The 112615-nt window shown below is 36.8% G+C and overlaps 8 protein-coding genes across 12 annotated transcripts; 1 reads left to right on the forward strand and 7 right to left on the reverse strand.

The window, feature by feature from the left end:
* Positions 1–22822: 22822 nt before the first annotated feature.
* On the reverse strand, positions 22823–29785 carry crlf2 (cytokine receptor like factor 2). Its single transcript, XM_007227862.3, has 6 exons — positions 29638–29785; positions 27795–27928; positions 26529–26676; positions 26183–26288; positions 25940–26018; positions 22823–25821 (listed from the first exon to the last, which is right to left on the reverse strand). The coding sequence occupies exons 1-6, from the start codon at positions 29717–29719 to the stop codon at positions 25567–25569; spliced, it is 804 nt and encodes a 267-aa protein (XP_007227924.3). The 5' UTR covers positions 29720–29785; the 3' UTR covers positions 22823–25566.
* Positions 29786–42063: 12278 nt separating this feature from the next.
* slc25a6 (solute carrier family 25 member 6) lies at positions 42064–47149 on the reverse strand. Its single transcript, XM_049485003.1, has 4 exons — positions 46897–47149; positions 45199–45685; positions 43668–43808; positions 42064–43470 (listed from the first exon to the last, which is right to left on the reverse strand). The coding sequence occupies exons 1-4, from the start codon at positions 47005–47007 to the stop codon at positions 43313–43315; spliced, it is 897 nt and encodes a 298-aa protein (XP_049340960.1). The 5' UTR covers positions 47008–47149; the 3' UTR covers positions 42064–43312.
* Positions 47150–48367: 1218 nt separating this feature from the next.
* Positions 48368–57371, reverse strand: asmtl (acetylserotonin O-methyltransferase-like). Of its 2 annotated transcripts, none has more exons than XM_007227865.4 (14): positions 57258–57371; positions 55442–55559; positions 54826–54957; positions 54635–54682; positions 54476–54540; positions 54076–54140; positions 53794–53902; positions 52628–52997; positions 51650–51824; positions 51184–51368; positions 50942–51074; positions 50712–50852; positions 49916–50038; positions 48368–48757 (listed from the first exon to the last, which is right to left on the reverse strand). In XM_007227865.4, exons 2-14 carry the CDS (start codon positions 55532–55534, stop codon positions 48543–48545), a joined length of 1854 nt encoding a protein of 617 aa, XP_007227927.2. In that variant the 5' UTR covers positions 55535–55559; positions 57258–57371; the 3' UTR covers positions 48368–48542. The 2 variants fall into 2 exon arrangements, with proteins under 2 accessions (XP_007227927.2, XP_007227926.2); XM_007227864.4 differs by lacking the exon at positions 48368–48757 and adding an exon at positions 48835–49316 and having other exon boundaries at positions 57258–57370.
* A 3915-nt stretch (positions 57372–61286) lies between these two features.
* p2ry8 (P2Y receptor family member 8) lies at positions 61287–67433 on the reverse strand. The gene is made up of 2 exons (XM_007227867.3): positions 67374–67433; positions 61287–63743 (listed from the first exon to the last, which is right to left on the reverse strand). Exon 2 carries the CDS (start codon positions 63716–63718, stop codon positions 62645–62647), a length of 1074 nt encoding a protein of 357 aa, XP_007227929.3. The 5' UTR covers positions 63719–63743; positions 67374–67433; the 3' UTR covers positions 61287–62644.
* A 6021-nt stretch (positions 67434–73454) lies between these two features.
* upf3a (UPF3A regulator of nonsense mediated mRNA decay) lies at positions 73455–83550 on the reverse strand. Of its 2 annotated transcripts, XM_007227868.4 has the most exons (13): positions 83305–83550; positions 81846–82191; positions 80641–80875; positions 79675–79781; positions 79479–79585; positions 79273–79371; positions 78646–78756; positions 78424–78479; positions 78174–78332; positions 77958–78091; positions 77164–77452; positions 76612–76689; positions 73455–75411 (listed from the first exon to the last, which is right to left on the reverse strand). In XM_007227868.4, the coding sequence occupies exons 3-13, from the start codon at positions 80776–80778 to the stop codon at positions 75247–75249; spliced, it is 1443 nt and encodes a 480-aa protein (XP_007227930.3). In that variant the 5' UTR covers positions 80779–80875; positions 81846–82191; positions 83305–83550; the 3' UTR covers positions 73455–75246. The 2 variants fall into 2 exon arrangements, with proteins under 2 accessions (XP_007227930.3, XP_007227931.3); XM_007227869.4 differs by lacking the exon at positions 76612–76689 and having other exon boundaries at positions 83305–83549.
* Positions 83551–84819: 1269 nt separating this feature from the next.
* Positions 84820–92279, reverse strand: cdc16 (cell division cycle 16 homolog (S. cerevisiae)). Its single transcript, XM_007227870.4, has 18 exons — positions 92089–92279; positions 90749–90803; positions 90471–90568; positions 90240–90278; positions 89904–90044; positions 88963–89122; positions 88745–88839; positions 88470–88603; positions 88198–88277; positions 88066–88115; positions 87885–87958; positions 87645–87770; positions 87389–87541; positions 87196–87259; positions 86680–86741; positions 85638–85773; positions 85376–85466; positions 84820–85270 (listed from the first exon to the last, which is right to left on the reverse strand). The coding sequence occupies exons 1-18, from the start codon at positions 92134–92136 to the stop codon at positions 85041–85043; spliced, it is 1836 nt and encodes a 611-aa protein (XP_007227932.3). The 5' UTR covers positions 92137–92279; the 3' UTR covers positions 84820–85040.
* A 1356-nt stretch (positions 92280–93635) lies between these two features.
* On the reverse strand, positions 93636–99806 carry dcun1d2a (DCN1, defective in cullin neddylation 1, domain containing 2a). Of its 2 annotated transcripts, none has more exons than XM_007227871.4 (7): positions 99700–99806; positions 97189–97405; positions 96845–97013; positions 96045–96175; positions 95871–95953; positions 94799–94895; positions 93636–94593 (listed from the first exon to the last, which is right to left on the reverse strand). In XM_007227871.4, exons 1-7 carry the CDS (start codon positions 99700–99702, stop codon positions 94514–94516), a joined length of 780 nt encoding a protein of 259 aa, XP_007227933.1. In that variant the 5' UTR covers positions 99703–99806; the 3' UTR covers positions 93636–94513. The 2 variants fall into 2 exon arrangements, with proteins under 2 accessions (XP_007227933.1, XP_007227934.1); XM_007227872.4 differs by lacking the exon at positions 99700–99806 and adding an exon at positions 99531–99641.
* Positions 99807–102101: 2295 nt separating this feature from the next.
* Positions 102102–111990, forward strand: tfdp1a (transcription factor Dp-1, a). Of its 2 annotated transcripts, none has more exons than XM_007227873.4 (12): positions 102102–102210; positions 105313–105397; positions 105492–105558; positions 106567–106670; positions 106825–106946; positions 107086–107251; positions 107929–108075; positions 108672–108740; positions 108848–108999; positions 109312–109478; positions 110301–110379; positions 110644–111990. In XM_007227873.4, exons 2-12 carry the CDS (start codon positions 105386–105388, stop codon positions 110780–110782), a joined length of 1224 nt encoding a protein of 407 aa, XP_007227935.2. In that variant the 5' UTR covers positions 102102–102210; positions 105313–105385; the 3' UTR covers positions 110783–111990. The 2 variants fall into 2 exon arrangements, with proteins under 2 accessions (XP_007227935.2, XP_007227936.2); XM_007227874.4 differs by lacking the exon at positions 102102–102210 and adding an exon at positions 104006–104127.
* The last annotated feature ends 625 nt before the right edge of the window (positions 111991–112615 follow it).

Raw genomic sequence — 112615 nt, forward strand, 5'->3', positions numbered from 1 at the left:
GTTGGTAACATTTTAATTATTTAATTTAATTACCTTCTCATATTATGAATGCAATATTTAAAAAAGTAATGGACATTCTTTATAAAAAATGTATATTATGTTCTTGGAAAATATATGAAAAACATATGTATTATGTATATGTGGGTTATCAGTTTGATTATGCATTAGTTGTATGAATGAATTTTATTTTTATTTTAAGGAATATTATGTTAAATCTTTACCTATTTATTAGTTATTAGTCTAACTATGAACGCTAAATGTTATGATGTCACATGTTTTTAGTATATTCCTTTGTCTTATATTTGTCTAACATCACAATCTAAACTTCTAAGCTTCGTTCTTAATCCTGGGCTACAGTTGAGGCCCTATAAAGTTTCCTTTTTAATGGCCTATTGGTCACATATGCAACAGTCTAAAAAGACCTCCTGGTGATGTCTACGAAGTTTGGGCCATTTGTGTCTTCACTTAAATTAATTATAGTTATATAAACTTCCTCAGAACATCAGATGTACTTTTATGATAAAAAAGCGGCCGAGAATTGGGAGGCAGCGCTTATATATCGGTAAGCTGGCAGAAAACAGGTACTGTATTTGTAGCACACTAGCTAGTAGCAATAGGCCGCTAATCAAGCATATCTTGCAGTGCTGCCTTGTCTAGCCATGCTTTCACTCATGTCTTTGTCTGACCCTGCTGATGATATGTCTCTCTGTCAGCACAGCTCTAGCCTGTGCTTCTGTCATTGCCATCGTGTCAGGCGTCAATAGTGAATGAATCTCGGCCTTGCTCGCTCTCGCTCACTCTCTCTTTCTTTTTCTTTCTCTCTCTTCCTCTTTCTTTCTCTCTCCAAGACAATATTTAATTAATATTTCTCCACATTATTTCACGGCCAGATGAAACGAACAGGGGTTGGGGGCTACTTCGTCCTCACCCCCCCTCCCTCCCTCCCTCCCTCCCTCCCTCCCTCCCCTCATCTCAGAAAGCCTAAGATTTAAAGGAAGGTCTCAGACGGGTTTAATCTAGAGCTGACAATTTAGCAAATGGTCTGCCCCACATCACTTTGATCTGGCGAAAGTTTTGGAAATTTCGGGCTGGAGCCGGCTACTGGCCCGCCATATCCCCGCTTCATTAGTCGACCTTTAGCTGCTTCATAACAATTAAGCCTGTCAAGCGGCTGCACTCTGCCCAGGAATGAACCTGACTAATGATTTGCTAAAGAGACCTGACAGAGTGTTACAGTGAGCAGTAATTGAATTTAAGCTCTAACAAGCCTTTGAACAAGTGAAAGAAATATTTTATAAGCTTGATGCAATTTGGTGGAGCAGATAATGAATCGTAATGAATATTCCCTTCTGATTTTTTTCCTGGATAATTGTCGTTTTTCCGAACGTAATAACAAGCGGGGAAACAAATCCAGGCGCAGACATCAGCCATCAGATCCTTTCCTGGCTGTCTCGCTCTCTCTCTCTCCCTCTTTTTCTCTCTCATTTGTTCCTTGCTTATAGACAGATGCTATTTTGTATTCTTTTAATATTCAGAGGCAATTGTTTCCCAACAATTTTAACAAGCTTGATGTGTCACGGGAAGGCAAGGCCGGCGCTCTGTGTGTGAGCAGAGAGGCCACTGACATCCATACTCTTAATGCCTTGCGTAGCATAAGCCCTCTAACTACCACGCTGTTCGTGCAAGCAACTATATTTCACCCTCCGTTTGCTTTCAGGCCAAGCGTGATTTAATTTATCATACAAATGGCAAGCATGCATAGATTAAAATGTTTTTAAGTGCACAAACATAATTAAGTTTCATGTAAGCACATTAATAGGACCCTCATTAAAAACAAACACCACACAGATGACCACTTCAGGCACAAACAGCACTACTAATGTTGCGCTTATTGTTCTTATTAGGAAATCTGAATCTTTTAGTATAAAGAGTTGGGGCGAGAGAAAAAAAACAGAGCGGCAAAAGGGTTCTTTCCTCACATTCTCTCACTCTTTTTTATGACCTGATTTGCTTAAAAAATAGACATCAAAAGACCCTATCAATTTATATACTCCACTTATAGAGAAAGTTAGATCACAAAAAGTGTCACAAGCCTGGTAAATTAGCAGACAAAATGATGAATTGGACAAAATTGGATTGAAGAGAGAGTAGAAAAAAAAAACAATCAAATATTAAAAAAGGCTGCACTTTTCACTGTGACATCAAGGATACAGTAAGTAATCACCAAACAGGCGCGCCATCATTTCTTCCATTTAGTGTAAAAGTAATAAAAGGCATGTCAGAGTCCCCAGTGTGATAGAGGACCCCGACCGTTCATTATGCGCCGGACTCGCCGGACTAATAGGGACAATCTTTAGGCAAATAAGGTCATTATGATAATGAGGGTGGCGATAATAAGGCATATTTTGCTTATTTGTTTTCTTTTGGCCTTATTTACAGCGATGAACAAAAGAGGGTCATTAGATTATAGCCCTTCTTTGAATTAAATTCCAGAGCAAACGACCAGCATCGTGCGCTTTGAATTCACAAGGCGTGAATCGAAATGTGATTAAACCCTTGAAATTTGTTCCTCGTCCGAGCGTATGAAGTTTGTGGTTAGGCTTTTTTTCTCAGCACTGCAGCCGTGTGATCACTCGAGAGGGCTTGACTTGTTGTAAACGAGTTACTAGTAGCTTATTGTATCATACTGTACATTACCTTTCAGTGAGACCACCTATTACCATACAGCTTTTTTTTGCTGGAGTGCTGGTTGAATCCTCTTGATAATTCTTAATGGCCAATTTTGTTGTTTTTTACTACTTTTAAAAATGAACTTGTTTACGCAAGAATATGTGTTTATTTGCAAAATGGGATGAGGTTAAATCTCTGGTCTCTAACTTATACACAGCTCAGGAAAAAATTAAAGAGACCACTTCAGTTTCTGAATCAGTTTCTCTGATTTTATATGTTTTATTCTATAAACAAAATTTTTCCCAAATTCCAAATAAAATTATTGTCATTTACAGCATTTATTTGCAGAAAATGAGAAATGGCTGAAATAACAAAAAAGATGCAGAGCTTTCAAACCTCAATTAATGCAAAGAAAAAGGAAAAGTTCATACTCAAAGTTTTAGGGGTTCAGAAATCAATATTTGGTTGAATAATCCTGTTTTTTAATCACAGTTTCTATGCAGCTTGGCATGTTCTCCTCCACCAGTCTTACACACTGCTTTTGGATAACTTTATGCTGCTTTACTCCTGTTGCAAAAATTCAAGCAGTTCAATTTGGTTTGATGGCTTGTGATCCTCCATTTTCCTCTTGATTATATTCCAGAGGATTTCAATTTGGTAAAATCAAAGAAATTCAAAATTTTTAAGTGATATCTTATTTTTTTCCAGAGCTTTTATTTACTGTATATAGCTCATCCATTGACTTTCAAGCAATTTAACAATCCATTGCAAACATCTGCCACATCTGTATTGTTACATTGATTTCTATGAGCAATACTGATGTTACATTTTGCTGAACTCGTGTGTTAAAATACAATTAACATGCAACATTTCTTACTGACGTCTTACTGAATTCTGTGAATAGCAATTTGAACTGAAAATTTTAAGTTTTAAACACTGGAGCTACGTACACCCCTGCTCTTTTTCATGGGTAGTTACCATAATCAATCTGGAAAGGGTCAAGTGTGAACACAAGCCAGAGTTGAATTCTCACTTAAAGCCAATGCAGCAATTTACCAGTATGAGATCCAGTACAATACACAGATAATTAAGCACAGTTATAAGCACAGTGTTACTCAGGCAACCAGTAAAAGCTGTAATGTCTACAAAAAAAGGTTATTTGTTGTTATTTACCAGTTATTTGCTTGTCAAAAACATAGTACAAATGTATTTTAAAATGATTGGAACATGATTCAATAGTTTTTGCATATTATCGCAAAAAAAATGGTATTTTACTAATTTCTAGCTTAATTTACAGCCATATTTTACAATTGGCTTGTGGTTGTACTTAAACATTTCTTTTCCACAGGGCTTTTTTTTATATCTGAAAATTGGACAACATGTTGGACAAAATCATCTGCTAAATACCACAAACGAAAGTGTCTCTGTGCTCTTCTCAGTAGAATAAAACGTGTTGAATGCTGTAAAACACTGGCTGTGTTTAACTGTAGGATACATTAGCTATTTCCATGATCATCATCTCAACAGCGCAGTGTGTGAGCAGAGGAACTCCATGATCAAAAGGTGGTTAATACTCTGTGTTGTGGCTGTGGCAACCCTGGTTTAAATCTGGGTCATGGCAAATCCTTTAAAAGGGCAGAAGTGGACTAAAGGTTATAGAAGGTCACTTGTTTGATACCCTAGCCCAGCAGGAAGTGGGTGGGGGGCGAGGGGAGGGAAGAAACCGTGCTTTCTCCTCCCCCTTAACGTTTAAAGCTGAGGTGCCCCTGAGGAAAGCACCTAACCCACAATTGCTCTCTTTATTGCATATACCTCCATATGAAAGATAAGTAAATTTGGGGAAACTGCCCCTTTAAAAAGTGGAAACCCAGAGGGGAGGTTTTCCTCGCGAGAACCCACGAGGCTGTGGCCATATGACGTCAAGCATCAGGTCCGGAAATCTGGAACGAGAGTAAAGATGGCTGTTTCCTGTTGCTTCTCTGGTTCGTCATGCTGAGCTGTAACCGATGTGTGGGTGGCATTTTCCTGTCGGAGTGACACGGAGCACGACTTACTGTAGACGAGAGGAAAAAACACTGTTCATCTGACTTGTTCTGCTCTCACTCTCTTTTTTTTTCTCTCTCCTCGCTCTCCTATCTCTCTCTCTCTCAATCTCTCCTGTCTCTCTCCTCTCTCTCCTGTCTCTCTCCTCTCTCTCCTCTCTCTCTCTTATTCTCTCTTTACTCTCTCTCTCTCCTGTCTCCCTACTGTCTCTTTCTCTCACTTTCTCCTGTCTCTCTCCTCTCTCTATTGTCTCTCTCTCACCCTGTTCTGTCTCTGTCCTCTTTCTACTGTCTCTCTCTCTCACTCTCTCCAGTATCTTTCTTCTCGCTACTGTCTCTCTCACTCTCTACTGTCTCTCTCTCCCACTTTCTCCTTTTCCTACTGTCTATCTCACCCTCTCCTCTGTCCCTCTGCCATTTTCAGCTCTGTCCATTTCTTACACAAAACGTCGCCAATTGTTGATCTATCTATCTATCTATCTATCTATCTATCTATCTATCTATCTATCTATCTATCTATCTATCTATCTATCTATCTATCTATCTATCTATCTGTATCTTGCATTTTCCACCTCTCTCTTTCTCTCCTCTCTATATCTATGTATCTCACATCCTCTCTCTCTCTCTCTTACACTCTACTGTCTCTTTCTTCTCTCTACTGTCTCTCTCACTCTCTACTGTCTCTCTCCCAATCTCTCCTCTATCTATCTATCTATCTATCTATCTATCTATCTATCTATCTGTATCTTGCATTTTCCACCTCTCTCTTTCTCTCCTCTCTATATCTATGTATCTCACATCCTCTCTCTCTCTCTCTTACACTCTACTGTCTCTTTCTTCTCTCTACTGTCTCTCTCACTCTCTACTGTCTCTCTCACTCTCTACTGTCTCTCTCCCAATCTCTCATCTATCTATCTATCTATCTATCTATCTATCTATCTATCTATCTATCTATCTATCTATCTATCTATCACTTTCTCTTTCTCTCCTTTCTATCTCTATGTATCTTACATTATCTCTCTCTCTCTCTCTGTAGCTTGCATTATCTCTCTCTTTCTCTGTCTCTTTCTCTCTCTCTCTCTCTCTGTCTCTCTCTCTCTCTCTCTCTCTCTCTCTCTCTCTCTGTCTCTAATTGCACTGTGGACAGCTTTAAGCACATTGGGGAATTGCAGCAGCGAGGCTGTGGTGAAGATGAACGGTCCCTGTGCTTTGTTGCTGCTTTATTTGCATGAGAATTAGTTGACGGGGGTATATATTTTAATTTATTTCTTCCCTCGCTCTCAGAATGCTAAAAAAGGTAAGGGGGAGTGAGCGAGGGGAGTGCAGCCATGCATTAATTACAGTGATTAAAGCGCTCACTGAACTGTGCCTTGATGTGTTTATTAAATTAATAAGTAAATTGACAGATGAGAGTTTGCATCTCATGGAGATTTACCCCTTTTTGTGGAATCCAGGCACATTTTCATCCCTGTGTTCATTAGACTACAGTGGAATTGATTTTCTTTCACTCTTTAAGTGAAGTTAGCAGCAGGTACAGAGGGAGGCAGGGTCCCAGAATGTGAAATTAATTAAGCGAGATATAGTTGACTGGCAAAGGGAGTAAACGATGCCTCTAGTAAAATTTCTGACATATCGGAAATTTACTGATGTTTTTATTTTTTACATTCATGACATTCTGTTTTTGTTTATGTATTTATGTAATGTGTATGATTTGATTTTTAATGATTCAAATCAGAACCCTGATTCAGGTAGTAACTCTGATTCAGACAGTTTTAATATCAGTTAAAGAAAAGCTGCTAGTAACCTGAAAAATCCATTCCTATTTGACAGTGCATTTAGTTGGTTAACCAGTAATTACAACTTCACTTTATTCTGGAGCCCGTCAGAAGATACGTCCATGGAGCATCTACTAAATATTAATTATAAATATTTTGTAGAATAATAAATATTAAATAGCTAACAAAAAAGATTTAAACAAAATAAAAGGTAAAAGGATGTGGCATAGGTCACATCTTCTACAATCTAGAACTGTTTGATTGGTATAAATGGGCTAAGAAGCCAAAGAAGCACCCATTGTGTCTGCCTTAACTTAGCTTTATAACTTAGACAAAGAAGTGCTTCTGTATGTAGGACTAAAAATCTAGTTCTTATTGTAATATTTTTTAAATAAAAATTTTTATACTTTATAAATCTATTTGTTTTTTTGATCTTGGATCTCAGTTTTAGCAATGGATGATCTTTCTAAATGAAGTATACTTTAGTAAAAGTGGTTCTACACACACTACACAAGAAAAGGGGTGTTTTAGAGTTCTTTAGTTAGAAAAGCAATCTAGTTTAGATCCATTTAAACAACGGTTCTATATGGCACCAAACAGGGTTCCACGCTGAGCCAAATAATCCCTTGCAGTTCTATACAGAACCCCTTTTGCATAGAACGTGAACAGTGAAGAGTGTGTTGTGAGTCACTGTATGCTCGTTTTTACTACAAGAATGAGTTTTCATTACTTACAGTTACAAGTTTTGAAGTTTTGAAGGGCAAAGGAGGCCAAAGACACGCAGACACTGGTGAAGCTGAAGGAAGTGGGTTCTGCTTTCCGCTCTTTAGCGGCAGGATGCCTGTCAAGTTGATGGAGTTCCCGTCTCCTGGCCTTCTCGTGGCCTTCCACCAGTCTGAGGGCAGAGAAGCTCCGGAGCCTCTGACCTACTGTTGCATCCCTCGGCCGCAGCATATAGTGCGGGCCATTAAAATTAAAGAAGCTCCTTACTGTTGAAACGACATGTCCATCCCATTCCCCAACATGCTGGGGGAACAAAGGGAACAATCTATTTTCCTGATAGAAGCCAACAGTTGGTAAGAGGTTTGAGATGAGAGTGAGGATACAATTTGCCTAGAGAGCGCCTGAGGATCAAGCCAGGCCTGACTCACTCTGGAATGAGGCTGTCAGCTGGCATTCAGCGGTAATTGCTTCCCATGGCAGGACCCCACCAGCCTGAGAAGAATGCGCACGTCGGGCTCGTCAACCCGGGAATCAATTTTCACAACAGTCCAATCATAATTGTTTTCTAAGGATGCGGAACTTGTTGCCAATGCCGGTGCGGGCCGAGGCCTGATTGACACTCATTGACCGGAGAGAGCGGGGAAGGAGGATTAGGGCAGAGACGGCCCGCAGCTCAGAGGCCCCGTGCACTGTTTGTCACTCAGGCTGAGAAGAGTGAAGGAGAGAGAGAACGAGGGAAAGAGACTGAAATCTGAGGCCTAAACTTGAACTAGTATAGATGTGAATTCTGCCCAAACTTTGAGACGTTCTTAGAAACATACAGGGATGGAGTGAATTAAATGTATAAATCAATTCATAGAAATCAACCACTTAATTAGCCACTATTTTGATTCCTGATTTTTTTTGCCCAAACTGCAAATGATAATTGACTGACTTTAAGCATTAAAAAGCTTTTTAAAAATGCATTTTTCTGCATAAATATTCATGGGACAGAAACTTGCATCATGACTTTTGCCATGTTCTACTGTATCTGAGATAATAAATGTCACCTCCTGCATTGGTACGGAAGTGATTTCTGCTAAGTTGCTAGCCAGACACCGCCAGTCACAATCATTACCCAGGCCATCCCAAAGTGTAACACTTCCTGGTCAGTTTATTACTTACTGCTAATCCATGACTTGATACGTTGATATGGAATCATTCTGTTTTAAGAATTTTGTTTTAGCTTAAAAAAAATATACAAATCTTTTTTGCTATGCTTTGTCCTGCACCACTGGCTCTCCTGACTACCCCATAGCCTACTTATTAGGAATTTGTTTGTCAATTAAATTAATTTGTATCATTTTTGAACAACAACAGAACTATTATGCAAGTTGTATTGCATTTAGTAAGGCTTCAGCTTTTTATGGATATCTCTCTCTGTCAAATCAGAAGGGTTTAATGGTTTATAATGCTTTTGAATCATCCTACTGTACATCTCTGTGCCATGATGTTTGGTTTGAGAGGAAAGTAAGAGGATGGGGACTTTCTGTGTTTTGTTCTCCCCTCTAAATAAAAGCCTTCCAAAGGGAAATTGTCTCGTAAATTCCGGAGTTGAAGAATTTTGGGTCCAATAAAGCTGGTAGTGGAATTTTATTCATAAAATGTTTTGTCATGAAATGTTTTAAATTGACTAAAGAAAATATTTTCTTTAGAAACCTAGCTATTGTGTTTTTAAATTCCTATAATAATCAGCTCACTATATTAGTGGGCTCAATCAGCATCTTTCTGAACTGCTTTTTGAACTTTGGAAGGCGAAACTGTGAGTTAAACATAGTCCCCCCACCATTCTTCACCTGTCCAAAGCTAATATCCCCCGGTGTCAAGCAGCGAATTGAATCGCAGGACACTCGGATGCGTGCTGCCGCTGCCGGCGGGTCCCCAGACCCTGGAAAATGTCACTTCGGCCGAGGACTAACACGCGGCACTCCCGGTCAGCGACACTGACACACTATTATCTGTCTGGAGGAGGGAGGACACGGTGTTGTCAGAAATGCATGTCTCTACACAGGTATCCATCACACTGGGGCAGATGGCTTGGATCAAATTATTTTCGTGTAAAAGCTCTTGTGAAGTTCGAAACGATTACCACCGCCGCTGATGCCTCTTGCAAGAGGCATAATGGAAGCGCATCTTGGGAGACTCCGGCAGCCATACGGATGACGCCGTGGCTTTCTTCTGCGCTCAGCCCAGCAGAATAACAAGAGAATGCATTACAGTGCCGCGGGGCTCCTAACAAATATGGGCTTGAACATCAATGAATCTATTGTGCGTTCTCTGAATGTCACCTCTAATGCGTGATGTCGGTCTCCTGCTAGTTCTGTGCTGATTGGCCTCACGGTATGAACTTCGCTAAAAAACTGAGAAGTAGAAGACGTAGAAGATTGAAAGAGCGCAAAAAAAATTGAAAGAGTGCAAAGAAGAGTGGAAGAGTGCGAAGAATGTGAACGTCTTCAGGAAGTTCACAAAAAGCCAGCAAACACAACCCAACGTGAGCATTAGTTAATATGTAAATATTTCTGACACACATACGTCAGCCGGTGTACATCATTAGAGGCTACTGAACAAGTCTCGTTGGGACCTGCCTTCTGTTGCTTAGTCACCGGCTTCATTAGCATTTAGCATCCGTGCCATCTCCAAGCCCTGTCTCCTGCATGAATATGTACACAGGGCCTCCACGTTGATTATTATGGGCTACAGTAAGTGTCCCCAGATCCCACCCAGGATCCTCACACACTTCCCTCTGTTGGCCCAGCAGAGGCCATGTTTGAGGCTGTGTAGCTCCTCTGCTCGTGGGCTGGGAGCTGTTGTGACAGTAGTGAAGCTCTGGAGTGGTGAGTGGATGATTTCCTGGGCGCAGGGCTTTGTCTCTGCCAGCCTTCTTTTTGTGCAGGGCTGAGAGTTTCACATCTACCTGAGCACATATTACCAGCCCCTTTACCCAGCATCTGCAGCAGCAGGAGAAAGAGCTCACAGCAGGGGGCAGTATGTGTGTGTGTGTGTGTGTGTGTGTGTGTGTGTGTAGTTGTGTGGGTTTGTGTTAGGCTTTCACAGTAGTCTCTGGTGATTGACTATTGTGTGCGTTCTTTAACCCACAGGAATTAATTAGCCCATCTTTTACCCAAACAGAGGTGCCTATTGTGTGTTCGGGCATCATGCTGAGAGGGTTGATTTTTTTTTTTTTTTCAGCCACAAATTTCCACAAGAAAGCACCTGACATCATTCTAACCACACTCTCTCTTATGCAACATCCGCATGCTAACCTTGCACGGACACTTATACTGTATTATACAGTAAAACAGTACAAAAACAAAGCTTTTTTTTAAGATATTATACAGTTAAAGCAGTAAAAAAGATACTTTTCATTTTGGTGTCATTCAGCAATATTCGTGTTGTATTATTTATCAATTTAACATTTTTTTTAAATTATGCATTAAAAAATTAAGCCCCACAACATTCATACTGTTTATCATGTATAAGAGACTCAAATATGATTGTATTATTACATTATATAATCATATACACTAAAATATATAGTATTCTTTTATACACACTTACCACTGTGTACAAAAATGTGTGAAATTTTGAAAGGGTATATTTTTTTATGCCTAAAACAATGCTGGAATTTGTCTGGCATTATTTATGGCATAGATAGTCATTAAAGTTGTATGTCAAATATAGCCTAGTTTAACAAAGGTTTTAGCATCAAACATTTGTTTAAATGTATAAATAACTGATAATAATATATTAAAACTGCATCTAAAATTTAAAAAAAATGTTGGGGCACTTGCAAAATCAAGAGTTTTAAAGTTTTTTGTTGAAAAACTGTCTCTATTATCCAGAGAATACTTCTATTAGACTTTGTAGCATTGCTGTGAGCATTTGATTGCTTTCAAAGTCAAGAGCATTATTTAGATTAGGAAATTGGATGATAACCCCCCATCTAGAGACTAGAAAAATTCTGTCATAAATATTTGGACATATAGTGTATTTAGCCATGCACATAATGTTCTGTTACATTAATCGGCGTTATTAATATTGTCATAATTTAAGCCTTTGGTGGTGTTTTAGAACAGACCAAAATGGTCTGGTTAATTTAAGATATATCAGCTTGTTAACTTCAATGGTTTCCATATATATATATATATATATTTTTTTTTTTCTTTATTTTAAATACTGCTATTTTTATTTGATCAATATTTCTATCTCTTATTTCCATTTTCTTGAGATATCTCAGATCTAATGCTGAAACCAGGGTATATCATGTCGTCTTTATCCACACACTTTATCCACTCCCCTGTCAGGCTAACTGAACTGCATGTTCTGTATGAAACAATCAGACCCAATCAGTCCTTTATTTGCAGCCTTGCTCACATGTGTAGACTTACTGTAACTATCAGGAGCCTTTTTTTCACCCTCTTCATCCCGCCCACCCCCACCAGGTCATTAAGGAGCAAGACACGGGTGTCTGTAGGCGTGACACACTGAGACAAAGAACCTCCCTGTGATCTGGGGCGGACCCATTCCTTACCCGTTTACGGAATCAACTCGGGTGAGATGGTGTCATTACCTTCAGCACGAGCTGTCCCCCTGGGACAAGTGCCATGTAGCGCTTGTTTCATTCTGCTGCGTTTAGACCCTCCACGGAGCCGAGGCCTGCCCACTTTGTAGCTTCTGGCCAAGGAGTCAAAGTGCGGCAGCATCGAGCAAAATGGCTGGGTAATTGCCCCTAACTCAGCTGTTTAGGGAACGACAGGGTCATTGGTGAGGGTTGGCTTCTTCTTATTCTTATTCTGTTTTTTTTTTCTTCAGCGGGAATATCACTGGTGGCGTAAAAATGGCTGCCGAGCCGCATTCCAATTGACAGCGCTCATTAGAATCCTCCCCTCGACACCTGTCAGTCTGATCCCATCTCCTCCTCCACCTCACCGCCTCCTCCTTTTCCTCATCCTCTGCCCTCATCACCTCAGCACCAATCCCCAACCTCGCCAGACCCTCCTCTACAGCTCCCCTGAACAAAAAGGGAGGGGAATAAATGTATGTATGTACGTGTGTGTGTGTCTAAATGTGTGTGTGTGCTACCTGAAAAGAGGAGCCTGATGTTGTTGCCTGTTGTCTGACAGAGGTCTCCATGCAAACCCAGCACCCCCAGCGCATGTAGCACATCAGCAGCCTGTGCTGGGGTTCATTGTGATCCAAATTAGAGTGGGACTGCGCGCACCTCGCCAACGCTACCTTATCAGAATCTTAAGTATCTTATGCAAACTGTGAGCTGTGTTTGTTGGGGAGCGCTGGCAGCGCCTGATGAGCGTCTCATTATCTCCACACCAGCCGAACACACTGTGCAGAGCATAATCAAAGCCTGGGGGTACGTATTAATTATCCTTTTGAATAGTGATGAAATTTTAAAAAGATCTCCTTAAGGCTCCCATCATCAGCAGATGAAACAAAGCTTGGCGCAGCTTGCGCGCCCAGGCTCACATGTGTTTTTACATCTGTTCAGGATATTTCAATTTGATGCTCAACAAGCTGAGCCTGAGATTAAAGGATCACGCGTGTCATCCACACAAACATCACTTCCAGAGCGAGTGGGAGCGTTCCAGCACAGCCACCAACCTCTCCAGGAGAGAGGCGTCACCACCGCAGACGACGCAGCCACACGCTACTAGTGCCTGCCTGTGTGTGTGTGTCTGTGTGTGTGTGTGTCTGTGTGTGTGCGAAGGTGCGCGTCTTCAAGATGTCTGCAAGTCAGGGCTGATGTGAAGCCTCTCACATGTTTGAGTTGTCGAGGAAGGAGTCTGCCTTTTTGTGCGTCGAGATTTGCTTTTTAGAAATATTTATGAGCCGGTTTTCTCCCTTTCTATTTTTTTTTTTAAAGAAAGTGTTGTCTTTAATGAACATGTTTTAGAAATTGTTTCAACATCTATAATTTATAGAGTAAGACTTCATCTGCAAACAGGGTTAGTTTGTAAATGTGAATGCTTAATAAAAATGAAAAAAGCATTTCAAAACCAGCTGCTGCACTGCCATAATATGACACTTTTGGAGCAGATGGATATTCTCTGCACAAGGCCAGTTAGTTTAGCGTGTGTTTGTGTATGTGTGTGTGTGTGTGTGTGTGTGTGTATGTGTGTGTGTGTTAAAAAAAAAAAGGAGGGGTGACTTATGAGTGGGACTGTGTTCATTTTGGCAGTATCTGGTTTTGGCAAATGAATGAGCACAAATGGCCCCCGATTCAACAATGCCCAGTGATGAAGATTGATCTAATTACTTGTGTACATACAATTAAGCCCTTTTTCTGCTAATTAGTGTGCCTACTATATCATAACATCTCTCTTTACTAATCCAGTACTGTATTCACTGCAAGTCGCTGTAATAAAAAAAAGAAAAGAAAGGAAAAGGAAAAAGAGAAAAAAGAGAAGTCTGCTGCTACATAATGATCTTAGGGGGGAAAAACCCACAAGATAAACCTATGATATCCTCCATGCCTCGCCTCCAGTGCACGAACACACGCAGTGCAGTGAGAAACTGACCTTTACAGCTTGCTGGAGTTCCACCACCGACCACCTTCCGCCCCCTCGCTCCCTATTCTGCCCTGCAGCTTCCGCATCCTCCGCTGAGAACAGCACTGCTTGTCGACGCTGGTGGCGAAAAATTAATAATCAGTCCACTCCAGCTCTCTGACATGCAGCAGGCCTGTTTATATATATATATATATATATATATATATATATATATATATATATATATATATATATATTATCAATGCCTGAGACAGAGCTGGATGTATTTATATGTGTACAACTATATATGTCATAAACATTAGTACACAATATATTAATTTATAATTTATTGTGATACTGCTTTTTTTAGCTTTAGCAGTACATTTATATATCATTGATATAATGTCAGTAACATAGCAGTGTTTCTATTGCGATTGTTGTCAATATATATTATTTTCATTTACATGATTTTGTTTATGTTTTTTAGAGTTTAGAGTGGTGTTGAAACAGGGGAATATTATATAATTAACTTAGTTGCCTTTACAGAGCCAATTAAGAGGTATTTACAAACATGAAATTGAAGATCCTAGATGATACAACATTTAAACTTTTCAGTATTTGTTTTTTATTAAAATTTAAACCACATTTTCTTTTTACTATACATATTTCTAAATTTTCGAGGGGAAATATTCTGTCCTGATTCTTGTTAGGCTGGAGGGGTGGGTTAGGAGAAGAGATAGGGCTTAATATCTGTTTATGCAGAGACTTTTCAGATGCACACTTCAAACCGAGGACTATCACTGGGAAGAAGTCGGAACAAGCGACCAAAAAAACCCACAAATGTATTTTCCTCGTTAAAAGTGATAATAAGCACTATATTACCATAGTTTAATGTGTAGTTTCAGTGTTTTATGGCCAAATTCTTCATAACAAGCATAAAAAGATCGCTTGTAGTATGTTTCAGTAGTTAGCTAGCTAGCTAACTTTCCATTCCACCTTAAATTCTGCAACAGATGGCAGGGGCTGCAGCATTTAAGGCAGAACGGAATAATAAAATAAAATAAAAGCTAATTTAAGCTAATTTCAGCTCCCCTTCACAGAGAAATTAAGAAATGGACAATAATAATTAATTTCTGCACCATCTCCCCCACCTTTCTGAAGACAAACAATAAAATATGCCCTAAAGTTAACTAGTTAACCAGCAGCAGCTAGGCTACTGAACTTTTGCGCTCCTGGTGACGTATCAAGTGCCTGAAGGGTTGTCCCAATTCTTAAGGGGAGTAACTCGTTTTCAAGGGGTAGGGGTAAATGGTAGGGCCAAGGGCTGAAATGGGATTGAGCCTAACCGTTTGTTTAAATAAACTCGAATATTCAATCTTGTGCAGCTTTAGCCGTCTTTTTCTACAGTATTAGTCATGGTTTCTATGTTATCTATCCAAGTAAGTACTCAACCACTAAATTCCGAAAATGTCTGTGAGTGGTAGATTTATGACTAATGTGTTTACAGACAATCTAATAGTGAAAGTTGAACGTTACTGTCACAATGTCTGCTGTTCATGGCTGTAGTCTTCTCATTTTATGTTTTACTAAATTGCCTGTTCACACTTTGCAGTGACCTGAGAGTTAGCTGCTGTGTATTTATGTTTGTTTACTGTGTGTTTTATATTGTTTTAAAAGAACATATCAACATATGTATAAATGCAATTAATATTTGTCTTTTAGGTTAATGCAAATCTGATATTTTCTCCTGTACCCTGATCAATTCTGGGGCAAAACCTCTCAATATTAGAAAGGGTCTCTGGGCTAATTATAAAAAATGAAGGTACTTCACACTTTTTAATGAAAACCATAAAAGTGTCTTTCTATTATTCATAGAAAACTATGAAGTACCTTTATGGTTTACAGTGTAGTTGAGAAATGGTTTATCAATGGTGGACTCAGCTGTGTTTCAAAGGTTGGGCAGGTCCTTGGTAGTACTGCCTTCTTATGAAGTATTATAAGTAGCCTATTGGTTGGAGATGTAACAGTCTAGTGACTTCACTAAAAAGGTCCAACCTCCAGCAATTAAGAGTTATTTTTTATTTCTTTTCATAAATAAACAATCTGCTCTGAACTCTAACATAATTCTCTGCCATTTTCACCCAATTTATATTTCTTTTTTTTCCTTTCTTTCTCCTTAGAGCCATGAAGGATACATCAGTTGCGTCCTCAAAATCATATTCCTTCAGTTTAGGCTTTAAAAGACTATTGAAAGGCTATTGGAGACAGAAGAAACAATAAATGATAGAAAGAATTACCTATAAATAAGTAATTATTTATTATTTATTAGAAAGAACGGTCTTCATTTTTTTTAAATTATCCAGGTTGATTTCAAGAGAAGACAACCACAGAAGAAACAGTTCAATTAAAACAAGCTGCAATTTGTAAGACATTCTTTTAGTACTGAGCTGAAATCTGCACTCTGTTAATTTCACTACAGCCATATATTCTGAAAAATATCTTGATACTGAATGTTATCATATTGCTTCTAGAGTTCTTGCCTGATCCAAACACAGTAATCCCCTGGTGTGTGGCTTTGAGATGGTAGAACTACAGTAGACGAACCGGAAGTTTGATCGATGCTTCAAGCTGATGACAATGTTCCTTCCGTCCTTTGAAACCTCTGGTTTCGTGTAATTTGTCTGTCTGGTGTCTGCTTCCATGAGCACGGGGGAATGTCTGATCAGCTTCTTGAAATGGAGGGAGCGAAAAACCTAATCGTGACAGGCCCGACGAGCAGGTGGGGTCACAAGCAATAACGGCTAATGAATACCAGATCAGCCTCGGCACAATCAGCCTTTTTTTTTTTTCTCTCTCTCTCTCTTTTTTTTTAGCAGCGACTCCAGCCCTATACTCCTCAAATGGAGCTTTATTCTGCCGCCGAGGGGTGAGACTATTAACACAGGAGGGAAAAAACCCCAGCTGTCAAACTCTCGCCCTGTCTGCGGCTCTCTTTCCGCCGCCACACTTTATGTACACGCGCCGCATTTGCAAACGATTCTTCCATTTGTCAAAGCTGTTGGCAAACCTGTCACCCTCGCCCGGTGAAAAGCAAATAATTTATTTATTTGAGTTCAACATAATTAGAGGCAATACCACGGCGCTTAGCACTGACACCTTTTTATGCAATCAAGTGCCAAAGTGCGAGGAGTTAAGACATGCCTGTAGGATGTGAGAAAGTTTTCTCTTTTTTAAAGCTCTAATAAAATTAAATGGCGGCAGGGTGGAGGAGGGTTTTATTTAGGGTTTTTTGATTTTTATATATATTATTCCCCCCTTCCATCCCTCGACTGGAAGCTGCAGACAGCCAGATCAGGGGAAGATGCGAGTAAAAGGAGGACATACTTCTATCTGCTACAACAGGCAGGAATGCATGGAGCATGGAGGCTTGCTTTTGTTGGTGTGTGAGGAAAGTAGCGAGGGTTTTTTAGCTTAGTGGAACAGTGTCGTGTGCTGTGCTGGGAGGCGCTGTGAGCTGTGAACGGAACGCAAGGCGAAGAATCCAATTGGAGGTGTTTGTTTCCATTTCCGGCTATTTGGCGAAGCCGGCGCTGTATAAATGTTATCCATTCTTGCCGAGCTGCGCTGAATCTTCGGAGGGAATATGTTGATACTGGTGCCCTTTTTTCTTGAACTCTAAATAATTGAATAGAAAGAAGGCCTCTGCAGAGTTTATATTGGGTTTTCATGCCACAAATCCCACACATCACTTTTTTTCTACACAAAGAATAGGCCACATGACAAAATAAAAAGGTGGTATTCCTGCATCGTTGCTCGTTGAGTTTTTGACTAAGCAAAAAGAAGAAAAAGAGTGTAAAGGAGCCAAGCACAGGTACAATATGGTCAGCCTCCAGTGGGTTTGCCAACAGTAGCGGTTGTCGTCGACCGTTTACTGCCTGGGGCCCGTGACAGGCTCGACGTGGAGTATTAAAAACAGGTTGATGGGACTAAAAAACAACGCCGGTGGAAAAAGAGATTGCGGTGTTTTACATCTCTCCGTAAGTGCCTGCTTCAGGGACATTTTATGTGCGAGAGACAGCGGCTCTTTGACACTGTCAACTTCTGTCACGTCGCCACAGTTAGTCTTCGATCACGGGGCTCCACCTGCACGTTCTTTAGGCAGCGGGTGGAAAAGTGCGAGTCTGCTTTTTGCTCTTTGTGCGGAATGTCTCGGGGCCTTTATGATAATGAATCTTCCCCCCACTAAAACATTACAATAAATAAAACATGCCACTCCAGCGAGGTTGAGATCTGTGTGCGTGTGCGAACAAGTGTAGTTATGTGGGTATCACTGCTGGATTTTAGACTCTGTCTCACTCTCTCTCTCTCTCTCTCTCTCTCTCTCTCTCTCTTTCTCTCTCTCTCTCTTTCACACACACTCACATACACACACACACACACACTCACACACACACACATGTAGCACTGTAAATGTTTAAGAGAACAATCCACCAGGGACCGAGGTTCCTTCCCATTCGCCAGGCGCTAAAGTACAATGTATAATTAAAAGTATAAAAGATGTAATTGTTAGGGTGTTGATTATCATTAAGTAGTTCTAAAGTAACATGACTCTAAGCCATATTTAGCGTACTTAATTTATTAATTGAGCAAGCTGTTTGTTGCTGCTCTTACGCAATCCGGAGGGTACGCGAACGCCGCGGCTGGGGGTTGGAGCACTATTTAAACAGATCTGATTAGAGAAGGTGTGGCTGATTAACTGATTATACTCTCACAAAAAAACAGAGGTCCCTACATGATTCTTAGCTTGTAAATATGGTCGTAAATATAACAATAATTGTTTTGTTACGGAAACTTAAGTGCAGATTTAGGCAGTAGGGAGGGTTATATCCAACCCAGTGCTTACAGTGAAGTGAAGAGCCCCTCCCACTAATGTCTACGCAACACATTCACGTGTATAACGATGTAATAACTATGTAATAACTAATAGTATGTTTTTACATCAGCAGAATCTGTGTTTTCTGTTTTGGACTAAATTATGTAGTGTTTTCTGAAAGAGAGGTCACTGGGGACATCGGCATCCACTGTGGTCAGGATGTTGTGGCTGGGTGGTTTAAAGTAGTCCAAAGTTGGGGGCTGTGTCTTTCTTTGTGTGTGTGTGTGTGTGTGTGTGTGTGTGTGTGTGTTAGGTAAATATTTTTAAACTCATTCAACTAAATTAATGAACATTAACATATAAACATTTACTCATTTGCAAAGATTAATGAAAGTCTATACAACTAAATAATAATTTTTTTATTATAACCAGTCAGTACAAAGCCAAGTACGACCCCAACTCCAAATTAAGTTGGAATTCTATGTAAAAACAATAATTTTCAAATCTCATAGACCCATATTTTATACACATTAGAACATTTCACACATTTCATGTGAAATTCGTGATGAACATTAACTCATTTACAACCTGATGGAATTAATACTTTAAAACAGCTCGATAGGAGCTATTTGCTAACTAAAAAATTTACTAACTAACATGACTGGTTAAAACAGAGCAAGACAAATATATAAAAAAATATATATCATATATCATATATATCGAAAAACAGTTTCAGAGGCTGTTTCTCAACAAAAAAATGGTGAAAACCTTGGATATACCACACATTTACTGCACATAATATCATCAAAAGATTCAGAGAATGGAGAAATGTGCAGTTAAATTTTAAAACCAACAGCCAGTATTGGATGCTTGTGATCTTCAGGCCCTCAGGTAGCACTGTCCAATAAAAATCAACTCCCTCCATTTTCATTATTTCAACAAACCAACTGTCCCTTATACTGTGTTAACATTTCTTAATTTATGGACCAATAGAATTTGCCTAAAATTACAGTTTTTTATTGACATCCATAGAAGGTTAAGAAAGATTTATTTTTCTCCTGTAAAGTTGCTGTTATGAAGATACTTGTTTTTATTGGAAAACAATTAGACAACGATATACTCATCTTAATAGTGTGTGTTTGGCAATTTAGTACACAAAATATGTATTGAATCATATTCACCTGGAATAGTTTTCTCAGGGTATTGAAGGAAGGAGTTCCTGGAGGTGCTGAACAATAGTTGCTTTTTTTCACACTGTGAAAGTCCAGCTCATCATGTTCAGGACTGTACAGGACAAACACTTTTTTTTACTGTTTACTACATAATTCTGTGTACCTTAATCATTTCTATGTATTTTAATGAAGAGTTAATATTACTCTACTATGTAAAGAAAAAGTAAATTAAAGAAAAAAAAATATTGAATGCTAAGGTGTCTCCAATTTTTGACAACATACTTCATACTAAAAATTAGATGGTATTAGTGATTGGTACGCATTTGTGACATTTTGGTTGCTCTATAAATGTTGTGCTCTGGTTGCTCTATAAAAACAGTGACAATTGAGCTTTAAGTGAGTTCTATAAAAAAAGACTAGCGATAGCGAGCAAGCTAGTTTATCAGATTTCCTGTCTTACAAATTATGTTCAACTACATACTTCATTAACCTCAGAACAAAGCGTCTGTATCTGAATGTGTACTTATGTTTCTGCATGACGTTCATACGTTCACGTATGTCTGTTCAAAGCTTTACTTATCTGATGTAAAGCAGCATTTCAGAGATTTGTATGTGTGTATGTGTGTGTGTGTGTGTGTAAATGGCAGGAAGGAAAGGAAGCCTGACAGAACTTCTTTTAGCATCAAAAGCAAAGAGTGTAAGTGTAAGGAAATGTTTTAACATACAAAAAAAAAATCAGTCATATGCTTCATTGCTCTTGATTTACCACCTTTAACATTCAAATATACTTGTATTATATACTGTATTAAATGATTGTATTCCTGATACCTTATGTTTTTTTCTGTTTATCTATAAACTCTTATTATAAAGAATTACATAATTTTATGCATGTTCAAATGGTTTGTATCTTTTTAAGCTGTATACAAACCTGTTGTGTATATGATTCTTTGAATAACATTTTTTTTAGTTATGGAAAGCCTGCAGTATTTGGATCCATTATTGTTACATGTCAAATATTTTTTCAGGAGGCTTATAGAACCATTTTCTTTATATATATTAAAAAATATAAACATTTATGAAATCACACTGCATGCCCATGTTCCAACTGGTGGAATATGGTACTCACTGATGAACTGCTAGAAGATAGTATAACATATTAATAAAATGAGTTTATAATATATCAGTGATTGTCGTTATTACTGTTGTATATAGACTATGTTATAAATAGTTCTACCTGTAGGTTAATCCCACAGCATGCATATTTAATATATGGTTTAGTAATATAGATTATAGTATTTCTTTGTTCACCCAAAATAAAACCTTTCTATCCCTTTTTGTCCTTTATTTTAGTTTGAAAATAATTTGACAATAGAAGAAGTTCTTTACATTGTGACAAACTGGAATTTTTACATTAAGTTTTACATTGACTTTTATTTAAAGTTAAGCCTCTTGTTAAAATGGTCTTGTTAAAATTAGGTTTCTGTCCAATATAGCTACAGTATATGTACTGCAAAGTTATAATTTATTTGTAAGTATGTTTATTCTATGCAAAATATATATTTATATATATTTTGTATTGTTTACCTGTTTAAATTTGAATTAATATTTAGCACAAAATAATAAAAAATAATAAAAAAATGCAAAGTCATATGATCAATATGAGCAATAGTGTTTTTACCAGTTGAAATAAATATAAGTAAATATAGTGTAATAAAACTGTAGTAAAAATGATTAACTATTAAGTGAAGGTTCTTTATACTAACATTTATAAGAAAGATAATCAGCTCAAGAAATTACTAGAAAACCAGATTTCAAGGAATGTCCTGAAATTACATCACAATGAAATCTTTGACAGTTGTTTTCCACTTGTTTGAGTGCTAAAATAAGTTGGAAAATAATAAAGTTAAAGCAGAAACGAGATCCAGACAATAGTTCTGATTACTGATTACACCGCCTTCCCTATAAAAACCCCTCTTTCCTCTCCTATTCATTTGTGCACATCTGCTTTGTTCACTGGGCAATTCCCCACATCCCCACTGTGAGATAATTTCTTTGTTTTCTCAAGATTTTTGTGGTCACGGTTTGCATGCCCCCCTCGGTTAGTGCTCAGGTGCTTGCAGTGGAACACTTGCACAGCCTCTCCGGCTCAGCTCGGCTCAATCACATCCACCCCCAGGCTGTAGGTTTGCGCATCAAAGGAAGTTTACACCACAGAGCAGTTGGTTGGAAGAAAAAGATGAAACATTGATTAAAAAGAGATTTTTTTTTTCTCTAGAAGCGCTGTAGTTTTGAGAAGTTCAAAAGCTCAATTAGAGTGAGTGAGTTACAAGTTTGGCAGTAAAAAAAAATTATCAGATTTTTACTGCTATGAGCAGCATATGAAAGCATGTTGGACATTGTTGTTAACACTGTGGTTATGAGTTGTGTAGTGAAATTACAAGGCACGGCTTGTATGGAGCACAAGTAAGATGCACTTAGTTCACAAGTCATGCAACCTACTGCGAAAACGCCCACTTTCTACCTCTATCTGATCTCAGAAAAACACCTGCCACATACAACTGAAAATTTGGTCGAAATTTTGTCATGCTGTTTTCAAAGAATATTTTTATCGTCTTACACTTTTTTAACCCTCAACAGCATATATCAGTGTGATATGAAGAGCTCTTATATGGAGGAAAATGATCAGCCTCATGGCGCTGTTTCTTCAGAACTCGATGTCTTTGCTTGTTGCAGCTTCAGAAAGGTATCTTCTGAAAGACCATGCTTGTGGAGCTTGCAATGCAAGATCTACGAAACCTAAGACACTCACGTTTTGATATAAAATAAATAAAATTAAAGGAATATTCCATGAACTCCCACTAGTGTAGCATTTCAGAGCAAGAAGAAAAAACTCAAGCTTAAACCTCAAACTCCAAACAGAAACTTTAGAAGACAAAGAAAAAATAAATTTTGTGTTTTTAAGAAAGATATTTTATTAAATCTAGAGCATTTTGAAAGATCCATTCATCATTAATACTGTATGTAAAATAGTATTTTATATATTTTATACATTATAACTACATGCATCTCTTTCTAACTGGACAGCCAAACACACTTGGAGGAGAACTCTAAACTCTTACTCTAAGCTTCACAAAACAAGCCTCTGATCACTTAACAATTCTGATTATTTGGTTCACATTGACCTGTGTCCGTCTGTATTGTGAAATACCTGAAATTGCACATATGTGCACATTGTTACATTTATGCATGTCTCCTTTTGCTGTGCTGCCAATGTTTTGCCGTATTTCAACACCCCGCTGTTGTTCTGTTTATTGTTGTGTCAGAAAAATTATATATTTAATAGCTATTCATTAACTAAAACAACAGGAAGCATAACTTGTTGTGAATATGCTCATTCTGTGTGATGCAGGTGCTTATGAGGACCAATCTATGACCACATATCGTCAAGGTCCAATAAAAAATGTGTCTCTAAAAGAGCAACTTTTAAGTAGAGAGATGGAACCTTCTTAGCTTTCAATGGAAGTCAATATAAAATAAGTTTATTTCAGGTAATTTTCTGAGGAGAGTTTTTTGGTCTATTATTGAAGAAATTGTGACAGTGTGTGTGTTTCTTAAATTGTGTAATAAACTAAAAAAGTACAAAAAATAAAGAAAGTTTTCATTGGACAACAACGATAAGAAATGTACTCAAATCTGATTTGAAAAGGCCTGTAACATTAAAGCAAACAAGCTGCAGATCTGAGTAACTTCAACCTGGTAATTTGAATGTCTATTACATTATTATACAAAGTGATGGGGATTTTGATGCCTCAGACGCCTCAGGGCACTAGGGGTTAATCTATCTTGATGATCACTTTCTCATTATGTCTGACTTCTAGAAAAAATAAAAGTTGGAACATCTCTAATACCTGAAGTCAGAATATGATCTGGATCAGCCTCAGGCTCAGAGTTTTGGCAGAAAGTCTCCATGTGCGCAGATGGAGTGTTTCATTTATGCAGTGTGGAAAACAGAAAGCAAATAAACTTAATTGAAAGACCCCAAATTATCCTATAAACAACGCATGGCTTGTTAATGTCATAAACCCAAAAATGCTTATAGGCCTAATTAAACATCCGAAATTGTTTTCACGGCTGAGTGAAAAAGTGTTTACAGAAGGTTTTCTCTTCACCTCATATGGCTGGAATATGGACTCTGTGCGCTGCGAGGAAGCAGCCATGCTACCGGCGTGGCCTAAACAAAAGCCGAGTGTGAAGGAAACACTGGTCAATCTGTGAAGACTTAAACAGGTGTGAACTGGGCGTGAGTGTTTGTTATCATCCGTCCGTCTGTCCGTCCGCATATCAGAGTCTTTAACTTCACGAACGCGTCTCTTAATGAGGGTTTGAATGATCCTCTCCTGCTCCTGTTTGTTTTCCTTCTGTCCCTCATCATCAATCACGGCTGTAAGGAGCACGTGGCAGGAGCAGATTCTCAGTGCCCTGGCTTTGTGATGGCGTCACACTGAAACTACACATCTATTATGCAGGCAGCTACGCATTAATCTTTTAAATCAGCCTTCAAATTAACCTACATCCTCCTTTTACGGTGGGCTTTGATGCTGAGGGAGCTTGCTCCTTGCTGCCTTTGATATGCCTTGTCTATGCAGGGCAGTCTTTAGAATAGTCAGAGTGCCCTCCTTTGTCCGGTATCAGTATTACACACAGGCCTATAGTGGTGCAAATCAGGTCTTCTAAGGTGCTCATGAGTGACGTTGTTACATTATCTTTGCTATAGTAACAATGCTAGAGTAATAACTGTTGTTAAAGTTGCTATTGTTAGTGGTTGGTTCAGTGGAAAGCTTTGTGTTTTGTTGATTTCTCAAATGCATGACATGCAACAAAAATATAGCAATTGTTGTTAAATTGTTGAGTTTAATGTACATGTACTATTAGGTACTATTCATTATTTTCTTAAAATATGATTAAATTACCCTTTTAATTTACTAGCTTAACCATTAACTCACACAATTATATATAGGGGCCGGTTTAGCATGGCCACTTTACCTACCACTGGAGCACCCACTAGAAAGTCCACACAAACACAGAAAGAACACACCAAACTCTTCACTGTAACCAGAGCAGAAACCAAACCCACAATCCCAGGCCCCTGATGCGGTTTCATATGCACCACCAGTGGCGCCACCTTGCCACCCAAATAATAAGCCTTAGGTGCAATACAATTCATGGTGTATGAGAGGTTATACAATTAATAAACAGTAATTATCCATTTTGTAGGAAAAAAAGTTAGGACACCATATGCCCATATAGCTGGAATTTTCCATCTTTGGTCATAATAATCTTAATTAGATGTTTCCTATAACCATCTGTCTGACATCGAGATAAAGTTTTTTCCTACTCCTCCATGCAGAATTCTTTCAGCTGTGTGATGCTTCACCTTCAGTGTTCAGGAATATGAATGATGTAACATTTTCCTCAAGCCCCCTCTGATACAGTGAGTAATTCTTGATGTAGATTCTATGATGAAGAGCTTGCCAGATGATGACATTTACACCTTCCATGCTTTACAGTAAGCATGGATTCTTTGAACAGTTTTTAGTGGTTCGTGACAAACATGTCTTCTGTAACTGTACTCAAATCGTACTCATCTGTTCAAAGCACATTGTTCCAGAAGTCCTGGTGTCCTTTGTCTAGGTGTTCTCTGGCACACTTTTAAGAATGGGCAGCTGTCCCAACACTCTTGTCCATATAGTGTAATTTGGAACACTGTATCTAAATGGTAATGTAGCCGGGCATGGCGTGTAAGCACTGTGGAGCCTCGCTGTCCTCAGGTGAATCAGACGGGTAAGCAAAGTACAGGCTGGTATTTGTGGTAGGGTCTAGGTCATGGCTTTCTGGGACAGTATCTGTAGGTTTCTGTGGTGACAGTTCATCAGTCATTTCACTCTCCTCCTCCTCTGACTGGGGGACCAGCTCAATTTCTACCATTTCACATTCCTCACACTCCTGTGAGAAGCTGGTGAACCACTTTAAGAGGAAGAGAAATAGAAAAGAGTACAAAAAGAGTGACTCACAACAACAACAACTTGGAACACATGCTGATTTGAGATGCTTAAGGCCAGATCGAGGTCTGTTCTGGACATACCTGAAACTGCTCAATATTTAGGATGCTCTCCTGGGTGTTTTTTGGATCTGGAATTATAGGAAGGACAAGTCTTCTTATCCTTTGAGAAGAAATTTATCACATCAACACACAGGCCTACTCTTTTTGAACAGTCGGCTCTTCTCAAACTTAGTTCACGTTCAAGAAAAAAAAAAACACAAAACGAGACTGACGGTTAAATAGTTTTGTAGAAGGGGGTTGAAAAGAGGTAAGTTTGATACTTACCGCTTCTGTGTTGCTGCATAGAGAATCAGTAAAAACACCACCGGCAGCACAGTTACCAACACGTAGTCCTTGATGCTAACTGCGGATGTGTCTGCAGAGCAGGGAACTTAAAAAAATAATAATTTGTGTAATGTTTAGTGTGTTTAGTTGGTACCTAGCTGGTTTACATCACTGTAAATTTAAACTTAAAATCTTTAGGTGACTATTTTAACCAGCTATTTGAGTAAAAAGCCTTAGCACAAGTCAGGGCAACAATTATTATTATTATTTTGGTTGTATAAAACATGTTCAGTAACTTAATACAATTCCTTTGCTCAGAGCAAGGTGGCATGATGAACATCTTTACCTGTGTCATTCTTCCAGTATTTCTCTGGACTCCATTCGCTCCATTTCTCATTGACACACTCCAGCCTTGTTCTTATTTTGAAAACATAATTCTTCTTCATGTCTGGAGCAGGCAGCACAAAGCGGAACCCTGCAATGTTTTTAAAGTTCTGTAAAAAAGACACCATCAGGAAAATCAAGCTTTTAATGTTTGTGTTCTTAGATATGTTCTGAGATGGAAAAAGTTCTTTATTAAAATTATAAACTGTAAAAATCTGTCATTTAAGGATTCTTTTTTAAAGGTAATGATTAAAAACATGACAGCTCAAATGACTATTTGATTGTATAAATGTTTTCCCTGGTAAAATCATTCTTCACCATGGCAGAAATACTAAGTAAAAAAAAAAATCGGTAACACTTTACTTGGATGGTCCATTTGATGCTCAACTGACATTCAACTAACATTCAACTACATGTCTATTAAATGCAAATGAACTAAAAGGTGAGAGTAAATGATTCTCTATTGAATGTAACCCTACATTCAACTCTAACCCAATTAATATTTTAGGATTGGGTTTAGGGTTAGATTTTAAGTTTAGGTTAACGTTAGGGTAAGGGTTAGGTGTAGGGTTAGATTTTATGGTTGATTAAGGGTTAAGGTTAGGGTTAGGTGTAGGGTTAGATTCTATTTTGAATCGTTTACATTCAACATAGGCTTAAGTTAAATGTAATGGACCTTTTATTTAGTGTTAGTTGAATGTCAGTTGAGCATCAACAAGGCCATAAAATGGACCATCCAAGTAAAGTGTTACCAAAAATCCAAACTAGCACCTAAAGCAGATTAAATATTGAGGCAACCCAAAGAACCTGGCTAAAAAAGTTGAATGCCATGCTTTTTAAAGCTCATAGATCCTTATTTTATTCATAATATATCATAGAACACACATCAAATGCTGAAAGTGAGACATTTTACCATTTCATGCAAAACATTCAAGCAACTAATTTAGAAGTCTTTAAAAGATGACAGGGCAATAAAAAAGGCTGCAAAAATAAGTGGTACCAATAAAAAAAACAATAAGAGCAATTAGCAATAAACTCTTTATACGCATGCAGAGTCTATCAGAAGAAAATATGGAGAGATATTCAACAACCTGCAAAAAAACTATTCCTAAAATTGTGGATAAAATGTTTTTCATGAAATTGTAAAATTCTAAAAACTCTATATAGATGCTCTGTAGGTCATAATATTCTATATCGTGCATATCATTCCTGTATAAAGAAAACATACCTGCCAGGATGAGTCACAGTGGCTCCTGTACTGCAAATTACTCCTGTAGCACAAGGGGTTCTTGGACTTATCTGGCGGCTCCCATGTCACATTTATTGTACTTGACGTGTTGGTAATCTTCATATTAATGGAGCCTGGATTCATAAAAATATCAATATTAATTTTAATACAACAAATAAACATTGTGACAATATTTTGTATAAATTGTGACATGTATAAGTTGTATGGTGCTATCTTGTGAATGAGGTCTGGTTTTGCTGAGCTTCCCAGCACATATTATTATTAAATTATTAATTTGAAATCTTTTAGTTTTTAATTTTGAAATTTTTTAGAGTGCTATCTCTGTGATTTTATTTTGTGGGTTTTTTTTTTTCAGTCTAATAATAACCTTCGTGTCTTTGGACTACATATTAAGAGTTCCCAGAACAGCCACCAAATTTAACACGCAAAAACAACCAATCAATACCAAACCTGTTATCTCCTTATTTATCATGAAACAATGAGGAAACTGTTCACACCTATCCGTGAAACTACACCTCAAATATTTTTTATTATTTTTGAGCCTATAAAAATACTAAAGTACTATGTAAAAACTGAAAGTTTACACTTTACCGCTTAAAATGCCTAGTTCTGTATACGGGCTACAGGTGTAGCTGATACAAACCCAGTTTTTTCTCTGCAGTAAAATAACTTATTTCCATTCTGAAAACACTTGGAGAAGCCTGTATTTTTTCTCTACTCCACTTAATAATTCCAGATCAGTAACAGGAATCAACCCAAATTCTGCAGGTTTGAAAATAGACGTAAAAACAACATTACAAACCTAAAGGTTTGGAGAACATGAACTGTTTGATTTGTATTCATGGAAAATATTTATTTTAAAATTAAGTTCAGGAAAGAGCTAATTTTATGATTTTATCCATTATATTTTGACATTAGCAGATTTACTTAAACATGTTTTTTTTATATTTTCTATTACAATTGCAGTTATGATTTTCAGTAATGTTCCTTATCAAACATGAAAGTTTTTTATGTAATGCTTAAATAGAAATCCTCAAGATTTATAGATGTAATATCAGGCAGACAATTGACAAAAATCCTGATCTGTTAATCACATTTCCATTACCAGAAGCAAAATGACAAAAAATGAGTCATTGGCTATATATTTTGGACCTGACAGTAATCATAGTGGTTCATCAAGCTGTAATACACGTATTTATTTTTTTTTCCTTTCTGCACAGCGTACCCACAGTAGCTCGAAATCTCCAACATCCTTAGATGTGGTTCCTCATTCAGCACACTTGCCATGATGCACCTAATCTTATCACTGCTACCTGTGACTGCGGCACGGAGCATGTGCCTGTGTCTGAAAATCTGTGTAAACCAGATACAGAAACTATATATAGGTACGAGTTAATGCTTGTATTAACTTACTGTTATATATATAATTATATAACTATGTTGTCTATTAGAACAAATATTTCATTCAGTTGGTCCACAGCCTCTCAATTAACAGAGTATTTTTAGTAGGTAATATTTAACAATAAAGAGAACATTCTTCTCAAAACCTGTTTACAAAGTTTCTTGGAAAGATATATTTTTTTATATTTGGGATGTATCCAATTCATAAGGGTAGAGTTGTGAACAGTTCTAAGGTTTAATAATACATAACCATGAATCTTATGTAGACTTAACACAAATATTCAATTCAATCTGTATCATCTGTCTTCATATACCCATTCCCAAACAACAGTATGAATGTTATGAATGATATATATAAATAAAAAATGAACAATCTGAAATTAAAATGTAATGAAAAAAAAAATATCATGAGAACACTCACCTACTGAAGAACTTTCTACCCTGGCTCGAAAGCAAAAGACCCCAGACAGGACTAGCAGCACTCTGCAGTTCCAGCACTTCATGACTGGTCCTCTTCTCAGTCATTCAGTGAGGTGTTTCAGTATCACCACCACTAAACCATCTCTGCATTCACACTATCACTTCCTTCCTCTACACCTACAGCTGTAACCTCTTTACGGGATGACTTTCTGCACAGCTCATGCCCAAATTCTATAGGTATATATTTGAGTCAAATGAATATTGTGGTTTTATTCTATAAACCACTGACAACATTTCTCCCATTCTTGCTGAAAATGAGAAATTGTCAAAATAATGAAAAAGACTCAGAGCTTTCAAACCTTAAATAGTGCTAAGAAAATCAGTTAATACTCATTTAGTAACAACAATGCTAATGTTTTAAGAGTTCATAAACCAGTTACCCTGCTTTTTAATCACAGCTTTCATACATTTTGGAATGCTCTCCATTCTCTCCAAGTCTTTCACACTGCTTTTGGGCGACCTTATTCCACTCCTGGCACATTTGATGGCTTGTGACCATCCAGCCCACATCTGACATGATTACGTTCAGATGTTTTTCAATGAGGTTCAGGTCTGGAGCTTGACCGTCAACTTATTTAAATGTCAGTCAGCAACCGCAGGATGACATCAAGTGACCTATAAAAAGAATGGCAAATGGGAGCTGGGGTGAAGTGCATGGAAGGAAAAGTTCAAAACAATCTCCTAGAGGTGGAAATCAAGCTAGCAACAGGCCCTTCTTCAATGAGAAGCAAAGAAGAGCCAGGATAAAGTTTGCAAAAGATCATAAGAATTTGATTGTAGAGGATTGGAGTAAGATCATCTCACCCCCCTGGATTTAACTAAGCAAATGATCTGCTTGCAGATCTGCTGCAGCTGACTACCTGAATATACTGAATATAGACCAGGTTTTTCCATCAATTTATTTTTTTTGTTCCCTGATGGCACGGGCATATTTCAAGATGACAATCTGGAATTGTGAAAGAGTACAGGGAGCATGAGACCATCATTTTCACACATGGATTGAGAGAGTTCACCACAGAGTCCAGATCTTAACCTCATTGGGATGTGCTGGATGGAGAAGACTTTATGAGCGGTCAGGCTCTACCATCATCAATGCTGCTGCAAGATCTTGGTGAAAAATTTATGCAACTCTGGATTGAAATAAATCTTGTGACATTGCAGAAGCTTGTTGAAATTTTTAATTAAATAAATACATGGATTTAGTTTTAGCTTTTGCATCAATAAAAAAATCTCTGAAGGAAAACAAGCGCAGCAGCAACAACAAAAAAATTCAGTTAACTGAAGTAGTGTCACATAGGCAAATGTTATAAGCTCGCTGAGTAGGGGGGGTTTCCTATGAAATGTCAGCTTTTTTTTCTTAGAAAGTTAACAGCAGGTTTCACCAATTCATTACATTTGCATGATATGAATGGGAGGAGTGTTTAAATGAAGTGAATAAATCCCCAAATGTTGACATTTTAATCATTCATCTGTAGTTCGACCCTGTGCTTCCCAACCTGCCAGTAAACACACGCTCTGTGACTCTGTGGTAGTGGAGGTGTGTGTGTGTGTGTGTGTGTGTGTGTGTGTGTGTTTGTGGCTGGGCTGAGGGCAGTGTCTATGGTGGGAGCTTGTGTTACATCTATTGCAACATCAAATAAAATATGAGTCAACAATCAAAGGTTCAATAAAGCACCAAAATGTTTTTTTTTTTTTTCTAACATTTCTTAATTTCTTTTGTTGATACACTTAATAGCAAGTGTGTCATTTCACAGCACAGGCAGATTTAAACTGCTCTTCATAATGTCTTTATGCTCAAAGTATCTCAAAGTCAGTCAACTGAGCAATATGTCTTTAAATTACATTATATAGGCACGTCTAACAATCAACAATCTCTCACTAAGAGGTACACTACCCAAAAGTAGCTTCTTAGACCCAGTGTCTAATCAGACTCATCATTTTAAGTGGTCTCTTTTTTTGTCCAAAGCTGTATATACATTATATATATGTAAATCCTTCTGAGACTTAATTATTAGCAGGATTTGAAGAATTCTGAGAAAACAAATGTTATATTAGGTGTGTTCAGCTATTATAATTGTTCTTGTTTGATTATTAGATGATTATTCATTTTTTCGTCAAAACAGACGTTAAGTAATTAATGTACCCTTTTTAAAAGTGTTTCTGTTGATCACTCTTCAGAAGATTAAAAAGGCAATAATAGATAATTCAGTTACATAAAGAAGAAATAAGGGCTGACTGTGTGATGCCCTAGTTAGATAGAGAGACCTTTACGCTTTCATCTTTAAGAGAGAGGTGCAAATCAAGATATACTGGCTTCAAATCTGAAAACATGTATCTGACCATCCTTCCGCTGTGGAAAGAAGAGTCAGTGCTGTGTGTCTGAAAGAACTTGTGGCTGATCTAGAAGGTCTTACTGAGAAAAACAAACAGGTAAAAAAAAGATCAGTTGAAGATCAAACAAATAAGCTGCTGATGTTCTCACAGGAATGGATACACACACTGCCCCAGAGTCCAGACCTCAACATCGCTGGATGTTGATACGTTTTTGGGATAACCTGACTTGGAGGTGGTATTTGAGTGTGTGAAATATTTTCATCAATAATTTCAGAGGCAGTATGAAGTGGGAAATGGTTCAAACATGGTAGAAATTACTTACTATTAATTTATTTTAAACATTTTTAGTTGACATTCTCTAACGCTGTTCCATTGAGTTTTTTATATTCATAACAAAACTCATTTATGCTTTACCTATTTTATCAACCTGGCAGATCAGAGGTTTTTCTAAAAACCTTACCACAGTCTACCAAACCAGCACTGAGCTGCTAGCAGACGATTGACCAGATAGTCCTCTGCACAGAGCTATGCAATTTTATTTTTTCTGGCATTTGAGAGTCAAATATGTACTCATCTGTAATCACCAAAAAAAAAATATTTATAGTAATTATTTATAAAAGAGCACTAGGCTAATCACATGTAATACTACTATACTACTACTAAATATTTTTGTATTTAGTCAGATTAACTAGTATTAACATGTTGAGTAAACTTACCAGCCAGTACAACTAAATAAAATGAGTTCAATTAACTTCAACCTGAAAGTAAACCTATTTGCTCTCTCTTTCTGGGTGAGGAGGATGGTGTTGCATCTCCCGTTTCTCAGAACAATGCCATTTAATGTATATCATTTAATGTGATTCAGAGAAATATGTGACCAACTGTTGAAAGTCTATTAAAACTGTACTTAAAAAATGGCTCTCATCACCTAGTCACTTTTCTCCATAGAGAGGATGTGAGAAGCAGAATGATAGTATCGCTATTACTTCAGAAGTATATCAGTGTGATCTTAGGGGGAGTCCCATTATAGGGACAGCACTCATGATAGCATGATGGTGGAACATCATGTATTTTCTGATATATAAACTGAGGCTATTTGTGTTAAAAGTCCATGTAAGAAAATGTTTTGCTAATCAAGACCAATGAACAGACCAGGGGGGTAAGTAAAAAGTAAAAGTCTGCACCTACAGTGTTGAACAGTTTTCCAGTGAGCATGGTGCTGAGTGCAGACTTTCCAGTGGCGATTGGCTGTTAATAAAAGCACACACCATCTTAACTTTATAGTGGGCACATATTATGCAAAACTCACTTTTTGCATTTTTTTCTTGTAATTCCACTTGGGTTTCTACTGCTCCTATACACATTCAAAAGGCAAAACAAAAACATCTATTTATAGGTGGCGCTGCTACATTGTTGCTGGTGCGGCTGCTATGGTGTTGCCAGTGCAGATGCTATGCTGTTGCCGGGACACTGCTACATTGTTGCTGGTGCGGCTGCTATGGTGTTGAGGTGCAGCAGCTATGGTGTTGCTGGGACACTATGTGTTGTTGGTGTGGCTGCTATGGTGTTGCTGGGACATTGCTACTCTGTTGCCTGGACACTGTTATGCTGTTGCCTGGACAGTGCTATGCTGTTGAGGTGATGTTGCTGGTGCGGCTGCTATGCTGTTGAGGTGCCGCTGCTATGCTGTTGAGGTGCGGCTGCAATGGTGTCGTCGGGGAGCTGCTATGCTGTTACCGGGAGACTGCTAAGCTGTTGCTGGTGTGGCTATTATGGCGTTGCCAGGACACTGCTACGCTATTGCCAGTGTGGCTTCTATGGTGTTGCTGGGACACTGCTACACTGTTTCTGGTGTGGCTACTGTGGTGTTGCTGCGACACTGCTATGATGTGGGCGGTGCAGCTGCTATGGTGTTGCCAAGACTCTGCTAGGTTGTTGAGGTATGGCTGCTATGGTGTTGCGGGGATGTGTAGTTCAGGCTTGCCAGCTTATCCCCAATATTATAAAAAAAATACAAGTTTCACTGCTGTACATTCCAATGCTGAGGTCATGCTGAGTTTTTCATACTATTGGCGCAGCTTTTCCATACTGATAATACCAGCTGTCTGCATGCAATAGGTACACGTTAAAGTATCTGGGCTCAAGCCTTGTAAGTTTTTAAATGGCCAAGCTGGTCAGTGAAGCAGATATTAACACAAAGATGCTTTTGGAAAACTGGGCCCTGAACACGGCATACTATATCTTTCTTCTTTCTTCTTCAGCCCTAGACTCACATCTACAATCACTGCAGCCCCTTCTTGGCTTCTACCCTTTTTTATCACAAAACAGTTTTATGTTGAAAACATCTTTTAAAGCTGCATCTCGCGAGATGGATTTTGTCAGACAGCGTTCAGTATTCATCACCATCCGCTGAAAACACACTGACCACGGCAAGCAATCTGAGGCAGTCCAGCGGGTGAGAGGACGAAACGCCTGTCCAGTCTGGAGAGGTCAGGACACAGAGTGAAAGGGAAAGGCAGAGTCAAAGAATCAAGAGAAGTCTTTGAGAAAAGCTCAATTCCTCACCGGCTACAGTGTATGGCTCCTCCTCTGGGAAGGGCTACATGTCTGCGGAGAAGTCGAGCTAAGACAAGGCCTGTCAGGAACAAAGAGTGAAATTCCAATGATATGTTTAGCTAAAAGGGTGAGAGAAAAGTGAATCAAAGCACGGCGGGATCAAAGAAACGCTACAGTAAAGTCAACACGGCTGCCATGGGAGCAGCAGGAGATGCATATGATTTCTAAGTTGTTCTTCAGCCCCTTCTGATGTTGGAGAATTGATTGATATTGTTGGTGGAGAGAGGTTCAGCGAAATGGTGCGTGAAGGTGGAGGGGTAGTCCTCTACAAGAGGAGGAGGCCATCACCTGATTGCGTTCGGAGTGCGCCACTCTCTGATGAGTGCCACGGTGCCAGGCAGTGACATGGCACTTCCAACACGTCAGCAGTTTGAGGCCAAAACCATGATCAAAGAAGCAGAGCTAGGAACAATAATGCGAGTGTTTGTTTGCCTTTGCTGTTTGACTTACATTCAACCTGCACTTTGACTAAGTGTTTAATGCACATTCATATAATATGCTTTGACTGACTTAAATGTAAGCGGTTTTTACATCTGCATAAGTGCAATAATGCATACAATACATTCTACATCTGCAGGTTTGTAAATAACCCACTTATCCCATGTGTCTAATAAAAAAATAAAATATTATCTGGGACTTTGTCCCCCTTTGACATTGCAGAAGCATCAGCACTAGATTTACACTAGACATTGGATCACTGTTATTGTCAGTGTTTGATTGCACTCAGCCACCAGCTAGAGCATTATTAAAATCAAGTGCTGATGTTTGATGCAAGATCTGGATCACAAAGCTCACTGGATCCAAGCTCTTCAAACAATCCCAAAAATTTTGGGTGTTAAATATTGGAGCTCCATCACTCCAAAGATTGAAGACCCACAAATCTGAAACTGAATGCTTAAAATGTTTTATTCATTTTGCTTAAATCGTCTTTGTTCACATGGGTTAGATCTTCCAGTTCAACAGAAAATCTGTTGATATAGAGTGGCGGAAAATAGTCTAATATTATTGATAACCATGAGTAGCAAAAGTAAAATGCAAATCTTTAGGATTAGCAGATTAGCAGTTTGTTTGTAAATTAGAGCCAGGTGTTTTAAGTCAATGTGAGCGATGCCCTGTTTTTTTTTTTTGTTTTTTTTTTTTTTTGAAGAAGAAGAAGAAACAGGGATCCACCAAAGACTGATCTTTACAACACAAGTTTGTGGAAGGGTATCACGGAAAGCCCTTCAGTTGCTTAGAAGTTACCTTGGGTTCCTTTGTGCCCTTGCAGACTATTACATGTCTTGTCCTTGGCATGATCTTTGTTGGTTTAACATTCCTGGGTAGTGTAACAATGGTGCTGATTTTTTTCAATTTGTACACCATTTGTCTGACTGTGCATTGGTGGAGTTCAAACTCTTTAAAGATGGTTTTCCAGTCTGAAAACCAGTCAAATGAGAATTAACAAACTTTTTTCTGAGCTCTTCAGAAATCTCCTTTGTTCGTGGCATGACACACTTCCAAAAACATGTTGTGAAGATCAACAATATATCTGATAGATCTCTGTTCGTTAAATCAAATAGGGTGAACCTGATTGTCATCCCACTGATTGAAGACACTTGACCTCTAATTTCATCTTTAATTTATCTCCTTATCCTAAAGTTTATTTTTTTTTTACCACTCACAGATGTGTAATATTGGATTTTTTTCCTCAATAAATAAATGAGCATTGAGTCTAACATTTTTCGCTTGATACTCTACCTACAGTATGCACTATTATCAATGAGCAAAGCCATAGAAGAACCACTTTTGTTTTTATGGAAAGCTGTAAAATCTAAAAACATGCTTTTTTTATGCTTTAAATTGGTGAAGACCAATTACATCAAAGTCAGAGATTTTTGTTGGCATCATTTCATTTGGCAACGAATCATTTAAAGAATAATTCTATATATTTTTAAATAGTGTAGATTGCACATGCACTCTGCATCCTACAACAATAGAGCAACCTTTTTCATTCATAAATATATGAATATATTGAATATATAGACTAAATTCAGTGCCACATTGCATTTGACCAGGACATGATTAGTTAATTATTCATGTAGGTCATCTCTTCGATCTCACTGAAGTCTCTGTGGTCAAAGGAAACTGACTTTTTAACGAAAACATGTTTGTCTTTAACACAACCACATCAACCACTGCTTCCTTTCCCTGGCAAAGGATTTGAGACCTTTCTCAAGGTTTTATCTTTTACGTGCGATCAGTGCAGATGTACCTTTTGTTCTGCGGTGAGAGGAGCTTCTTTTTTTTTTCAGATTAAAAGCGTGCACACACAGAGTGCATTTCTGGTCTCATAACTGACCTGTGATCAGCAAATACAGATACAGATAAATGCAATAAGGAGCAGAAGTGACACTTGTAAAGGAGATGACCTAGTTGCTTACCTGTCAGGGAGTGATTGATAATTGACTGACAAGAAATTCTCTTCCACGATTTACAGAGAAGCACATTCAGATCTCGCACTTCAACGACTGTCAAAACGTCTCCGTATCACTGTAGCGATTCAGAGCATAACTTGAAGGATAAAAAGGAAATTATAACTGAAAGCTACTTATCGGGGCACAAGCATTACAGAGAATCACGATCACATTATGAGAACGAGATACATTTTTATTTCTGGAAGATAAGAAGTGGTGAGAGGAGCACTAAAAGGAGATTGACGTGAGAGTGAATGAACTCTGTGCAGGATCGTGTAGCAGCAGGCCATGCAGGTGAGTGTGTATATGTGTGTTTGTGTTGCTGTGAGGCGAGCTGCTGGCTGCTAGGTGAGAGTGGTCTTATGGGACAACCCAAAATAACAACAAAGAGTCATCAGAGCACTGGATGAAAGGCCTGTCATGAACTATTTTAGTGCTAATGGTCTTCTTGTCACTGGTTCACTGGAGCATTCACTGGACCACAGAAAGCACAGTACCGATACTAGCATTAGCATTTAATTCATATTAAGAAATGCATTATAAAATATTTTTTATAGTGGTTCTGCATTAGGTTTGATTGTACGTGTTTTTATACAAAGCTTAATAAACATCCAGTGTGTAGGATGAAGACGTAGTAAAAGGAAGTGTGTTCTATTTCCTTTTCAAGAGCTCTATCTAGTGGGCATACGTGGAATTGTATTGTAAAGTTCATAATGCTACAATGCAATACTAACAATGCAATATTTCTCAGAAAATGTAATAATTTCATCATTTCATAAGTTTTCATAAAGTTATTAAATGTGTAATGCCTCAATGCAGTTGAAAATAAATTATAACATAGTTTTGACAAGAAAACTTGAATTAAAAAGCAATAAACTACCAGGTAAAGAAGAGACTGTGCTGACTAAACTTCAACAGATGTAGTGGAACCTCTTTAGACATTTCATACCTACAGTTGGTTTGAACCAGTTAATGTTTGTATTTTGTATTTTATGAATTTGTATTTTAAGAATTCCTCTTAGTTTAGATAGTTTTGCATAAATGAAGGTGAACCACAATTGTATTACATGGAGCAAAGACAAATATGGAATAATGGATTAACACATGCAATTAATCTGAAAATTTTAACGTTTTAACTGTTTTTTTTTTTACTAATGTAAACACAGCATCACATTCTAAAATGTAAATTAAGTCTTTAAATATAATATAATATATAATACCTCTCTGTCTCTCTTTCTTTCACATATTAAACATTCTATTACATTCTATTAAACATCAATTACATAACATTGTTGTGATCAATCTGATTATTTTTTTTAATAAATTACAATTAAAAAAATACAACCACTCTAAGAAAAAAATGAAAGATGGCTACACAGTATTAAAAATGTTACAAACACACACACACACACACACAAACACACATACAAAGACAGTACTATTACTGTCTATTTGTACTATGTGTGTCTATATGTTTTGGTGCATCCTGGGTATTCAAAGACAAGACAAAAAAAAAAAATCTTCGAATAAATAGAAAAACACCATATTCTACGAAAGTGGCTGTTGCGTGCAGCTGTGACTAAGGCTGGTAGGGCTTACATTACTCATACATAACTGTATGTAAATGTTGGGTCTGTAAAATGAATCATGACTGTTTCATGTTGTGTTTTGGGGTTTTGGAATTGGCCTGTTATGACAGCTCTGTTTTTGTTTGATAGTGTTTGAAGTTGTCAAACGATGTGACACTTCCATGTATTCTATTGAACTCAACTATGAATAATAAGACTGTGCCAAAATAAATACAGTTTCCACTGTAGGTCATTTTTTAATAATGATTTAACAGTTTACAGTGCAGAAAGTTAGTTTACAGATATACATGCAGGGGTTTATAAGCCAAAATTACATTAAACATTTTACTCCAGAAATAAAACCATTTTTACTATTGTCAGCATTACTATATTTAATGTTTCTGCTTATATATGAAAGCAATAAATTAATTATATTTGTGTTGTAGACACACTGCCTGGCCAAAAGAAAACACTCCACCTAGATTTAACTAAGTAAATGATGTGAGGTTGGTTGGTGCTGCAGTTGGTCTGCAGGTTTAGGTTCAGCAACAGTATGTGCTGAAAGAATGAGGTCAGCTGACTACCTGAATATACTATATAGACCAGGTTATTCCATCAATGGATACATTTTTTTCTTCCCTGATGGCACGACCATATTCCAAGATGATAATACCAGGATTTATGGTGCTGGAATTGTGAAAGAGTTCAGGGTTCAGGGAGCATGAGATCACCATTTTCACACATGGATTGAGAGAGAGTTCAACACAGAGTCCAGATCTTAACCTCATTGAGAATCTTTGGGATGTGCTGGATGGAGAAGAGCTGCTTTGTGCAGAGGTCAGACTCTACCATCATCAATGCTGCTGCAAGATCTTGGTGAAAAATTTAATTAATGCAACACTGGATTGAAATAAATATTGTGGCATTGCAGAAGCTTGTTGAAATTTAGAATTAAATAAATACATGGGTTTAGTTTTAGCTTTTGCATCAATAAAAAAATCTCAATGTGCAGCAGCAACAACAACAAAAAAATGTTGAGTTAACTGAAGTAGTGTCACATAGGAAAATGTTATAAGCTGGCTGAGTAGGGGGGGTTTCCTATGAAATGTCAGCTTTTTTTTCTTAGAAAGTTAACAGCAGGTTTCACCAATTCATTACATTTGCATGATATGAATGGGAGGAGTGTTTAAACAAAGTGAATAAATCCCAATGCCACTTTTTTTGACCAGTCAGTGTATTTTCAGAGCTAGTTTCTATATCAAGACCAATGTAAAAAAAATATATGAGTGTGTGTTCCTATACAATGATTTCACATTTCATACCAAACCATTCTGAATTACTTTATCCTCACCGCTTAAACATTGAAAAAGATGTAATTCTTCTTTTAAAAATAGTGATTTTTTTTAAAGATGATTATTAATAACTGTATTAAAAGTCATGAAGCTGAAAGAAACAAAATGCCTCCTGTTTACTTCTGGAGGAAGCAGATAATGTCACATGCTATCCACGTTCACTGTTTTCTAAAATATGGACATGTGGAAGCAGTTGTAGATTTCCTGCTATCTGAGGACAGTAAATGGTTTTAAAGCAGTCATTTTAATATCAAAGCACTTAACACGAGTATTATAATTACTTGCAGACCCGGCAATTCCAAGCAATTCGGCAATTCTTGTCAGAGTCGCATTTGAAGAAAATGACTTAATATTTATCTGACATGTACAGTATGCTGCGAGTCAGACAATGCAGCTCACGTTACACAAGATTGCTCAGTTATACAGCCATTCCAGTAAATTACGGTGGCCTTTGATCTGGGAGCAAGTTGCCCTGGCTTGCATGGTTTCCATTACAAAGACTTGCAAAGTCTCTCTGTTAATGCTGGTAAACAAAATGGGAGACATTATGGAGTGAATGTGCCCAGCTGTGATTTTGGACCAGCCTGATTACAGACTCTTTGAAATACTTCGGTTCAAGGGAGTCTGTCATTCAGCTGTTTCATCTATTATTTCCATATTTAGATTCTAATTTAAATTCATCTTCTAGTCACAAGATACAGACAAGCCGCACTGTGCTGTAGATCTGTTTTGGTAAAAATATTTGGTATTTGCATCAAACCAATATTCAAACAGTGATTACATAATTAATCACAGCAGTAGATGAGGACATATTATGAAAGGGTTTTTCATACATTAGAATTCAAATACTTTAAAAGTGGGAATGCACTGATATGGGAATTGCCACTATCTGATCTCTCATATTTTTTTATGTTCACATCTGCAGATGCACAGTTGTCCCGCAAGAACTCAACATTCAGTTCTTCCAGAGTTTTTATATTTATATATATTTATATATAATAAATACATCAAATATAGGTTTAAATATGGCCTTAATCTAAACATATGTCCAGTACAGAGCATTTGTAGAACCATGTATCAAAAAAAGAATGCTGGGACAATATGGAAAATGCTAGTAAAAAAAAAAAAAAACGTTTTACACATTGTTGTGTGATTGGTGTGGCGCAGTGGATAACACCACTACCTCCCAAGGGTCCATTCTTGCATTTATGTTTTGTTTTGTTTTTTTTCAATGGTTTTGGTTTAATTTGTTTATGTAAGACTATTTTTTTATCGCTTGATTAAACAATCCTCTAAATAATCCCTTACCAATGTGGTTCTTTCAGCTATTGTTAAATGACAGAACCTGATGCAGTGCTGAGAGTTTAGAGCTCACAGATGTTTAGCTTAGGCCTGCACCCTTGCCCTCCAGATTCATTACATTATTCAATAATATTAGGGACTGTAGAGGACAAAATATGCAAATTCCGTTCAGTCTTTATTGATAACATTGTTTTTAAACATTACAATTTTCTCCTGAATTTGTGGAAAAACTGAAAACCCTCATCTTGCTCCTTAAAGACTCCGAAATGATCCAAAAATTACAACCACCAGTTAAAAATCACATCAGTATTTATTTTTTTGGTTTGTTTTGTTTATTATAATTTTATCACTAGCTCTAAACTGCCCTAGCCCATAGCTGTAATAAAATAAAATAGAAATAATAATAAAAAAAAACATGAAATATCTTGTGTTTGTATTGTCTGCATTCAAATAAAGGAAATGTAACTGTAAAATTTTCATACTGTCCCAAAACTCCCAAATTAATTTGATTTAAGGTTGTAAATGCAATTATCTGCCAATTCATTGAGCATCCCTGCTTAAAGGAATGGCTTTGTCAATAATGTTAATTTAGCTAATTATAAAATTAATGAAACTTAACACTTACTAAAACAGCATTTTCCTTACATGACATCATGCAAAACTGTTAGTGACTATTAGTCTCCATTCATTGTTAGTAACATTAACATTCCCAGCATTCCTAAAGAAAGAAACACATCAGAAATCATGTGAGGTATTCACTTTAATTGAGTTTACAAGCATTCCAGTCGTTCACCTAGCAATAAACACATCTCTGCAAATATGGCCCCCTTAATGTTCGATTAATGTATCGTCTGATTTAAAATATATTTTACATGCTGGATGAATTCACATTATAATGTCCTGTGTGGACTTTAAACCTTATACCTTTCCTTCGTTGTCATATTGCTGCTAATGGGCTCTACTTCATCAGGATCAACCTGGCACGAGGAAGGACTCGGACTGACAGGAAAATCACCATGAAAACATTACTCCCCTCATTACTGGAGAAGGAAAATACTTCAGCGGCGCTCCATGAAGAGAAAGAATGGAAACAGAGGCTACTTTTCACGTCACCCAGGCTCTGAACGGCCTCAGTGCTGGAGGCATTTACTGGGCTGATCTCCACTCTAATGCACAGAGAGATAAAGGCTAGGTCTGGTGTGAATTAAAGCATCATGTTGAATATGACTGAATATGATTTTAACAGAGTGTAATTCTCTACCTAAGACTGAAGAGAAGAAAGAAATGCTGTGAAAAGTGATGTGATTTCCATGTTGTTTAAGATGCACGCTTTGTTTTTAAATGATATTCAATAGCCTCATTATTGGAGATAATATTATGGATCTCCAATAACATAGACAGATATGGATTAGGGCAGTGTATTACACTCTATTGAACCAAAAAAAAAAAAAAGATGCAATTGTGCCATCTTGTGGAGATGCTCAGTTATTGCCTGTGCCGGATCATGATTCATTTAACCCTTGCTTTGCTATTTGCTATGTAAATGGCACTGCCAAAACTGTGCAAAACTCTCCATACCAGTGATATGTGTTTGTGGGATGATCTTTGATGAAGATACCCAAATACTGCTGTATGTATGCCACTGTTTCTGAGCCTGGTACATGGTAATATATGGTCATGATCAAGACAAAAACATTCTTAACTCACCAGTAGAGTTTTCTACCAGATGATTAGCAAATTAAAAGTGCATTCAGAGTGTATCAGAGCAAACACGTGTCAACAAATACACATTATGTTAAAATAAACACAACACAGAGTAAAAATAATAAGATGAAGTGATGGATTTAAGTTGGCCTCTAATCCTAGATAACCAAGATCTCATCTACACGCTGCTGAAAGAACAGAGAAAGCTGGGAAAAGCCTGACAAACTTCATCGATAAAATCTATTATTCTACTACCTTTATCGTTAAGTCTTACCAAATGGTTGTGATTAAACATATTTCTTGAACTCGTCATACAACACAAGCACAAAGGCCCCGCCCATGCCTCGGAGGACGTTGGACCAAGCCCCTTTGAAGAAGGCCTTGCCGCCCTCGTCACGTGCGATCTTCCTCCAGCAGTCAAGGGTCCCAGTGTACATAATATCCGCTGAGGGCACAATAGACAAAGACTTCAGCTTATGCAAATCACCTCATTATGGAGAGCAGAGGGAGTCTCTTGAATACCCTCGTGATACAGCACTCCAGTCATTGTGCTCTATATTATGACTTCTGTATGTGTGTCTGTATGTGTGTGTTTGTGTGTATATGTGTAACTGTGTGTGTGTGTGTGTGTGTGTGTTATACCTCCTTTGCGTCCAGACTGCATCATCATGCGACGCCTCACGGTGTCGAAAGGGTAAGAGATTACGCCAGCCACTGCCGTCACACTCTGTGCAATCATCCAGCTCACCATAATGTGGGTGTTCTTAGGATCGGGAAGCATGCCTGTCCGCCAGCGTGCACAAGAATGAAGACATGTAAATAAACATGTGGAAACACACAATTCATGAACATGAAAAAAAAAAAAACATAGAGATGCCTTCTGTCCCGACAGCAGGGTGTTCAGCTGCAGTCCTGGGGGGCTGGTGGTTCAGCACAGTTTGAGGATTTACCCAAACAGATGCACTAAATTTGGTAACAGGTGGTAATAGGGTAACAGTAATAGATGCACTGAATCATGTGTGGTAGGATAGCTCTTTGAAGAAAAGCTTTTGTCAACTTAATTTAAAAACAAAAACTGCTGACTCAAATTTGCATCTGTAGCACACAGTTTGTTACCACAATTTATTTTGGCTCATTTGGTTTTCCATAGTAAATAATCATGGAAAAGCATAAATTTCTTGATGAACGCACCGATAGAAATACTTTAAAATGACCTGAAATAAACTTATTTTACATTGACTTCCATTGAAAGTTTAGAAAGTTGTATCTTTCTCCTGTAAAATTGCTGTTTTGGCAATACTTGTTTTTGATTTGACAGCGACAAAATCCATGCCAATTGAATCAGATTATATTGTACAAACCAGGCAACATATGTTAATCTTTGCTATGAATACCTCTCTTATTAGATTTTTGTTGTATAATTATTATAGGGCCACATCACCAACCTCTAACGATAATGCCAAATTACAATAGAATACAATTTATCTCAACGCCTCTTCAAAATATTAATATAGTAATATATTAATATTACTGATATAAAAAAAAATAATTGTGAAAGAAAACAGTTGTGGGTGGGTAATATTTAAGTGGAAGCTTGCAGAAGACACAGAACATAAACAGATGTACAATTTAAAAAATTCCCTTCTGCCACATTTACTTACACAGGACTGGCCGGGGTTTGAAAGTTGTATTGCAGCTAGTCTGCCACCCAAGAGTGAAAGAGACATTATGGTTTCAATTTTTTAATTCGCTAAGACTGGATATAAAAAAAAATCATTTGATTCACATAAACCCTGAGATAAATATTTAAAAAAAACGAATTTATTTTGGAAAAAGCTGCAAGAATACCAAACAATAAAGTAATACTTTGAATTAATACTTCCTGTAAACACTATTATGATTGTAATAAGGGCAAGCTGAATGCTCCTTCAACTAGTACAATATTTATTATTTTGTTTAAATCTCTAAACCTGTTATTGTAACCAAAATATCTCTCAATTAAAATATCTCTTATTAAATCAGATGTTTTATAAATTGGGACCTTGAGTAAATGAGTGATGATAACCAGCCCTGTGTCTATGTGCTAAACAAGACAATCAGTTAAGTTTTTAGTGTTTTTTCATTGCTTTTTTATAGACTGTACCAGAAAGGTAATGCTGTCCACTTGATTTACCTTTAGCTGTGTCATAAACGCCAAAGTAAGCAGCTCTGTAGATGATGATGCCCTGCACAGACACGTTAAAACCCTGGTACAGGCCTCGCAATCCATCAGACTTGAAGATCTTTGTCAGGCAGTCGCCCAGCCCAGAAAATTCTCTGGTGGAACCAGCTTTACCCACATCAGCAGCCAGTCGGGTACGGGCGAAGTCGAGGGGATACACAAAGCAAAGGGAAGTGGCTCCTGCAGCGCCGCCAGACGCCAGGTTTCCAGCAAAATAACGCCAGAACTGTGTGTGCTTGTCTACACCACCCAGGAAGATCTGCTTATACTTGTCTTTGAAGGCGAAGTTGAGGGCTTGTGTGGGGAAGTAGCGAATGACATTGGCCAAATTTCCACGCCAGAAAGAGGCAAAGCCTTGCTCTTTGGGGATCCTCACCACGCAGTCCATAATTCCTTTGTACTGTTTATCGGCACTGATCTGCTTGCTGGCATGTTGTACCTGTAGATTGAAAAAAAAAGCAAAAAGCAGCTGTTATCATGTAGCTTTATTTCTATTATAATTATCAGTCTTTTTTAACATATTTTACACAAGTGGACATTTTAATTGCATTTTAACATTAGAGGTGAGGGTAAATTTAATAAACATATACAACTTAATGCAAATACCATTAAAACATGTCCAGCATTGTGTGTTCCACACAAACAGATAAAAGTGCTACAAAAAACTATATAATACTACTGTTTTAATTACTTTTGATGTGGATCCCAGTAATCATGGATTATGACCTTTCTAAAAAAAAAAAGATGAACATCTTTTTCCATGATTACAGGATGTGTCTTTCCACAAGGTTGTTTAAAAAATGAGAGGCTACTCCCTGCATCAGTTAGTGTTACGTAACTTGTTGCCAGCACATTCAATGATTACCAATGAGAGGCTTTCAAAATTGTTAACAGTAATTTAATATTTGTTCGTATTTATTCCAAGGAAGTTTATATTTAGATTTAGTTTACTACATAGCACTGCACTCTGATACGACTCAACAGTTATCAAACATCTACTATGTGCCTACTATCACTAGCATTGTAAGCCTGTTGGGAGCATCATCTAAAAGCATAGTATTTTGAAATGCTGGGGGTAAAAGGAGGTGGGAATCTTGACAAACATTCGTTATCATTATTATCATTTCACTACACCCCAGGTCCAATTTTTTTACACCAGATTTTTACTATGAATTCGGTAAACACAAATTTAAGAACTGTGTTCTTTTTGCTTTTTTTTTAGCACATAAATTAATTTAAAACTGTGAAAAAAGGAAAAATGAATAGGTTGTTTTTGAAGAAAAAAATCTACAAGAAACTGTCAAATTCTGACATTATTATTATAATATTCAATACTATACAGGATGTGTGTTAACTGGATTGAACTGATTAAAGGGGTTAAACCCAGTCCTCCCAGTGAGATGTGAGAGGATGTGGAGGTGAGCTGTGCAGCAGTGCAGATGCTCCTGAAAGATGCAGGGATGCTGCAGAGGACTTCAACATGGCCTCCCAAGGATACAGCAGCAGACTGCAGCGCAGAGAGGAGCGCGGTGAGGATCGCAGGGCGGACAGCGGGGTTTCAGCGTGTTTAAAGAGCGCAGAGTTCAGCGCTGGTACTGTAAACCCGTCTCTACAGCTGAGGAACAGCAGGACAGCAGCTGATCTTCTCACCTGCAGCAGAAGCTTCACCCTCTCGATTGGAGCTACGGCTGTTTTAGAGATGGCAGCCGCCACTCCGCCCGCTAGAAAATCCTTCGCGAAGGATATCGCGACGTCGGCCATGTCTCCGGGTCTGTAACCGGTTCTGGAAGCGGCGGGGCTGCGGGTCTGGTCGGGCGGCGGGAGCGAGGTGATGCTCGGTTGGCGCAGAGATCGGGATGCGGTGCGCAGACTCACAGAGAGCAGGACGGACTGCAGCTCTCGCAGGCCCAGCCTCTCATATCGCGAGATTTCCTGGGCTGGTAGGCATTAATCATAATCTCAAAATCTGTATATGTTTCCTTTTTTCTCTGATTACAAAGCGGCTACCGTTTTTTTATGTATAAAACATCAGTGCATAAATCATCATATTGTGTTTATGCTTCTTTTTGTTTGGTGTCAATTTCTGAAGTTTAAGGGAAAAAAATCTTGTGTTGTGAAAACAGAAATAAATTAAGTTACCAGCAAAACCAAAACCAGCAACATTTACCATTTGTTTTTTTTTTTAGATTTGCATATACATTAATGTATCGTAACAAAAAACTGCAGAAAAACAGTTTTTTTTTATGGAGAACTTTTAACTCAAGGTTCATGTGGGTATTATATATTCAAAAACACATTTAAAAAGTGGTGCCCAGACGTGAGAATGAAAATCACTTTCACTTTTTTCTAGTTCACCTTATGGCCTATCATATGAGTGTTTTTTCCAGAATTGTTTTTAGACACCCCGGATTATCCCTGAGAGACGGCACTATACAAAAAGTCACATGCAAAATTAATGAAATCAGCTAAAAGTAGAAGTAGAAAGCTTTGCAGCACTAGGTATTGGCAATAACTTGACGATACAATACGCATCATCATGATAAGGATTGAAAAAAATGGAATATAATTGAAATGTTACTTTATTTCAGTAATTATTATTATTATTATTATTATTATTATTAACATTAATATTATTAATATTAAGTTTTCAGCAGAGGGAAGGATGAAGTGCTTCACAAGATATCAATATATTACAATATTGTAAGCAAGATTATATACTGCAGGTTTTTAATAAAATTTTTAAGAGTAGGAACTGCAATCTGAGTATGTGACAAAATTATTCTTTCTGTGGTTATATTTAGTCACCTACTTTTTTCTAACTTTGTGTTAAACCTTTCCCAAAAAATTGAGAATAGTGGTATTGATTACGTCCTGTCCAGATATTTTTAGACATGTATTGAGATCAGTCTTGGACTGCACTGATTTTTGAATGGGAATTCTGCATTAAAAGGACTACATTTAATCAATCACTGTCCAGGAAATCATCCCATAATGTAATTAAACCTGCGCTGTCATCTTTTAGTCAAACACTTAGTATTAGCATAGCCTTCCCAGTGGCATTGTAGTGATTTTAAAAGAAACACTGGATGAGCAGATAAGTACCAACCTTTGCACTTATTTTATTAGGACTTAGTGCTTCTATTAATAATAACACTGTAACAAAATATTTCATTTCAATATTTAAGCTTTTTCCTGTGTAAAACAGTCTTCAATAATCCCTCTTGCAAAAAAAAGAAAAAAAAAATTATACACGATACCAGAAAACTTAAGGACCCAGTACACACACATCTCTTCAGTTATCGTCTGAATGCTAATATGGCATCTAAAAAGTTCCCTGTGTGACACACTCTCATCTGGGAGAATCCATTGGCCTCCAGCAACTGCCTATAGCGAGCTGAGCTTCTCTCCCTGCCCTCCGTCTGCACCAGCATGTTCAGAGACTGCATGTAGGCCCTGCTGGCCCGCGGCTTGGCCTCATCCAGCACAGTCTCAGCTAGGAGCACGGCACAGCCTGCCAGTCGAAAACACAGGTGTTATAGAGTGAAATTACCCTGATTAAATACCTTAAAGAAACACAAGACACTGGAGTACAATTTTGAATAAGAATATCATTTATTCAGTGTAACCAATCAAGAAGAAACACCTCTCACAGAGATTAATTATAATTACAATTATACAGACATGCTCAGGAGACCTTGTAAAAACAGTCAGTGTACTGCATATCGATATTTAACTTATTTAATGGTACTTCATTTACAGTTAAAACTGAGATAAAAGTTGTGTTTTGAACAAACTACAATTTCAGGCAGTTGCAGTCTCAACAGACTCAGAGGATGTAGCAGGTAATGGTTTATCAGCATTTGGGTCCTTCTTTACAAAAAGCATGGCGTCCAGCAGGTTATCTGTGTATTTAGTTTGTACGTGAGTGAAGCCGTGCTCCTCCAGTAAGTCTCTGTACTGGACAGCGCTCCTCTGCTGCCCCTCCGTCATGCTGAGGGCCTGGAGCAGCGCCCTGCTCGGCCTGGTCCTCTCCTCGTCCAGGAAGATCTCAGAGACCAGCAGCCCACCGCCTGCACCGCAGTGACAAACGCATGACGCATACTACTTAATGAATGACCAGTGCTGCCTGTTTTGAAATGCTGCTAACATATCTCATCCTAAATAGGTTATCAGCTACTGTAAATAATATTAACACAGATGAACCCAATGAACTAGCGAATGTCTGAGGACTTCAGCTGGTTTTCATGTGTAAAATGTCAAATATTAATCTAATCACCACTGTCACGCATAAACCTTGCTCTCTATTTTAGCTGCTGCCAGCTGTTCTATACGAAATTTCTTCATGAATGACCCAAAAGAAATGAGCTAAAATTATATATCATATATATCATATATATCAATTATATATAAATAATATATAATTTCCTATTTTTTCTTGCTGCTATCTAAAGTACAAGGTCTATAAATCCCACTAAGGAACAGTTAAGACTGTTAAAATGTAGTGAATGCAACAAATGAACGAATACTATTGACTATTGTGCTGTTAAATGTGGTTGCTATCAGGTGAAGTCAATTACACTGGGTTAAAGTTATGGCAATTTTTTTGCATTTTATATTTAATTATACATGTAAGTATTTGAGACATATGAATAAAGCCAGGGACTCATACCTGGAGTGCATGCCTTGGAGACTTTACGCAACAGCTCATGTACTTTGTCATCAGACCAGTCATGGAGAATCCGTGCAAGAATATACAGATCTGCTTTGGGCAAGTCATCTTTGAAGAAATCTCCTATTGAGAATAAACACAAAAAGGGAACAGATAAAGAAAACAACTCAAGAAAGTACTGTAAATGTGTTTTTACTGTTGTCCCAAATGCACATATGCAGATTAATGCTTCAGCATTTTTTATTTTTAATTGAATGAGACGTTCTAAATTGATTTATGTAGTTTAATAGTGACTTTTTAAAAAAGTGTGTTAATATCTTAATAATATAACAATCCAGTCTGATTCCACTCAGCTCATTCAAATCCAATGGATTGAATTGGGACATCTCCACGCAGGGCAGGAGTTCATTATCACAAATTAGCTTTTACAGAGGAATTTTGCAAGAGAAATTACACCAAATTTTGGAAAAATAATAGGGCTGTTTTTATCTTTAATGTTTATCATTATTTTCCTTAAACACAAACTGTGAACAACTGCACTTTCCAAAGACAAGACGTTGCACCTCATACAAACAAACTGTTATTATAGAAAAAGGTTTTAAGCCAAGCAGTAAAGCATGAGACAGGCATTTCAGAAATTATATTACAAAATGAAAAAAAAAACATGCAACCACACAAGTGGTAGCAGGAGTGAATATCTTCAACATGCACAGCAGACCACAATAAGAGGGCTGCAAACACATGCAAGTGTGCAACTTTGTATAAAAGTCACTCTTAGACTTATATTTCCACTGACCTGCAACAAATGATACCCTGTCATCCTGTTCTTTAGGTTGGAAGTGATGCCTCATTTCAATAACAGGTGGCAAGTCAAACACTATTACAGATAATCCAGGATGGGCTTTGGTGAACTCATATGCCATTGCTCCTGTACAGCCTGTGGTATAAAAAAAGGCAAATTTTTTTTATTTGACAATTTTAGCTATAATAAAAATAGGAACAAACCACATAAGCAATAAAAGCTACCTCCAACATCACAGGCAGTTTTAAATTGGGACAGATCGAATGCTGTGGCCACATCTGTTCCAGTCACCTTCGCGATGCTGTGCATTGCATTCATGAATCGCATTTTGACGTCATCCTTCTTGTAATAGCCATCCTTCAATAGAAAAAAAAGAAAAAAGGAATATTGATACTTAATCTTTTTTTATTTTTTATTTTAACATGTGACCCCAACATATCACAATGTTAAGACCAGGCAGTTTAACCTGAAAGAGGTTTTCAGTCTTCTTTCCAAAAGCCCTTTCATACTGATTGGTTCCCTCCCTGACGGCACTCTCTAGATGGGTGAAGAGGGGCCAGACCAGGTCATTGCAGTGCAGGATGTAACCATGCAGAGACAGAGGACTGTCTGATACCAGGAACCGCCTGGCCTGATCTGTGTTCCTGTACACTGGGACACACAATGCACACAAAGCAACGTTCACAGCCAGCCTTCAGTTCAGTGACATGAACACACACAGTCTCCACACAGAGGAAATGGGATGAAGGGATGATAATCTCTCTCTTTACTCGACAGGCAAAGCGTTTGCAGGCATGATGTTACACAATGACCTCATATCTCATTTTTAGATGACAGTAATTCCAGTGCTGCTAGTAATAATGAGCTGTTATTAACTACATAGAAACACATTCTGATGTTGTCTATTTAAATATACCATTAGACACTCTTACCAGTGTTCTCTCCATGTCTGAGTCTATGTAACAGCCCCAAAGAGACAGCAGCATCCAGCAATCTTTCAGTGCCCAGAACTGAGGCTTTAATTCGGTCGGCAACTTCCTCCAATGTGAGGCCTTCAGAGTCACTCAGAACATCAAACACCCCCAACTTGGATGCTGTAAATAACGTCTAGCAGAGTGTAAATCAGAAATTAGTAAGGTGTGTACACCATCAATATACTGTACACTGCGTGTCCACAAGTACACAGAAGCCACTTTTACTTAGACTAGTATTCAGGGTAAGAAAGGGTTAAGATGTGTGCAACTGCTGAAGATAAACTCATAGGTCAGCCATTTCAATGCTGCTAAAATGACAGAAATAAATAGAAGTGTTAATAAGATGTAATACCAAATTTTACGGACTACAAGGCGAACTATCAATGAACGTCAAATTTTCTAGTCTATATATAAGGCACACCGGATTATAAGTCGCAATTTAAGCAATACTAGTAAGGAACATGGGTGTCACCATGTTTCTCTTCTAATTCAGCAAAATCAAACGAGTGCTGGATGTTAATCTACACAGATTTCTCTCCTGAAAACTGTTTATTTAGGTGAGTTAAGTGCTTCTGTTTACTTACAGTAAGATTAAAATATTAGATTTCCAATATTTTAGTGTAGTTAGCAGCAGAGCTTGCCTTTACAGATCTGTACAGATATGGCAAAGTACTATTTGTGTCACTCAAAAAAAAAAAAAAAAAAAAAAAAAAAAATCAACCCAATCAAATATAACAGACGTGCAGGGGTCCAAGAACAACGCCAAAGGTTAATTACTGACTTTGACCTTCTTACCACAACAATTCATGCAGATATGTTTGTGATATATGTTGCAATTAACACTGTGGACAATCATCTCAACACACAGCCTGTTTTGTAAAGGTCATATACAGTACATCTATAATCTCTTCATAACAAATATAGATACCCTCGCACCTTTGATGCTTTGAACCCATCTAGTAGATCCACTATTTTGTGTGGGAAGCCCTCGTTGTTGCACTTGGCACACTCTGGCCCGACCACATTTTGATCTTGAGCTGAGTCCGAGTTGCTGCTCTGTTGGTTGTTCTCCCCGTTCTCAGTGCACTTGGACAGGCTGTTAACGAGCGCCCAGGGCCCCTCAGCCTCCGTGGAGTCCTCACGCTTTATTTTGTGAGCAGGGCTTTCTGGTGGGCTGTTGTAAATCATCCCCAGCTGTTTGCAGAAGTGATTGAGTGGGAAGCCCACCACATTAAGGAAATCTCCTTTCACATATTCCACCAGCATGCCCCCCAAAGCCTGGATCCCATAACCACCAGCCTTGTCCCTGTCAGGAAAAAGAATCGGTAACTGCTTTTACATTTATTAAGTTTCTGTAAAATATCTAAACGAAAAACAGCAATTCAATTCTAAGCAGGAATGGCAAGGAAATGATATACAGTATTTTCGGACTATAAGGCGAACTCAAAATCCTTTAATTTGCCCAAAAATCAACAGAGCACCTTATGTATGAATTCTACTACTGCGCTATTAAGGGGCCTTGCTATTTACTATTATCATTGCCTAATACGCCTTATAGTCCGAAAAATACAGATATTTAAAACAACTTAACTAAATGTTTTCACAGTAAAGCATAAATTCTTTCACATATACATATATCAGTACTGTTAACAATAAAGGTTGGCAAATTAAACCTTTCAGCCTGCAAAGTGCCCCTAGTCTTTTAAGGGATTTGGGATAAAAAAAAATAAAAAAAAAAACAGCCAGCTCGGATTTATTTAAAGCCGATTTATAAAAATGGAACTGTGGTGACACATTAGATACAGACACTCCTTTTACAAGGTATTCATAGAATGAAACAATTACATTTAAACAAATAAAAAAACAAATATCAGTGCTAAGCTCAATTTTAAATAAAAAAAAGTGACTTAATTATTAAAAAAATTACTAAAACTAAATGTCTATGATTTTTTTTACAGCCACTAACATTTACACACACTTTGGGAATATCAATGGCAAATACACACAATTAAGTAACTGTACTGACATCCACAAGGTCAGAAGTTAAAGGGCAGTATTTAACATGTCTCTGAGTGGACAGACAGACATAAAATTAGACTTACATGGGCTCTCCACTGTTGATATATTCCCAGAGCATATCCTCAGAGAGGTCTGCGAACTTCACTTTAGTTTCCTCATAAAAATCAACCACATTGTATTCGATTTCTCCTCCTGAAAAGTAAAAGACGTTAAACATCAAACAAAAACAGATAAGGCACTGTCCATAAAACCACATAAATTTAGTTGGTGAAACCAACTCTAGGCCATAAACAGTTGCAGCTTTAAAGTTGTTGTTTAAGCATACAGTTATATGACACTTAGCGGCATGATTTTACTTAACTCACCTTCTTTTTCATTACAGAGGACAATAGCAACTCCGGTGAACACACTGTGTTCCTTTCCACTCAGTCTGAAACACAGAGGAGTTAAATAGAGGAGTAATTAAACCAAGAGCAGTGATCCTATAAATCATGTAACATAACAATAAGAGACCTTTGGAATATAATCAAGAGGGAGATGGATGATCCCAAACCATCAAACCAAGCTGAACTGCTTGAATTTTTGCACCAGGAGTAAAGCAGCATAAAGTTATCCAAAAGCAGTGTATAAGACTGGTGGAGGAGAGCATGCCAATATGCATGAAAACTGTGATTAAAACCAGGGTTATTCCACTAAATATTGATTTCTGAACTCTTAAAACGGTTTCCAGAGCTGTATGCTGTTATGTGCATTGAAAAAAATAACCTTGATAACATTCGATAGGCATCTTGTTTATCAGCAGGTTTCTCCAGAATCAAACCATCAACTGTCTGAAATAGAAGACAATAAAAATTCTGTTATAGTAATTTTTTTTTTTAAACATGTTACATTTTAACGAAATGTATTGTAACAGAAAGACCTTACCACAACAGTGTCTGCACCAATCACAATGTCTGGAGCTTTTAAGTGTTTCTGAGTCCAGTACATGTCAAATAAACCAAACACAGATGTGTTAACAGCCAAGACAACTCAAAACAACCGACAAATGAAATCTGAAAAGATCGTTTTGGAAAGAAATTAGAAAGTATTTACTTTGGTAATAGCAAATTACTTACAAAGGGCATTCTCTGAGCCACCTCCAATGCCTTCTGCTTAGCTGTCTCCACTGCATATTCATACGGAGTTTTGAACAAGGTTTTGTCCAAAGTTTCCTTGAACCAGGAAGGCACTACCTCAAACCGCAAGCCCTACATCACAAACAACAACAATTTATTTATTTATTAATTTATTTATAGATTTAATTAATTGTATTTTTACACTAGGTCCCATAATATTATATTATTATTGTTGCAATTAATTACAACACAATAATTCACAATGGCGCTGCTGTGCTAATAAATAATAAGATAAAGCAACCAATACAATTTATTTAATGATAATTAATGAGAAAAATAATGGTAATATTATACATAACTGTGGAGCATTTCTTCTGCTCATTTATCATCAACATTTATCATCATCAAAACTAACTTTGATCAAATTACCATTAGTAAAATAAGCATAAAATTAAATATTTTTTCTAACTAGATTTTTCTTAATGCTGCATCTCTGTTTACTGTCAATTCCAACATTAGATAACATTGATATTAGACAGAACACATATATTTACATCAATCAATTTGTACCACATCGCCCACCCAGATCTTTGGGTTATGAGTTTTGGTAACTTACTATATTGGTCAATATCTCCAACCTCCTCGGAGAAGCACTGGCCAGTACCACAAGTTTGCCACTTAGCTTGGAAATGACCGGATTCAACACCATGATACGTGGTCTCTGGAGGTCTAACCTGAAAAACAGTGAGTCAGACAAAATTATATGTTTTATATTTACACTGCTCTTAAACTAGAAACACAAATGACTTCCGAAGCAGAGAAGCTCTGGGGCAATTTTGGCTTTACCTACAGTCTGCAAATGTGGTACCTTGGTCTGTCAGAATAACCAAATTTCAGTATATTGAATGATATATCCTCCCAGAAAATAAAACTGATAAACAATATTATTGTTATTTTATGACCACTGTATGCGACTGGCATACTAATAATATGATAGAATAGTAATGCATTTGCACATTAGTTTAAAACTTGGGTTCTTTTTTAAAAATAGCTCTTATTACTAAGTAAACACAACGAACAGCAGTGAGGTCAGTAAGTTCATACAGTACCAGTCAAAAGTTTGGACACACCTCTTCTCATTCAGTGTGATTTCTTGCTTTTCATGATTTTTCTATATCGCAAATTAACATTGAAAACATTAAAGCTATACAGGAACACATGTGGGAAAAGTGTTAAACAAACCAGAATATACCAGTTTTTTATATTAGATTCTTCTAAGTAGCACATTTCTCTTTGAGAACAGATCTGCACACTCTTGGCATTTTAATCTCAGTGTCTTCATGAGCGTCTTGAAGGAAGGAGTTCTTGGAGGTGCTGAACAATAGTTGCTGCTTTTCCTTTATGCTGTGAAACTCCAGCTCATCCCAATTAAATCACCTCAAATCACCATCTCAGTTCAACAGGTTTAGATCAGGGGTCACTACATAATTCCATAATGATGTGTCCCTTAATAGTTTTCATGTGTTTAATATTAATCTACAATGTAGGAAATACATTTAATAAAGAAATAAAGGAAAACACTGAATAAGAAGGTGTGTCCTGAGTTTTGATTGACACTGTATATTGCATGGTAAGTCAATTATAGCTAAGTATTGTGACAGGCCTATTGGCAACCCTTTAAAAAAATGAAAAATTTTGCTCACAATTTAATTGAAGGATTTTTTATACTATAATTATAATTATAATGTTATATTTCTTAACTTTCTTAAGACCTTATATAAATGCTCCATGCACACATATTTGTATAAGTACTTTTTATAAAGTATTAAGTATTAGAAATGGTGTTTTAAGCTTAAACAAACTACTATGCTGTTTATTGTCTTTTTTTTCTTTTTTTCTGATCTAAAGTGAAAGTATGAGCAGTATTAAACAGTAATGAAGTGAATTAAGTAAATACTCTACTAAAATAGATATTTCGTGTATATTTACTTAAGTATTACAATTTTCTGTGACTTTAATTTAATTTTCAAAATAAAATATCTTGTTTTTCACTATAGTAGCTACATTATGCAAAATCTAAGCTGAGTTAACTAACCTGACTAATGTTAGATGTTTGACTATGAAGCAGGTCGAGGTCCAAGTAAACAGTGGGTTTAAACTCTCAGTCTGACTTCATATCACACCTTCCCAGTGTGCTCATTTACTCCACTTCTGCTTTAAAACACTAAACACTGCTTTTTTATATAATTAAAACACTGAAAAAGTGCTATGAGCTGTATTTATAAACGACAACACACAAACCCACACTAACTTACCTTCATTTAAACCAATACTGAGCACTACAAGCTAAATATATGAATTAGAAGAGCAGCAGCTGCATAATCAGCATTAATAAGCGCAGGTAAGTAAAGTATATAAACGCTGTTTTTTACCTGAGCTGTAGGTTAGTAGCTTTCTGCAGTTTCTGCCTCCTGTGCACACCGCGTCCACACTGCACTGCCTACAGCACAGACTGGCGGAGTGTTTCTGTGCGCATGCGCACTGCCAGACACCGTGGCGGTACCTTCAACAGCACAACACGTGTCACAGTGTTCATCAGTCACTCAGCTCACTTTTTTTTGCTCGTTTCGCTAAAAATATCCGACTCTTTCAGCTCCCAGTGGCTTGTTGCTTAAAATATTGTATTACCAAATGATGTGTGAAATTAGTTACTAATGTAAAAAGTCTGCGCGGGGCAAATCCCCCTCCCCCCCAAAAAAAAATACATACGTAAATAAATACCTAAATTCTTTAATTATAGATAGATACCAAAAATATAATTAAAATAACATGATACTTAATCCTGAATAATCTATATTAAAATTGATTAACGATATTGATAACAATAATGTTAATAACTTATAAATTAATAAATATATATATATATATATATATATATATATATATATATATATATATATATATATATATTCTTTAATATTCGTCAATTTCCTGCACCTGTCTTAGACGTCCCCATGACGTCCAAAAAAGTTACCTAGTCAGTATGTGATGAAATAAAGAGCAAATTTTTGAACATTTTTTTAAATGTGTGATTTGATTCTAATCATCTTTTAAAATATTTATTTCTTTAAAAAATATCCAAATAGATTTAATCAGTAATTTGAGTCCATAAAAAGAACAAAGCCTTCCAATGAGAACATAAATAAAATAAAAAATTAAATATATTTTTAATGTGTTTAAGCTATTTTTAAATAGACTGAAACTTTGTCAACTCACTTTTAAAACAGACACAGATCACATTTGCAATTATTATTATTATTATTATTAGTGTTGTTGTTGTCTGACTTCTTAGATGTATTAAATTCTTAGTTTTTTTTCTTTTATTAATGAAACATTAAAATGATCATCTCATATTAGCTACTCTTAAATTAGTTATCTTTTTAATTTTTAAACTTTCAAATTTTCTTCTATAGTTTATTTTTATCTAATGTGATTAAATATTACTTTAATTTTCTTTTTCAATTCCTGTTTATTAATTCTTACTATTAATAATTAATAATTAATAAACAATTAATGATTATATTTCTAAAATTCATTTGAGATGGCACTTTGAGCTTAAAAGGTTGAGCAGTTTGTTTAGAGGTTAAATTAAAAAATAATAAATTAGGATTTACTTAAATTACTTTACCTAAATGTACCTGAATTTGCTGAGTACATATTAAACAAAGAAGAACTTGACTAACGCAGAAGCTGCTTGACACAGTTGCATAAAATTAAACATTTTATTTTGTCAGACTCCACAATAGGCTTTAAACAGTAGTCAATAGTCATGAAATGAGTGTCACAGCTATAAACCTTGATTTATCTGTAGGTTAATGGTTTGGGGTGGCCTATCCGCTGCTCTGTCTGTGCCTCATGCTGCACTGCAGCTAACCTCAATTTACAGGCTCGCCTACGCAGACAGCGAGGCACAAAGCCAGCCTGCTCATATGGGGCATGGTAGAGATTTTGTGTTGAGATTTTTTTCTCTTTCCATTTTACCACAAATTGCTTTTGATCTTGGCATTAGAAGAAGCAGAAAGTACATGATCAGCATAAATGCAAAACCAGGCTTTCTCGGTACTGTAGAAAAAAATAATTCTGAGCATTCATTCACTGGCAGCAAACACCTAACTACACTAAAATAGTTATATATAATGTATATAGTCCTATTAATAGGGTTATTTCTTTCTAACAATGTGAAAAACACTTAACCAGGCAATGAGTTTTCAACATTTTACCTAGCTAATTGACATTTAATCAACAGCACCTGATGAAGCTGATTTATTTATTAATCAAGTTGATTATACAGCTGCAGTTTCTCCTCAGTCTGCAGCACTAATAAGTCTAATAAGAAAAATCAGTAAGTAATCTTGCAGTTATGTAGTGTTCAGTAATACTAATCAAACATGTGTTTATTTTAATGAAACAGTTTTCTTAAACTGTATGTTTGTTTGGTTTCTGGTAACTATAAATTTTTTGAGGGTCAAATCGTGGCTAGTTATAGCCTAGCCAGGGAGCTGTTAGCTTACTAACACAGCCAGAGATATCAAATTACTTTTAGTTAGTTTGTCTCTTATGTTTTGAGGTTGATACATTACTCTGGATTATGATTTTCCTAGTTCATTGTTTTTGTCACGGGTTTTGTTTTTGTTTTAATAAAGGTTTTATTTCTCATTAAATTCTGACTTTTATTCAGAGGTTGGAACAAGAATAGCTAAATTTTTAGCCGAATGCTAGCAAGTTACTGTAACCTGGAACGAAGCATCTGCTCAACCATCAAGACCACACTGGTCAACCAGTAAAACTAAAACCAAATTAAACATACCTTACACTTCCCAACTACCATCTGAAACCTGCTACGAGCAGATACAGGGTGTCCATAATCAGGTTAAATTATTAAGAACGATATTAAGAGATATAACAATTTAAGTTAAATAGTCACATTACCCATGTAATTATTTGGGTAACCCTTAAGATCCAGTGTACTGGGTATTCTGTTTATTAATTCTGTTTATGGAAATGAGTCCATATTTTTGTTGTTAATTTTTTATCAGCACCTCAGTGAAAGCTGTCATACAGTTATGCTGTTTCTTTCACATCCCTCTTTTTTATCTGCTTATACAGTATCGGTCAAAAGTTTTGCAGTAGCAGTGCTGTGTATTTTATTTTCTAATCTTATCAAAGACTTTATCACTGCATTTCTCCTGTCAGAACTTTAATTCTTCTCTTATCTGAGATCTATGTTGAGCTGAAGCTAAAGGCTAAAGCTGTTGCCATGTGGGTCAGCCAGATGTGACTCTTCCTGTAGCAGTTTTCTCCAGTTTCCAAGAGTCTTTTAAAGGTGTAGGAAACAGTACTCACCGCTCATCTGTAATTTCTCTAAATAAAAGACTTCCACTTGTAATAGTTAGATAGAGAGTTCTCTGTGTTTCTGTGTCTTTTTCTAGTTATTATGATGAAAGTGTGAATGTGCTGTGTGTAAGTGTGTAACTGCTGCAGTAGAGAGTGCAATAACACAGTCCATTACTGCTTTATTAAAGACAAAGTCTTTGTTAATTTACATTTTTAAAAGTTCAGTTTATTTCCATGGCTATTTACCAGCTGTAAGCTGTTAACCAAATAAATGTTTTTTTATTATTATTACAGTATACTTATTAATACAAATATTGCACAATAATAAAATTATTTTTTCTTGTTTAGTTCATTTGTACATTTTATACAGTAGATTTTGCCCTATTTCCATTTTTGACTGGACCTGAAAAGCTTAAATGGTAAAAATAAAGGGAAAATACGGGGATGTTTTGACCACTTCTTCTGACCGTGGTGTAGCTTTCATATGTTTTAACCCACAACTTTTTAAACTGAGCCGTGTGAAGTAGTATGGTAAAAACTGTGAAACTGAAATAAGGAACTAATGAAATGTGACCTGGCTGTGACATTCTTTGCAATACAGTGAAACTGTGCCAAAACAGACTAAGGTTATTTACTGGTTGGAAAACTACATTCACTGTGTTATGAATAGTGTACTTTTTTTATTTTTCTTGTGACCAACAGTGTACTTTCCTGATTCTAAATATGGTCATAATTAAATCATTTTTAACCTTTCCTTTTTCCTTAGAATTAAATTGGCTGTTAATGGTACTTTACCTTTAAGACAGACGTAAAGTAAGTGAGCTCTGTTCTGATTAACTCCTTTGTATTGGGCTTTATTTAGAAAGTGCTTATTGATAAAACAATCATATAACAACTTCACTGTGAATGGGAGGGGCTGAACAATGGCAGGCTAGATAGATGTAGAAATTTAAATATCACCCGTATATAGACTATATGCAGTGAGCAATCTTAATACATTACTAAATATATAATTATATCAATTACATAATTTTAATAAAAAGTAAAGACATTATAGGGACCCCATAAAAAATGAAAGAAAATATTTTTATTAGAAAACATTTATTTGAATAATCAGAATTATGTGGCAAAACATGTTGCCAGCATTTTCCAGGCCCCTGGAGTATAACACGCTTTAACAATGTAATGTTATCAACAGAATTACTTAATCCCTGAGATTCTTAGTACATTAATTTTGCATAATAATGTCTGATTCCCATTAGTATAAGCCGATAAAAAGAACTTTTTAATGTTTGGCATCAGACAGAGGTATATACATGAATAGTATTTAAATATATATGTACTAAACAACAGAGGAACAGAACGTGTATGTGACACTGAGCTACTACACTAAAATATTATTTGCATTTTATTTATTTTACTTTTCATTTGTAACCGCCTACAAATCATCTGCCCCACGTACTGCACTACAATTAAACAATTGTACTAAACAATGTGATGATAATAATATATTCACATAAAACAATAACAAATAAAAAAAAGAAATATCACAATGAATACATCAGTAATAGATGTAATTGTTATAGTAATACTGGATTTTAAAATAGGTCTGTGTGAGAGCAGCACCTAGTCCACTTTTAAACCACAATCATCAAAAAAAAAATACTCACGTCTCAACTTCTACATCTAGTTTTACTGGCAAAATACTGGCACACGTACCATATTTTTCGGACTATAAGGTGCACTTAAAATCCTTTAATTTTCTCAAAAAATGAAAGTGCACCTTATGTTTGAAAGTATAATGCGGTCCGCCTTATGGTCCGAAAAATACGGTGTATGACCCACACGTGGGCAGATGTTTTTGTATGTTGTGTATCTGTGTGTTGTATAAAAATCGGACAAATTAAAATGAAAAAAATACAAATAATCCAGTAAATACAAGCAAAATATTACATATTAAGTGGCAAAAAACGTGTAATATCAACTTAAATAATGGCTACATGTGGTCAGTGGTTACCTTTTGCAAGACAGTATATTTACAATTTAATAAACAGAACACAAACAGAAATAGCTGCCAAATAAAGCTGTTGGCTGTTAGCTGCAAAATAGTTTTTTTTTTTACTTCAGAGGAATCATTCCTGAGAATGACCAACATGCCTGAGGAATAACACAATAAACAGGTACATTTAAAATGTATATGAACAACATCAAAAAGCTTTATATTCAAATAGTAATTGTTTTCAGCTACAAGAAGAAAAAAATAAAACAGCACTCCTGATATCAGAGGATTTGTTTTGAAATGTCACATGAGCAGACTGGCTTCCCCTTAACGGGAAGCTGAGGATGGTCAAAACAGAACAAAAACATGAGACCACAGAAAGAAATGGGTGCAAATTCACAGTTAAAAAAAGCAAACTTCCTCTGTCTATAAACTAGAAGCTGGCATTGTCTGATTAACTTGCCTCTCTAGGTTTTCGTCTTCTTCGTTGCCGTTAGAAACGGTGCGGCCTGAGAAGAAGCTCTCTCTGGGGCCGTCGGCAGTCATTTCGTTCTCCAGTGTGCTGAGGCTGCGCAGCCTCAACAGCTGTCTCATCTTTCGGCGAAACTCCTTCGAGGCAAAATAGTAAATGAATGGGTCCAGACAGCTGTTGATGCAGCTAAGTGACAGGGACAGCTTGTAGTACATGTACAGAGACTTGTTGAAGAAAAGCCTGGTGATTGAATGTGCCAGGAGCAATATGTTGTTGGGGGCGAAGCAGACCACGAAGACAAACAAGACAGTGAAAGCCAGGCGGATGGCACGGCCTTTCTGGACGTTCTTGGAGTTCTTGATCAGGGTGCAGATAATCCTGACGTAGCAGTACACAGTTATAATGAAGGGACAGAAGAACAGCACCACAAACAAGCCAAAGAGGAAAGCGGCCCAGTGCGCCGTCGTCGGGAGCATGTCCTTCTTCAGGACATCGAAGCAGGTCGTAATGTTGAGCTCTTTAACATTAAATGTCAAATCTGTGGTCTCCAGTGGGCTGAGAATTGCCAGGACTATGACCCACATAACCATGCAGGAACAAATGGCATAGGTGGTCTTGTTCCTCTGCTCCCTGAAGCGCATGACCTTCACAATGCCCATGTAGCGCTCAACGCTTATGGCAGTCATTGTCAAAATGGAGCAATACATGTTGGCAAAGAAGGCTACAGTGAGGATGTTGCACATGCTGGGACCCAGAGTCCAGTTGTAGCCCTGCAGCTGGTACATAATCTGAAAGGGCAGCATTAAGCCGAGGACCAGGTCAGTAATGGTCAGGTTGATCATGAAGATGATGGAGGGAGTCTTCGGGGAGGTTCGAAACAGCAGCAGCCACATGGACAGGCCGTTTCCGCAGAGGTTGACGACGGTCACAACGACGTAGACGGCCGAGATGAGATCGCTCGACCATTTGGTTTGAAATATAGACAGAGTGGTGCTGTCTAGTTTGCTGACGTTGCCGCTCACGTTCATGTTGACGACCGCTCTGCTCAAGTGTCTGTAGGGACATAGAGAGACACACACAGATGATTCATATCACTTCAAACCTCAGTCTACAGTGTGAACAACATCCGCACTGTTCAGGAGACTCAAAGAAAATGCATATAGCTGTGTGATTTCCTCTGTACTCAATAAATATATGACATTCTGTTTTGTTTTTATGCAGATGGGGTCTGAGACAGGGACTAAACGTGACAGGAAATTTAACTAATTTTTTAACAATTGCTATATAACTGATAAGTCATTTATGTGGTTTAATGAATGAACCAGAATTGTCTATTGTTACAAGTTACAAATATAAAAAATGAATAAATAAATAAATAATAATATAATTTATTTTGTAAGTGCCTCAGTGGCACTTTAAAATTCAGAGACAAACTCAGAATCATAGCAAAAAATGCAAATAAGCAATCAAACCTAAGAAAAGAGAATGGAATAAATAGGAATAAATAACTACTACCAATGTTAATAAACACATGAATCAGCTGTTGCTCCTAAAGCTCTCCACTTAAATTTAGCACATTTTTTAGATTCTAATAAAAAAAACATAATAATTATTTGAATATATATTTTTTTGATTTCGTTTATTTTGTTATTGTGATTAATACCACAATGTAAATAAATAATTTAAAAGGAGTAATAATAGTTATTGAAATAAGTTTTTGATTTTATTGTGGTTGTGATTAATATGTTCCAATGCAGCAAAAAACACTATTGTTTCTAAGTAATTGATACTAATATAAATATAATTCCATTTTGATATTTTATGTTAATTGTTTTGTTGACATTTAAATATCCATTATTAAACAAAGTGTGATAAGTCACAATTAATCACACACTATTATTGTGATTAATCTGATTAAAGTGACACCAATAGAATAAGTATAAAAACAATGTTGAAAAAATTACATTAAAGAAACATTTGTAAATGAGACTTTTAAAAGCAGGTAAAGGGTAAAAGAGTTCATAGCTTTGGTTTCTCAACAACATGAAATGTATGGCTCTATAACCATACATGCACAGTTTGGTAAAAGGGACAAAGAGCATTTAAACATCAGTAGATCAGAATAAATGTGGAGGAGAACATCTGCAAAACAGCAGAGTGATGGTAAACATAAAAAAAAATTGTAGAAATTTGTATTGTATATGAAATTGAACTAAGAGCCAGTTCTGGTCTTTTAACTTTAGGAGTTTGGTGTTCTGGTCTAGATGTGATGAAGGCTTATATGAGGGGTTTTAGCTACATGGTCTGGCAATGCTTTTGGGATGAAAAAGGGCAGTCTTGGTTGTGTTGTTAATATGAGCCCCAAAAGAAATGTAGAATAAAAGATAACACCAAGGTTACGGACCTGCACCACAGACAGTGTGATGAAACCATAGTGTGGGTTACCAAATTATTGTTAACTTGAAAGGGATGGAATAAGAATTGCTTTGGATATAAATGTGTGGGTTTCACAGGGCCTTTGCACATTAAAATAACTGTGCAAAACCTGTGTTTCTTAAGAAAGTTTGGAAATGGCTGGAAATGAATACCAAAGCACAGAGATTTAGGTGTACATAAACAATAAACAGTTAGACAATATGTCCACAATTTAAGAAAATTCTGTACTGCTACTACTCTCCTAGGAAAGGGTGTCTGGATGTTACAAAAATCCTCTGAGAAGGCTCAGATGTCTTACAATCTGTAAAGGAAACAGCGCAATCAAAAGTTGTCTGGGGAAAAAAAGTCTGCGACTTCAAGTTGAAGAGACTTCGAGTCATGCAACAAGACAATGACTCAAAAGCACTAAAGTAAATTGATTAAAGAATGGTTGAAAAAGCATGTTTGTGATTTGGCATGACTAAATCAGGGTCCTATATTAGCATTGATCCTGTTGAGATGGTGCTGCATGATCTGAAGTAACAATTAAATAGTAATAAACTAAAACTATAAAATATCAAACAATTTACAGGGAGGAATTGAAAAACAGTATCTCATCATTAATACAGGAAAGACTCATGTTTGTTAAAATAACAGCTAATATAAAACATCACCTAAAATGTTTGGTATGTTGTGAGAATTATTAGCAATATTTCAAAATGATAAATAGACAACTGTCACAACTTTCACAACTGTCTGTTTCACAACTGTCACAACTTTTTTTTAAGCAATGGGTTGCAGGCCTGAAATGCAGGTATTGATGTTTATTAACAAATTAAATTAATCTGACAAAACATGAAATATCCTGGGTTTATGCTGCCTGAAATCAAATAAATGTCAAAGTAAATGTAAAAAAAACACTTGTGTTTTTTTCATACTGCCCCAATTTTCTTCTCTTCTCTGATTTTTATTTATGCATAAAGTGACTGAATACAAACGTTATGGAATATTACCATGCTACTAATGATCTGTAATTAAAACAGTTAAACACAGCATTTTTTGCACTTTAAGTCAGTTTCTTTTTTTTGCTCCAAAGTTGCTTCACTATGTTAAAGTGCAGAGCACTGTAGGGACAGGATGTGCTAGGTAGGGTGTTGGTTAGGTTTCTCACAATGCAAAAACTTCTCGCTTGACGATGCTCTTAACCACATAGTGCAACTGGCATATGCAATGAAAAATCTCAGCTTATCGGAAGCATAATGATCAGTTAACATGGTATAGTGCTGTGCAGTTTCAGAATGACCATGTGTGATGGGTTTTTTTGGCACATTGTTTATTGGCAAGAGATTGTTGTCAGCTCATCTGCCCTGCACTGATTTTTTTTTTTTTTACTATAATTTTCCCTCTTTAAGGTGCCTAAATGTCCAGTCAGAGGTTAGGTGGTTTTTAATTCTGTGTTCATATTGTGTTTATTTCTAAACCTGTCCTACTGAACATCACATGACCTGTACTCTAGTTGGTTAGATTTTCTCTAGTATGACAGACTGCATGGTTTTAGTCGTCAGGACATGCTGTGCTCTGCTACAACAGAAATTTCTGGTTCACACATTTTTATGTGAGCCACTTTCACAAAAACGCAAGAACCGCGAAGTAGGGGCCCCAAACAGGGCATGATCTGTGAGAAATTTCCACTGGGTAAAAGATATGATAACTGAAAGCTTGTAAACATTCTTATCCTGGACCCTTTTGTTGAATTGAAACTTGTAACAATATAGAAATTTAATTTGCAAATTTAATTTCAAATTTATTCACCCATTAAAAACAAACAAACAAAAAAAAAACTAGGTTGAACAGTAACATATATATTAGTGTTCAGCCTAGTCTTCAACCTTATATAAATTATATATATATATATATATATATTATTATTCAAATATAAATATTATAAAATAAAATTATTGTTTCCCACACCACTGTCAATACATCAAAAACAGAATACACAAAAAATATATATATATAAATATATTTATACACATAACACATCACACCCAATTTTAAGCCACCCCTGAGTATAACTTCATAACCATCAGTCTCCAGCAACAGCAAAACCAGTGCCAACTACAGACAAAACCACAGACTTAAACTAATTCAATGTTGTCAGATGAATGCGGTGTGGATGTGTTTCTCCATAGCATAAGTATAAGAGTAAATAAAAGGAAGTCTAGAAGGTGCCTTGTTTGTGGTTCAGTGGGCTTCCAAAGCACTTACCTCAAAAAGAGCGAGCAGCCCACCACGTGTGTGATATACAGGCAGTTGGCGTGGTTTCTGACTGTTAAGTCAGGAAACAAACAGACAGGCTCGGCTCTATACAGAAGGAGGAAATGCGTCACAGCACCTCTAACAAAATTTGCCAAAATGAAAACTACTGAATGAATTTGGTATTTTATACATTTATAAACTCAAACACACACATTTAAATTACTCGGTACTGAGTATTAAGAAGTTTATTAAGAAAATGAGAGGAAATGACATCCATTTGACAATCCATTTATTACTCATGCAATAATGAACCTATGGAATTCATTCCTTTTATATACATACACACTCATACAGGTGCATCTGAAAAAAATCTATTATTGAAATATCATTGAAATGTCACTTTATTTCAGTAATTCCTTTCAAAATGTTAAACTCATATTATATAGATGTATTATTGTCAAGTAGGAAAGGATGAGAAGACGGACGTAATATCCCGATCAAAATTTATTAAAGAAACAAGATAAACAAAAGCAGTACGAAAACAAAAATGGGTAGCGAAAATAAATAAATAAATAGATAAAAAAGACAAAATAAACTAAACTACAAAAAACAAGCAAAAAAAAAAAGGAAAACTAAACTAAGAAGACTTAACAGATTTAAGTTAAATAAGAAAATAGGGAACAAAGAACAAGCAGCACAAAAACCCAACAGACCTGACAAGCATACAAAACAATACACAGCATTTGAAGCACACAAAAGACTCCACATAAAACACTGAAACAAAGGGGCTTAAATACACCAGTAGGGTAAGAAACACCTGGGACAGGTAACGAGGGGGCGTGGTTACAAACACAGGTCCAACAGTGCAATATTCCTTAGATTCCATGGGACACAGCAAACTTTACATGACAGAATGCTAGTTAGTGTCCCATGAAATGTGGCATGTCAGTGTACCAGCATACACACATGCATAAGTACACTTATTTTTTTATTTTTTTTATAACAGTTTTGTGCATAAATCATAATTCATGTATTCTGATTCTGCCCACCAATTCTATAAGAGAAACAAAATCTTTCTTGTTTTTGTTATCAACTTAAAAGTAAAGCCTGGGTTTTTTGGGGTCTGTTTGTCACTTGTAATGCTCAAGCCTGAGCGGATGTGGTAGGCAGATCTGTGGCAAAAGTTCTCCTAACACACCCAGCACCACAAGACCAAAAAAGCACGCTGACATCCTCCACATCAGAGATTAAGACTGTATTATTCAGTCAGATATAACACTGCTATCACTGATGTATATAAATGGATTCTTTTAAATGTCATTTTCTGCAGGTTTACAGATGTTTGGTGCTCAGGTGTATCTGATAGGTAGTGTTGCTATATTCCTCGGTGGCTCTTTCAGTGGTTAATTGTGTTCACCATCCTGGCCTGCCCTCAACACCACTTTCTTTCTAACCAGAGTTTAGTGGTTTTGTTTGCTCAGACTCAGTAACTGGATTGTATTTCTGGTCAGTGTGTATTGTGGGGGTGTACAGATATGTTTATTTATTATTTTTAACATGTAAATTATGTTGTACAATGTAGTACACTTTCATTTCCAGTTCCTCTTTTTACAATGCATCAAAATACTGTTTTATTCACATTATTCCCAGAATACATTGCTTTAAAAAGCCACTTCTTCAGAGATTCATACGGACAGCTGGATTTTATTTTACAACTTGAGCACTAATTTTTTTTTTTTTTTCATTTTTTATGTTTGTGTTGTCTAAACCAGATACAGTGACTTGCAAAAGTATTCATACCCCTTGAACTTTTCCACATTTTGTCACCTTACAACCGCAAACTTAAATGTATTTTAAAGAGATTTTAAGTGATATTCCAACACAAAGTAGCACATAATTGTGATGTGAAATGAAAATGATACATTGTGTTACTTTATTGGTTTTGTACAAAACACTAGGCATGAAACAGTTTTTCATTTTTTTGTTTCAGTCCCAGATCCGATTTCTTTTTATCATTTAAACATCCTATAAAGTGTCAGAGTGAAGTACACATGACAGTCGGGTCTTTGTTTGTGAGGGTCATCAAATTTCTGTTTAGTGTTTCATGTGTTTCAGTGTTTCCTGTTATGAGCAAAGAATCTTTTGCAACCATTTTAATGCAACCCTGCTTTTATATCTGGATGTAATTTGATGTAACTTCTCTTTACTCACGCGTTTTGTAATAATGCTGCAGTTACCAAAGTTGTATATGTGTCCAAATGTTTGTAGACGGCTGCTTACCCAACTGTTCTTTTTCTGTTTCCTTCCTGGTGTAACATTAAAAAACTCTACACAGTACATTTAACACTACGTTTAGACAAGTGTACGGTGGCCGAGAAAGCCCAGCGCAGTGCAAATTGAAAAGCGCTGCAAAAGCACAAAACACATCCATCAAAATTACAACACAGGCGCAGCAAATAGAAAAACGCGCTGCAAAAAGAAAAACGTGCTGCAAATAGAAAAACGCGCTGCAAATAGAACCACAACACAACGGAAGTGAGTCACAACACAACGGAATTTTCCCGGGGGACCTTAAAAGATGCTGTACCAGCTGTATACAAAGGACAATAAGTGGCAAACAAGCTTCTGAAAAGTAAGTTATGTTTATTAAAAGTTCTGCTTCACAAAACGCCTTGTTTGCCACTTATTGTCCTTTGTACACATAGTGAAGTCCGAGACGTTACTGAAGACGCAGCTTAGCTGGTACAGTATCTTTTAAGGTCCCCCGGGAAAATTCCGTTGAGTTGTGACTCACTTCCGTTGTGTTGTGGTTCTATTTGCAGCGCGTTTTTCTAGTTGCAGCGCGTTTTTCTATTTGCTGCGCCTGTGTTGTAATTTTGATGGATGTGTTTTGTGCTTTTGCAGCGCTTTTCAATTTGCACTGCGTTGGGCTTTCTCGGCCACCGTACAAGTGTACTTTTTATTCTGATCAAGTATGTAGATCAATACTCACGGCTAACAATTTGTGGCTAGTAGAACGTTTTCTGAACGTTACAGCTAACAATCTTAAAAGTTTAACTTGTTTTATTTTAAGTTTTGGGAATTTTACTTTTAACATTTCCTTTATGTTAGTAAAGCATTATGCAATGATGCAAACCATTATTACCTTATATTTTTAGAACATTCTTGAAACATTCTTTCTATAAAGTTACAGATTAACATTCCTAAAACCTTTCCAGAAAAGTTTGGTAAATCTTTTTATAATATTTTATGCTAGCTGGGCTGTAAGGATTTGATTGTATTCAGCCACACCAGCACCACTTCAGCTCATTACTACAGTATTTTAAATGGAGCTATATTACACAAGAGAAGGCAGTTCCACAGTTACACAGACAAATGCTGCTGAGGGGATGTGGAAAGACTTTTTATATCACTCTAACTAATGCTTCATTATTGGCATGAGTGGTTTTGTACATGTGTTGTTACTGGGACCAGGTCAGGCTTTCAAACGGGTCCCATTATTACAGCCCATCTTGATCTCAGACTGCGAACTAAAGCAGCTTCAGAGTGACCTATTGTTTTGACACATTCTTTATAATGCTTTTCTTTGGAGATTAAACAACTTCAGCGAATTAGAATTAGAGGTGTGCCATATCATGTTGTACATAATAATATTGCCAACATTTTTGAATCTCCTGATTCGATATTATTGCTGTTTTTAGCAAAAGAAAAATTCACACTGTTCTTATTTCCCATTATATATCTACTAAATACAGATTATATCTGTCCATTATCTATTACTTTACTTAAATGTAATTATTTTACCTGGATATATGGATATATTTGGAGTGCATTATTATTAATAGTATCATGACATTCTGGATCATTGACTTCTGTTACAAACCTAATAAAATTCCGGTATTTATTAATATCTCAGTTAGGGATGTTCCATATTATATCATATGCAATAATCAAATTTAATATTCATTTTGTTGCAGTAGTGTATTCTTAAAATATATATTTTTTTAATTCAGCGTTTTGTCATATCGCCAAGATTATTATTATTGCGAAAATACCTTGACATTTTGTGATATTTATTTTAGAACAATTAGAATATCACCTTTATGGAAGAGAACTTTTAATGCAGGGTGTTTTTGAGCAAATCATTTTGTTCATTTTGTTCATTTATGAAATGTCATCCACATGTAGAGAGCAATCACATCCAACAAACGTCAGACGATTCTGATTTTAGAATAAATATACAGTATTAGATGCATAGTTTTAGTTGCATGGATGGTCATGTCAGGACACTTATACCCTTAGTTAGACTATTTTATCACCTCCAAACTCTGGGAAATCTTAGGGATAGGTGCTTTAAAGTATCTGAATTTACTAGTTAGTTAGTTTTAGGATACCTATAGAGAGGTGATCAATGATCAGGTCTAAACAGGGCCCAAAATGCCTGAGAATCAAGTCTTCTCTTTAAATGAATCTTGTATATTCATGACCGTTACATTCCCTGAATGACAAATGCAAAACTGTTAACCAGTTTCCGTTCAACAGCGTTAATGTTGAGTGTGTGAGAACTAAGGGTGGAGCTGTAAGAGTTTCATTCATGTCCTGCCTCCGCCTTTACTGTGGGCATCCAGCCAGCTGGTATTGACTCAATCTTAGTCATCGTGCAATACTGAGATCAGTCATGTGCAGGATGTGACAGTCAGTGTCAGACTTACACCACCCCATCCTACTGCAGGGCTAGACACCACATTTTGGGCGGGAGAGGCCAGGAAACACATCTGAAACTGTTTAAAAGTGAAACATTTTACAGAAGATTTTGTTCCCAGGTTAATCAGTTCATTCTGAAACTGATGAGTAGGTGTGCTGGGTTTCTGTTTCTTTTTCTTAAGCTTTATTTAAGGGTGTGCTGCATAATAAACACCAGATGGAGACATTTCTCAAGTGCAAGAAGAATTACGTAATTTTTAAATAACGTTTCAAATATTTAAACCCTTTTATTTGTATAAATGTTAATTATTATTCTTTTCTTTTTGAATAATTTTAGATTACTCACTTCTTTTTCATCCACTCATACAGATAGATATTATAGATAAAGATAATACAGAATTACAGAATGAGCTGTTTATTCCTCCTGTTATCTTCATATGTAATTATATAATTATTTAATTATATTAAATAATTAATTATATAAAATATACAATAATAATCAAAAGTATATAGAATAAAATATATATTTTAAAAAATTATATTTAGCTTAATAATATAGATCAATAAAAATCAATATTTTGAGTAATACATTTTTTTTTTACCCCTTTTCAGATTATAGTTCACCTCAAAATCCACAATAATTAAATGAACACATAAGAAATTATCATGAAATTAGTTTATTATTAGTTTATTAAATCAGATTGACCAGGACCGAGTTTCCCAAAAGCTTCTTATTACAAAGACGATGCTTAATGGTCGAGTGAGCTTCACACTAAATGCTCTCTCTCTATGGTAAGATTTTTTTAATGCTAAGATGCTTTTGGGAAACTGTGACCAGATCAGTTAGTGTGTGATATAAACATATAAGAACAAACAGTATATTTTGAATTAAATACATTCAATTAATTATTTTTCATTTACATGCTCTTTGCACTCATTAAGACCAGCTGAGATAAAGCTTATTTTTCATGCTCCAGAAATAATTCAAATATTTTTTCCCCTGTATTTCTCATTTTAAAGTGGGTAATTTGACTTTTAACATATCAGAAAAGTCAATCATCAATTACAGGAGTGCTGTATGTACATGGACTCTGTAGTATATTTACTTTTAAGAATGTATCACAATGTAACACAAGGGGCTACTGAATTTTTATACAGTTTTTAACAGAGTTCTGGCTGCTAATGCGTGGATGTTAAGTGCTGCTTATGAAGTTGAAGCACCTTTATTTTGTATTATGTATAAATGCCTTCATTTGTCTTCTTTTTGCCTTTTTGTTCAATTGCGTTTCAAATATGGTTTGAATTAAACTGAATCATGATCTGAGTGCATTGTTACACCCTTAGAAATATATATGAACGAGCATAAAGAAAAACAAAATGCATTGCTTATGGGATAACATCTTTATTGTAGACAAACAGTGTATGGAAATCCATCAAAAATGTCATAATATATCTCTGTAGTATCACATGTGGACAGATTCTTGTTCAGTTTTCTTGTTCTTCCAAGTGAGATCAAAACAACCCTGTATTTCAGACACCTTCATAATGGCAGATGAAACGGTCAAGTGCAAATCATCTCTAAGGCATGTGACACATAGTGGCCATCAATGATCTGAATCTTCCATGTAAAAACTGTGAACAGCATCTAGAAAATCATTCAAATGACATTTAACATGATCTAAGTGACCCGAGAAAAACTGGAGCTAAATGTCTTCGGTAGCTTTTAATGGAACACATCATAATTTGTTCTTCTTGGCTCGCAGGTTGAAACACTGATCTTAAAATAGCTAAAGACTCACATCAACCTAGAAGTACTGCAAGCTCACGGAAAGTCACACTGCAGGTCTAACACAGAGGATAGTTAGCACTCAAAGGCATCATTTTAGCATTATTACTATAATTAATATTATTATTACTTTTATTATTGTTATTATCTAAAATAAAGAGGAGCATGCTAAAATCTGAAATCATTAAAGCCAGTGCTATTATGTCCAGGATCAAAGTAGCAATGTGCATGCGCATACATACACACAAACATACATAGAAATATAAGTAAGACACAATCATATCAGAATATTACAACTACTCACATGTTTGTATACTGATTGTCTATTTCATCAGCTCAACTGAGCATATAGGAGCACCTTGTAGTTATTGTAATTACAAGGACATACTTATACATATTATCCTGTTATTTCACTGTGTTTACTCACTGTCTGCTATATTAGACACTCAAATCTAGCTGGTTCACCTTGTAGATATAAAGTCAGAGACCTAAGCTCATCTGTTGCTGCACATTTTGTGTTTGTTTTAATCCTCTAGTCATCATGTAATGCTTTTGGCTGGATGTTTCTGATTCCTGATCTTTCCTCAGTCTAGCAGTGAATGTGAAGTGTTTAAAAACTCCAGCAGCACTGCTGTGTCTGTATACCATTGCATGACAGTGTTAATGCAGAGCTAAGAATAACCCAAATCACCCAAATAATACCAACATAATACCAAATCTGTGGTGGTCCTGTTTGATTTTGGCCATTGAAGATTACTCAATAATTATACAACCACACAGTGTTCCTATATGTTCAGTGGAGATAAAAAAAAGGACAATAAGTGTATAAACAAAAAGATGGTCATAATATTCTGACTGGACTGTGTAATAGCTAGCTTCTCTTACAGAGTCATACTGCAGCTGCAAAACAGATTTTACACATTTAAACATACATTTTGCATATTAAAAATACAGATTTCACAACATGTGTTTATGATCTTTACAGCAAAATCTATATACTATCCATAAACTCTCTAGTCTGTCAGAATCCATTTGATTCACTACAAAAAAGGCATAGAAATCTGTCCTCGTTAAATGATGAGGTATTCGATCTCAGATGAGTGTTCAACGGATAAAGTGTGCCGAGTTCCTGTGGTGTGGTGTAGAAAACGTGAATCCAAACAGGCAGTGATCTTTGACATACAGTAGCCTCCATGAATGTCCACATAGCTATTCATGAATCTGTACAGATTGGTGACGTAGTGCATGAGAATGAGGGAGGAGCCTGGCTTCGTTCACAACACTCACCAGCGGCATAAAGGAAACGCAACATGATTAAACAGGCCGATACTTCAGCTTTTATTATATTATTGCCCATCTATATCTCTGCCCCGAGTAAAGCTGCCCGCTCTGTCACTCATCTCCACTCTTCTCAGAGCCCGTCCCCAAGGCCAGCTCGTAGCAGTGCTCAGTGCTGGACTCTGGAGAGATGGGGCTGAAGTCGAAGGCTTTGTTCCCAGAGCCCATGCGCTTGCGGTTGCGGGCTCCTGGCTGGTACAGCTGCATGGCGGGCCGGTCCTGTCCCGAAACAAGAGTGATAAAACAATAATGCTCCTCTTATTAACCCGCCAACACTGAGCACCCCCCAAACGACCTGTTTTAGCAGAGCAAAAAGTCAACTGCTCTCTGGCTCTGATCAGTGTCCTCCCCCCCCATATTGAAAAATTTAGAACAGCAGGCAATTCGTTTTTGACAGCAAAACAATAAAACGTACTTAAAAATATTAATTATTTTTTAAATGCTGTAATCCAAGCTAAACATCTTTGTATTCTTTGCATAGGTCAAGGTTCCAAAAGCTCTACTCATCAGAAAGTCATAATAACGAAATGTATCATAAACATATGATAAAAATTCCACACCTCTATCAAATTTGAAATTGCCCACAACAGTTATGTTAGGCTCCATATTGGTTCCTAAAAATATTAATTGATAGTTAATGAATTAAATTAATTAATTATTTAAGCTCTCTGAATGGATGTAACAATACACTCAGTTCACAATCCAACTGGAATTTCAATACAAAGTTTGCAATCTGATAGCATTGCAATATTCTAAAAATGTATGATACTGAAAGTACTGATGTTAGGGTTAGTAGTGTGGGGAGATTGTGATGTTGAATGTGCTGGTGTGTGTTTTCAAAATACAGAAAATAATGTTAATCATTTTTTTGCTTTTAATTCCAAAATTAAGGGACACTATTTAACAAAAGCTGTGAACTGTACTGTTCTAGCCTATTACTCTAATCACAAGCTAATATGTTAGCCCCAAGCTAATAATACACTAGACACAAGATAACATAATACTCATGATACAACACAATCAGATAAAATCTTACCTCTGTTAAACTGTTTTATTATTAGTCATGTGATCTGGTGTAGGATACATAGGAGTATGTATAATATGCTGCGTGCTGGGTTATATTATGATTATTTATTTCCACTGAAAGAAAAAAAATAGTCTAGGATTAGGCTTAATCCTTGTTTGGGAAACCAACCAATATGATTTATGCTATGGAGTTTAATTCTTTTACATAATTAATTGTGATGTATTGTGTCACAAAGTATTGTTACACCCTATTTCCAGAAATACCACCATACTTCATCATCTCCTTTTGCTGTCAAAAACGAGGCCTAGCGTGGTAAGGTGTGGGGTCTCCCAGCGTACAGCGGTGCGGTATCCCCCTCCCCTTGGGTAGAAAGGCTCAAAGGCTAGCTGTACCTTGGCTGGCAGAGCCCCTCCTATCTGGTCTGGCCCCTCAGACTGGGAGGTCCTTTTCTCCTGATGCACTAACACAGACTGAGAGACACGTTGTCTTCCATCAATGATCAAGCCCAAGATTGCCAACTCACAGCCAAATTCACAGCTAACTGCCTCGACAACACATTCAGCACTCTACGGCTCACAACACAAGCATGGGCTGCGATACAAGCCCCAGGAGGGAGGAGGATTTGTATTGCACACCCACAGCCATAATGACATGTGAATTAAAATGACCACAGAGGAAAGAAAAACAGTTTAAATGGAAATACTACCACATAGCTGAGTGCTGGACAAACAAACTGATGGTATGCTAATGCTAAATGCTCTTAAAGGCATGACATGAGCTTGTGTTGTCCTTAATAAATAAGTGACAGAGTGAGATTTTACAGTAAAGTGCATGATGCTAATCACTGAGTGGTTTTGGCACAAACGGATGCTTATGAGGTGCTAGAGGCTGCAGTAAAAATGAACTGTGATTAAATATCTTCAGCTTTATCAGCTCTTGCTCACCTTATTGCGAATGCGCTCCTTCCTGTTCCCAATATCGTCCCTGTCCTCCTTGCCCAGCTTGTCCCCCGCATCCGGGCAGTACGAGTAGCCATGATGATGGCCGTCTTTCTTTGCCCTGTCTTGACAGTAGCCTTTGCCCCATTTGGTCTCCTCCTTGCGGCGCATGAACTTGTCGAACTCGTAATGATGCCGCTGACGTTTGCGCTCCTCTTCTCGGCCACGGTGCTCCTTGTCCCGCTGCCGGCGGCCGTGACCTTCCCGCTGTTCCTTATCGCTCTCCAGCTGAGCTCTACCATAAATAGACCCACCACACAGAATCATCTTCTCTAATTCAGCAGTAAAACTTGAAGGAATATGTAGGACATTACAAATCACAAGCCAGGCTCTTGGAATGTAATAATGAAAAAGCATTTTAACCATTTGCAGATAATTTGTCTAACCATGGACTGATGTACACTCAGGTCTTTAGTTATTTAGTAATTTAGTAAAGACCTCAAGTCTTCTGATGTCTCATTAAAGTTGTTTGAATGAAGCATAGATCACACTTACCAATCTTTCCCAAGAAGAACCAATTTGGCAGGCAATAAAATTTAGTTAGGATGTTAGATGAAAGTGCTTAATTTTTTTAACCCTTTTTCTAGAATTTAACTGTCTACCAATACCAATAGTTTAGTTTATATGCGTTTGCCCATATTTGTAACTTTCAAAATTATTGTATCCCATTTTAATAATTATTTTTAGCATTTTTTAGTGATCAATAGATTAAAAAAATACAGCATTAACCAGGTCCTTACTTTTCCTTTGGTTCCTTTGACTTGGTGTGGCCAGCCGGTTTCTCCCACTTGTTCCGGTCAGCCTCTCCACTGTCTCCTTTATCTCTCAGTCTATCTGAGTCCACCTCATCATCTCTGTCACATTTCTTCAAGAGCTAAAGAAACATCAGAATTATGAACCTTGATATCTTGTGAAACATTTAAAAAAATAAACTGAAAGAGGAAGTAGGGTCATACTTTAATTTTGATCTCCTTTTCAGTGAGTTTCTTCTGTTTCTCTGCCTCCTTGCGCTTTCGTCTTTCCTCCTCCCTGCGTTTCCTCTTCTCCTCTTCTCTTTGCCGCTTCTTCTCCAGCTCTCTCCGTCGCCTCTCTTCCCTTTTTTCCTCACGGATTCTCTGTGATTTAAAAACAATCCATTGTAAGACAGCACAAATATCAAGTTTGCACATTTATAAAAGAGAAACATTGTATTATTTGTGGCCTGACCTGTTTCTCCAACTTCTTGTTCTTAATGTATTCCAAAAGTGGAGTTGTTCTTTTAGCTGAAACAAAGGGAAATGCACATTCACGTTCATTATTTTCTTATTTTTTAAAATGGATCTGTTTGGATCAAAAATCAGCTTGTGTTGTGCTAAACATATATGGTAAATGGAAGAAAACACTGTTAAGCGTAATGTGCATGGAGTCAGAGCAGAAGGAAATGTATACCTATAAGTTCTCTTGTTTTAGCCTCAATCTCCCCAAGCAGTGTTTCTGGGTTGGCCATTGATTTCTCCTCATCACAAGAGTAGTTCTCCAGGAAGCGTTTGTATTCTGGGTCTAACAAAATGTATATATATAATGCATATATACAGTGCATTATTGTAGAGCAGTACAAACAATATTCAAACAGTTTCATTAAATATTCAGTTAACTATCTTTTATTACACCCCTGCAAACACAATGTTGTTTTGGTGCCTACATCATTTTACAAATAAAATGTTCTAAAATGTATAATATTCTCTTTTCAGAAATTGGATATATGAATACAATTGTAATTTTGAGTTGTCAAAAGATATTGAGGAAATTTCCCAGACAGGAATTAAGCCTTATGTTTAAGATTAAGCCTAAAGGAAATGTTACTTAATAGTGAGGTTGTGACAGTAATGTGCCAGTGATGTAAAAAAAAATGCATTTTTTTTTTAGCTTTTTACAATGTTGTTGGAATAATAACAGAAAGTAGACAATATTGTGACCACATTTTTGTGATTAAGATTTTAGCTCAGATTTAAATATGTTATAGAAGACACACAATAGACCTTTCCAAAAATGAATAACTATACAACGCATAAATACCTTCCTCAATGCTTCCTGCCTTGGCATCTTTCTTCTTGAGTTTCTTCTTGGAAACCTTTTGAAAAGGAGCAAATTCTACAATAGCCGGATACTCTTGACCTAAATAACGAAGAGTGGAAAATAAGGGTCATGTTTATTAAAGTATGAATGAGTTTTTAAACAGAAGCTTGTTCGACATTTTATTTCATAAATATTGAAAACATTACCTTTATTGTCAATGAACACATAGCCATCAAACCGGTCTCTGAAGAGAACAATATCCTCAGGGTTTTTGAAGTTGATGTATGCTCTGGAGAAAAGATGTGGGTACAAACTGCAGAAGAAATTATGAACATGCACGTTATATATAGTTTTTATTTGAGTACCAAAAACAGTTCTTAGAAAGGTTGTAAGAAACAGCACCTTTGATCCGCAGGAAAGAATTCAAAATAGTCGAAAGATGGCAGCGGGCTGAGATGTTCCTCAAGCTGGTCTTTAGATAGACTGGGTGGCAGTCGGCGAATAACAACCTGGTATGAGAAGCAAGCCATTGGTCACATAGTTTCAAAAACAGGTAACAGTTTTGGCAATCCAGACCATGGGATTAAAATATATAACATATAGTTATAAACATCCTAAATTAATAAAACTATTAATACAATTCAAAACTACTTTTTGAAACATCATAATGTAACATCATATTAAAAATAAAAACGTATTAAAGCATGGGAACAAGATCCTAATGCATGGCTATGCCTTATTAAACATGGGAACAAGATGGCTATGACTTATTAAGGCATGGCCACAACTTAATAAAGTGTTAGAATAAGATCCTAATGCATGGATATGATTGATAAAGGCATAGAACAAGATAATAAAGTCCTGGATAACAATATAAGTCAACCTCACAATTTAATAATCTAATTACGAATGCTTTAATAATTCGTAGACATGCGTTGGGATATCGTTCCCACTCTTTAATAAGCTGTGGCCATGCATTTTTTTTTTATTATTTGACGTCACACAGAGGCTCTGCAATGTCCATATATCGATATAGTGATTATCGTGACAGATCCAGCCAGCTCTGTGAGCCTCGCTTAGCTTAGCTAATGATAGCCAATGGCTGGTTGGCGGTTCAGGGTCGTGTACAGTATTTATTCAGTGTACGGTCTGTAAGGCTGGTCAGCGGAGAGGACAGACTGGTAGTGCTTCAGCAGGACTAATAGAGGAGAAACACGGTACTCGGGTGGAGGGTTAATCCTGCTGGATTAAAGCTGTTAGCGGTTTTAGCGGTGTAGCGGGTTAGTGGCGGTGGTCGCTGTCCGGGGTGCTGAAGCTCCTCCACCTCCTTCCACACCTCCCTCTCTCCGCCTCTGCTCTGTACCTCACCTTAGTAAAGACCTCCTTCTTCTCCTCCTTCTGCTTCTGGCCGGCGGAGCTCTCCTGCTCCCGCTGCGAGTCTCTGAACTGGATCTCCACGATGTTTCTCTCCCTGCTTCCTGCCGTCGGCTCCCTTTCAGCCCTCATATCTCCATTCCTCCTCTCCGCCCGCGCTCGCGAGAACTCGCACACAAATCCCGCGAGACTTCAGACGAAAACAAAAACAGAGGCGCTGCTCTGTTCCCTGTGAGGAGAACAGTAAGCGCAGCACTCTGTCTGAAACACACTTTAAATTAAACTGAATTTAGCCAGAGTCCGCACGAACTGAATCAAATTTAAATTCATAATACGCTAAAAGACTCTGTCTTAAACTAAACAGACACTCATTCTAACTAGAGAATTCAGATACTAAAAACGGTTAATCTTGAAATACCATCAGCAAAATGCACTCTAACTCAATTATTACTAATACTCGAAAAATCTAATTCCTTCCTTTATAATACATAAACTTCCTAAAAATTGAAAACCTCTGGAATATAATTAAGAGGAAGATGGATGGATGAACACAAGCAATCAAACCAAATGAACTGCTTAAAGTTATCCAAAAGCAGTGTGTAAGACTGGTGGAGGAGAACATGCCAAGATGCATGCATGAAAACTGTGATTAAAAAACACAGGGTTATTCCACCAAATATTGGTTTCTGAACTCTTAAAACTTTATGAATATGAACTTGTTTTCTTTGCATTACTTAAAGTCTAAAAGCTCTGCATCTTTTTTGTTATTTCAGACATTTCACACTTTCTGCAAATAAATGCTCGAAATGACAATATTTTTATTTGGAATTTGGAAGAAAAATTGTCTGTAGTTTATTTAAACAATGTCCCATAAGAGCCAAGAGCCATTTCTGCTGAATGCAAAATCTAATCATATAAGCTCATCAATCTTTTTTTTTTTCTTGTTGTGTGCACAGGACTGTAAATATTGTAAGGTAAAATTAAGTAACGTAAATGACAATAACAATTTCAGTACATGTATTTTCACAAGATACGAAACTTACAAAATGTGATTCCGACTACTAAATGTATCAATTATTTTTACTAGTAAAATAAATATATATTTTTGAAGTACCATTTAATAGTACAATTTCTGACAAAAATAAGTGAAGTTTCACATATCTATAACTGGTGGTATTTTAGGCAAAAACAGCTCGCACTGCTACTTGAAGGTAACCGTTGTCCTCTGGCCTCAGTTCCTGGCCTTTCTGAAGCTCTTTTATGGTTGAATGCAATCCAGCCTTCACAGCAGTGTTCCAACATCTTTCAGAAGAAACACAGGTGATACCGCACAGACAGTGTAGACTTTGGCTGTAATTGGTGTGGTGTGATGAACAGAGCTTATCACTCCTTTATTTTAAGATTTTCAGTGTTTTCCTGCTGGACTCTCGCTTTCCTCTGAGTCACTGCTGCTGCTGCTGTCAGTGCTGCCGCTGGGTGGTGGGGGTCTGAAGGGGCTGCAGGGAGGCTGGAGCCCAGAGCGACCACAGCACTCTCGACCAGGTACTGAAATAAAGCAGGAACGGACACACATGAGGGAACACGGCAGCTAGTAGAGAAAGCAGAGACTGATGGGTAATGAAGGATGCGGCCTAAAACCCCACAAGCTCTGTGACTGTGCTTAACTGTACCAGATCGGTAAACTTTTTGAGTCAAGTTAAACCAGGGGTGTGCAAACTTTTTTTGTTGGGGCCCAAAAGGAGAAATATATGTGCAGTCATGGGCCACAGACTTTGTAATAAACAAATAATAAATTATATTACTTATAATCATTTTTCTTGATTACTATCATTTAAACACCATTTCACTTGAGTTACTATCTTTATCTATCTTTGGCAGTGTTGTGTAAACTAAGATTTTTCAAATTATTGTTTCAAAATGTCTCTTAATATTATACTCCTTAATTATGGCAACTGTTTCCTGACAAATAAAACATACACACTTCCTTCTGAATTGTTCTGCATTTGCTGTCTGTTTTTCATTTCTTTGGAGTTGCCATGTTCTCCAAAAAGCTCAGGAACATTAATGTGGGCATAATAAATGAACTTATTTAGATGGATTACTGTTGGACAATGTGATCAAAAGGCTGAACCAGAGCGCTCGCCCTGCATAACTGATAGCATTTCTTTTGGCCACAGGGACACTAACAGTCTGATGTAAAGTTTAAGGCTAACTTTATCTAGCACTCAGTGCTATGTCTTTACTAACTAAGGCCATATCTCTGAAAACATTTTGTACTTTGAATTTTAGAGCTGTAAAATTGACTGTAGAGAGAAGGCAGGCAAGCGTTCTCTTCTGCAGTGCTTTTAGCCAATCAGAGGCGAGATCTTTTCATATATGAATATTCATGAGCAAGAGCAGAAATCCTACATTTCTTCAGAGACCCCTAATTAGGTGAAATAAAGCAGGGCTATACAGAAACACCGGAGCACTTTTTTCACATTCATTCATACTAGAGACCACAACTAGACATTTTAAAATGAATAAAAACTAAAAAAAAAAGACCTTTAAAAGCTGGTCCACCAGTGAATTCATAATAAAAAAACACAAATAACGCACAACTTTCACTGGTCGGTTACTCAGATCTGTTTTCCATCAGTAGGCTGGAGTTTCTCTTACCACTGAGGAAAGTTTGTTTCCCGCTGGTGGTCTCCACGCAGAGTCTGGGTGAAGGTCTCTCGGGGGTGGACACGGAGCTCTTCAGACTCGGTACGAAAGTGGAGCACGTGTCGAGATCTCCACACACGCGCTCGTGGGTGTAGGTCAGGGTGGATTTAGAAGGTGCACAGCCCATCTCTCTGCTTAGCCTCTCCTCCTGCAGCTCTCAGAGCTGCTCTGCCTCATTGAGATCACGACGTGTTTACCCTCCACTCACACCGCTCGGTGCGCTGAAGAGCCATGACGCGGGGTTTAGAGAACAGGGGGCGTCGCTGGAGGAGTGCTGAGGGACTCGACCACCAGGTGGGGTGGAGCAAGAGTGAAGATAATGACTTCAATTAAAGCTTCTTAACCAAATCAGAATTAATAAATAAGGCTACATTTGTGTGGCTTGTCGTTACTGATGTTCTAGTGCAACTTAAAAAATTAGAATATAATTAAAAAGTTACTTTATTACAGTAATTCAGTTCAAATTGTGAAACTCATGTATTACAATACATGATGTATTACACACAGTGATCTATCTTAAGCGTTTATTTCTTTTATTGTTGATGATTATGGCTTACCACCAAAAAAAAAATAAAAAATCAATGTCTCAAAATTAGAATATTATACAATAAGACCAATTGGTACATTTGGCAGTGTGGGCAGCGTGCCAAGTCCTGCTCGAAGATGAAATCCGCACCTCCACAAAGGTTGTCAGCAGAGAGAATCATGAAGTGCTGTAAGATTTTCAAGGAAAAGCCTGCACTGACTTTGGACTTATTATAACACAGTGGACCAACACCAGCAGATGATGACATGTCTCTCCAAACCATCACTGACCATCAGTACATTTTGCATTTCATTCAGAAATCAAGGGAGCAGAGTCTGGAGGAAGAGTGGAGAGACACACAGTCCATGCTACTTGAGGTCTATTAGTGTGAAATTTCCACAATCAGTGATGGTTTGGAGAGACATGTCATCTGCTGGTGTTGGTCTACTGTGTTATTTATATCAAGTCATATCAAAGCTATAGATATTCTTGCTGTTTGGCCACGTGTTCACATAAACAACAGCTGTTTACTACAAGTGCTACTGGAGGTTTCTGAGGCAGACCAGAGAACACTGACCAGGTTTACACATCAACTTTTAAAATAATACTGACCTCTTTTAAGGTATTCTGACTTCTGACAAGCATATTTGTCCTTGGGCAGCAAGTACAAGGACACTGTTTAAACTTTTTTTGCCATTTCTACCATTTGTGTGTGTAGTACTACACCATGCACACACATAGCGTTATTTCCTAAGAACATGCACAACCAACGTCCCAAACGTATGAAGGATTCGCAAGGTAGCCCTCATGCACACGTGTAATTAACAGCATGCATCTCTCTCATCTTAAGGCTGGTTTACACTTCTGCGTTGAGAAAACACGTTGTCTACAGCATAGTGTGCTGCAAGGCTGTAGTAAAAGTAAAAATACTGACAAAAGTGTATGGTTTGTATTACTTTTTGTTAATTAAAAGCCTTTATGTATTTATCTCAGTACATTTATTCATAATAAATTCTCCACGGTTGCAAAAGAAATTTCATCATAGATCTGGGGGAGTGCTGCAGGTGAGGTCTTCCTCAGAACACTCGTATTTCTCTTCTCAGTCTTTTTCAATTGTCAGTATATATTTCTCTCCATTCTCTTCGGAGTGCAGTCTCCACTATCACGTGCTGGTGTCAGACATGGAGGTCTCTAGCATCATGTCACTCTCACGCATGTCACATTCTAAGAGGAAGCGCTGGAAGGCATCAGCTGGTGGTGTCTCTGGGGCCATGACGCTGCTCTCCTCTAGAGGCTGGGTCTGGCTGTCACTGTCTTCAGCTGAAGTGCTGAGTATCTTCTTCAGAGCTGCCGTGCCGGGGATCATCTTCACTTTGTCTTTGATGTCAGTCCCTATGATAGAAAAAAAAAAACAATTATTATACACTTACTGGCATAATAGTATGTGCTGGAAATATGTGTTGGAAATCATTATTGCCTTATTGCTTCATAACCTACCTATATAGGCGTCAGAGTCACCAATATACATCTCGATGCAGTGGCCGAGCATGGTGACAGAAAACGTGTCATCCCTTTTTAGACCAAGTGCCTGAAAATATAGGTATTCACACATATGCTTATTTAATATTTTCATATATATATATATATATATATATATATATATATATATATATATATATATATATATATATATATAATTTTTTTAATGATGAAAAATGATATGAAAATTAGCATCCATAAAAGCAGCTGGATAACTTACAGTGTGAAAGTAGTCAATGGCACTTTCAAAGTCCCCCATGAGGCTGTGCACATAGCCAATGGCTGAGTAGGTGGAGGCGTGCTGTGGAACGAGGACCAGGGCCTGCCGATGGTATTCCAGAGCCTGCTCATACTTTCTGAAGAAAAAAAAACAATACATTTTAATTTATGTTGTCTTTACATCTTAATATTTTAATGGTTTCAAACCCTAGTCCTGGAGGTCGTCTGTCCTATACATTTTGGTGGTTTGAATCAGTTGATTAGCTGGATCAGGTGTGATCGGAGAGGGCAAACACTACAAGGCCCTTCAGAATCAAGATTGGAAATCACTGCTCTACGTGATCACATGACTGGCATGTTATTCATATACAATAAAGGCCACATATAAATATAAACATTTACTTTATTTAGCAACAATGAATAAAAATGAATTATCTTAACAGAGTAGTACCCAACGGTAGTGGTAGTACATGAAGTGTTTTCAAATACCAATGAGGATGGTCCTCCTTTTTGCAAACATTAAGAACACCTCATTCCAAAAAAGAGCACTTAAATGAAAAGTGGGTAGCATTGTCTTGAAGTACCAATTGCAAGTGTCTTTGAAATCCAGCAAGCAGCAATGCATAATTCATTCAGCACTTGAATACTGATCAAGTACCCCATTCATGAGGCACTGAGAATAAACGGCAAAAAAGAAATTCAATGTGTCCAGGGCTCTCTGAATGCTCTTCATTAAAATTTCCGGCCTGAGTAATTTTTGAAACCTGTCCTTTTTGGGTTAGTTCCTAGTTAAATCATCACTATACTTAGAAATAATGTGGCCTATTGAGCATAATCAGAGCACCACCTCTTAAAGGCCTCATAAAACACAAATGAATCATCTGTAATGAAGTAATTAGGCATTGTAAGAAACGACAGACTGAGTGACAGATGCTATAATAGATATTCAAACTTGGCTCACAAAAAAAGATTAGAGACTACAGCAAGAAAAATGGCAGAATAAAGACAAATAAACAGACAACACCGTTCAGTGTTCGACTTACTTTAGTTTCCGACACACATGACCAAGATTGTTTAACAATGGCTCCCATTTGTCCACCGTTACCTTAAAAAAAAAAAAGCAGTGCTACATCTTTTTTTTTTAAACCAAGCAAGAGCACACACTGTATAACTAAGCAGATGTTTAAAGATGAGATAATTTAACCAGCTGATTGAGGTGTGCATCTGCTTCTTTACTGGAATGATAATCTGCACCCAGCCCTTATGGAATAAGATTTGTGATCATAGAAGAGGCATTTCTAGTTCCATAAAGACCTGGTTTATAATAGACATGATACCGTTTTTAAATTAGTAAATCACTTTTTAACATCAAGCGATGGTTTCTTAGATTTTTCAGGATCACATCTCTATTTTTGTAGAATCAAAAGTGACTCTTCTATGGCTAAAATCAATGAAATAACCATTCAAAGCATTTGAACCTTTCATTTTGAATGTTAAGAAATGTCAATAGAAAGCAATTCCTTGATTCATTGACAACTTCTTGTTAATTGAACAATTACCTCGCTTCCAATTGCTTTGATTTTCTCCATTGCATCTAGAAACAACTTCTCTGCTGTCTTCCAGCTGCAGAAAATATAATAGGGTTAATCAGCAAGGTAGAAGCAAAATGCACAATAAAAAAAAATATGCTTAATTTGAGAACTGTAACATTTAAACATTTATACTCCATTTCCTGTAAAAAGGTTCACTTACTCTCCGTTTTGAAAGGCCACCACGGCAACCTCATGAATTACGAAGGGGTCCTCTGGTGCAATGCTTAGAGCTTGGCTGAAAAAGCGCTCTGCCAGCTTTGGGTTGTTCGTGAGTCCATACTCCAGGCCAATATACAGCATGGGTAAATGACACCTTGTGAATCAGTGAATATAATTAAAGATCAGAATCTCCTATCTTGTTTCTCGTTTACAGTAAACAAACGCTGATATTTGTTGAGAATTAAAGGCTCACATACCCTTTCATGAGCTGGGCAGCAGTGAAGTAAGCTGCCATGGCCTGGTCGTGCTCACTCTCCACAGCAAATGAATGGCCATACGCTATCCAAGCAGGCCCATACGTGCGGTCCAATGTGGTGGCTTTACTGGAATCCAAACAAAACAACATTAATGACAACTTATAAGGTGTTTCTTTGTGTATTCAGTGCAAAGCTGATTCATGTGCTTCTTCAATAACAATTTTTTAGTGAAGATCTTACCTTAGATATCGCCGTGCATGTTCATTTTTGTGCCCCACCATAAGGTAATAGCATCCAACAGCAAACCAGGACACCTAGGTAATGACAATATTCATAAGATCATAACTGAACATGACATATATGACATAATAAAAGAGGTACAAAAGGTAAAAAAAGAACATGCAAAGGAAAGTTCACTTACCGGGTTATTTGGGTATAAATCCACCAACTTGTGGGAGAGGTAAAACAATTCTACAGGTAAACAAATACAATAAAGTTACTAACAAATTGTTTCAAGTTAAAGAGTAAAGTATCTGTAATGTGTATTACCTACCATTTGCTTTGCTCAGCTCCACTAGGGTTCCTATGTGCACTGGTAAACAATTTGCATGGAATGGGTCTTTCACCATTACCCTGGTCAGAAAAACATACAAGAAACATTCAATATGTGGCCTTTGAGAAAACATCTCCTTAGATTTTTGGTTTTAAGTCAATATACAGTGAACCACTGGTCCTACAATACAACCTCAGAAAACAGTGTGGGGAACAGTGTTTCTAACAAGCAAAAATTAACTTTGATTTAGTTAAATTTCATAAATTACTTACATTGATGTGAGAGCGTAGCACATCTTAAAATCACAGTTGTAATAATGTCGTTCTGCAAGAGATACGACTACATCCAAGTTGTCTTGAAGACCATTGACCAATTCAGGTACGACCATCTCACTAGGTTTGTTATACTGTCAATAAAAACAAAGAATTTTAGTCATCAATAATTATTACTATTTTCAGCCACAATTCTAAAGAATTACATTTACACACAAATCTGTTAATGTTAAATAATGCACAAACAACTAAAGAACATGGATACAGTCTCTCACCTTCTTTAACTTATTCTCATAAAGAAAGTGTAACAGTTCCTCCTCCTCTTCTGTACATTGCTGGTTTAGGGGAAGGGAATCTAAGAAATCTCTCTCTGCAATGAGGAACATAAGCTAAAAATGAGTGGCTCTAGTGGAATATCTCGATAGCTTAATGATACACACACAGAACAGTACACACAGTACACAGCCAGCATAGATATAAATGTTTCTCTCACCCTCTTGAGCAGTCAGCATGTGATGAGACGTTAAAAGGTCAAATGCTTCAAAGCAGTAGACGTCCAGTTTTAAGGCCTCTTTGTAGCTGGATGTGGCTAGAGGTCTGTTGTCCATGGCATCATAGATTTTTCCCCGCAGGAGGCAGATAGAACTACTGATCTGAGGGACACAACAGCCACAGGGAGTCAGAAACACTTTCCAACCATATTACAGCATGCGCTACCACAAATTACAGCATGTGCTACCACAAACTTAAGCTACTGAAGATGATAAAAACATGAAAGGTAATAAATTCCAATAAATGTATCTAATTTTGCGCCATTCACATTAATTTTCAACATAACTTTGCCTTAAAATTTACTTAAAGTTTATATTATTCAGACTGACACAGGTACAGCGCTGTAAATATGTGTTTTTCCCTTTCTAATTATTCCTATTTTTGTCCATTTGTCACATTAAAATGTATTAGATCCCACCCCCCCATTAACTGAATGTAACTGACAATTGCATTCATTATCTCCAGCCACACCCAGACATCACTGAAATAATCTTTATCTTCAATAAATATAATAAATAATGAAACAGCTACTATAGAATATACTTCATACTTTCAATTCCATTCAAAAATATTGTTTTCAAAACACTAACTTTACAGAAAGAAAATATATCTTTCAATGAAACACATACTCTTTTAAAAAGATTTTTCCATAAATTATAATCATTTATAATATTATAGTATGATCATTCAAGTATTTAAACAACAGCAAACTATAGCCTTGCCTACAATATATTGCGATATTTTAAATCGTAATCCCTGCACAGTGATGCGCATATGGTCTTGCCAATACGCATTTCAAGTAACATGTCTGCATATCAGAGACAGTACTGTATGTTTCTGTATTAATGTTTATAAGCAGAAGAAAGAAAAAAAAAAACTCACTGAAGTTGGAGACATTTCCCATTCTTTGGCAGTTTCTCTAGTGCCAGCCTCCTCCTTTAGCCCTTTGTCTAATAACTTTTTACTTGCTGGTTCTTCCATATCCAGAATGTCAAGTGCCTGCTGGTATTCTTTGGCAGCATACTGAAATCAAAAGGAAAATAAATTAGAAGTGGTGGGGACACTGAAATAGAATTTCGAAATATAGAAATAGAATTTAAGAAATAGAATTTAAGATAATTTAATTCTTGCATGACCAAAGTTAAAAATAGAATAGAGGCTTGAAACTTTTCATATTTAGTATAACACAAATGAGTCATTTGATTGACAGATACTCACATGGCACCTTGCAGCAAGATACTGGCAAGCTCCATAAAGCTTAGGAAGAAAACATAACACAGATATCAGAAACATATTTTCCCTTAAAAATAGCTTTATTATTTTGTTTAAAGCACATTACTAAACGTATATAGTATATTTTAGTATAAACTAAGCTGAACAAATTATTAACATGAGTTAAGTGCTATCCTGTTGTGTTACATTTGTTAAAATCCATGTATCAGTCCTTACCTTGTCAAGTTTGCGAGAGCGTAGAGCATGAGAGGCTCTGTGGTACTGAGAAGTAAGATAAAGGCACTGTGCTAACCAATAAATGTCTTGAGGATCCTCTGAGGGGAAAAAAACAACATAAAAAGACCATTAGTTCAGTATTAGTTATAGTGTACAGTCACAGTCACGCAATGAACTTTGTATCTCCAAAACAGACCTAATAATGGACCTAAAATGTCAGGGTTCAATCTGCCTAAAAACAACTAAAAAACTGCACAAACAAATTGCTTAATACTCACCATGGGATAAAGATGCTACTTTGTCAGCCCAGAAGAGAGCACTCTGATACTGTTGCTGCAAAAAAAAATAAGAAAGTGAGACACTGATGAAGTTGGATTACTTAGATGACCTGTAGAACATATTCCACTACCTTTGGACAACTTTCAACTAACTAATGAAACTACTGGTTAGTCATAGGCAATGTACTGAAGTCGTTTTTTCTCACCATCTGTGCTTTACTGACAGTGGCGCCTAAGCTTTTGTCTCTTACTTTTATACTTCAAGTAGTTTTGAAACCAGTACTTTTACACTTTTATTTAGCAAAAAGCTTGAGTTGATGCTTTAACTTTTTTCTTTTAACTTTTATTGTATTTTATACCATAGTATTTATACTTTTATCTGAGTAATAAACGTCAAAACTTTTAACACCTTTATTACACAACTTTCTACACTCCCTGGCCTAAAAAAAGTTGCCAACAAAAAAAGAGTGGTCAGCTGACCTCATTCTTTCAGCACATACTGTTGCTGAACCTAGACCTGACCAACTGCAGCATTAACACCAGATTATTTGCCTTTTTCTTAAATCCAGATGGAGACTTTTTTGTTTGGGCCAGGCAGTGTATTAAAAAAGAATAAATAACAACGAGTTACTTTTCAAGTAAAATGAGTTGGCTAGATGCAAGAGTCTTATTACAAAAACTGTAGTTCAAGCCATAATAACTGATGATAACTCTTATACTTAAACATAGCTATATTTGAAGGGAAATTTTTTACAGTACTTTCGGGAAAGTGCATGTATAAAGAGGAGACTTTATTGATGTTTTTTTATTATTATTGGATTTTAGCTTGTGTATCTCTCCTTTAACTTAATAAGGTTAACTAGCTAAATAGTTTGTGGAATTATTCCACCACTGGTGAGAGAATAAATAACATAACTATACTTGCTAATATTAACACTTTTGATTAGAGATGTAAATAAAGAATGAGCTGTCAAATCTGTGAGCCGTAGCTCACTAAATAAGTTAGATAGCTGGTTAACCTAGCAAGTTAGGTAACTTAACTTATCTATAGCAGGACTCACAGATAAGTAGCTATAGCTATAAAGAAGAATCAGTATGTAACGTTACACACTGAATACTGCACTAATACACTGAAGTTCTAACAGTGTGTGGTAACTATAGCTGTGTAAATTTACTTTAGGTAGTTAGGCAGGTTAGTTAACTTGTTAGCTAGCTAACTACACTCCTCAGTACTGAGACAGTAGTACCAGGCTAGGCTAGCTAAGCTAGCGGCTATTTCCCTACTAAACACTATCGGTGTAACGGCCGCACCAGCGTTCAGCCTCTCCGGCCTCTCTTACCTGATCTATATAAAGGCGCACACGCTTCCGCAGTCTGTCGAGATTCATGCTGATCTTCTGGCTTTCACACACAGCCCCGTGTCATGCCAGCGCAGGTTTGAGGCAGAAAAGGCGCCGCTGTTTCTCTCAAACCCAGACACTAACCCGCCTTCAGCCTCAACTCTGTGTAACTCTACAAACGCCCCCCCAGAAACACCGACAACCGCACACACGTTCCCATTGGCTCATCCGGGACATTACCGTGCATTAACTAGCATTATTAAAAAGTATAATAAACCGTATATCCATTATATATATATAAAAAAAGAGTTTCAACATGTAAAATGTGAATAACACTAGAAAACAAACCTTTAGTTATATTATAAATGGCTAATAATAGCTATCTTAAAAATTGTTAGGTTTTTGAAAACTCATTTCGTATTAATCCTCTATAGCATGTTGTTGTCCTCAGGCAACAACCCACTTGTTATTACTATTACTACTATTATTTCTATTAATTTCTGTAATGCTATATTTCTTTTTTTCACAAAATGTCACAAAACATCACATTTCAGTTGCCTTAGGAGATTATTGTTAAAATGCTAAAGCAGCTGTGATTATTATTTTATTTTATTTTATTTTTCATAAAGGGTTGATTAATATTTTAGTTCAACTGTTTCTAATAATTCTGTAACACTTAAGTTACAATAAGGGTACATCAATTAGCAGTCTCAGTTATTAATAGACAGTAGTTAAGACATAGTTCTAGTTCTAGACATAGATCTAGTTACCTTTGCTAATGTAGTATAAATAAATAGTATATCTATTTTAGTTCCATTATTTAAGAATTGTTTCCCCAGTTCAGTTGAAACAAATAGAAAAAAAAACTTATCCAACAATCTAATTACTAAATATTAGGAATATTAAATATTTCTCATACGTTTTAGTAGTAAGTTTGGACAATATAATATTATATTATTTTTTGTTTGTTTGTTTCTTGACTTGTCCATCCATAAACATTCATGGTCTTAATTCTAAATTAGCACATGATGGCGCTCCTGAGCAGGAAAATATTACACGGTGACTCAAGCCCAAGCAAGCCCATTCCTGCCACCTAAAAAAAAAATCTAGCCCATTTTTTTCTCATTATTAAGTAAACTGCTATCTCATTATTTCGAGATACTAATTCATTATTTTGAGTTACTATCTCTTTATCTTGAGACACTAGTAGAATGTAGAGACGAGCATTAATATAATAATAATAATAATAATAATAATAATAATAATAATAATAATAATAATAATAATAATAATAATAATAATAATAATAATAATTGGACTTTAGGTCACCCTGCACAGTGAATATTAATCACACATAGTTAAGTAATTATTACTAGTACAGCTAGTGCTTGGAGGGATGTTTCCATCCTTCTAGTAGTTTACTGATATCAACATTTTGCACAAGATTAGGTTTAATCCATGTTGAAGAATTTTTTGTGCCACATGCAATTTGCCCTGATACTCTTTTTTCCAGTTACTGAACAGAACATAAACAAAGGACATCAGGATTTACTTGGGCAATAATTTATAATTTATTTTTACATAACTCTGATGACTGAGAAACAAAAAAAGAGAAACACTGAATGGCATTGCTGTCACACCAGATTCTGCTAAAGAGAGCAGATGTTAGCATAATACATGACCTAAAATGAAACATGATATCGAGGCATTAAAGAAGAGTCATTCATTGTTACTTTACACAAATCACCTTCCCACACATTTATAAATGCCTTTTTTCATGTTTTATAAAATATTGTTTATTTATAATATTTATTTCTGTACATACTGCTACAGTAGATACAGTATTTTACAACGGCAACAAGTTTTGTGCTGGTGGTGTGAGCTCCATGCTGCTCTGTCCAGGGGTCTCTGGCTTTGAAAGTGCATCTGACCTATTCACCCTGTCGAGTCCTACAGGAGGTGCGTATCCAGGAAAAGAAATGTCTCAGGAAACAAACATCACTCCGTTGGGCTCCTAGTGTTCTATGATTCAGAATGTGAATGGAATAGATGTGCAAGTGTGACAATGTCTGCTGTGAGGATGAGGTACTGGATTTGCGGAGATCCCCCAGAATCCCTCAGGGTCTCTGGACAGGATTAGATTGCCGGCAGCAGCAGCAGCTGACATCGTGCACGTGACGGTACTAAAAGAAATCTTCAGTCTTCCACTTCCATCCATACTTCTTCTCCTTTGTACTGCTTTGATTCCTGAGTCTTTTCTATCCTGTTCTGTCTTCATCAAGCCTGGCGGTTTCAAGTGTTTTTTTTTTTTTTTTTTACTCGTGTGTGAGTGTGTGTACATGTGTGCAATTTTATACAAGTCTTTAAAAAAAGCTGAATTCAGTGAGGCGACAAAGACCCAAGCTGTTAAACAGCCGAGCCAGTCCTATACAGCTTTGCGCTTTGATCCAGTCACGATTGGCCGAGCAAATTCCACAAAGTCATCTATGAGGACTGGCCATGCTCCTAAAATAAAACAGTGGTCACATGATTACGATTCCACATTTTAAAGAGGATTATTCTCAGCTTTCTTAAAATTAATTCCAAACTGTTGCTCTAGATCCCAGCAAGTACACCATGCTAATTAACTCAACCCAGAAAGTATAAGCACAGGGCTAAACAAGTTATGTATAACTTTTAAAAGAAATGCAAATAAAAATTTCACTTTTACCTTCTTCATCATAGTTTGACATATCATCTGCAATCATGTTGCCAAAATCCAGAAGCAAGTTCCAGGTATCTCTGGGAATTGATCGCTTATGGTGCTCCTATGGTGGGTGGAGCAAAAAGAAGAAAGTGTTAAAAGACAGTATTTGATCATAAAAAACTGGAACATTCACTAATGAATGTTACTAATTCCAATTCCTGTGTTCCTCATTCCAGTATTCTAATAAAAAAAATCATAGAAGGTTTAATGTTCACTTACTTGTTTTCTTATTCAAATGGCCAAATAAGTAAACAAGGGGAATATTTTTTTACACCTAATATTCAAATAACCTCCCCACTTCTGGGTTGCCATTCTTTTTATAAAAAAACATTTCCATTACTTCCTTACATGACAGGTTGTACTTACAATGAGTGTATTAAAGGCCTCTCAATATCAGTTGGTTACACATACATGGTTATTGGATGTACTACTTAACAGCTGCTCAACTCTTTTCCATAAGATGCAAATCAATCTGTATATCTGAGAATTAACAATTGCTATCTAGAAGCCAAGTTAGGAGAAAAGTCAGGAACACTGTAAAAGCTTTCAAGTATCATTAGCGATTAAATGTGAATAAATAGTGCCTTATGTTCTTCTTTTTAACATTGCATGTAGGCTCAGAATAGGTGACTGGTGGAAGCAAGCAAATGTTTGTTAAAAGGTTGGCAACACAGTTAAATGACTGGTTCACAAAGAAGAGATGCCAATAGCGTATGTCCATTTATAACAAATACTGTAAAACATGCATCTGTCAACATGACAGCATTACAACCTCATTAAATAGGGTATTGGTAGCCAAAAATTAGGATCGCTTAAATGCAACAGCTTAAATTTTAGGACTTTTTTTTTTTTTTTTTTTTAAACCTGTTTTCCTATAATCAAACACATGCAATGACTGGAAAAATAGTTTTTAAAATGCCAATGTTTTCCAGATTTCAGTGGAAAAACTAAATACTACCTACAAGTTTCTTTATAAAACATTTTGTTTCCCTTCTGTCTGAGCATTTAGCGTTTCTCAGAAACTCTGCAAACTCACCAATAAAAATCTGTTCCAGAGGTCAAGAAACTTGAAGCGGCCTGTGAGGACAAGGTTCCAGTATGCTACTGCCATCTCTAAATCTAAAACAGAAACAAACATGAATTCACAAAACGCATTCAAATTAGAATATTATGAATGGTGCGCTGTTTATAGATTCATAGCCACTATTACCTAATCCCTTCTGTCCAGGATTCTTTGCAAAGTTGAATGTAAATTGATAGAAGTCTTTAAATTTTCCACTGTCTTTAAGTTCCTGTTCTAGTCGAGGCAGCATAGCCCTGAGTTTCTCTGGACTGTCACACCTGAAGGCCAGAGGAGAGAAGGAGAGGCACAGGTCATGTTTCTCTTAAACCTAATCACAGGATTGCTTTTGCCATAATAACAATGTGTTCAAACCAGGGGTGGGCAGTTTCCTGCACAGTTTTGTGCTTTTCCTAATCAAACACATCTTATTCAACTCATCTGTTAATTGCCAGGCTCAGTGAGGCTGTTCAGACTATGTTCAGACTGCAAGTATATCAGATTTATTTCTGAAAGATCTCTTCAGATCTCTTGAAATAAGTGTCGGAACTGTTACCTGTTAACTGTTCAAATCAGATTTGCCTTTGGTGCTCTTTTGGGACCCTAGACCTTTCGTCACTCTGAATGCAGGTCATTGTTTTTTTTTTGTGTTGTGAGTAATACAAAAGACACAGTTAAATCTGACTAATACGAATAGCTGTTTAAATCTGATTGTAATTACATTTCAAAGAATTTATAAACGTAATTTGGATTTGATTTGTAGAAGTCATAATTCATGTGGTTTCTGGCTGACCAGACAATTAAAAATTAATCAATCTAAAAACAAAAAGCAGATCTGGGCCAGCAGTATGGACATAGACTTAAAGCAGGAAAATCAGTAAACTGTGCTGGATTCTGGCCCCATTACCTACCCCGGGCTTAAACAGTACTTTGATGATATCAAAGCATACCCCAGTTCTGTCATGCCATCGAGGAACTCTTTTCTGCTGAATTCGCATTGCGTTGCTGCTCGGAACTTCCACGCCACAACCAGAACACTTATGCTGGCCGGGTCCAGATTGAGATCATCACAGAACTGCTGTATTCCATCGATCCCAATCTTATTCTCATCCTGAGGATCTGGGAGACACAAAATAGTACATTCAAACTCATAAACACAAACACTGATGAGTCAATAGTACTAAACAAGATCATGCTCAGTGAGTCCTGCATACCACTCTTGCTCTGGAGTAACCTTCAACAAGTTGTAAACACACAAGCAGCTCCTGAAGCTACTGAAGGTATTAAAAGCTACCTTTGTATCTGTTGTAGAGCTGCTCCAGCTTCTTTCTGTCGATTGAGGTTTTCATGGATTCCTTAAAGTAGAGATCTGGGTTCTGGAAGTAGTTGTCGGTGGCCACCTCTAATTTCCAGTCATTCTGAGTGAGGCAGTAAACAGCTGTCTTCTCCCCTGCTTGCGTGAAGGACATGAACTGCCGTACCTTGTCCTTCTGTGAAGACTTCAACTTATGCTGAATGGACGCAAAGGAGAAGAGGACCTTGGTCACACACTCAGACAAGCGAATAAAGACACAGAGCAGGGTGTACAGACACAGACAGGCAAATATACTGAGAGGCAGAGATACACACATTCAGAGACACAGGACAGGGCAGGGCAGGGCAGACGCTGACAGTAAAAAGACACTGGGTAAGAAAGAGGGTGTTAATCAGACACTCGGGTTATAATAACCCAACACCTGCTCCAATCAGGGTGCTCAAATCACCACCGCCGACACATGTAAGTGTTTGGTTGAAGCAAGTGGTTGAGATTTTTGTTAGTTTCAAGCAGAAGACATACACACACACAAACACACACACATACACTGAACTGCGACAGGACACTTGCAAAACTAGCAGTTGGCCTGTAACATGAGATGACCGGGCTCTGACAAGCTCGGGGCACCCAGTGCAAAAAAACAAACCATGTTGTGAAATGGTTATTTATGGCAAGCCGTTTTTATCTAAAATCACGGCAGCAATACATGTCCTAACTTTTTTTATACTAGCAAAACTTTATTCCAGATCCCCTTAATGCAGTATTTATAGTAAAAACTTTTAAGGTTTTAATTTAAGGTGTCAGCTATGACATTTTTACCAGTAAGGATATCGTATCTCGTATCTACAAAGCTATAAACTCATTATGTCGACTATATCTTTGTACAGTCAGGACAGAATATCTTTTAAGTAATTTTAGATGTTTTTAATAATACAATTCACCACTAAAAGCTTGTAGATCTAAAACTGTAGACTAAACGCGCATACTATTCAAAACATACTGGTCAAAACATAATTAGAGATATCTTAACTTAGTTAATTTTTCTACATTAAGACTAAACTTTTGATAATATGTATTAAAATGTGAATAAAAGAATCAGTGTTAAAACACTTAGGTTTTTATTATGGGTGACAATCCCTTATAATTATTTTAAGGATAAAATAAAAGTTATTTTAACCACAAAAATATTATGGGACTAAATCATGGATAAAATTATGATTATTATTTTTAATGCTGATACTTAACTGTATTTTTGCAAAGGGGACAAAAATAAAGGTGCAGTGTAATTTACACATAGCAGATGAGATTTTTTTTACCATATTATTGTATCTCAGGGTAATTTTGATGCATTTTAAAATAAAATATTGGAATGTGTTATTGAGTTTAACTTAGTTAAGTTAGTTAAACTTAGTAAAACTGAGTTTTTACAAAAATAAAAGCAAGTGTAGCTCCATATTCCACACTTAACAGTCTGAAAAGAGGAAATGTGCCATCAGCTTTGTGTGTTTGCATGCACGACAGTGCATTAGTCTGAATTACTTTTGTATAAATATCTAGAATTACAATATCTATTAGTAAATTAGTAATTATTGGTGTAAAAGAATGTACTATAATTTAGATAACAAAGAGCAAAATTACATGGAACCTGAGTAAGTCAATGGTAAAATATAATAATAGTATAAATGACATTATTACGTATATGTCACCCTGGTTATGTTAGTGAGAATGGAATAAAAAGTATAGATCTGTAGTTAAAAGATAAATTTAATATTGTTACTAGTATAAAATGTTATAGCTGGTTTCTTACTAGTAAAAGTGGGTTAGTGTGTCTTGTATGGGTAGATGTTAGTTTAATTTTACACTAACTAAAACAGCTTGCAGTAGTTATTTTGATCATGCAGAATAAGAATTTTGCCATAACTATTTTTAAAGCATTTGTTGGAGTGACAGGAGAAAACAAGCTGCCCATTATTATTATTATTATTATTATTAAGCTTTAGACAGACATAAACACAGTGCAAAGGCTGAATATGAGTCTAATAATAGTCTAACAGAAAGGCTGGTGCCTTGGTTAATTCATGGACAGCGACAAGGCGACCTAACCACTACATCCAATTAAGCAGGACCTAATTATTAAGAGTAATAATAATAAAAGTAATCGGCTGCGGTCAGTGTAGACTGACCCAGGGCTGAGGCTACAGTCTGAGGGGCTGTGCAGTCTGACCGCATCTACCCCGAGGGCAGTCCGCCGCTCTAGCCTCCACACCAAAAAGGGAAAGGTACGCGCGGGGCCACGGCGGACTCTAATATCAACAACTGACCTTCCTGCTCAGCACCACTACATTCTGCACCCCTCACACTCTGGACATGACACCCAGCCGGACCCACAGCCCGCCCGAGCGCCGCCACCGCCGCACACCGCACACACACCCGCCTCCGCCCGCTGACAACGCCAAATACCGCCGTTTGATAATTCCCCAGATCACCTACCATTTTATCACCCGCTGTTTCACCAAATTGATACCCAGTAGTCCCATATACGGCTGCGCGTGAGCGTCGAGGGAATGCGCTAGAGGAGCACGGAGCATGCGCACTGGTGCTGTTGCATGACGGGAAATGTAGTTAGTCTTGGAAACACGATTAAAAAACTACACGTTTTTGCCAAGCACACACACACTTTTATTTTCTTAGTGAATTTTCCTATTTCAGTTAACCTTCACTCTTTAAACAACCAAAAAAATAGACATTTTATTTAAAAAAATATTTAAAAATCTAACAATTTCTCTTTTCTACTACCAAAAACTAAACAAAATATTCAATTGAATTCAGTTAATAATATTTTAATTAAATAAAAATAAGAATATGTGCTGCTCTGGTAGCTTTTCTTTTTAAACTACTAATAGCACTCTTTTTTCAGTTAACCTTAACTAGTCAAAAAAACTAAGTAGTTGTTGTAATCTAAAAAAAAAATCAGCTTTAATTCAGATTTAAATAAGATAAAAATATGAATCTGCGTCTTTCTTGTAGCTTTTTATTTAAACTTAAATAAACCAGCTAAACATTTCAAGGCAATATTTAGCTACTTACTTTTTATGTTATGCCACTTTCATATGATATATTCTCTCTATACTCTACTATACTATACTAGATAGGTTACACTCATAGTGATAGTAAGTAACTTCAGAATCGAGTTTTTTTTCACAGGATTTTAGGATATAAGCTATCCCCGCATTGAACTTCTATCTTTTATATTTTTTGTGTTGTGTGTACAGTAGGTACAATGTTTATATTCATTACCTCTCTGCATTAAGGTTTGCTGATGAAGCTCTTACTTGGCCTAAGGTTGGTGGTCTTAAATGACCAGCAGGGCTACACAAAATGTTCCTAACTTTTAGACTTCAGTCTTATTACTGATTAGGTCTGTAAAAAATTGCAGTGTCAGCACACCACACCACACCCCAACATGTACATTATGTGTGTTCATCACACACACACACACAAACATACTGTGAGAAGCCTGGGACTAAGAGATCTGCGTCCCTGTCTGTACCTATATGTATCTTGAACTGTGAACTTTATTTTATTATTCTTGTCTTGCAGCCAGTGCTTTTTTAATAGTTGTATTCGTATATTTAATGTTAGACTTAGGCTTGTGTATGATAATCAATCAATAGATAAATATATATAGACTGACATTATTCTTTACACACATAAAATTACCAAGACTACAGCTACATTTGGGTCAATTTGATCAAGCTTAGTCATGATAGCTCCTTCAAGGGAATGATTAGCTCATAGTTTTTATCTGTATTACACAGATGGTACGTTGCATTGCGCTTTAGTTCTTAGATAAGCAGTCAAATGACTAAACAGTGCTTGATCATTCTTTAAAAACACTTTTTGGATACTCTACACCAGAAGGTGTAAACGTTCAGGATTTTGTTATTAGTATGCGTAAAGGTTAATTTAAATGTGATTAATAAAGATTTCTAATAGACATTTAGCTACCTAACATATTATTTCTACCTTAAATACTCATTATGCTGAACACATTTTTTTTATCAATGTGGTCACGGTAAGTATAGTATGGAAGCCCATTTCCGCCACCTGAAGAAAAAAAAACGTCCTCAACTAAGTCATAATTATGAGATAGAAAAGTCATAATTATGGGATAGTAAGTCATAATTATGAGATAGTAAGTCATAATTATGAGATAAAAAAGTCATAATTATGAGATAGTAAGTCATATTTATGAGATAAAAAGTCATAATTATGAGATACTAAGTCATAATTATGAGATAAAAGTCATAATTATGAGATACTAAGTCATAATTATGAGATACTAAGTCATAATTATGAGATAGAAAGTCATAATTATGAGATGACTTTATCTCATAAATATGACTTACTATCTCATAATTATGACTTACTATCTCATAATTATGACTTACTATCCCATAATTATGACTTTTCTATCTCATAATTATGACTTACTATCTCATAATTATGACTTTTTTATCTCATAATTATGACTTACTATCCCATAATTATGACTTAGTTGAGGACGTTTTTTTTTCTTCAGGTGGCGGAAATGGGCTTCCATAGTATAGCGTTTTATCAGTTACATATCAAAAATTAGGAAAAAATTAAGTGTAAAAAATTGGTGTTCTTCCAACTTCACGAGCTTTGTTGGTTGGTCTTCATGCCAGCTGCTACTCTGAGCGTCCTTAAGAAATGGGAGGAGGAGGTGGATGAGGAGGGAGGAGCCGAGACAGATTGACCAATCAGAGACACACAACATAAGGCCAGGCACTGCACTAGCCAATCACAGCGGTGCAAAGGCGCGGCTTGGATGAAAACGAACCTGTAGCGTCACAGGGGGTTCGTCCAATCGGATTGTAGCGGTCTTGGACACCGCCAAGCTCAGTTTTCGGAGGAGCAGGAGAGGGTGCAGGCTGGACTCGGCGCGGAGCTTCATTCAAACCGTGAATGCAGCCGACTGTAAGCCGTTTCACTCTGATTATAGCGCTGGACATGTTAAACCGCGGTTAGGACTAGAAGCGGGGCACTTTTATGTGTCTTGTTACAGGGTTTTCTGTTCTGTTTGTTGAACGTAAGTGAGGTTAAGAGCTAGCTTAACCGGTCGTTAGCCGGTGCTATCAGTGTCAGTCTTCGCTGCCTAGTTAACTACTCAGTTAGCTAATGCTAGCTAGCTTAGCGGTCTGGGAACGAGGAGCTAGCGGTGCTGTCGGCCGACGTTGAGGGGGAAATAACTCACGGTCGCCCGCGTCTGCGTATTAACTAGATTAGTTAACTAGTTAGCTTAGCAAGCAAGCATTTTTTCTGCTGTTGTAGAGACGTGCCAGATCTTCATACTTGTTGCTTAAGACAAGCTGCGACCAAATAGGTGGCCAGCTAACGTATAACAATTTGTAACGTAGCTAGCTAGCTAAGCTATCGATCTATCTGTCAGAGTAAAGGTTAGCTAGCTATCTAGGTTAGCTGTTAAGCAAGCCATAAGCTAACTAGCTGGCTAGCAAGCTGGCTGGCTAGCAACCATCTCCCTTATCTGAACGTTTGCATTATCGTCTGAATGGCTGCCCAACTAGTTAGTTAGCTAGCAAATTTTCTAGCTATAGCTAGTTCCTTGTTTAGCTAGTAGTTAACTAGCTAGCTGGATTACTTATGTCATCCTGGCTAAAACCTAGGTTGGCTATGTAGCTAGGTTTAACAAGCTAATCTATCTAACGTTAGCTATCTTTATTATTTACCAGCTAGCTAACTAAGCTCCACATTTATCAATTGTTGTTTAATAAGGCCTGGGACATAACCTAGCTTTGAACAGGCGAGCTTATAATCTCAATTGCCTTCACATGTAAAATATGGCTGATCTAGCACAAGCACTGGCCTAACTAACTAATATGATTATTATTTTGCTACCTAGCAATGACATTCATCTAGCTGGTTCTATATATAAGAGCATATATACTGTAATAACTAGCTGTTAGCTAGCTCGCTGTTAGAATGAAACGCTAGCTCACTTATAGCTGTATCTACTAGCTAGGGTTAGCTACCGTTACATACATGCACACACACATACACCATTCAGTTTCGTCGTCCTTCACCCACATCTTATTTTTCCCAACCCTGGTCATATCGGCCCACTGCCCTGCACATTTTAGTGCTTTCCTGCTACACCACCACACACTTTAACTCAGCAATGGGCTGATTATTTGGATGAGGTTTGCTGGGAGCGGGGAAAACGTGTGAAAGCGTGTAAAAAGTGTAGTTAGCTGACTAGCTGGGGCAGTGGGCCGACAGCACCAGGCAGGGTTGAGAAATACTCACTGTCTTAGACAAGCTGCACTGAGCAAGGCAACGTAAGCTATCTTAAACTAGAGAACACAAATACAAACCTACTCTCTCTCTCACATAAAAACTAGTTGGCTTAGCTAAGTTAGCTATCTGTTACAGATTTGCCTAAATGCAGATCACATTAAAACGAGAGCACGTTTTGTCGATGTTTTTTTTTGTTTGCATGAAGATGATTAGACTTAACTATTCATCTGTGTGAATAAACTCATAATAATAATAATAATAATAATACTGTCGACAAGCAGCTGCTCTCTCTCTTTTTCTGTCTTTCTGAGTCTTGCTTGTGTTCATGTGCATCCATTTTGTTGATGTGAAGTTAGTGGGCATGTTATTAAGCATAATAAAGCATAATAAATAATGGCCAGCGGCGTTTGCAGTGGTCCGTCATAAGAAATACGTTTAATCGCAAATAAAAACTTTTATATGAATATTATTTTAGTTTTGTTTCCTGTCGTGAGAGGGGCTTTCAGACCTCCTCTTCCTCTATCCTTAAAGCTAGCTAAGCTAGTGAGCTATGCCAACAAAACCCCAGGACCCAAGAAGGTAGGGTAAACGAAGCAGTATTGACTTTAAGTTCAGTGGAAAGTTTTCCTACTTCGCTTTTAGATGTCCAGTGTACCACCAGTCGGCTTGCAAAGCTTTGCAAAGGTGTATAATCGCACTGGGTAGAACGGATCACATTTGGTTTGCCTCTAAATGACGGTTTCGCTACAAAACAACGTGTTTCAGAACTAGCTAAGCTAACTGCTGTTAGCTAGCTCACTCTTCTAGCTAGCATGCTCTGCACTGCCTGGCCCTGTTTGTTGCTTTTTCTTGATTTTCAAGCAGATTATAAGAAAGATGCATAGCCATGTTAGCTAGCTAACTAGCTAACAAACTAATAATGCCCTGCAGCTCGTGGCCAACATTTTTTGCTGTCCAAAAATGAGCCTGTAGCAATGATATACTTTCTAGGCAAAATATAAAAAAGTTATCAAGCTAGAACCACCAGATCTATCATGATCTCCATGTCTGTATCATTTGGATTAGCTAGATAAGATTTGTTACTATTGCAAGATATATTTAATAAAAAGTGCTTTAACTAGGAAGGCCTGTCACAATAGTTAGTTAAGCTATATTACAGACTTATTGTTTAATATATTGACTTAATTTTAATAACAAATATTTCCCATTGTGTTTACTTAACAAGGAGAACCATTAACATGAATGGTCAGGCTTGTAACTGTATTCACAAACACTGTTTGCTTTTATTGTATGTATGTGTTATCTACAATATTTAAACATTTTCTATATTCCAACGTCTGAAGTTTCTTAATTAAAACTTTATTACTCTTTAAAAGTGATTATCTGGATTATTGTTTTATGAGTACTGTTAAAATAACAATAATATATTTTATGGCAATACATTCTTGCAGAATAAATCAACCAAGTCAACCAAGTACACTTAGTTATTGTGACAAGCCTAGGGTTAAACCCAAGTCTAATTCGGCAAGAGTCTAGTGCATGGTATTGGTTTGGTTTCTACAGTCTTCTACTGCTCTTCAGCTGTGGTCAGTCTGCCTATATTCTGTTTAAAAGTTGATTTAGGTGAACCATTCTGTGTTTTATATAGAACTCTTTGCTGAAATTCTCTTTTTTACACAAACCTGAAAGAAGTGTGTGCCTGTGACCTTGGTTACACCAGTGATGGACATTTGTGCCAAAAGCTTTCTTCTGTTTCTTTTACAGGCATACTCCTTTGTGAACATTTGGCTCCGATTCTCTAGTTAGACCAAGCCTTTGCTCCTCTTCCCCAAGGATCATGGCCAAAGATGTAAGTGTTTTATTTTTGCTTTTGGTTACATGTGAGTGCCTGTTTGTTGGCATGTCATAGAGTTTGTCCTCATTCTGTTCCTTCCTCTCTATAGGCTGATCTGATTGAGGCCAATGGGGAGCTGAAAGTTTTCATAGACCAGAATCTGAGCCCTGGAAAAGGTGGGCAGTTCTAGTTGTATATTACAGTGGTGCATTTTTTATGTGTAAGGCTAATATGTAATTCACACGGTATGTGTTTTAGGGGTGGTTTTTCAGAGGCTTGTCTAATGAAGCTTCTCTGCCTTGCATGGTGTTCCGAACTAAGTTTCTACTTACCAAAATTATAGATCTCTCATTTACTCATGATTAGCTGTTTGTCCTGAATGCCAGACATTATTCATGTGAAACATGGAGAAAAGTCAAGCAGAGTTCCAACACTGGAAGAATCTAAAACAATACTATTCATAGTTTTGCTATGTTCATAGTATAACATGTATAATAACTCTTGATCTATTTGTTAACTAACTCTTAATCTCTTGATCTATTGGTTAATGGATCATGCATTTTGATAAGACACTGGTAGTAGTAATGAACAAACGATGTGTACAATAAGCTATCAGAAGCAAATTAGGCACATTGCATATTTTTGATGGACTTTTTTCCAATGTTTCACAGCTTTGTGTGTTAATTTGGCAGTAGAAATCAAATTTTCTTTGTGTATGATGAACACTACACATTACCGATCTTTCCTAAGTATATACGAATACAATCCAGACATAAATTGCATTCAAATGCAAGATGTGTGCTAGTTCTTAACATCTCGGTTGTGACTATATTAAAGAACTTAATAATAGACCAGAACGTTTCCCCAGAAACCTTCACTACAAGATCAGTAAAAAGGATGCACTGTTCTGCTTCCTGAGACAGGTGCTATGCTTTATTAAAGTGACTGGATTAAATAGGCTTGTCAGTGCATTCTACGTCAGGGTTATTTAGTTATTATAGTCCTGAGCAGCTAATGTTTAGTATAATTGTGGTTTTCTTGTTCAAACATAACCCCTAATCCAGTTAGTCAGTTAATAAATGAGATGAATGAGTCGTGTTTGAGCTAGGAATTCACTAACCTATGCCCGACATTTACCGAACCCAGCACTAAATATTATATTCTAACTGCATTTTACCCTTTAGGAGTTTTGTCTTTAGTGACTGTACATCCACAGTCAGTTGGAGTGGGAAAACAACTGTTACCAAAAACACTGGGTCCTTCCAATGTCAACATTGCTCCACAGATGGTAAGTATACAACAGTGCTATATCTCCAATAAACATAAATTATTAATACTCGTACGGATATAAAAATTAACACTGTATTGTAGAAAATAAATCTTTCAGAATTGACTGCCATTTCAGGTTGTAACTGTTTTGCTTACTCATGTTTTCTGTACAGGTCATTGGGACACCCCAGAGGCCGAGTGGCTCCAATGTGCTTCTTATGAACAGCCCCCACACACCCAGTTCTCAGTTTATCACTCAGAGCCAGCCCCCTGATGCCTCGCCATGGTCCTCGGGGTGAGCCAACACCGAAGCGTTCACACACAAGTTTATCAGACTGTAATTTTGTTTGACAGCACAGGGGTCTAAGAAATCCCTCTCTGTCTGGTTTAATGACTGGCCTTGCTTAGCTGATGTGTTAATACTCTGTCCACAGGAAGAGGAGTAAGAAAGGGGATAAGAATGGGAAAGGTCTGAGGCATTTCTCTATGAAGGTTTGTGAGAAGGTGCAAAGGAAGGGTGTCACCACATACAACGAAGTAGCAGATGAGCTGGTGGCTGAATTCAGCTCTGGTGACAATCACATCTCCCCAAACGAAGCGGTTAGTGTTTTCTGTCAACTGCTAGATTTAGTTATGTTTATAATTTCTTTCTGTCACACCTTTGAACACATGTTTAATACATATGTGTTAATCAAAGTGCTGTATAGAAGACCTCACCATTGCTGTTTAATATTTGGTGTTTTTGATCATTTTTATTCTCTGAGAAAAGTGGTCAAACTCTGCTTCCTGTTCCTTCAAAAATGCTGCAGTAAAATCACTTCATGTTAGAATTGTGTATATATATTGTTGTTGATAACTGATTTGAAAGGACTAGAAAGGGCTGAGAATGCCTTGTGATTTCACTTCCTAAAATGTGTGTGCATGGCCTATTTCCCATGGTCAAATCTAATGTTTACACTATAGTTAAATTTATAACCCATCATAATTTAGGAGTAAAATGCATGGGAGGAGATTATTATTACACATTGCTCTTTTGGCAGCATACTTAAAAATGAGACAAAACTGGAAGAAATTGGCTTAAAATAGCAGATAACACATCCATATTATTTATAATTTGTATGAAATCAGGACATCCCTGAAATATTAAGTTATGATGTAAAATTGTGTCTTTGTGGGCGGAAAACTGGTATTGTGTCTTGCCTCATCTTGTGTTATCAGTGAGTTAATTTTAAATTGGTGCATTCTTAATTATGTTCCCTTTTTCTCATCCTCCCCAGCACGTATATGATCAGAAGAATATCCGGCGGCGGGTGTATGATGCCCTGAATGTGCTGATGGCCATGAACATAATCTCAAAAGAGAAGAAAGAGATCAAGTGGATCGGACTCCCCACTAACTCTGCTCAGGAGTGTCAGAACCTAGAGGTGGGTTCGAGTGGTCTATTAGGTCTGAGCTTATATATCTGAGCATATATCATTCTTCATTTTCTTCAATTCAGTATCCCCCACCCCAAGACATATTTGTACTATTTTCAGGGCAAAGTTAGGGAACTTTGAATGCTTTGAATGTTTTTGTAGTAAAGTTAACTAACAATGAGTAAGTAAGTGAAAGTATGTGACGGGGTTGTAGGATTTTGCAAGATGTAGGGTTTTGCAAGATTTGAAGCAGTGGAGCATTATCATTATTTTAAAGCTGTTTTGCTATATCATTTAGCTTTAACGGGGACCAGTGTAAGGATGAGACAATTGTGGTAACATGGTCGATTTCTCTAGTTCTTATAAGCACCCCAACTGCTGCATTTTGAACCAGTTAGAGCTTATTTACTGGTTTACAGGAGCATCCAGCAAGGAAGGCTTTGCAGTAGTCCAGCATTGAGGTTATTAATGTTATTATTGCACTCTTGCTTCTCAACATCATTTGGGAAACCTACAGTTTGCATTAGAGCAATGTTTTATTGGTGGAAGAAGGCAGTTTTGAGAGTTTCATATGTGAGATTTGCAATTTTGTTTTTGTCTTTCAGGTGGAGAGACAAAGACGTTTGGAGAGAATTAAACAAAAACAGTCACAGCTCCAAGAGCTCATTTTACAGGTGGGTAAATTAAGGGGCACGCTTGTTTGTTTTAAAAGGTGTATATATTTAAATATTCTGTTTGTGATTTATGCTAATGTAAATTTTGTTGTAATGTCTGTGTGCAGCAAATTGCCTTTAAGAACCTTGTGCAGCGTAACCGTCAGTCAGAGCAGCAAACAAACAGGCCGCCAGCGGACAATTCAGTCATTCACCTGCCTTTCATCATCATAAACACCAGCAAGAAAACAGTCATAGACTGCAGCATCTCCAATGACAAGTAAACACTGACTTTCTATTGGTGTATATTGCTCCTTTTTCCTACATTAGATATGGTTCTTAAGAATACATATGCATACTAGCATGATGTGACCATAAAGTGAGGTGTATCTGCTTACTTGTTTGAGCATGTATTTCACATCTCAATTTCCCCATAAAAACACAGTTTACTTTATGATACTCTGTGGTTTTAGACTGTGTGGAGAAACATTTTTAGTCTTGTGTTATATGATATGTTTGTTTGTCTGATAAAAAAAAATTCATACACACTAATTTATACCCTCTTCTTCTCCTCGGTGTTGTTGTTGTGCAGGTTTGAGTACCTCTTCAACTTTGACAGTATGTTTGAGATCCATGATGACATTGAGGTATTAAAGCGCATGGGCATGGCGTGTGGGTTGGAGGTGGGCAAATGCTCTGCAGAAGACTTAAAAGTCGCCAGGAGTCTTGTGCCCAAAGCACTAGAGCCTTATGTTACAGGTCAGACAATGTTTGTTTACTGCATATCTCATTTTTTACATGAACTTAGAGTGAGTAACCTTAAAGGATGATACTACAGGATGATAATACATTAATGCTGCAGTGTAATTGCAGAAGGGCAGGACAATATTGGAAAACAACTCGCACTGCAATTAGCGTTGTCAATGTTAATGCATTAACCCATTGTAATCATGATTAGTCTCGTAATGTTGTGATTAATTCAATATTTTTTTTAATGATTGACACCCAATATGAATTAGTTTAGTCAGTCTTGCTTTCATTCTTTTAATTTACTTTTAAATAGCTGATATAAAATATTTAGAAAATGCAATATATTACAATGAATCACAAAAGCTTGTTTGTGTAATTGAACAATGTTTTTTTAATTGATTAACACCACTAATTGCAGTATGTTTTTTATTATGCAGTTTTATATAGTGTAATATAAAAATTCAGGCATGAATACATTACTGTAACAAAAGATATGAATGAACATAAAAGTAATGTTACATACCAAATAAATAAAAAATATGTGATTATTGAGTGCATTAATTTAAACTGCAAACACAAAAATATCCTTACAGCCTCAGTAAAAAGTAAAACAAATGCACAGTACTGCTATTATAATGGTTTTTTTTTGTTTGTTTTTTATCATATTACTACTGTCACAATATATTGCAAATTATATGATGACACAGTCCTACTTCTAAACATTGTACTTTCTGCAATGTGACTATACTGCATATTGCAAAAACGATACTACAATGCCTTAATCCTGCATAATCATGAACAATAAAAGTATTTTCTGTATTTGTATTGCAGAGATGGCACAAGGCCCGATCAGTAATGTCTACATGATGGGGGCATCATCCACTAATGGGAGTCGTTTTCATGTCGGCAGGTAAGTGATCTTTTCTGCTTTTGGGGGTTGACTATTATTTGAATTGTCAGACCATTTGCCTGTAAAACATTTGCTCCTGCTTCAATCCCACCCCTACAATCTTTCTTTCACGTTTCTAACCTCTATAAATGTGTAGCAATTGACTGCAGCAAAACAGTCTTGTTCTTGTTAATCTTGTTAATATTGTTAATTTTGTGATTATTATAATAATTGCTTTTATTTAAATTTTAATATCTGTATCTGTTGCTTCTTCTCTGTCCCCAGTGATAGTGGAGCAGACGGAACGATGGCCTCCAGCTCCAACGATTCACACTACAGTGGTTCTCGCGTGGAAACCCCAGTCTCTTATATGGGAGACGATGATGACGACGAGGAATACGATGAGAACGACGATGAGGACTAACTCTTGCATCTTCACTTCGTTGTCTGCAATTCTTCCGGAGGCGGTCTTCAAGGGATTTATCAGTCACGCAAGTTCCCTCTCCCCTTCTTCTAGCACACCTAGATTATCTCCCTTTTTATCTCTGATACGGGCATTGAAGAGCATGGACTTTAAAGGGGTGAGTTGTTTTCATCCTGCTCTTTCTGCTGTATGGCTTTTCCTGTTAAATCACGACACTGCGTTTGGTGCTAGCGCAGATCATTTGATCCTGCTGGGTCAAGTTTTCAACAGAAGGACTTTTAAGGTGAGTCACTTTGAAGTAGCAGCACTCTGCCATTCGGCCTCCACTCGGATTAGCACAACTCATTGGATCCTTCCTCGCAGCCTTGCGAAGAAAACCCTGTCTCTCTCAACCAGCCCACCACCTGCTGCTGGAGAATGTGTAGTTTGACCTCTGTGTGAAATAGTTAGGCTATCTCCTTTTTGATTTGTATTTTTCCCCTGGAAAGTGCTGGCTTCATTCACATTTGGAAAATTCAAGATGGCTGTCTCCTTGACTCCAAGAATCTGCACAGCCAGCTGCCATTTTGCCCCATTGGGGCATGTCTTTGGATCTACGGACAATTTTTTCGTATGATTGGATGAATTAATGGCTTTCTTTTGTAGATTTCCCGTATGTGTGTTTGTGTGCGTGTGTATGATTGTGTGTATGTGTGTGAATGTGTGTTTGGCTTCCTGTTATTCTGTGGGCAGCTGTTTTAGGGAGTTCTTTTGAAGAGCCATTTTTTTTTTCTTTCTCTTATTTGAGCTTTAGAGGTGAACTTCTGTTGTTCGCTCTACGCATTTTACAACTGACCGGCATCAGGTATCTAAAAAAACTTTATTACCCACTGAAATTTATAGGAAATTGAGGTACTTTGTTTGCATAATGTATCAGAACCTCTGAAGATTAGTTTGTAGAATCCTCCTCTCCAGGTCAGTAACACTACGGAGTATGTGTGTATGATTTATTCATGTGTATCCCAGTGTGGGATACAGGTTTGTTTGGGCTCCCATTGGAAATCTTTAAAAAAAGAGAGAAGAAACTGTTGTACTGACTCCACAAAAGTAACTTTTCTGTAACCTAATATAAGTTTGGAAATTAAAATATAATGTTTTAAAAAAAATGAACTCAATGCATTTATTTGTGACATTTAATAGAATAGTACTAATTACAATAAACCTTTTTTTATATATTTTTCTGTGTTTTTGGATCCTGATACCTGTGAAATAGTGAGAGGTTCCTGAAAGGCCCCATGCACACAAAATGCAAATATGATTGGTGTGTTTTCAGTTTTTTTCCCTACCGTCTTGCCACCTGTCCAAATTAGGGCTGGACAATATTGTAAAAAAAAAAAAAAAAAGTATATCTGTATACTTCAGATATTGTTTAAATAAGAGATTTTTGATTGATAATAATTTTTAGTTCTTGCGTAACAAATTTAAACAGACAGCACTATTTAAAGTTATGTGCAAGCTATTGATTTCTTTACATTTAATTTCAAATGTTTTAGTTTTTATGGAATGGTAATCAGACCCCTTCAACTTTACATCAAGCTTTTATATTAAACCTGGTGCTTACATTTCTGCTTTGGAAAATCACTGCCAATCACTGTTTACAGGTTTCTAACAGAATTGAATGTCTATACAGAGATTTACTGTGGCAGCTTCTATATATAAAGAAAACTGCATTAAAACAGTAATTCGATTAATGAAATTAAGTTAATAGAATAAAACAACAATATACATTTTGTTTAAACATATACCTATAAAAAGCAAAATCAGAGAAACTGGTTCAGAAACTGAAATGGTATC

This window comes from Astyanax mexicanus, chromosome 11 (genome assembly GCF_023375975.1).
Source record: "Astyanax mexicanus isolate ESR-SI-001 chromosome 11, AstMex3_surface, whole genome shotgun sequence".
NCBI classification, from domain to species: Eukaryota; Metazoa; Chordata; class Actinopteri; order Characiformes; family Acestrorhamphidae; genus Astyanax; species Astyanax mexicanus.

Coding starts and splice junctions, on each gene's coding strand:
- crlf2 (XM_007227862.3), bottom strand. CDS start 29,719: ATGAAGTGCTGGAACTGCAGAGTGCTGCTAGTCCTGTCTGGGGTCTTT. Junction 26,289..26,528: donor ATACTGGAAGAATGACACAG/GTAAAGATGTTC, acceptor TATTTTTTTAAG/TTCCCTGCTCTGCAGACACA. Junction 25,822..25,939: donor TAAATATTGAGCAGTTTCAG/GTATGTCCAGAA, acceptor TTCCTCTTAAAG/TGGTTCACCAGCTTCTCACA.
- slc25a6 (XM_049485003.1), bottom strand. CDS start 47,007: ATGGCCGACGTCGCGATATCCTTCGCGAAGGATTTTCTAGCGGGCGGA. Junction 45,686..46,896: donor GGGTGAAGCTTCTGCTGCAG/GTGAGAAGATCA, acceptor TTCAATCTACAG/GTACAACATGCCAGCAAGCA. Junction 43,471..43,667: donor GCAGTCTGGACGCAAAGGAG/GTATAACACACA, acceptor TTGTGCCCTCAG/CGGATATTATGTACACTGGG.
- asmtl (XM_007227864.4), bottom strand. CDS start 55,534: ATGGTGTTGAATCCGGTCATTTCCAAGCTAAGTGGCAAACTTGTGGTA. Junction 53,903..54,075: donor CCTCTGTAATGAAAAAGAAG/GTGAGTTAAGTA, acceptor TTTACTTTTCAG/GAGGAGAAATCGAATACAAT. Junction 50,039..50,711: donor CAGGGTATCATTTGTTGCAG/GTCAGTGGAAAT, acceptor TATTCTCAATAG/GAGATTTCTTCAAAGATGAC.
- p2ry8 (XM_007227867.3), bottom strand. CDS start 63,718: ATGAACGTGAGCGGCAACGTCAGCAAACTAGACAGCACCACTCTGTCT.
- upf3a (XM_007227868.4), bottom strand. CDS start 80,778: ATGAGGGCTGAAAGGGAGCCGACGGCAGGAAGCAGGGAGAGAAACATC. Junction 79,372..79,478: donor TGTGTTCATTGACAATAAAG/GTAATGTTTTCA, acceptor TTCGTTATTTAG/GTCAAGAGTATCCGGCTATT. Junction 78,757..79,272: donor GGCAGGAAGCATTGAGGAAG/GTATTTATGCGT, acceptor ACATTTTGTTAG/ACCCAGAATACAAACGCTTC.
- cdc16 (XM_007227870.4), bottom strand. CDS start 92,136: ATGAATCTCGACAGACTGCGGAAGCGTGTGCGCCTTTATATAGATCAG. Junction 90,804..92,088: donor TGCGCCTTTATATAGATCAG/GTAAGAGAGGCC, acceptor TTTTTTTTGCAG/CAACAGTATCAGAGTGCTCT. Junction 88,278..88,469: donor TGCTACGCTCTCACATCAAT/GTAAGTAATTTA, acceptor TTTTCTGACCAG/GGTAATGGTGAAAGACCCAT.
- dcun1d2a (XM_007227871.4), bottom strand. Junction 96,176..96,844: donor GATGGCATGACAGAACTGGG/GTATGCTTTGAT, acceptor TCTGGCCTTCAG/GTGTGACAGTCCAGAGAAAC. Junction 94,896..95,870: donor TCTGGAACAGATTTTTATTG/GTGAGTTTGCAG, acceptor CACCCACCATAG/GAGCACCATAAGCGATCAAT.
- tfdp1a (XM_007227873.4), top strand. Junction 109,479..110,300: donor ACTAGAGCCTTATGTTACAG/GTCAGACAATGT, acceptor TTTGTATTGCAG/AGATGGCACAAGGCCCGATC. Junction 110,380..110,643: donor AGTCGTTTTCATGTCGGCAG/GTAAGTGATCTT, acceptor CTCTGTCCCCAG/TGATAGTGGAGCAGACGGAA.